This window comes from Salarias fasciatus, chromosome 12, assembly GCF_902148845.1.
Source record: "Salarias fasciatus chromosome 12, fSalaFa1.1, whole genome shotgun sequence".
Taxonomy (NCBI): Eukaryota; Metazoa; Chordata; class Actinopteri; order Blenniiformes; family Blenniidae; genus Salarias; species Salarias fasciatus.
Window position 1 is genome coordinate 30,803,052 of NC_043756.1, and position 139,239 is coordinate 30,942,290.

The window sequence follows — 139,239 nt, forward strand, 5'->3', positions numbered from 1 at the left end:
CTCTGGATCAGGGATTAGTGAACCTGTTGGTTCAGCCAGCGGCTGGTCGCTGTGACGGCAGCTCAGCTGTTCTTCACCTCATTTTGGTCAACTGAGAGAAAAGACACCGAACCAGAGACACCCAGGAGGCTCCGAGCCCCTCTGGAGACGCTGGACACCTGCAGGACCTCGCCGCTCCACCTGCATCCACTCCGTCAGCGCCACCTACCGCCTCCTGGATAAGTAGTCGTTTTGCACACAGCTCTCAGACTACCTGAATGGACTGTTTGAGGGAAGTTTTAGTTTCTTGTCTTCATGCTGAACTAAACAGGCCTGGAACAAACAAAAGTTAGGAAATTCATTGTTTACTGTAACACAGCCTGTGTGTTTGTGTCTTACTATTTACTGAGTGTTTCTCAAAGTGAAGGTTTGCATGAACAGTGATCAACAGTAACTGATAAATGTTTCCCCTGGAGTTCTGGTTTGTTGGTTTGAACAGACATTCAGTACATCTGAGTTCCTTAAAAACTGGTAGACGGGCGACACGTCCATCCCTCCACCTATCATCCATCCATCCATTCCTCCCTGCATCGGGCTGCAGTCCTGGTCGGACGCAGCTCAGTGTGAAGGATCACTGGACAGGCGGTCCATCAGAGGACAGCCCCTCACTATCTTGCACCACCTCTGCACCACTGTGCCGTCCCGTCCTGAAAATCCCACATATCAGCATAAACCCACAGGAAGTAGCGTGTTGAACTGACAGACTGCAGTGTCCGGAGTAACGGCACAGAAAGCCAGATTCAGTCTACCTAATGCCTCGTTCTCATTAGATGCATGAAGTAAAGCGGCGAGGCGGCCTGGCTGCGCCCTGCACGGCCCTGCACGGCTCCGCCGGGTCGCTGCTGCAGGTTATGAGGAACAAAACCCAGCAGGATTCATGGAATGTGCTCCAGACTGCAGAAACACAGTGACTGATGGGTCCGGATCGCAGAACAAACAGCAGACCCCCTCTAAAGGAGATTTCAGCTGCTTATTTTGCTGCACAAAGCAGTTATTCATGCTGGGCGGGGGAGGGGTGGGGGGAGGGGGGGGTTGATATTGTGAACGCTGTCTTTAAACGGGCTTGTTGGGAATAAAGTCCAGAAGGACGCCCAGACTGGATGGCCCGGCGGCCCGGCTCAGTCCTGCTGTAGGACTTCCTGCATGCAGAGCAGGGTGTGCTTTGACCTCCTCCGTACAGGAACCGCAGGAGACTCCCGGCTTTCAGCAGCTTCTGCTCACTTCTTGTGGTTTTTTTCAATTTTTCCCATTTAGGATTTTTTCCCTTTTTTTTTCCTAGAAACATTTTTTTAATCCAAGACATTTAGCAAAAATGACCAAAACAAAACTAAAACAAGAGAGGAGACGATAAAATCATCCGATCCTTGGATGAAACTTGTCCAGTTCAGACCGGCCTCTGGACTAGAATGAGAGTGATGCCTATTCTGAGACGATCTGCAAACCGACTTCCAGTATTTTCTCTGAACACAGCAGACAAAGCCAAAAGCCACAAGTGACTGAACTCCAACTCTACAGGTCTCTGGAAGGACCCGGCTGGTCTCAGAGGTCTCTGGAAGCCCCTCTCTGGTCTTGAGGGTCTCAGGAAGACTCTCTCTGGTCCTGGGGGTCTCTGGAATTCTCTCTTTTATCTCCGTCTCGGTTTCATGATCCGGTTTCACACCAGACGGTTTTCAGCTGATGGAGTCACCCACGGAAATCCAGAACGAGGACTTGACCGCCACACGCCGGCCCCCCCCTCCAGGGACAGGGGGTCCCCTGATGCCGTGGATCAGCGGGTCGTTAACCTCCGTCCAGACGGAGGCCCCGGTCTGCATCCCAGAGCTCCGGAGAGGCCGGTGTCGGCTTTCAGCCTCATAAACCCAAACTGCGCTAATTCGAAGTGCTGTGTGCGCCGGGGGGCCTCCGCTATTATTTTAAAGCGGGAGATGAAAAAAATGTGTGAAGGACCCCCCCCCACCTCCGCCCGGCTGCGTGTCGAATGCACCGGCTGACCTCCGTCACCCCACAGATGAAGACGGCGGATTTCTTACAGGCTGTTCCAGATCACAGCTCATTTGTTCAGTTCAAACAAAAGCTGTAGCTCCGCCCACAAACGCCCTCCTCTTCACACAAAAACTACTTCCTGGTTTTGAAACGTCCTTGTGTGTTCAGCATGTTGTGATCGGATGGAGCTCAAAAATGAGAAACCGTGGAGTTGGACGTTCCGCTGGAGAACAACATCAAAGGAATCTCACAAAAAACACAAATGTATGTGAAACTGACGCTTTCATTCAAGACGGTAAACCTGAACACGGCGAAAGAAAAGATACAGTGAGAGAAGATCTGCCAAAACTCTCAAGATGTAGGAATCAGAAAAGGTTCTGAATACATCCAGCCATCATCCATCCAGCTATCCAACCATGCAATCATCCAGCCATCATTCATCCATCATCCAACAATCCAACCATCCATCCAATCATAAATACATCCAGCCGTCCATCCATCTATCCAACCAGCTGTACAACGTAAAACCATCAATTCGTCCATCAATCCAACTATCCATTCGTTCAACCAACCAACCAACCAACCAACCAACCATCCATCCATTCATCCATCTGTCCAACCAACCATCCATCCTTCTATCCATGTATCCAACCATCCAATCATCCATGCATCCATCATCCATCCATCCACCCATGCATCCACCTGTCGTCACTGGTCAATAAATGGACCAATGCAGAGAGACACAGACGTTCTCACACTCTGGAGAACAGTCAAACTGGGGTGTTCTTGCAGTGAGGCGACAGTACTGACCACTACACCACCATGTCCAGAGAGAACCCCTGGAACTCATCTGAATCTGCCGAGCGGTGTCCCAACACGAGCGAGTCCGAGGAAACGTTCTACGTTCCAGATCAATCCGTCTCTGATGGTTTTATTTAACAAATCACGTACAGAATCTTTAATTCTCTGCTGGTTTAGAAGCCTCAGAGTCAGGTCAACGCCTGTGCTGAACAGGGTGGTGGGGCTGTAGGAGTTCAGCAGAGCACACTGACAGACCTCTGCTGGCGCACATGAAAGAGGCCGCCGCCGTCCGTCCTGACAGCTCCCATCCCCGACACGCCCACTCCACATTTCTGCCCTCTGGCCTTCAGCTCAGACTTCCTCAGACGAAGGGCAACAGGTACAAGCACTCCCTGGTCCCTGAAGCCATTTCCCTTCTGAATTGAACCGAACTCCAGCTGTGGCGAAGCTTCTAATGTGCACTGACGGCACTTTAATAGTCCGGATTTTACTGGAGCTGGCATATTTTACTTTATTTTATCATTCCGTGAGCCACTAACAATGAAGATGTTTCCACACACTCCACTGCTACGGGGCTGTTCATGAGCTTCAGAGCTCCTCCACGGGATTCTGTCTCCGTTGGACAAGAAACAAGTTGCTTCTCAGCTCATATGTCCAACGATGAGAAGAAGCTTCAGTCTGCACAGGAGTGTCGGTCTTCTGCATGAGTCTTAAACATTTCCTGTAAATGCAGAGAACCGACCGCTCGGCGCCGCTCGTCCGGCTCGTTCTGCTGAGAACGCAGAAAGTCTGGGACGATCCGGAGGATTCCTCCAGGCGGGCGGATGTTTGTGACGGAGCCGGCGGAGGAGATCCGCTACAAGTACGAACACATCAGCTTCAGCTTCGGCGAAGACGGCGGAGCCGGCGGTGACACCGCGGAGCTGACTACGGTATTCAGACAACAAGTCTGAGCACGGAGCGCCTGGAGAGTCTGAGGGCTAAATACACAACACCAACACACCAATACAACACCAGCACAACACCAGCACAACACCAGCACACAACACCAATACATCAACACAACACCAACACAACAACAGCATAACACCAACACCAGCACAACACCAATACACCAACGCAACACCAATACACCAATACATCCCTAACACAACACCAACGCAACACCAATACACCAACACAACACCAACACAACAATAGCATAACACCAACACCAGCACAACACCAATACATCAACACAACACCAACACAACACCAGCATAACACCAATACACCAACGCAACACCAATACACCAATACATCCCTAACACAACACCAACGCAACACCAATACACCAACACAACACCAACACAACACCAGCATAACACCAACACCAGCACAACACCAATACACCAACGCAACACCAATACACCAATACATCCCTAACACCAATACATCAAAAAACACCAACAAACACCAACAAAACACAACCACAACACCAATACACCAACACAACACCAACACAACAACAGCATAACACCAACACCAGCACAACACCAATACACCAACGCAACACCAATACACCAATACATCCCTAACACAACACCAACGCAACACCAATACACCAACACAACACCAACACAACACCAATACAACTTCAATACAACAACACATCCCTAACACAACACCAATAAATCAAAAAACACCAACAAACACCAACAAAACACAACCACAACACCAATACACCAACACAACACCAATACAGCACCAATACACCAAAACTGCCCCCCACAACACGAATACACCAACACTAATACACTAACACAACGCAACTACTGCCCCCCACAACACCTACACCACCAGAACACCACCGCTGCTGCCCCACTCCCCACAACACCACCACAAAATCTACAACACCATTACTCCGCCCTGCACCACCACCACTGTCCGGTCAGTCAGAAACATCTGACATTAAAGCTTTAGGATCATTAAAACCAAGACCTGAAACCAAACCGTCCAAAGACGAGTTGCTGGCTGGCTGGGGTGACGTCTCGTCCCCCACTGCCCTACAGGGGCTGAGGCGGTGTAGCTGAGGGGTGGAGGGACACACATTCAGGTGTTTTTAGTTTTCTTTTTCAGTAGGAAACAGTGTTGACGGAGAAGAGAAGCTGATGGTTCTGTTGACTGTATTAAATATGCTGCAATTATTCTGAAGGGACTTAGAGCAGCAGCATGATTAGCAGCATCATGTTTACTGTGGATTTCTGTAACCACCTGTTGCCGCATAACGATCTGTTGTCAGTTCTCTGTGGGTAAAAGGTAGTTTTGCACCTGTGAGGAAAAGTGAAGCTTCATCCAGTGAAGGCTGAAGCAGATGTCTGAACGTCCTGGAAGAGAAACCGCTCTCTGAATCTGATAGCAGCAAATCCGGCCGATAGGAAGCCATGAAGCGAGTGTTTACATGACCAGGCAGATTTGAAGGGTGTACTCTTATTGGAAAAAACCCGGGACAAAGGATTGCTTACAATCAGAGCGGATTTAAAGTGTCTGATAAGGGTGGGGTGGAGGTGGGTGGGGGTGGGGGTGGGGGGGGTGGCAACGGCTTCCATCAACAAATACCTCATTATCCTCCGTCTTACCGTCCTGATCCGCTTTATCGGAGGAAAATCAGAAACAGCCGGCGGAGGAAGGTGATACGAACCATCCGCTTCCATCTCTTATCTGTCAGCGCTCAGTCTTCCTGTAACAGTTACAGATCATCTGCGAGTGTGTGTGTGTGTGTGTGTGTGAGAGCGTTCTGCTGAGAGGTTGAACCCGGAGCCTCCGGCGGAGCCGCGGGGCCTTCTGGAGAGCGTTCTCCTGGAGCGCTGCGCTCCGGCTGAGGTTCCTCTGTAATTAGGCGCTGCTGCACAGCCGGGATGACGCGGCCGGCGCTTCGCTCGTGTGCCGACCTGTCAGCGCTTCCAATGAGCTGCTCGTCGTTGTTTTTAAGCTTGCGTTCAAAAGATGGCGCCCGTAATAAAGTGTTGGTCTGGGCCGTGAAGAAAACCACCAGGTCGCCTCCCTGCATCCATCGCTATGGACTTCACATTTCTTTATGTGTGTGTGTGTGTGTGTGTGTGTGTGTGTGTGTGTGTGTGTGCGAGCTCGGATGGTTCTGACCAGCTCTGACTCTCATTTTCCAGTGATGTTGGTCGATCTGCTCGAGCCTCACTCTTTACACGCTTCGCCACAACAAAGAGCCGCCAGGCCGACCGGGAACCCGACACCGCCGCCGCCGCCACGGCGTCAGAAGTGAGTCTGAGCGCAGCTGTCTTTCATAAAGCCGCGCTCTGAGCGCTCCTCGTAAATCTCTGGTGCGAGGACGGCGTGTAAGGCCAGTAAAAGTGCCGGGAAATTGAAACATGGCTGTGAGCCTGACACTCGAGCCGCCGCGGTCCAGCGCACAGCCGCCCCGTGCGCTGGAATAAACCTCCACGCTCTCTGGCTCGCCGCTTCGGACGCCAGATGGAGGAGTGATTGTCCCGTCGCCCTCGCTGTCGGTTCCCACCTGCGCTCTCATTAGCCGCTCGCTCTCAATGGCCGCCATTGTTTTAGCGCTCGTGAGCTCTTCTGCTCCGGCGAACCCGTTAGCGGGACCCCGTCCTTCAGCCCATGGTCCGTCCGCGGGTCTCTGGGACGATCCGGGACGGGGCTTCGGGTACCGGAACCGTCCCGACCGCTTCCGGGTCCAAGAACCCTCAGGTCAGGGACCAGAGAGCAGCTCTTCCCGCCAATCACACTTCCCATCACCGAATCGATGGTCACGTGACGAGAGGGCGGCGAGCCGGGATCCTCCTCACCTTCCAAACCTCACACCAACACAGAAACCATGTGGCGCTTCGCCTCGAGCAGCTGCGACCCAGATCTGCAGGACGCACCGCCGCTCTCACCGGCCTCAGCCAATCACAGCGCGGGAAGACATCAACACAGTAAACACTCAGCCTTTATCGACGAAAACAGCCAAACACACACGGAGAGAAACACACACACACACACACACACACACACACACACACACACACACACACACACACACACACACACACACAGCCTGTCCAGGCCTGTGCGATCGTTCACTCTCCTGTCAACAACAGTCGGACCGCTGGATGGAGAGCAGATTAGACTTTCCAGTGAAACGACCTGCAGACAAAACAACGCCGTCCCCACAGGCTCAGGTCCGATAAGAATCTGCAGGACGAGACGCGTCCTCAGTGACTCCAGACTGCAGAGACGGGACAGCGTCTCACTCCTCCGTCCTCAGTGACTCCAGACTGCAGAGACGGGACAGCGTCTCACTCCTCCGTCCTCAGTGACTCCAGACTGCAGAGACGGGACAGCGTCTCACTCCTCCGTCCTCAGTGACTCCAGACTGCAGAGACGGGACAGCGTCTCACTCCTTCGTCCCGACTCCTGCCTCAGCTGGAACAGAGACCCACTGGAATATCTGATTATTATTATTATTATCTGATCAAACGGTGAATTCTCCTCCCACACAGTTTCCCATCTCTAAATTGGACAGTTGCAAGTTCAATTCCCTGAACCTCAGACTGCGTCCCAGTGGACGGAGTGAGCGCCTTGCCTGGCAGCGACCTCGATTGGCCAGGAGAATGTGATGAACAGCGCAAAGCTGCTCGGGCGGAGGGAAAACCCAGAATATGTAAAATCCATTCATAGTGTTGCTACAACAGTGATGCTCATCCCACACATTTAATTTAATGAATTTAGAAAGGAATAGAGCTCTCCTTTGATACTGGATTTATTGACCGATTGCCATCAATCCATCTATCCATCCATCCATGCATCCATCCCATCCTGCTGTAATGAGTCGGAGAGGACAGCTACACCCTGAACAGGCCACCAGTTGTATCGTTATGACAAAGAATCAAAAACCCAGAAATCATGGCAGTTTTGCTTTCACCCTGCATGTGGACCAGTTTCAGTACCGGAGCCGGAGCAGGGCCCTGGTTCTGCTGGTCTTCTGTCGGCAGCTCGTGTGAGCAGAGCGGAGCTGCAGGAGTTCCTCAGAGGAATGTTGCTTCCTTCGTCTCTCGTGCGGAACTAAAGCTGCGCCGCCGTCTCCTTCTGTCACGTTCCAGTTGTTTGTTGTGGATGCGGAGCGCGGTTTATGGCCGCAGCTGTTCTAGAACCGCCGAGAGCAACAAGCTGCGCTCACAAGGCTTTCAAGACTTTTACATCTTATTGTCAGGAACTTGGGATGAAACTGTAAAACGCTCTTTTGCTGTTCCAGCATCCGGCATGCCGCCAGTGGGAATCGAACATCAGCACGAAGCTCTGCGTTCAGTTTCAATCAGCGTTCGCCGCAGCCTCTTTGGAATCATTTTGTTGGTAGACTGTAAAGATTAGAAGAGAACCTCATAAAAACGCAACAGCTTGGTGTCGTTGTTGGTTCTGGATTTCATCTGTGAGACCGATGGCGTGTCCTCGGCAGGAACCTTGGATCTGTGGGAAGACGTTCGTGTATGGACCAGTGACTGCAATCTGAAATCAAAGAACCTGTGGAACCCGAACCGGAGCACCAGGCACCTCAGCAGAGGAGAACCCGGAAGTGGTCCGGGTTGAGGACGGGTCTTTGGGTTCTACCCACAACTTTAGTCAGTGGAAACGCACGAAAACCCGACCCGGACCGAGAAGGACCGGCAAAACAGGCGCTGTGGAAACGAGGCTCTAGAGGACCCGTCCTGGTGAGACCACTTGGAGGACCCACGCCCGATAGGGGTCCCCTAAAAGCTGACCAGGACCCGGACCCGGACCCAGTCCAGGACCAGGTCTTCATCTGGCCCTTCACAGCAGCCTGTCACACATCGTCTTCATCTCCATCTAAGCCTGAACGAGGCCTTTCATTTCAAAGACCCTGCTGGATACAGGCGCAGGGAGAACATGAAAACTACAGTGTGTGTGCGTGTGCGCGTATGTGTGTGTGCGTGCGCGTGCGTTTGTGTAAATGAATAGGACAAACTGCATCAGACAATATTCATCTCTGCAAAGTTACACTGGAAAACTGTCCTGAAGTGTATTCTAGACTCTGTCCTACATGATGTCCACTCTGTCCCGGACCCCGTCCTGCAGCCTGTCCTGCAGCCTGTCCTGTCCCCCGTCCCGGACCGCGTCCCGGACCCCGTCCCGGATGGACTCACCGTGGCCGGCCTGGACCAGCCGCTCTGGACCGGGAGACTGAGCGCAGTTTGGAGACTTTGGAGCGTAAAGACGCAGCAGAGCAGAGAAGAAGTCCGCATGCTGTCAGTCCGGGTGCCGGTGCCGGTGCGGGTCCAGGTCCGGATGCGGGTCCAGGTCCGGGTCCGGGTCCAGGTGCAGCAGCAGCAGCAGCAGCAGCAGAGTCACTGCTTCTCCTTAAATCCTCTGATTCTTTGTTCCGCTGCTTCTTTCTGCTCAAACTGTTTTACAGCCGCGGGCTGATAATACCAGCCGGCCCATGTGACTCTTAACCCCTTCAGCCCCGGCCCGGTACACTCGCACGCACCCGCACGCACCCGCACGCGCAGCCCGGCCCGGCCCGGCCCTGCCCGGTCCGCAGCAGGGGCGGAACAGCAGGGGGCCGCGGGGGGGCCGCCGACCTCCACCTTGGTTTAGTGAATTCTTGTCATAAGAGAGAGCTGACACACACACACACACACACACGCACACACACACACACCTGCAGCCTGATCGTCTCCACAAGCCCCCGAACACCATCACAACACCGAAATGACAAGAAAAGATGTTTTTATATGTTGTAGAGCAGGTTAATTTGATTCCCTGTCTGTTGAAGTGTCCTTGAGCAAGACACTGAACCCCAAACTGCTCCCGGCGCCTCGCGATGTGTGAACGTGACGGACAGCGTCTGAAGAGCGCCGCCGGGAGACGAAGCGTCTCGTCTCAGAATCACAGTAAAACCCGGCTCAGTGTCTCTGAATCCATCTGGATTCGCACCGACAACCACTTTGCTGCGTTCAGGAGGAATTATGAGATGAAGAGCGGCCGTGATCCCCTCCTGAGCCTGTGTTCATGGACGCTAGCCGCTTCGTTTGTTGTGCTCGTGATTTTCTGGCTGAGGCGAGAAGCAGCGGCGCTCAGGCGGTAAACCGTCCCTCGTTTGTGGACGTCTCGCCGGCACCGGGACTTTCTCCAGGTTCTGCAGGATGAAAGCCACGAGCGAGTCTCCCAAAGCCTCAGATCCTTTCCCAGCCTCCCTCATAAGCTGCTGGAGTACTCCTTTAATCACCGCCGCTAGCGGCGGCGAGGCGTTCGGCGGTACTTTCATGTTTGGCGAGCGTCGGGTCTGAAGGAGGAGAGGGAAAGTCACACCTCTGATTCCTGCACCGCAGACTGAGATTAATGGGACGGCCTGCAGATGTGAGGCCGGCTATTCACAGCAAACGCCACAAAACGCCGTCGAAAACACTTCAAACGCCACAAAACGGCGTCGGACGCCACGTTCCGGAGGAAGCACACCTCGGTGGGGTTTGGTTTTCGGGTTTTTCTGGATCTCTGGCTGAAGACGAGGATCTTCCTCACGCTACTTTACTCCGTCACACTCTGGAGTCTCAGGATCGATGCCGTCCTGCGACTGAAGACGATCGAGTCGTTTCAACGAGTCGCTCTGAAAAGACGAACCGTTCTCCGCTGAGCTGCGTTTCATTTTCATTCCCCGCGTCTGATCTGATGTTTTGGTTTGGCTTTAGTTTGATTCGCCGCTTTGATCCTCCCTGTTGTTACACTCAATTACACACACACACACACACACACACACACACACACACACACACACACGTGTTTGGTCCACATATTATTGTGATCTCTGACCTTCAGCTGACCTTTGACCTGGATCTCCAGCCTGATTCTCTCATTGTCTCTCAGATGATGTCTCTCATTCTACTGAATGTGTAGTGAAGATGGATCTGCACTGAGATGATTCCAGACCTCCACCCCTCCTCCACCCCTCCCTCCACCCCTCCTCCACCCCTCCCTCCACCCCTCCCTCCACCCCTCCTCTACCCAGCCCTCCACCCCTCCTCCACCCATTCCTCCACCCCTCCCTCCACCCCTCCCTCCACCCCTCCTCTACCCAGCCCTCCACCCCTCCCTCCACCCCTCCCTCCACCCCTCCTCCACCCCTCCGTCTTTTGTCCCGGTGAAATCAGGAAATCTTCCTCCTGATCAGCTGTTGTGCTTCTCAAAGCGGCGTCTGACGAGCGGCTCCGTTATCGTGATGGAGCGCCGCGCTCTCCGTCACGAAGAAATGCCAGAACAGAAAGGAGGCCATGAAAGGACGCTCCGCTGGCGGCGGCGGCTCGCCGTGCGTCCATCTCCCTCCATCCACCACCTGCCGCTCGCCGATACCATCTGCAGCTGTTCCAAAACAAGCCTCCTGCTGCCGCTGGAGCTCGGCTCGGTGTGTGAACGGCACCGGAGCGGCGTTAAAACGTCGTGACGGCGGCGGCAGAGAGGGGGCGCGGCGGTCCGTCTGGTGTTTCCTGAAGACTCCGACCTGGCTTCCCTCTCTGTCCAGCCGGGGATTCAGGGTGGTCTGGAGGTTAAATAAATTGTCTGGTCATTTAAAGAAAAGGTCAGGAGTTCGATCCCGGACGCTGGCGACGCGTCCATCAAGCACCACATGTTCCTGAGCCCAACACTGAGGCATTGTGGGCCGGCTGGGAGCAAACCCCACTTCCAGACGGAACAGTGGTTTTGTTTTGACGGCAAGACGCTGCTGTGGAGCTGAGAGGCGACGCCAGAGCCTCCGTTACCAGACTGAGCCACAAGACCCACCTGAGCCCCGCTTCTCTCTGTCCCCCGCCCCCCGTCCTCCGTCCCCCGTCCCCCATCCCCCGTCCTCCTGTCAGTCTAGTCTTCACGGAGGACTGATCAGTCCTGCCTGTCTGGAGTCGCCACTGAGGATCAGAGTAAATCTGATTTTCAGGAGGTCCCACACGGCTGGCCCACTTCTCAAAACACGGCCCACATGTGTGGATTTAATGTGAAGCAGACCGCATGAGCACTGGGCCTGGAGGGGGTCGCCCCCCCGCTCTGCCCCTGTGCCGTGACCCCGGCCGCCCCGCAGCCCGACTCGCCACGGCAGAGCCGACGGGTCGGAGGCGGAGAATTCCTCCTCCTGCCGGCTTCTTCTGTTTCCTGCAGAGCTGCTCAAGATGCTCAGATGTTTATTAAACAGCCGTTAAACGCCGACTGTGCTGCGTCTTCCTGTAACTGGAGGAAACCAGGAAAGCAACGAAGCAACCAATCAAACAGCTAAACCCTTTCTCTCCACGCCATCCTCCCGTCTCCTGAGTGATGGAGGAAACTACGTTTTCATGATATCTGTCTGTTTTGCTTTCTCTGCAGCTGCATATACATGGACAGGAAAGAAATGAGTTTCTGAAGCTTCCTTCCTGTTTTGCTTATTGCTCATTTTTGGTTGATTTATTCCTAGTGGATGACTATTTCTGTGTGATTCTATTTTCCATTTGTTGTATTTTTATGTTGGTTTGCTATATATTGCCCATTCAGGATATTTTCTAATAAACATTTCATGTTTCAGGTTATGTTGTTTTGTTTATTGTCCATTCAAGATGCATCAATCTCTATACTCATCTTCAGTGGTCTGTTGAGCTAGATATGATACATTCTGTTTAAATCTGGTCTCATTTCCTTCCTGATGATACTCTTTTTATTTTTTCATTCAATTTTTGTGTGCTCTATATTGTCTTTATCCTCTTTTTTAAATCATTGCTGTGGATTTAATGTGAAAAACGTGCAGTGACTCTGGACCAGAAGCAGCTGTTGAAGAGTTTGTCCACAAGAGGGAGCTGTGGAGACGTGATCAGATCCAGGTCAGTGAAACGTGAAGCCTGGGACTCTGTCGTTTCTAAATGCTTAATATGATCTTTCTGATGACTTGAAAGGATGAATGTTCTCTGTTTTCCTGCCATTGTTAGTTTTCTTGAGCAGAGCTGGTTCTTGAGTCGAACGCTGACCTTCAGGTGCTTCATGAAGCTTTTTAGTCTCTCAGCAGGAAAACAGTTCAACGCATTGCTGCAGTTTTCCTTCATGTCGTCGATCTCTTCACAGCTCGTAAATGTTTTCGTCGGACCTTTGATTGCTTGAAAACCACTTTTCCCACAGATTGCTTCAATTTCAGAGATATTTTTAGGATTCGTGTCCAACTTCAGACAGATGCTCCCGTCTGGTGAGGAGCCCAATGGTTTCAGTTCCTCTGCTCTAAACCTCATTTGAGGTGTTCAGGTTCAAAACCATCAGGAAATGAAACATTGTCAAATGAATAAACTGCTTCAAATCCTCCATCCCCAGTCTGCACAGCTCCATCCATCCATCCATCCATCCATCTCCACCTGAACAGGTGAGCATCCATCAATGGAAACACAGAGAGATCAGGTACTTAAGTTGTCAGTACTTGTGAGACCAAGTACTGATCCAGTTCAAAGTACGCGAGTGTGTACTTGTGGACTCTGAGGCTGCAGACTCAGGTGAAGCAGCGTATCCTAGCGACCGTCTGGTAAACGTTCAAAAGATGCTGTGAAAACAGTCATTTTAAAGATGAAAAAACACAAAGCAGGAGGTGGGAAAGCGATGGCGGGCCGCGGCGTTTCAGGAGCAGACGACGCCTCGCTGAGTCTGATCCGGATCAGGCTCCTGGAGGACCAGCTGAGAAGGTGAGCCTGAACTCCGCCCGTCTGAATCCTCCAGCTTTCCACCAACCGACCGTTCATACGGCCTGTGTCATGCTGGGTCCTTATTTGTCCCTTATTGTACAACAATTTCCTGGGTGGAAGTAACTAATTTCAAGTACACACGTTAAAATAATCAAGAAGGTGTTTTTGGCTACTTATACTTAATGAACATTTTTGTTATCCTAGTGTGTAATTTTACACCATGAATACTGTTAGCTTAGCTACCACCTCAGCCCACTGTTAGCTTAGCTTCAGTCAGCTGTTAGCTTAGTATCATCTCAGTCCACTGTTAGCTTAGCTGTCAGCTTAGCTTCAGTCAGCTGTTAGCTTAACTTAGCTGTCAGCTTAGCTTCAGTCAGCTGTTAGTGTAATACAACATTTTGATTTCCGGGTGGATCACCTAAATAATTGGTGGGTCTGTTTGTCAATCATTCTGACGAGCTGCTTTCGTAAGGCGGTTCTCCGTGCTTGCGCCCAATCAGCTTCTCCCTTTTGCGCATGCGCATTCAGAGTGTTTATGTAGCCGGTGAGCTTCTGAGCTCGTACTTACTACTTAACCTGAAGGGGCAGCATTGCGCTAAATCAGCGTACAGCCTGCCGGAAATCATTAGAAGAAGAAGAAGAAGAGCTCGTGCTTACCGATGGCGAGTCTGACATAATGAAACTGTAGCTGTTTCGGAAAAAAAAGCTTTATTTATGAGCGAGGCGGATCGCAGAAACTGTATAGAGCCGTGCACGCCGGAGAAGAGGAGATCGCGCTCGTACACTTCCGCGTTTTCTGGGAGAAGCAGGAGAGCCGGGCGGATGGTCTGGCGCATGCGCGTTGTTCAAAAAGTGAGTAACAGACGTGGGGCTTCGTCTTTTCGAGAAAATGTTGTATTATACCTTTAACTTAGCTGTTAGCTTAGCTTCAGTCCGCTGTTAGCTTAGCTGTTAGCTATAACTAGCAAAAGAACCTCAGCAGACCAGAGAAGCGCGGTTGTCAAGCCTCTGCAGATCGAAAAGACGAGCAGCCATGATCAACGTGGCATCGCAGCATGCTAGTTTAGCCGCTACCAAAACAACTTGCGGTTGCCCCAGACAAGTAGAGTGGCTATCGGTGGCAGAGTTAGCGCCATCTATAGGTCTGGCATGTGAACTACACTGTGTTCAACCTGCGACTCTGGAGCCACATGAGGCTCACCAACATTATTTGAGAGTTTTTTTTTTTTTTAATAACTTCATCCTTTCTGTGGTTATATTAGTCTTAATATTTCATTTTTTATCCCATCTTATTTGATATTCAACTTTCTTTCTATTTACTCCATTTGGATCGTTGTGGAGGAGGGGTATTAATTTGCCTCTAGGATTAATAAAGCATTTCTATTCTAAATGTCGAACCTGTCTGAAAAATGCTGAAAAAGAAGGATAAAACTTCGAAAAGGAACAAAACCAGCTAGAAATAAATTGAAATGTTGATTAGGGAACAAATCAAAGTTACTTCTACGTTAATGAGACAGTATCAAATCAGATTTAAGACTTCATTTCCAACAAAAAAAAAGCAGCTGAAAAAGAAACACTGAAACCCCATTCAACATCTGCTCATGCTAAACGTGCTGTGGCCTCCAGGGGGCGCCATAAAATTAGGAAAAATAAGTTCACTGCCATTATAGTTATATTAAGTAATTATTAAGTTTTAAAATGGGAGCACTGGCATTGACTCAAATGTAAAGCGATGCCTTGCATGTCTCTTTTTATCTTATTTTAAGGAATTACTTAGTAAGATGAGGCAGTTTTAGGCTGTGATGAACATCACATCGCTGGTTTCCTTCCACTCCGCAGCAGGGAGTGTAAATGTGAGGAGCTGGAGGACCGGAGCCAGAAGCTCTGTTCTGAGACCAGAGCGCTGGACCGGGCCACCAGAGACGGCATCAAGGCCCTGGAAAGCCGCTTGGCTGAGGAGGAGAAGGAGGAGGCTGAGCTGGTTGAGGAGCTGCAGGATGAGCGGCGCTCCGCCCGCCAGACGCGGGAGGAGCGGGAGCAGCAGGAGCTGCAGGAGCTGACCTACAGGCGGGCTGCAGAGCAGGCCAGGCGAGGTGGGTCACTGTGATGTGCTGCTGGGCTGATCTGGGTTCAGTTCCACACTCTGCTGTAGAGTTTGTGTGATGCAGATGATCGTCTATTATATGGTTCAAACCTTCCTTATAGAAGCATCTTCTCCTCTGCAGAGGTGGAGCAGCAGCAGCAGGTGGAGGCGGAGCTGAGGATTCTGAAGGACCTGGAGGAGCGGCTGGCCAATCAGGACGCAGCACACCAAGCTGCCAGGCTCAGCCTGAAGGTGGAGATGGAATCGAAGCTCGAGAGGTAGAGTGTGACAGCAGGACCCAGAACTCCACCCAGACGCCTCCACGTCCTCACAGACCCTCCGCCCAGCTCCAGCAGCTCGACGCTCCACACCGAGCTCTGATCAGCACAGGCTGGAGAGCCGAGGGCCACGCCCAGCCACGGCTTATACTGCAACATCCATCCACCCATCCACCCATCCATCCAGCCATCCATCCATCCATCCATCCATTCTCTCATCCACCCATCCATCCATCCTCTCATCCATCCACCCATCCATCCAGCCATCCATCATTCCACCCACCCATCCATCCATCCATCCATCCGTCCATCCATCCTCTCATTAATCCATCCATCCATCCTCTCATCCATCCATCCATCCATCCTCTCATCCATCCATCATCCATCCATCCATCCTCTCATCCATTCATCCATCCATCCATCCATCCATCCATCCATCCATCCTCTCATCCATCCATCCATCCATCCTCTCATCCATCCATCCATCCATCCTCTCATCCATCCATCATCCATCCATCCATCCTCTCATCCATCCATCCATCCATCCTCTCATCCATCCATCATCCATCCATCCATCCTCTCATCCATCCATCATCCATCCATCCATCCATTCATCCATCCATCCTCTCATCCATCCATCCATCCATCCTCTCATCCATCCATCCATCCATCCATCCTCTCATCCATCCATCTTCCCATCCATCCATCCAGTCATCCATCCAGCCATCCATCCATCATTCCACCCACCCATCCATCCATCCATCCATCCATCCATCCATCCTCTCATCCATCCATCCATCCATCCATCCTCTCATCCATCCATCATCCATCCATCCATCCTCTCATCCATCCATCCATCTTCCCATCCATCCATCCATCCAGCCATCCATCCAGCCATCCATCCATCATTCCACCCACCCATCCATCCATCCATCCATCCATCCATCCATCCATCCTCTCATCCATCCATCCATCCATCCTCTCATCCATCCATCATCCATCCATCCATCCTCTCATCCATCCATCATCCATCCATCCATCCATCCATCCATCCTCTCATCCATCCATCCATCCATCCATCCATCCTCTCATCCATCCATCCATCCATCCTCTCATCCATCCATCCATCTTCCCATCCATCCATCCATCCATCCATCCATCCATCCATTCTCTCATCCATCCATCCATCCATCCTCTCATCCATCCATCATCCATCCATCCATCCTCTCATCCATCCATCCATCCATCCATCCATCCATTCACCCATCCATCCACCCATCTATCCATCTATATTTTATGACTCATCATCCAGTTCTTGGTCTCGGTGAACTGATCTTATAAACTTCCACCTGAACAGGTAAACAGTCCCTCACAGGACACACACACACACACACACACACACACACACACACACACACTGTTTCTCTCTTGTATTTTCTTCCCCAGGACACAGGCGGAGCTGTCAGAGCTCCTGGAGGAGGAGCGGCGGGTGGAGGTGGAGGTGGAGCAGGCTGTGCAGCGCCTGCAGGCGGTTGAAGCAGAGCAGCAGGAGGAGCTGCAGGCTCTGCGGGTGGAGGTGTCAGAGAGTTCTCATCAGCTGATCGCGCTGCAGAGCGACATCGAGAAGCTCGCACTGGAGAGATGCAGCCGCCGCATGGCGAGGGAGCAGCAGGTCCAGCCGACTCCTCCGCCATGACGGCGCTCTGGCTCGGCTGCAGCACACCCGTTCACCTGTTCACCCGTTCACTCTCCTCCTCCTGCAGGAAGTGGAGCGGCTCACCGAGAAGTTCCAGGAGCTCCAGGCGGATTTCCAGGACTGCGGCGTCTCCCAGCAGAACGCGGAGGACAGGGCCACTGCTCTCAGGTCTCATCTCGCATTACCTCGTCCACATTCGCTGTTCCAGTTCGTCCAGCGACCAGATGCATTTCAAACCCCGGCCTTGTGAGCAGCGTGCTGACTCTGGTCTCCAGGCAGGACCTGGCCTCGGCCTCGGCCGCCAGCGATCAGACAGTGGAGGAGTTAGGTCCGAAGCGAGCCGAGCTGGAGAGGAGGAGGAGCAGGAGGAAACTGCTGGATTCTGCCATGCGGGACGCCGTGGTCATCCTCAGACACATCCTGACAGTAAGACGTCCCACAGAGTCCCTCCTCTGCACCGTCTGCTGACTTCCTGTCTCTGGGTCGGTGCAGCATTCACCCCGACTCTCTAGAGTTCTGGACTGACCTTGTGGTTTGTCCCCTGCTGTCCAGCTCCCGGCGGGGGACGAAACCCAGGAGAAGACTGAGAGGGTGCTGGACATTGTGGACAGCGTCGCCCACAGCCTACCCAGGCCTGCCGAGAAGACAGACCCCAGACGGCAAGGTCATCCCCTCCGTCTGAGACGGTAAGGACGGAGCTGTCTGGACAGAGTGAGGACGGCCTGCAGCAGAAGACCGAGACAGATCAGTGTGAAAAAGGGTTTAACTTTCTTAAAGACTACGATAGTGAGGCTGATACCTGCCAATAAATCACAGAAACTAAAGATGACACGAAGAACAGTAAAGGAGAGAGAATCATTCAGCTGCCTTCAAAACTTTCACCCAGAGATGTTTCCCACTTTAAAGATTCAATATAATGATTAGTTCCACATCAGTGCATTTTACCATTTTCCAACAGTCCAAAAGGTCCATAGTCCTGCAGCTCAATACGCCTACAGTCCTGCAGTCCTGCAGTGTTACAGTCCTACAGTCTTACAGTCTTACAGTCCTACAGTCTTATAGTCCTACAGTCTTACAGTCCTACAGTCTTACAGTCCTACAGTCTTACAGTCCTGCAGTCCTGCAGTCTGACAGTCTTATAGTCCCACAGTCTTACAGTCCTACAGTCCTACAGTCCTACAGTCTTACAGTCCTACAGTCCTACAGTCTTATAGTCCTACAGTCTTACAGTCCTACAGTCTTACAGTCCTACAGTCTTACAGTCCTACAGTCCTACAGTCCTACAGTCTTACAGTCCTACAGTCTTACAGTCCAACAGTCTTATAGTCCTACAGTCCTACAGTCCTACAGTCTTATAGTCCTACAGTCCCACAGTCCTACAGTCCTGCAGTCCTGCAGTCTTACAGTCCTACAGTCTTACAGTCCTACAGTCCTACAGTCCTACAGTCTTACAGTCCTACAGTCTTACAGTCCAACAGTCTTATAGTCCTACAGTCCTACAGTCCTACAGTCTTATAGTCCTACAGTCCCACAGTCCTACAGTCCTGCAGTCCTGCAGTCTTACAGTCCTGCAGTCCTGCAGTCTTACAGTCCTACAGTCCTGCAGTCTTACAGTCCTACAGTCCTACAGTCCTGCAGTCTTACAGTCTTACACTTCTACCCTCCTTCAGTTCTTCCTAACTGCAGTCCTACTCCTACAGTCTCATCTCTTCAGTGTTTTTCTGGAGCATTTACAGGTTTGATATCTTGTGGAAACACATCTGGACTGAAAGTTGAACATATTATCAGCTGATTGGTGACACTTTTCTCTCCGCTTGTTGTTTCTCAGGAGATTCAGACGGTAGGAGTTGAACCAGCGCTGCGAGTCCGTCTGAACACCGCCGGCTCCACGCAGTCCCGCCTCCCTGCCCAGTGTGTGACTCAGTCAAAACATCGCTGTAGAATTTATTAGCACTATTAGCATTATCGCTAATCCCTCAGCCATAAAGCCACGGACACACCCACACCGCCATCACAGCACCGCCAGCTCCACTGTGTCCATGTATGGTCACAGGCGGCAGAGCCGAGCCCAACCGCCAGCAGGTGAAAGGTGGCGTGAACCCTGACACACAAACACACACACACACACACACACACACACACACACACACACACCCACACACACACCCGTGTCGTGGAGTCGGCGGTGCTTCCTGGGCGTGCTCCTGCTGGTTTCTCTTCACGCTGAATAGCTGCTGCCTTTTGTCCGCCGTCCAGGTGAACAGGCGCCGTGGCGTTCGGTGTCAGTGTGTTAAAAAAATAAAAACTCTTTTATGTAAGGTCATTGGTTGAGCAGTTTAGTTCAACCCTCTCAGACCCCCTCAGACCCCCTCAGACCCCCTCAGACCGTCCACCAGAGTCCAGTTCTGTCTCATGGATCCAGGCTGTGGTTCTCGGTATGAAGCCAGATGTTTGTCCTGCTGGTTGTGTTGTTGTGTTTGTGTTACAGGTTTGTTTCCAGAGTACATTAAAAGTTCTTTTTCAAACTGTAGCTGAAGCTGGTTCCGTCTCCTCTTTGTCTTGTCCCTCTCGTCTTTGACTCGTCCGTCTGTCCTCTCTGACACACTGAGGCTTCATTGATTCGTCAGCTGTTGGATCAGATTCAGTCATGCTGAGCGATAACAGACTGCAGCTGGACTTTAGAATCATTTCACTCTTTTGTTTGCTTTAAATCTTGAAAATGTCTCTCTGGACGCGAAGACGAAACGACTCGGACCAAAAACAGTAAAACTGAAGTGAGTCTGATCAAACCTGCTGCAGGGTTTTAACAGAATCCGACGCAGTGACCAGAGTTAAGGCCGTTTCTCTATAGGGCCTTTCAAAGTGCTTCACAAATCAAAGAAACTGAAAATTACATTCAAGCCACAGAAATCAAACATGATAGGACAAAAACAAGGTGCATTAAAAAGACAAAAGGCAATTAAAACAGGAGAATTAATCGCTTTATTTTATTTAGAATTGGTTTTATTGCTGCAGCGTTCAGAGGCTGAGGAGGAATCAGGCCAGACTGCAGAGGATTATTCACTGTCTGCACAATATTCGGAGCATACAATGAAAACAAAACATTTACAGGAATGTTGTAGCATTTTCTGGCTTTTAACTGAAACAAACTAGAGGAATCCCAGTCCTCATCCTGCGGGACGGCCAGACAGCACAGGTGACAGCGTCATGCTTCCTGAAGCCGAGCCCAGTGCTGTTTGTCTCATTCTGAAGAATAAAAGGCTGCAGAGTCATTGCATGACTGGCTGACCTCTGCCGCCGAACTGCTCCTCAGTGAGGAGGCGGGGCTCGGCTCGGCCGGCCCTATAAGAGGAGCAGCCGGCGTCCAGAGCCACGCAGCCTGAAACAGAACACACACACACTCTCTCACACACTGCCTGGAACACCATCAGCCTGAAACATGGAGCTGTACCTGGACCTGCTCTCCCAGCCCTGCCGCTCGGTCTACATGTTCGCCAAACTGCTGAAAATCCCCTTTGACTACAAAAAAGTGGATCTGGCTGCAGGTACACACACACACACGGACACACACACACTGAACACAGTTGATGATTTCCAAACTTGTTTATTATGTAAGAGGAGGAGGAGGAGGGTCTCCCCAGGGACCGAGGAGCAGACCGGACTGCTGGAACTCCATATTTCAGTGTGTTGATAATAAGATGCACAGCTGATCAGATTTCAGCCTCTGCACACGTTAAATCCCTCCTGATCATCCAGACAGACCGGCACAGAGACAGGAAGTCACCTTTGTGCACTTTGAAGTCATGTGATTGCTTCTTTTGTCCCTGGAGCTCGTGGTTCTGTCAGAACAGCAGGGAGGAGCTGCTCCCTGCAGGAGAGAACCGGCATGGTTCCTCCAGTCTGCAGCCCGGCCTGGACTGCCAGGCCTGGACCGCCAGGCCTCCGCCAGGCCTCCGCCAGGCCTCCGCCAGGCCTCCGCCAGGCCTCCGCCAGGCCTCCGCCAGGCCTCCGCCAGGCCTCCTGCAGGCCGTTTACTGCACCTGGCTGTGGTTCATCCTGGAGCAGAGTCCGAGGCCATCAGTCAGAGCATGAATGGACTCCTGATGAGTCAGCGCATTCAGAAAGGTGTGTGTGTGTGTGTGTGTGTGTGTCACAGGTCAGCAGTACGGCGAGGAGTTCGGGAAAATCAGCATGGTTCGCAGAGTTCCTGTCCTGAAGGAAGGAACCTTCGTCCTGACCGAGAGGTAACCGCAGGTCTTCCTGCAGCACTGCGCCAACTTTATCAACCTTTCCTGTTTGATTCTTTCTATTTTTGAAGCTGTGTGATAATCTGCACCTGTCCAGGTTTTCAAACCTGCAGGATTCAGTGCTGTTGGTGTTTCCGCCGGGTTCCTGTCTGACCGTCTGTCTGTGTGCAGCACCGCCATCCTGCAGTACCTGGCACAGAAGCACAAGGGCGCCGACCACTGGTACCCGGCGGACCTGCAGCGGCGGGCCCGGGTCCAGGAGTACCTGGCCTGGCAGCACACCGGCATGCGGGCGCACGGCTCCAAGGTCTTCATCCTGAGGGTGTGTGTTTCCCTAGCGCCGGTCTAACACCTGAAGGCGTGGCGAAGCCGTGAGTCCTGACCGCTGTGGGGGTGGTTTGTCCCGCAGTGCCTGTACCCCCTGGTCCTGGGCTCCGAGGCGCCCCAGCAGAAGATGGACGACGCCGTGGCGGAGCTGAAGCAGTCCCTGGACCTGCTGGAGAACTTCTTCCTCCAGAACAGACCCTTCATCGCCGGGGACAAGATCTCCGTGGCCGACCTGGTGGCCATCGTGGAGATCATGCAGGTAGGCCGCCCGTCCTGCTCAGAGAGTGTGTGTGTGTGTGTGTGTGTGTGTGTGTGTGTGTGTGTGCGCGCAAGGTCAGCTGCTCGGCTTTGTTCGCCGACAGGAATCCTTCCTCCTCTCGAAGCTCAGAGATCCGACGACTGACACAGATCAGGTGTCAGCATCTGGTTTCAGCCCTCATCTCTCACCTTGTCGTACTGGATTACACTGGTAATCTGAGCTGTGTGTGTGTGTGTCGTCGGTAGTGTTGCTTTGAACAGACTGCAGCTTTCCCGTCAACTGCTTTAACCTCCTCCTGTGCTTTCTGAGTGTTTCTTGAACAGAAGGTCATTCCTATTTGTGTCCCTGGAGGTCTGAACCCTTCAGGAGGAACCGCTTTATCAGAGGATCCTTCATTCACAAAGCAGAGTGTCTCTCTGCACACTGCGCCAGTTTACTGCAGACTGAGGAACCCAGATCACGGTTAATGAGTCAATCTGTCAGACTTCAATCATGTTTAGCATGTAGCATCACTAGCATGTGAGCCTGAGACTCTTTAGCATGTAGCATAGATCCTCCCGGATGGTTCTCACTCTGGTGTTCTTCCGACCGTCTTCTTCCTGCTCTTCATATTCTGCAGTCCGTCTCACTGTATTTACTCTTAATGTCAGAGAAACGGTAAAACAGACTTTGCTGACGTTCTCTCGTGTTCCAGCTCAGTGACTTGCTGAGTTGTATCGGTTATTCCGACATTCATGTGGTTAAAGAGACAATCGGCTCTTGTCTGAAGCCGTCCTGTGTGGATCAGGGTCATGTGGGAGCAGAGGAGGAGGACAGTCCTGTTCAGACATCCGTTAACCGAATCATTTCCAGAATGTTTAAAGTACGACTCTGAATCAGCTGATCTGGCTCAGGATGAAGGTCATGTGTGGAATAACCCCCCTCCCTGCCCCCTCCAGCCCGTCGGAAGCGGCTTCGACGTGTTCGCCGACCGTCCCAAGCTGACCGCCTGGCGGGACGCCGTGAAGAAGGAGGTCGGGGACAAGCTGTTCGACGAGGCCCACGAGGGAATCATGAACGCCAAGGAGGCCGTGAAGAGGGTGGACAAGGCCCGCCTGGAGCAGATGAAGCCTTACTTCCTGAAGATGTGAACCTGAACGCAGACCATGAACTGCTCCATTTCCATCTCCGCCATCATAAATGCTCTGTAGATTCAATATGTGAAGAAATAAAACATTGTTCGCCTCATTCCGAATGTTCTGGTCATCTGTTTCAACCTCATTCGTCCCAGCAGCTCCACACAGAAGGTCCTCACAAGATGAGAAAGATAACTGACGCCAGATAAACTGTGAAAGTCAATGATGACAATGAAGTAAAATGTCTTTACAGATAAAGATCACAAAAGCAAATAAAGTCAGTAAAAATACAAGTATAACCGTGAAGATAAACGGCAAACAAAACACAATGAGAGGAATAAAACTCAAGCAGCAACAGTTGAACCAAAGATCTGAGTGGAAAAGTCTGAATCTGCCTCTTCAGGCTCTGGAAGAGTGAAGCCAGGAGAAGTTCTGATTGGTCAGACCTGAGCGCTTGAGGCTGAAGCAGGTTTTTAATAACATGAGGTGTGACCAGCATGGGCCTTAAACTTTACCACTTTCACCCGGAGGAAGCAGCTTTATTGTCTCCATGAATTATTTTATAGGTGCTGTGATCTGCAGCTTTTATCACTTAGGTTTTATTACTTTTAATCGTGCTTTTATCTTGAAGTGGTGACTTTTATTGTTGTATTTCCTATCGGGCCATCAACTACCTGCACCTGCGGGAGATTAACCAATCCGCAAGCAGGGAGGCGGAGCTACAAGGAGGGCAGGCAGCAGTCCTGGTCCCATGAGGTGGAGGGGGTCCCATCTCTGATTGTAACAAGGTGCTCACCACCAGATTTGTTTTCAGAATTCACATTTAAAACACCAAAAGAGCAGAATAACCCTGGGCGAAGCAGAACGTCACAGCCATGTGGTGTCCCTCAGGGCTCGGTGCTGGGCCCACCCTCTTCTCCATCTGCCGGCTCCCCCGGGGTAACATCATTGGCAGACGTGGGATGTGAGTGAACACCTGGAGGAGGTGGAGGAGGTGGTTTTGGGTGTGAAGGTGTGTTTACTGGTCATTTTAATGTATGGTAGATATGTTTATGATTTTTCTGAGTAATCTAAGAGGGTTATGTAACTGCTGACTTTCCCCAGGGAGAACAGTAACCAATGAGAGCTCCTGAAACAATAAACCATTCCAACAGAAAGCAGCAGAACGCAGCAGCAAACAGCTGCCTGCTGTTGTGACTGTTCCAGGAAAACTCTGTTCCAGAGAGAAAGAATGAAAGCAGCTCTGAGGCTGCGATGTGTCGGTTCCACGCCCTGCTTTACAGCCACTGTGACGGCTGTGTTCTCTTCAGACTCATGTGAGAGTGGAGCAGAGGAGTGAAGCATTATGGGTGTCAGGCAGGGTTTCTGTTGTACATGAAGTGAGTTCAGGATGAGTCTGTTCAACAGTTTGGAACAATCTTCTAGCTGGTAGCTTGACTACAGAACCTTCCTGTAGCCATCTAGAAGCTTCTTGGACTCCCAGCTGGTAGTTTCTGCCACTCTTTCTTTGTAATTTGTTCAAGATCTTCAGGATTCACAGGACTTTTCTCCAATGACAGATTTCAGCTCATCACAGAGATCCTCAGCTAAAGTGAAGTAAGAAACGTTTGCTGTCCGTTTGACAGTAAAACGGTCCATCTTCTCCTTTTCATCCACTCCGGTCTTCGTTTGGATGTCTACTCTGGGTCTTTGTCTTGCTTTAGGACTCGTGATGTTCGGCTCAAATGAAGTTTTCTTTCACTGGGTCGGTCGGACATTTCGCTCTGAAATGTTCTGATAATGGTACCTCCACCATGCGGAACCCTGCAGTACTGGAGCCGGTCCTGCCATCTGTAAACAAGCTGTTGGTGAGCATTAAAGCTCTGTTCCATCAGTCCTCGGAACACTTTCCAGATGCTCTTTGACAAAGATCTGTTCTTACTATCTATATCTTTTCCTGAACAATAACGTCCATCCTTAGCCGCTTCAGCTATCAAAGTTAGATATGTGTTGAAAGTACAAGCCTAGACTGTACAGACACAGTGGCTTTCTCTACTGATGAATTTATTGAATCCATCTTGTCACAGATACATAAATCACACCGTGAAAACTATAAAAAACAAAAAGACATCAATTAGCTTCGAGAAAATGAAGACAATTGGCAAAATAAATCTATTACAAAATAAACTGAAAACATACCTCGTTGGCTGAGTACTGAAAGAGGAAATAACCTGGGTTCTTCTTTCTCTTAGTATTTCTTAAACCTTCTTAAACTTTCAGTTCTTTCTCTTAACTTTTCTCATGCTTCTTTTCTCTCTCTCTAAGATGCTTCTTCTAGTGCAATAAAACTCTTATCAAGCATACAAAGGCTTACTCTAGCACCACAGCGCCCCTTATTGGCACAAAACCGCAATGACATCAAAATACAAAGAAAAATACAGAGAAATTATAAAGTAGCAGTTACATAGACTCTAGAGGTGTTTTTTCCTCCTTCAAGGACTCCTGTTGTCAGTCTTGTTCCTCCCACCATGCCCAGGGACGTTCTATCCTATGGTCCTACATTAATCCTGCTTGGAGAAAATTTCATTGGTTCATTCTTGTCATCTGTGCACGGACAAATGATCACAGGTGAGTCCGAGTGTGTTCCCATGCTGCTTTACACCAAAGGGAGAGTATCAGTGGCACAGCAAGCTTCAGGTTTTTATATTTTCTTAACATTGTCTCTCCATTTAAATTTGTTCTTTTGTATCACAAACAGGGTCAAAAAGGAAAAAAATTAAATTGATCTATTTTTTTAGGGGACATTCCACAATCTGCACTTAAACTTCATGGGCGCCAGTGATGGTGAAGGTCAGTGGGGATCAGTCCTTCTGGAGTCTGGGGAGTTCATTGTGCAGCAGTGTGGCGCCCCCCAGAGGTGAAGTGCAGCACGGCTCCTTGTTTTTCCCTGGAGTTAGTTTAGTTTGTTTCTGCTCAGGGAGCAGCTGGAGGACTGAAGGGACTGGGCTGGAGAAAACAGGAAGTGAGTCAGAGAGACTCCGCTCACCCGGAGGAGGGCAAGAAGCCTTTATTGTTTCAAACTGGGACGTTTTAGTCTGATAAATTAGGATTTGGGGTTTTTACTGTTAGTTTTTTGTGAGCTTGCAGAGACGTGACAGAGCAGCTGGAGGCGTCTTTGCTGGATCTGCCTCGCTGTTCGACAGCAGGAAGCTCCAGCGCCGTGGTGAGCTGAAGAGGTCACATGACGGTCCCATCGCCTCTCCGTGGTCCTCACCACCTGCTGCAGGTCCCTCCTCACACCTGGCCACAGGGCCATGAGAGGTCCACCACCTGCTTTGACCTTCTGAGGGTGTATAAAGTCTCTGGTGGGCTTCTGGACTGGGTCAGTTCCCCCCCCGCCCCGGATGACGGTGTGCACCTGACGCTCCGTCCTGGTTTGTTTTGGCCCGCAGACAGCCTGGAAGCTCCAGGTGTTGCCCAGCTTCACACGGAGGTGCAACTTTCCGCACGGCCTCGACACAGGAACAGGAAGTATGTCGGAAACCCGCCGAGTTGGAGTGACCCCCCCCCTCCCCCCGGTTAGCCTCTGGTGCTGCAGACGGCCGGGAGGGGGGACAGAGGTGAGGAATGTCGTGGCGCAGCGTGATGTTTGTGCTGCAGAGCCGGCCGGAGCGTTGTGTAAGACCACGAGCCGAGCAGCCGGCGACCTAACGAGGGACCGAGCGCCGCTCATTGACAACGACCACGGCAGACCACAAGATCAGGAAAACTCCAGCCTACTGCTGCCTGAGTAAGAAACCAAGGCCCCGTTTCCACGACAACGCTTCCAGTGGATACTCATCGTTTGTGCTTTTTTGTTTCAGCAAAGTTTTACATTTTCTAAAACTGCGTCCGCTCAGCCAAAACCCTGAAATCAATGCAGTTAGAACGCCAGACCCCCAGGTGGCGCTGGTGGTTGTTTTTGTATTGAAACCACACACACACTGTGAAACCTGAATCTCAGGTATTGGTCCAGAAGCTTCCAGGTGCTTTTGTTGACTGAAAAAGAGCTGCTGTCTCTTCCTGCTTCATGAGCTGTTAGCTTAGCATAGAGCAGAGGGTTTCTAATGGTCGCTGTTTCTTTGTTGGGGAAAGTTTTCCCACTGGAAGTACCTTTAGCGTTAGCTTATAGCCACAGCAGTTGTGATTAGCATTAGCCTACTTCAGTAGTGGCTCGCTGCTATTTCTCTTTATCTGACTGATCCAGATTATAGAGCATCTTCCTCCTCACTGACTAATGTAAGTACTGATTACTGAGATTACTTTTTGGGCCTTTTGAGTTTTTCTCAAAATACCAGACGCATCACAGCTTGATACATTTTTATTTAATGTATGAGACGAAAAAACGGAATGGATATCATGTAATTTATCTTAAATATGCGGCATCCTTTCATCCCTGGAACTCAAACACTGTATGTACACTGTATGAAAATAAAACACACTCACACACACTTTCAATAAACTCACACCCCGAAAAATGAGGTGATCCTCGGATTAAACACTCCACAGCTACCGGTGAAGTCTACAATATATATATGTGTGTGTGTGTACACACACTACACAAAGAAGCAAAATATTGAGCACAGTCTGTAAACTCTCTGGAAAGTTTCTCCTTCCTAAACACACACATAAACACACACACACACACACACACACACACACACACACAGCTTCTGGGAAGTGGACAACCGCCTCTCTGTGTGACGTTAGAAATAAATAAGAGGGAGTGTGAGCTGCAGCTCTGTGCGAGAGCAGCAACACACCTCCAGTGTGGGCAGACTGACATCATGGCGGCCGGGAAGCTTAAAGTGCAAGCGAGCGAGTAGATTCCCCGCCCGGCGGACAGACGGGGGCGGCAGCGGGGCCGAGGGGGGCGGAGCCTCAGTCGCCGAAGTTGTGGACGTCGTTGTGCAGGTCGACGACGGGGCTGAAGGCGCCGGCGTCCAGGCGGCAGCGCCGGCCGCAGCTGCACCGCTGCACCCACATCACGCTGTAGAAGGTGTCTCCGTCCGGGCAGTGGAAGCGCAGGCGCACGGTGCGGGACAGCGATGGCGTGCAGCAGCGGCCGTCCGAGCAGCTGCCGCAGGAGCGGGGCCGATACCGCGGCGCCGTGGAGCACGAGCCGAACGTGATGCTGACGGGCTCCAGGGGCCGGACGGTCCGCTGACACTTCTTCCCCTGTCACAAGACACCAGCAAGAGATGAAGTATAGCCGGGATGTCAGAGGAGGAGGTGCTCTACTGGAAGCAGAGCAGTGACCCCGTGTGTCTGGCTGGTGTTCGGTACCTTGGCGGCCGGCGCCGGCGGCACCGGCAGCGGCTCGCAGGGCCGGACCTCACACAGCCGGGTCTCCCGGACCAGCCGGCAGTCCGGGTTGTCGCTGCTCACCCCGGGTGGAGAGGCCCATCCCGCAGGTGGTGGAGCAGAGGGTCCACTCGGACGTCTGCGGGAAGCAGCGGGGCTCCAGGAAGGCCTGGGACGCCGGGAAGGACGCCGTCTCTGAGACACAGACACAACCCGTCCGGCTCAGCCTGTTTCCACGACAACTGAACACCAAGTCCTCGCTCCAGTCTCATTGAAACCGGACTCGGTGGTGCTCACCTCTGAACGCGCCCCCCCCGGGGGCGTCGGGGTGGGCGGGGCGGGGGTCGGACCTGCAGCAGGGCGTCGATGTGGTTGGGGTGGGCGTGTCCGCCCGGCGCGGAGGCGGGCGGCTCGGGCGGCTCCTCGCCGATGCGGTTGTCGCCGTCGTCGTCGTCGTCTTCGTCGCACAGCCACTCCTGGCAGCAGCCCCCCCGGGGCCGTGCCAGCCGGGGCCGGGGGCAGCGCCGCGGGGGCAGGGGCAGCCGCGGGGGGCAGAGGGGCATGCAGCCCACCACGCCGTTCATGCAGGTACACTGGTGCTGGCAGACGGGCTGGAAGTCCTCGCCGTGCTGGTACACGCGGCCGTTGAAGGCGCAGGGCAGACCGTGGGCCTCGGCTGGGGGGGGAGAGGGGACAGGCGGAACAGGGGTCAGAGCAGGGGGGGGGGTGGGGGGGCATGGACAAAGTCTGAGAGGTCAGCAGGTCAAACTCAGCTGGTCTGCATCTGTACAGTCCAGCTGAACCAAAACAAGGCCCCGCCCCCTTCTCCGCCATCAACCAATCAGGAAGCTCTACTGCTGTTTACCTGACGAATCATTTACTCGACCTTTTTAAGTGACAACGCATCGGTTTTGTGCTTTTGTTTCAGGAAGGTTTTGTATTTTCACAGAAACGGTGGTGCAGTTAGTCTGCCAGGCCACTAGCTGGTGCTGTGGGTTGTGTTTGTAGTGAAGCCACACACTCACACACACTGCAGATAACATGATGGAAGGTTTATAAAACTTCCTCCTGGAGGCCACTTTCAAAAAGCTGTGTTGTCAGTGGCGCCGTTGCCATGTGAACAGGCACCCGAAACGCCGCAAATGTTTTGCATTGTCGGCTGAGGCGGCTCCAGCCAGGTAGCGTTAGCTAGTTTTAGCCCAGATGTAGCATACTGTCGCTAGTTAAAAGAGCCTAAAGAAGCTGTAAGTTCCTGAGCGGACGATCCTTCTAGGACAGCATGTCCTGCTGGAATCAGCTGGAATCTGCAGGTTTGATCAGGTTTGATCCACTTGCTCGAGGAACAGAGGGACGTCAGACTCCTCAGTGTCTCCTCCATCCCCCGTCTTCTGTCCCACCCAGAAAACCATCTGCTCCGTCAGGTTTAGAGAGAAGAACTAGAACCTGCTAACTGCAGGACGGATCCCCGGGCTGGATTCAGGCCGGGGGTCTGCTAGCTGTGAGGCAGGAGTACTAACCACTACACCACCGTCAAGAGGTCCATTGTGCATGTGGGTTGCACACTCACGTCCTGTTTACGAGACAGCCGCGCTGGGAGTCACTGAAAACGCAACTTTTTTAAACGCTCTGACTCTGTCTTCCTGTAAAGGAAGACGAAGGAGACTTTCTGCTTTCTGTCCTCTGACGTCCAGACTACGGGTGTCCAGAGGACACAGGTCTTCTGCACACGCTCAGTAGAGTCACAGTAAGAACAGTGATTTTCTCCGGAGTGTTGTGACTCCCGGTCCAGATTCTCCTGGTCCTGGTTCCAGTTCAGATCCTCCTGGTTCTGGTCCTGGTCCTGCTATTGGTCCTGGTCCTGGTTCCATTCTAGATCCTCCTGGACTTGGTAGTTTTACAGCTGACAGTCACCATAACAATAATCTAACATGGTGTTCTGTCCATATGAATGTCTATGTTCTCTGTTGGTAATGTTCAGAGTTTATTGTTCTCTGCAGTGTGTGTGTGTGTGTGTGTGTGTGTGTGTGTGTGTGGTTTCACTCCAGTAACACACAGCAGTGTTATCTCGTGGCCCAACAGGCTACCTTCTTCTATTTCAGTGTTTCTGTCGTTGCCGTGGAAACAGACACCGTTTTCAGATTGTTTCCATGTAAGCGCAAAATGCGTCTGAAACGAAAACGTCAAAACGATGGATTTTCATGGACAGCATGAGCGATGTCCGCGGTTGAGTGATGAACGTAGGATGGACTGAATTGTGTTTTTCCTAAATATCAAGAGAACGATGGTCGGTTCCACTGCAGCGGCTCGATCAGACGTTAGAACCACGGCGCTCATTGGCTCAGCTGCTCCAAGCCGCTACATGCCACATGCTACATGCCTCATGCCTCATGCTACATGCTACATGCTACATGCCTCATGCTACATGCCACATGCCACATGCTACATGCCTCATGCTACATGCCACATGCTACATGCCACATGCCACATGCCACATGTTACATGCCTCATGCCACATGCCACATGCTACATGCCTCATGCTACATGCCACATGCTACATGCCTCATGCTACATGCTACATGCTACATGCTACATGCTACATGCCACATGCTACATGCTACATGCCTCATGCTACATGCCACATGCTACATGCTACATGCTACATGCCACATGCTACATGCTACATGCTACATGCCACATGCTACATGCCAAAGCGCGCCAGGGCGCACACACCAGCGAGGCTGCATGTGTAAAGTGTGACTGAGCTGTTCTCCGTTCAGTATTGGACCTCAGGCCGGTCTCCATGGGGGGAGGTTCCCCCCCAGTCTTGGTAACCATGGTTAAAGGTGTGTGCTCCGTAAAGCTCTGATTCTTCGGTTTTATCACTAAATACTCCCAGAATCCCTGCCAGATCCTCCCGTATTGAAGGGATCCAGACACCCTGACTCCAGGTGACGAGCTGCGACCACAGAGCCGCCGTTATGTAACTCTTTCCACTCGCCTCCCTCGAGGCGCATCACCTCAGTGCGGAAGAGGCCGGCGGACCTTTAACGCCGGCCAGTTTTCTTTCCGTCTGGGGAGTTCGGAGCCCCCAGAGTCGAGCGTGACAGAGTGAAAGGCGACCCGGAGACAGGAGAGGAGTGCAGCCAGAGAGCTGCCAGCAATGAGAGAAACCACCAGAACGATGCTTCAGGCACAGAACCGGAGCTTTTGAAGCAGGTGTTCCAGATCTGAAAGGTGAAAGGTCATGACCCGTGGCCCTCACCTCTGCACAGCCCCCGGTGGGGGTCTCCCCCGGCCCCCAGGTGGCAGCGCAGCCCCTTGATGTGGTCGCAGGGCCGCGTGGCGCCGCAGTCCTGGTTGAACTGGCCGGCGCAGACCTTGCAGCAGCCGCAGTGGTCGCTCACCCAGCTGACGCCTGGCAGGCAGAGCGGGGGCGTCGGGGGGCAGGAGCACTCGGCCGGACACTCGGCCTCCACCTGGAGTGGGGGGAGGGTGGGGGGTCACACCATCAGGATGGTCAGAACCCTGAGAATCCACCCAGCTGTCAAACACAGACTCACCATGGCCTCGACGCCGCCCAGCACCATCAGGGTGGAGACGACCTGCAGCAGACCGCCCGGGTTTAACATCCTCCCCCCAGCAGGTCGGCAGAAAGCCCCCGAACCAGCGAGGAAATCCCAGAAAGAGCAAGACGAGTCCTGCCGCTCAGATCCAGGCTGGTGGAGAATCCTCAGAGGAGTCGGAGCTCAGAGACGCTCGGCTGTGAACTCAGCTCCACTTTCACCACAGCTCCCCTGAAGCCTCACTTATAGACACACAGACCCCCGCCCCCGGAGGAGGGGAAAGAGGAGGGGGGGCGGCACAAGGTGAAGGAGGAGGAGGAGGAGCAGGAGGAGGAGGAGGAGGGGCGGGTGAAGCACCGACTGAGACTCTGACTCAGAGTCAAGGTGTCAAAAGGAATCTGAGTAAATCACTGCTGGGATGTTTTCTGAGATTACATAATGGAGGAAGATGCTCTATGCTGAACCCTCCAGAGCCGCCGGAGCGCCGCCTGGAGCGCCGCCGGAGCGCCGCCGGAGCGCCGCCGGAGCGGCTCGCCTCGCCGTGACTCTCTCCGGCCGCCGCTCCGGGACGGCGTCTTCGGCCGGGCGAGTTGGAAAACCTGAGCAGGGAATCCCGCTGCGTCCTGCCAGGGAGTGTATCCGAGAGAAAACCCCTGCGAGCCCCCCCCCCCCCGCTGCAGGACATCCTGCGTTCCACCCCTCCCCCGCCGCCGCCGCCGCCACTGCCAGGTTCCAGGAAAACAGGCCTGTCCTCGGGTTCTCAGGGTCGGCTGGAAAAACTCCACATTCCCATTGTCTGACAGCAGGAAGGTCCTCGCACTCAGCGCTGGCTCTCGCCGCCGGGGAACACGGGAAACGTCGTTTGGCACGTCGGCTCAGGAAGTGGAAGGTCTTTAAAAACACCGAGCGCCGACGCGGTGCAGCGGCGGGCGCAGCATCTCCACCGAGGTTCTGCTGGCCAGTCAGATCACCGACGCTCGTTTCAGCTCAGAGTCGAACCGCGCTGTCCTGTGAAGTCCGTCTGGCGGCGAGGAGCCGAGGACCACTTCCTGAATCAACCGATGAAACCTCACCTCTGCTGTTCATCCCACAAATGCACTGATGAGTGAAACTGGCTGCCTGCCAGGGAGGCAGCGGCCGGTCCTGCCAGAACCTGGTCTGGTCTCATTAAAGTCTGAAAACCCTTTAATGTGGGGCTGAGGCCTCGCCACACACACACACACACACACACACACACACACACACACACACACACACACACACACACACACACACACACATACACACACACACACACACATACACACACACACACACACACACACACACACACACACACACACACGCACACGGGGCCGGGCGTGTTGTTGTGAGTCAAGCCGCGGCCTTCGGGCTCAGAGCCGAACCGTTTCCTCAGAGCAGGTGTCCCGACTCCGAAACCACACGGCTTACACAAGCTGCCACCCAGACCCCCGTCAAACCGCCGGGGTGAGGTGGAGGGGGGGTGGAGGAGGGGTGGAGGGGGGGTGGAGGGCGGGTGGAGGGGGGGGGTGGAGGTGAGAGCACCTTGTTGGGCAGTGGGGGGGGGGGGGGGGCAGTCTGGATTCTTGGCATTCCTGCCCCACAAAGGCAGGATGTGTGCACCGGCCACGCTGCCTCGGACACTGATGGAGGAGCGGACGGAGGGGGGGGCGGAGGGGTTGGGGGCGGGGGGGGGGGTTTCGGGGGGGGTTGGCACCCCTCCCAACTCGGCCGCTGGCCAGCCATTGTTTGTCAGCCGGGGAAACATTTCCAAAACACACGGAGGTCAGGAGTCGTGGGGGATTTATCACCTGTTTGTTTTCTCAGCTCCAAATCTGAGAGCGACCGCTGGACCAAAGACCCGTCCTCTAGACCCCGTCCTCTAGACCCCGTCCTCTAGACCCTGTCCTCTAGACCCCATACCCTAGACCCCGTCCTCTAGACCCCATCCTCTAGACCCGTCCTCTAGACCCCATCCTCTAGACCCCATCCTCTAGACCCTGTCCGCCAGACCCCCTCCTCTAGACCCCATCCTCTAGACCCTGTCCTCTAGACCCCATCCTCTAGACCCGTCCTCTAGACCCCGTCCTCTAGACCCTGTCCCCTAGACCCCGTCCTCTAGACCCGTCCTCTAGACCCCATCCTCTAGACCCCGTCCTCTAGACCCCATCCTCTAGACCCCGTCCTCTAGACCCCGTCCTCTAGACCCCATCCTCTAGACCCCGTCCTCTAGACCCCATCCTCTAGACCCTGTCCGCCAGACCCCCTCCTCTAGACCCCGTCCTCTAGACCCCGTCCTCTAGACCCCATCCTCTAGACCCCATCCTCTAGACCCTGTCCTCTCGACCCCATCCTCTAGACCCTGTCCGCCAGACCCCCTCCTCTAGACCCCGTCCTCTAGACCCCATCCTCTAGACCCCGTCCTCTAGACCCCATCCTCTAGACCCCATCCTCTAGACCCCGTCCTCTAGACCCCATCCTCTAGACCCCGTCCTCTAGACCCCATCCTCTAGACCCTGTCCTCTCGACCCCATCCTCTAGACCCTGTCCACCAGACCCCCTCCTCTAGACCCCGTCTTCTAGACCCCATCCTCTAGACCCTGTCCTCTAGACCCCATCCTCTAGACCCCATCCTCTAGACCCTGTCCTCTAGACCCCCTCCTCTAGACCCTGTCCTCCGGACCCTCTCATCCCCCTCTCATATAAAGGGTTCAGACCGGGCTCCAGTCTGGATGGACGGACGGACGGAGGAGGGTCGCACTGCAGCGGGGACAAACAGGACGTCACGCCTCAGTGTCAACACACACACAGGCGAGGAGACACAACAGGAACCCAGAGCGCACGCTCGGCACGCTCTGGACTTCACACGGTTTGTGTTGGACTGCAGGATCAGGACGCAGGACCAGGACGGAGCGGGTCCACCTCAGGGCCAGGGCTGCTGTTCCCTTCGCACCGTCTGCCAGGCGTCCGCCTCACACACCTTCTGCTTCCTGATTCCAGTCCTTCTCAGACCGTCTCAGGTGAAAACGGAACGGCAGGAACGGGCCGGCCAGCTGGTGGCGCTGCTGGGTGGAGTTCAGACTCCGTTTACACCACAAGGGTTTCAGGTGAAGACATGAACCTTGGTTTTGGGTCCGTTTAAACCACAACCATGTTTAGAGTCTCTGAAAACACAAATTTTTGAAAACACTCCGATTCTGTCTCCATGGAAATGAGGAAAATGATACAACTGGTCCTGGTTCTGGTCCAGATTCTCCTGGTCCTGATCCCAGTCCAGATTCTCCTGGTCCTGGTCCTGGTCCTGGTTCCGGTCCAGATTCTCCTGGTCCTGGTAGTTTTACAGTGGTCAGTCCTCAGAGTAACAGTCCCTCTCGGTGGTCTGTCCACATGACTGTCTGAGTTCTTGTGTGCGTCTTCACTGCAAAAACAAACCACAGCGCCAACTAGTAGAGCAACAAGAAACGGCGGTTCTCAGTGTTTCTGCTGTTTTCGTGTAAACAGACGCCGTTTTCAGATCCGGCTGCGTGATGCATTTCCACCAGAAGCTGGGCTCGAGTGTGTTCTGCAAACCCAGGTGAGTGTGTGTGATCAGCTGTGTGTGTGTGTGTGTGTGTGTGTGTGTGTGTGTGTGTGTGTGTGTGTGTGTGTGTGTGTGTGTGTGCGTGCGGCAGTGACGCTGCCTTTGCGTCTGCACTGCATTCCTCATGCTGGTGTCCTCAGAAAGCCCCCCCCCCCCCCCCCCCCCCCCCCCCCCCCCCCCGGGAGCAGATTGTGAGCCGAGGGGTTTTTTTTTGTCAAACTTCTTTATTCACACAAATTTTCATGACACTTGCAAATTTTCTTTTTTTTCTGCCTTTATTTTGCTCTGTTCTTTCTATTTGTTGATATTCCAACTAGACACAACACACATCGACACACATCACACACACTCTCATATGTCACTCACCCTCTCACTGTCTGTCTTAACTGTCTTTTTAAATTATATCTAACATATCTGTTTTATACTGTACATGTGTGTCTGTCTGCCTTAACTATTTATTTAACTTATATCTGTTTTATACTGTACATGTGTGTCTGTCTGCCTTAACTATTTATTTAACTTACATGTGTGTCTGTCTGCCTTAACTATTTATTTAACTTATATCTGTTTTATACTGTACATGTGTGTCTGTCTGCCTTAACTATTTATTTAACTTATATCTGTTTTTACTATAGTATACATATCTGTCCGTCTTAAATGTTTATCTTATTATCGTATATCGTATTATCTCTTTGTATCTGCTAATGTATATCTGTATATCTGCTATTTATTTCATTATATCTGTCTTAGATCTATATGTAAGTTATATTTAATTTATATCTGTTTGTATCTGTTACTTACCTGTCTTTAATTTGTATTTAGATTATATTTAATTAGATTTAATGTTTAGTTGTGTCGTCAGTTTTTATCTGTTATTTAATTATACCTATCCTAATTTTACATACAAATTATATTTAACTTTTCTTTGTATGGTTGGGCTTTGTATGGTTGGGCTTTGTAAACCCTGCAGTTTCCCCATGAGGGGAAACTGCAGGGTTACAGCATGTGGGACAAATAAAGGACTTTCAGTTCAGTTCAATTCTGAGTGATTGCCTCCAATCAAATCTGCATATGTTGCTTTTTTTACAATAAAGGTTCTTAAACAAAACTAATCCTCACTCAGGGAGCCATGGTGAGTGACGTGGGGTGAACCCGACCCGGACCCTGACCTTCTAACCCTGACCCCGGAAGACCCCTGCTCTGAACCTAAAACCTGAATCTAAACCTGCTCTACACGGTTCCTGAACCAACAGACTTCCTCATCTAACTATTTCCTGCATTTCATTACTTTTGCTTTCTATCATTACTGCGAATCCAGCCACCGCAGCGTTCATAAATCTCTTCAACTAAGCGCTTCGCTCTGTCTCCAGACGCTTCAGTCTCTTCATCTAACGGCTTCGCTCTGTCTCCAGACGCTTCAGTCTCTTCATCTAACGGCTTCGCTCTGTCTCCAGACGCTTCAGTCTCTTCATCTAACGGCTTCGCTCTGTCTCCAGACGCTTCAGTCTCTTCATCTAACGGCTTCGCTCTGTCTCCAGACGGTTCAGTCTCTTTATCTAACGGCTTCGCTCTGTCTCCAGACGCTTCAGTCTCTTCATCTAACGGCTTCGCTCTGTCTCCAGACGCTTCAGTCTCTTCATCTAACGGCTTCGCTCTGTCTCCAGACGGTTCAGCCACATAAGGGTTCACCCCGAACGCTTCCATGAACGCAAAACCCGCAAAAAAAGTAGTGGCAGAGAAACACAAACCCAGCGCCACCGGCACGCCGACACAACACTCTCTATCGAAAAACATGGCTGCTCGGAAGGAAAACGACTCAAACAATATCAAACTCAGGCTCTGTGTGGTGCTGACCCCGGCCTGCCCGGGCCTCTGTCCACAGGGGCTTTCATCTCTGCTCAGTGGCTGATGATGTCACCACAGGAAGGTTGCCTAGCAACAGCTGCGCCAACAATGCTGATTGGCTGTGTTGCTTCTGACCGCCTCTCCCAGGGTTTTTTTTTATTATTATAATTAAAAGAAATAACAAAAACAAACTCTGGAGGACGCCGTCGCTCAAACAATCAAGAAAACAGCACAAGCAGAGGATGAGAATCACAAAGGGGGCGGGGCTAACAGTCAGACATGGCGCAAGCAGATCGACAAGCTGATCGTCGTCATGAAAACAGCCGGAGGGTTTCCCCTGTTTCCTGTTGCTGCGTTCATGAGCAGCGTTGCGTTTCCCCCCGTTTCCACGGCGACGGGGCATTTTCTAAAAGTTCCACCTCGGGAGAGCTGCTTTCAGAAAGTCTTGGTTTCCTGGCTGACATTGAGCAGAACGCGGGTCACGAGGGTCACACGGTGAACCGGTCACAGCGTTGAAGCCGGCGGTCGGTCCAAAAATGGCAGCGCCCGGGCGGTGGGCGGAGTCATGCTCCACAGCCTGAAGAAGAACATGAAGATGCAGGACGAGCTGGAGGAGGTTAGAGGGGGTTCTGGAGAGGAACTGGGCCGCCGCCCCCCCCAGCCGGGCCGCCACCCCCCCCGGCCGGGCCAGGGCTGCTGCAGCTGCATATTTAGCAGGCAGGGTAAACAAACTGGGTTTCAAAGGGACTTTAGTGTGGCGGCGGGCGCACAGAGAGCGTGCTGTGAGCGGGCGGGGGGGGGCGGCGGCGGCGGAGGGGGGGCGGCGGCGCCACACAGCGCTGCCTGTGATTCCGAGGGAAAATGTTATCGCAGCGAGGCCGTAAACAGAACGCGGGAACCGGGACGCCGACACACAAAGCGCCCTGTGCCCCCTGTGCCCCCGGCCTCCCGGAAAACCCGCCTCATGGAAACGAACGGCGGCTCGCCGGGTATTGTACGGCCGAGGCGGCGGCGGCGGCGCTCAGAGGACGGCTTGTCCGGCGCTTCGCTAGCACGCCGTGACAAACGGCCAGTGTGACCGGCGGCTAAAATTAGGGCGGAGTGTTTGCCTGGCCTGAGGTCACGCTCTCAAAGGCCTCTTTCAGAAGCTTTTTTTGGGAGGTTGAGAAACTTTTTGGACGGACGACAAGCTTTAAAGGCGCTTTTTGAAACCTGGATCTCTGAAGCGCCGGAACGCCGCGGAAACACATCTGAAGACGAGTTTCCACTCCTCCAGTCGGCCTGTCGTCAGGAAGCGTCTGGTTACGGCGAGCGTTCCACGCTAAGCTAATGGTCGCGCCGGCTGCTGCCGACTTCCTGAAGTTTCAGGCGTCGTTTCGGCGCAGCGTCGTGAAAACGAGTCGCCGCGTTTTGATCTCAGAGAAGTTTCACACGGCAACCTTCTGAAAACGATGCCCGTTTCCACGACAACGGCACCGAGCGCTTTCAAAAAGTTCCGCCTCGGGATACAATTCCAAAAAGTCACATCTCCTGCGCTGCTGTCATGTCGAAGGATCCGTGAGGCTTCAGCGAATCACAGGAGCAGAATGAACTCCGGCTCTGAATACACACACACACACACACACACACACACACACACACACACACACACACACACACAAATCTACAGCACAACTCTCCGTGAAGACTCTACCATCGGACCAGTGGGGCTCAAGCTGTGGTGTAGGGTCCCACCAGGGGGCGCCCGAGGTCTGTGATAGAAACAGGAGCGTTTTTCCCAGAAGAAGGTTTTTATTTTACAGTAATTATGGGACAGACATCCTGAAAAATGCAATTCTATGGGTGATGAGTTGAAATCCAGATTCTAGAGCATCTTCCTCCTCTGACATCCTGAATTATCACATGTTCTTTTGTTTTTTGTTTTTTTATCTTGGTTGTCACTCACATTTTGATTTTATTATATTTGGAGTCTCGTTTTCCATGTGTTGCCCATTTATTAATTAATGAGAATTTTTCTGTTGTTTTTGGATTGAAAGTTTAAGCCAAGGTGATAAAAACTGGAGAAGTAGATACATAATGCACCTAACATTTCTCAAATAAATGAATTTTGTGAAACCCATGTCACGTTTTTCATCCCAGTCATGTATAATTTCTAACATTCACTCACAAAAAAAATCTATTTTCAGGCTGTATTTTTATGTATTTCATTCTAATTTGGAAATTTAAAGATTATCTGAAGTAAAAACTGCCAATAACTGCCATTAAGTATTATTTTTTACCTTTACCTGCATCTTACTCTGGGAAACTTGGTGTCTTTTGCCCTCTGCTGGTCACTGATAGACACTACATCACTACTATAATTTTACTTGTGGAGCCCGTTTGGTGAAACTAGGACTGCATTTCACAGTTCCTCCACTGGGTGGCAGCAGTGTGGCGAAGCTACAGCTGTTGAACAATTTTTCAAGACAGCCCAGCGAAGAAGAATCCAAACCGGAAGTCCGGATGAGCGACAGCGGGTTGTTTTGGTTGTGGAGCTGTTCGATTTAAACCTTTTCAACCAGTCAGGCGTACAGAAAACCTCAAAATGGGGAAGCGACAACATCAAAAAGACAAAATGTAAGAATAAAAGTTCTCAGCACCTCCGAGAAATGTTATTCCAGTTGTTAGTTTATCCATGTTAGCTTAAGAAGCTAACACGCTTAGCCTCGCTTCAAGCGATATTTTTTGGAATATATTTGTTTTTTCCAAAACATACAGCTTTTTATCTTCGTCACCTGTATTTATTTCACCTTCCAGGTACATCACATGTACAGAGTACACAAACTTCTACGGAGGGAAGCGGGCAGGTGAGTAAACTTTAATCTCTGTCGTGTGTCCAAAATGTTCAATAAAATAAGACAGGATGGAAATCAAACAAGAGAATATATCTGAGTCTTACCAGCAACTAATATAAGCACAGAAAGGATGAAATAATCTGAAAACAGTAAACACTATTAATATGGAGGGATTCTAGAGTCTGGTGGTCCCCAGAAGGAGGCTCTGCTGAGACTCTGGAGCTCTTTGCTGGTGTTCATTGGTCCTGCTGCGAGCTTTCGAAACAGGCACGTGAGAGTCCAGTTCTCTCACCAGGAGTTGTATTGATTTCCAATAAAAGACCATATTATGTGACTGTATGTTGAGCCTGTTGGCGTCAACCACAGTCAGCCTGATATCCCAGCATGCAACAGCACAGAGGATGGAGCTCTCAGACCGAGAGAAGACCTTGAGCAGAGGCTGCGGTTCTTCTCGTAGAGGCTTAGTTCTTATCCCCGTCCAGTTTGTTGTCAGTGGGCACTCCCACATATTTGTTCGTCCTCCATAATGTTGTCCACAATCTTTCCAGTATACCATGTTTTTCCCCCTCTCTCCGCTTCTCCTGCAGAAATCCCTCAGGGAAACTTCAGACGGCTTCCTTTCGACCACTGCAGGTGAGTGTCCCCCGGTCAGCGGCAGTGGAAAGCTGAGTCTTGAATCCAGACGGTCGCGCTTCATTTGTCTTTTTGCTCTGGAAGCTTGTCTCTCCAGCCGTTTGAGTATCCGGTGTGCACGGAGGAGGGCGTCGTCTTCGACCTGCTGTGAGTCTGCCGGCCGGGTTTATCAATCATAAAACACGCCTGGCGGTGAGGATCGGTCGACGGGCTTCCTGGCTTCACCGTGCCGGTCACTGAACTTGGAGTGAATCAACACTTTGATTTCATGCAGATCTTCAAAGACAGTTTTGTCTAGAGCCATTCATTTGACTTTTTAACCCTGAAGAGAAAAGATTTAACATGTTTTTACTACATTATCACACAGCATGCAGCTCAGTTTGAGCCTGAGCAGCAGATCCAACTCATACTGACCCGTAAATCCCAAATGATCTGACAGATTTCATGCAAACCAGTTAAATTACATTAAAAAAAGTCACTTTTTGACAGATCTGTTCTAAATGGGGACTTTTCTGAAGCAGGAATGTTGAGGTTTGTCTTCGTCCGCCTGTTTCAGGAGCATCGTCCCGTGGATTAAGAAGTACGGCACCAATCCAGCCACCGGAGAGGTGAGGCGCTGAAGGTTCAACATGGCGGAGCGTTTCCTCCAGAGCACGGCGTCGATGCAAGTTCTGGACTCCAGACTCATGTTTTCTCTTCTCTCTCAGAAACTGGAAGCAAAGTCTCTCATCAAGCTCAACTTTTCCAAGAACAACGACGGTAAGCGTGTTGGAGGGCTGGAGGCGGCGACTCAAGGGCCAGAAACGTCTCACTTTTAGACGAGTCGATGTCCTCCTTCCTCCCAGGGAAGTACCACTGCCCGGTCATGTTCAACGTCTTCACCAACAACTCCCACATCGTGGCCAACAGGGTGACCGGAAACGTCTTTTCCTTCGAGGTGGGTGGAGCCTCGCCGCCGGCGCCGCCAGACGCCTCCTCTGACCCCCTCCGTCTTCCTCTCAGGCGGTGGAGCAGCTCAACATCAAGACCAAGAGCTTCAAGGACCTGCTGACCGACGAGCCGTTCGCCAGGAAGGACATCATCACGCTGCAGGCGAGTCGCCGCCGCCGGAGCCGTCTGTCTGGAAAACCTCTCCGCTGACGTTCACCCAGAAACACACACACACGTACTGCTACTGCGACTTTATAACCTTTTCTGCTACTTTATTGATACTTTGTAACATTTTTGTTACTTTATTGATACTTTTTTGACTTTTTCTGGAACTCTATTAATAATTTTGAACCTTTTCTGCCACTTTTGAGCTACATTATTTACACTTTTTTTACTTTTTTTATATTTACTGGTATTATTCCACATGCATTACCCCCCCAAATGCACTCACGCACACACATGCACACACACACACACACACACACACTGACGGTGGACTTTTGTAGCAGTAGTATGGAGGGGATCCTACACGGCAGCGAGCAGCAGACACAAAATTCCACCTGAAACGTTCTCGTTTGTTGGAAGTGGTCTTGAACCCAGGCGTTGACGCTTTTCTCGTTTGTCTTCACAGGATCCCACAAACCTGGATAAATTCAACGTTTCCGACTTTTTCCACGTCAAGAACAACATGAAGTGTCTGGATCCAGGTAAACGCCGCCCGACTCGTCGCCTCTCAGCCCGGGTTCCCGGCGGTTCATGGAGACGTGAGCGTGTTCCTGTCCCTTTCCCCCGGATGCGGATCAGACGAGGAGAAGGCCAAGCAGGACCCGGCCTACCACCTGAAGACCACCAACCTGGAGACCCGGGAGACCCTGGCCGAGCTCTACAAGGACTACAAGGGAGACCAGCTGCTGGCGTCCACCATGAAGGAGCCCGAGGCCAAGAAGACGGACAAGCTCAACGCCGTGAGTCTGCCGAGGGTGTTCAACCTGCGGCTCTGGGGCCACATGTGGCCCTTCAGTCCCTTTGTAGCGGCTCCATGGAGCCTTCACAGCATGAAACATGTTACAGACAACAATACATTCAAAACGGATTCAAAAAAACGTACAAATAAAATTTCGAAAAATAGCTGAAACCACAAGAAATGCGGAAAAAAATAGAATGCCTTAAAAACTGTGAAATGTCTAGAACTTATTGAAAAAATAACAAATATTGTTGGAAATAAGCACGGAAAACTGCTGAAATGGAGGTAAAATGGTTTAAACAGCTCAAATTTAAAAATTGTCAGCTAAAAAATGCTTGAAAATACGAGCAAAACTGTTAAAAACAAGTGCAAAAATAGGTTAAATGAAAATGTTCACTATTCTGAACCTGAACTTCCGAAATGCATCAAAACTATGTGAAGCTTCCTGAGCTGCTCTTGCCTCTTTTTAAAGGTTAAATGTTCTTTATGGATCCAGCACAGCAAACGGCTCATCTGGCCATGAAGGTTGCAGAACCCTGATCTGGACTGAACCCGACAGACGCTCTGACCCTTGACCCCGCCTGGACAGGGTTCGGCTCTCCCGCCTGAGTTCAGCTCCTTCCTGTCGCAGCAGAGGAATCATTCGTTTCACTGTCAACCGAGATCAGAGTGATTTAAAAGTTCAGAAAGAATCGGAACACAAGTGGAGCCCTGACGATGCTCAGCACAAGGTGCTCGTAATTTGACACCAGCCTCATCGTAAACCTGAAGTAGGCGTGAGTTTAAAACAAGTCAAAGTGTCTCTTCAGTGACAGATCTTAGAATTCATCTGAGTTGTCTTTACTTTAGTGTCTTAGTGTCGTTTTGAGGGGGTGTAGGATCCACTTCCTCCACTAGAGGGAGCCAAACATTGAGAAAAGCCTTAGTGCTGCTGCAGCAGGACGGAACAAAGGAGGCTTCAGCCGAGAGGCTGATCCTCGTTCTGCTTCTTCAACAGAGGAATTTCGGTAAATATGAAAAGTCAAATAAAAGAAACTCCAGACGGTGGAAGAGAGTCTCCGTCTGAAGCGTCTCTCAGGTGTCCTCGTCTCTCCGTCCCTCTGCAGCAGCCCGGTGGCTGTCTTCCTGTGGTTACCTGCTGTAACCTCGCTTCCACCGCCGAAGTTTAACTGTCTGCAAACAAACAGGAGAAAGAGAGAGAGAGCGAGCAGCCGAGACGGCGTCCTGGAGCGACCCCGGAGCCGCAGTCTGGCTGAGGCGCTCGCCGCCGGGATGTAGGTCAGGTGGAGCTTCATCCTGGGCGAGAAGTGGAGCAGAAGAATGCTGAAGCTCCTGGAGTCCCGGTTCCTCCTCTGATCCACGTCCCAGCAAGGCCCCGTCCAAAACGTTCCGTGAAAGATTCGGAACGATCCCCTTAAACATGAAAACGGAGCGTCTCCCCTCAGTAACCATCAGTCCCAGCCTCGGCTCACTGACCAGCTCTCCTCAGCTGATGGTTTCCTCACAGTTCTCATCAGCGTTCAGCTCTGACTGCGCTCCTGAAGTCTGAGCTCCAGGTTCAGTGGCCTGAAGCCCATCGGCAGTGGAGACCCGTTCTCTGGAGGGACCAGTCTCTGTCACACACACACACACACACACACACACACACACACACACACACACACACACACACAGTGTGTTTAATGTGCTTGACCGGACTAATCAGAGACTCTCTCTCTCTGCAGGCTCACTACTCCACAGGACGAGTCTCCGCCTCCTTCACATCCACCGCCATGACTCCTGCGACCACACACGAGGCCGGCAAGTCACACACACACACACACACACACACACACACACACACACACACACACACACACACACACACACACCTTCATGCCTTACCCGGCTGTCACATTGACATATTTTACTAATTTCCTGCAGATTGTAGCTGCTAATTACATCACATTAAGCTACGCTCACTTTAATCTCATTTTTCTGCCCAAACTGTTCAAGTTTTTGGAAGCAGAGACTTAAACCTGACTCCTGACTGTGTGTAAAACACTTTGTGGTGCGGCTCGTTGCGCTCGTTGCGGCTCGCTGCAGCTCGTTGCAGCCCGGTGCAGCTCGCTGCAGCTCGTTGCAGCCCGGTGCAGCTTGTTGCAGCTCATTGCTGCCCCCTGCAGCCCCCTGCAGCTCGTTGCAGCTCGTTGCAGCTCGTTGCTGCCCCCTGCAGCTCGTTGCAGCTCGTTGCAGCTCGTTGCTGCCCCCTGCAGCTCGTTGCTGCCCCCTGCAGCTCGTTGCAGCTCGTTGCAGCTCGTTGCTGCCCCCTGCAGCCCCCTGCAGCTCGTTGCAGCTCGTTGCTGCCCCCTGCTGCCCCCTGCAGCCCCCTGCAGCTCGTTGCAGCTCGTTGCAGCTCGTTGCAGCTCGTTGCTGCCCCCTGCAGCCCCCTGCAGCCCCCTGCAGCTCGTTGCAGCTCGTTGCAGCTCGTTGCAGCTCGTTGCTGCCCCCTGCGGCCCGGTGCAGCAGGAGCTGCTCATCCAGCCGGGTCTGCTCGGTCCTGTCAGCCTCTGATCTGCTGCAGGGGAGAGTCGAGACTTGCTGTTATGCAGCTGAGAGCAGGAGGTGGCGCTCACAGCGGGTGGAGGATGTTGCAGCGGGTGGATGATGCATCCAGTTGAGGTTCCTTCGTGAAGGCTTCATCCTATATGAGTGTTCTGCTTTAGATTTCATTAGAACATGGAGAGTGAGGGTTTTTCTAGTCGTTAATGTTTGTTCTACTGCTGCCTTTAAAACTGAAGATTGGGGAAAAAAATAATGTCACGGACATGAAACTAAAAACATTAAGTTCTTTTTTTTCCACTTCCTGCAACAACACACTCAAACCTGCTCAGACTGTCGTATCAGCAGCTGTAACCGCAGACGGTGTGTTTCCTGTTCCAGACGCCATCTCCGACGACGCCGTGCGCTACCAGTACGTGAAGAAGAAAGGCTACGTGCGCCTGCACACCAACAAGGGAGACCTCAACATCGAGCTGCACTGTGACAAGGTGACCACACACACACACACACACACACACACACACACACACACACACACACACACACGATGATTCAGAGCATTTCGGTTTCCGGTCTTCTGTGGTTTGATCAGGATTTGCTTGACGTGTAATTGGACGGTTGTGAATCACTGCAGAGCTCAGTCTGTTCTCGGTTCTGAGCCATTTCCTCGTGGTTTCCCGTCCTCTCAGCGAGCGTTTTGCTGCCTTTTCTGTCTCACTTTGCACCATCTTGTGGTAGGAAACGGTACTGCAGGGCTAGTCACTCAGACTGCTTTGATCATATCGACGCTCCCTGCTGTTTCCTTCCAGATTCTTGTTGTTTTTTAATGTGTTTTAACGGCTCTGTGGTTAAAAAGCGTATGTTAAATTGTGTGTAGAGCGTATTATTGTTGTAGGAACAACAGGAGAAGGTTCTGACGTCGGGGGCTTGACTCGGCGTCTCTCCCTCCTGCTGTGGAGGTGAAGTTCCAGTGTCTGATCCACGCCGCTGTTCGCCCCTGTAGACGTGCGCTCGCTCTCTGCCACGGCGTTGAGGTCAGGCGGGGGGCTTCTGGGACCCGGCGTGAACTCGGCCGGCTCATTTCTGCCCCGGTAACCCGGCGCCGGGCCATGCCGGCTTCCCATTGGCTCGCCAGCCGTCAAATCAGAATAATGACGGTCGGGAAAGTCGCTGCGGCGAGACAAGCTGCCCTGTGTGGCCCACATCTTCCTCCCCCTCCTCTTCCTCCCCCTCCCCCTCTTCCTCCTCCCCCTCCTTCCTCCCCCTCCTCCTCCCACTCTTCCTCCTCCTCCTCCTCCTCCTCCCCCTCCTCCTCCTCCCCCCGCTGCAGCAGCTCCTGCTGTTTGTGAATTACCGTGCGCCGCCTCGCTGTCACATCCGCTCAGCGCCCTGGAAGTCGCCGCCCGGCGTCGAGGCGTCCCCCGCGGCCCGTGACGATGACGGATGACGCAGCCCGTCACGTGTGTGTTGGAGGAGCGAGGCCTCCCATCCCCCGACCGGCTCGCCGCTGCGTCTGGAGCTGTTTATCGGCGTAAACGCAGAGTTTTCAATCAGTTCATCTCTGAGTTTAACCTTGAAAAACACGAACATCATTCAGACCGTCTGAACGAATCCCATCCCCCCATGGTGCAGAGGCAAACCCTACATCAGTGGCTGATTCTGCACTTTGTTTGGTGAGGCACCCCTAAAGTAATTAATAATATAATAAGTAATAAGTAATAATAAGTAATAAGCCAGCAATCATGTTTTTATGTATGACATAACAAATGGTCCTCCATAGTTCCAGATGATCCACATTTCACTTGAAATGCAGTGGCACCAGTGCCATGGTTTGCAAAGGTGTACAAATGATTGAACCACAACGACAATGTTGCGTACGAAACAGTACTTCATGACATACATAGTCCTCCATAGTCCCAACTACTCCCGGACAGTCACCTGAAATGCGCTGTAGCTTGAACGGTAAAAAAGTGTAATTCTCACTAATTATTGGACCAGAAACACTGCCTCAGCAAGATCCAACAACAAAGAACAGTGAAAGTAAGCTCCACATCATAGGGAGCAGAGTGGTCCTCCATAGTCCACTCCACTGCACTTTTCACTTGTTACACTTACAAAAAAATGGTGATATTTTGCAAATCCTTTGGTCAGAAGTGCTGCTGTGAGCAGGTGATGGAATAAAGGGGAGTGAAAGGTAACGCAACAGAACATCATAACACACCGAGTGATCCTCCATTGTCACAAATTATCCTGCTTTTTAAATTTTTTTATTACAGTAAAATGTAGCTGCACCCCTGCAATAGTTTGCAAGAGTGCACAAATGCATGAACCTCAAAGACTTTGTCACTAACAAAACAGTACTTGGTGCCACTGGCAGGGGTCCCCCATAGTTCTAAACAGTTCAGTTCCAGATCATCCATGCTGTTTGATATCAGGTGATCTGAAAAACAGTGTCGTTTTCTGTGTAATTTACAGCAGCTGGTATTAAAGTGCAGCAGTCAGGATCTCGATACTGATGGGAAATGGATTCCCAGAGTGACGGCTCAGTCTTTCAACAACTGGCTCAGTCTCTCTGCTCTGCGGTGTTTTCCCTCCGGCTGAACGTGGAAGAAGAACTCCTCTGTAAAGGCGTGAGCTGAGAGGTGTTCTCTGGTTTTTCCGTCTGCGCCTGTTTCTGAACCGCGTCACGTTTTGAACGTTCTCGGGCGTCGCGATCAGAACGAGACGCGCAGAAGGCTCGCCGGCCGAGAAGCAAACGAGGCCCGGCGGCGGCAGATAGAGATCTGTGACGGGAGCGGCGGCGGATGATAACAACCAGCAGCTCAGAGACACACTGGAAGCTTTGTGTCTTTTCTCTCCGTGTGCGTTTTGGTCACGGTCGTCCTCGTGATCTCAGACCGCTGCTTAATGCAGCGGCTCAGACCCGTCCTCACAACAAAGACCATGTTTTCACGTCCGTCTGGCTTTTTACTTTGTGCAGAATTTGAGAAACAGAAGTCATCATCCCAGAAAAACAGCGATACCCGGTGGAGCAGGACGTTGAAATAAAACCAATCGAGCCAGGAATGTTTATGAGAGTGCGAGTGCGGGAATGTGAGCGGCTTCATTTAAAGGCCTGAAGAGGCCGCCGGTGCAGAGCAACGTGGGATTTCTCTGGCTGGCCTCTTCGTGTCGGAGTCATTTTATCGTCTCATATATTTTAGGTATAAAAAAAAAAAAACATTTGAAATTTTATTTACAAAAACTCCGCAAAGTGAAACTTTTGAACTTAGCATAGCGGACTCTTTAACGCCACCTAATGGTTGGCTGATTTCCACACCCACAGAGAACCGTATCCATGGAAACGCAGTGAAACAGGGTGGAGTAGGTTAGGTTTGGCCACATTAAGTTGAGGTTTTCTTTTTACATTTTGATGCTTCCAAAGACTCAAATCTTTTTTTATTTCTTATTTTTTATTTCTACAAGTATGAAAGCTGCTCTCCTGGTGTTCTTATGTTCCTGTCGTTGTGAATTGTCCTTGAATCTTCTTTGTGGTTGTGTTTTTTGTCCCTCAGGTTCCTAAAGCTGGAGAGAACTTCATCCGCCTGTGTAAGAAAGGCTACTACGACGGGACCATCTTCCACCGGTCCATCCGGAACTTCATGGTAGGAGCGTTTCTCAGACCCTGTTTATCCAAAACGGCAGAAGCGGTGAAAGCTTCGGGCTTGTTGATCATCTTCGGCTGATGCCGACGTTTTGAATTCGTCTAGAAATGAACCGTTCGAGCCGGGTTCTTTTAACGAGCGCTCTGCTGTGCCTCGCCGGGTGGAACGCAGTGCTGCTGCTGCTCTTGAACTGGGGTCTGTGCCGGTTTTACTGGCTCCACCAGATTTGGAAAAAGCGCTCCAGAAGGTTTCCAGGCTGCCGACTTGGAGGGAGAGTCTCGTCCGTTGCTGCGTTTGATTTAGCTTTTATAGTTCTAGGAGTCGCCATCGCCCCGCTGTGGAATTTATTTGGTTTTATCTGTGATAGACTCTTTATTTCTCCTCCTTCATTGTGAAAGAAAAGCCTGTTTGGGCTCCAGGGCCTGCTTCTGCTTCAGGAGGGGTCGGCTGATGAATGGCTGCAGGGTTTTATGTTGAACTTGTGACTGGATTCCGTTAAACGAACCCGCCGGGTTGTGATGGGGGTGTCTGCTGGACTCACACACTTCAGAGGCTGATGAACGACACGACCTCCAGCCGAGGCTTCTTAACGGAGACCGGGGCTTCCAGATGACGGGACTCCCCTGAGGATTTAAAGCTGCCGCTCCCGTCAGTTGAAGTGGCTCTAATGGACGCTGCTCTCCGGAGCCTTCCGTGGATTGTTTATCACTAATTGCGCCTTTCGGCTGATCCTCCGACGGCCCGAGCGGTCCGGCAGTCCGGGAGGAGCGACGCTTTTTAAAGTGCCCCCTGCTGTGAAAGGGTTCGGAGGGAACCCTCTCACAGCAGGGGGCACTTTAAAACCCCGAACCGGGCTGTTTGCCCCAGCCGCTGGAAATGCAGCTTTATGGAAAAACATGCAGAATTAAACATACAGACTTTTGGACATTTTGCACCAGAAGGTTCCATTAAAACTGACTTCATGTTAAAATTAGTCGTTTTCTGCCGTTTGATTTTTTTTTGTGAGATTCCAGACATTTTCCTCACAGACGCTCTGCTCCACGGCAGAGAAAAGTTCAGATTTAAAGGTTATTCGGTACTTTTGTCACCAGTCCAGCTCAGTCCAGATGAAATAAAACCATTTCCGTGTTTTTATTCTCACTTTGTCCCTCCTGTGGTCTTCCCCGCTCACCTCTGCTGTGTTCTGGTCTGCAGATCCAGGGAGGAGACCCCACCGGCACAGGCACAGGTGAGACCGGCGCCGCATTACGTAACGCCGCCGCTCAATTATTAATAGCTCCTTTTCGGAAGCTTTCTGCGTAAATACGGCCCGCGACTCGAGAGTGCTGCTAAATATACCGCCAGGACACGTGGGAGCCGGCGCTGTGGAACAAAGAGACACGGGGACGATGTGGGGACGGGTGGACGCAGGGTGGGGGGGGGGGGCAGTCATCCAAGCTGCGGTGTCATTTTCCTGTTTTTAGAAAGCAGCTAATAGACGGTTACACCACATACAGTCAACTTCCTGCTGCTGCTGCCGGTTCAGGTTCTGGTTCTGGTTCTGGTTCAGGTTCTGGTTCTGGTTCTGGTTCAGGTTCAGGTTCTGGTTCAGGTTCTGGTTCAGGTTCTGGTTCAGGTTCTGGTTCTGGTTGAGGTTCTTTTGAAATGTGCATTGATTAGAGAAAGTCCGCCTCTGGCAGCATCAGTCCGTCTGCCTGTCAGCGCCTTCCTGACAGCCGCGGCTCACACCTTTATTTTCAGATCATTATTTTACGCTCACGCTCCCACGGGCCACGTCAATTAACACCACGGGCCAGATTTGGCCCGCGGGCCTGGAGTTTGACACACATGTGAGTAAATGCTGGGTTGATTTGTCTTTCCTGCTTCCTCACTGAGCTGAAATGTCAGCCGCTTGATAAATTATGCAGAAATGTCACTGGGGGGAGTTTATGGGCCGAACCCGGTGATTGGCGGCGCCGGAGACGCTCGTGCGCGGCCTCGTGCGCGCGGGGCGGCCGGGCCCACCCCGGGGCGGCGGATCCTCTCCCCCGCGGCGTGTTTCCCTCCACGCTCGCCACCATGAGCCTTAATGATGGAGCGCAGTCGGAGTAATGATCCGCAGCTGAGGGCTCGCCGCACGGCGCCCTGCTCAAGGGCACACGGCGCCGCCGCCTCCGTGAAACCCGCTGCGGCCTGTCAGGGCGGAGGTCGGCGCCGCTTCAGATAACTGGCTCTGACACCGGCAGCTGCCCAGACCAGAGGGGACGTTAAGAGGGACGCACTGATCAGGCCTCACTGGAACACATGATGAGCCGATACTCAGTACCGATACTCAGTACCGATACTCAGTACCGATACTCAGTACCCATACTCAGTACCGATACTCAGTACTGATACTCAGTACCGATACTCAGTACCGATACCGCTGCTTAGCATGTAACATCACTGGTGTGTGAGCCTGAGGCTCTTTAGCATGTAGCTTGTAGCGCGTCAGGTAGCAGTTAATCTACTGATCCACATGTTTGTAACGTCTGTGCTGATGAAGCCCTGGAGTTGAACCGACCATCTTTCTCCTCCTGACATTTCAAAGGAACATCTCCCCCCCCCCCCCATCTTGACAAAACCTCAACCACCAAATATCTCCCAGCATGCTAACAGAGTTATCCTGGAAACACCATCTGTGTGTGTCTGTGTGTCTGTGTGTGTCTGTGTGTCTGTGTGTCTGTGTGTGTGTGTGTGTGTGTGTGTGTGTGTGTGTGTCTGTGTGTGTCTGTGTGTGTCTGTGTGTCTGTGTGTCTGTGTGTGTGTGTGTGTGTGTGTGTCTGTGTGTGTCTTTGTGTGTCTGTGTGTGTCTGTGTGTCTGTGTGTGTGTGTGTGTGTGTGTGTGTGTGTGTGTGTGTGTGTGTGTGTGTGTGTGTGTGTGTGTCTCTCCCCAGGAGGAGAATCCTTCTGGGGGAAGCCCTTCAAGGACGAGTTCCGGCCCAACCTGTCCCACGCCGGCCGGGGCGTCCTCAGCATGGCCAACTCGGGTCCAAACACCAACAAGTCTCAGTTGTAAGACCTGCTGTGTCTCAGTCCTCCTGTCCTCCTGTCCTCCTGTCCAGAGGCCGATCAGCTGATCTGTCCTCCGTCTCGTCTCTTCTTTCAGCTTCATCACGTTCCGCTCCTGCACCTACCTGGACAGGAAGCACACGGTGTTCGGCAGGTCAGCCTCGCTCCTCTCTTGTCCACGGTTCCTCCAGGTGTCTGCTGTCCGCTGTCCGTCCCGCCGGTCCACCGCAACGCCGCGTTGCTCTAAAGAAACGTTCGGGAACCTTTAAATGAGTTTCAGCCCGACGGTCTGATGAGAAACCAGGAGGGAACATTAAAATAACTCGTGGTCCCTCGTAGCTAGCCGCTAGCCGGCTAAAGGGGCGGGACTTCCACTTTCAGTCTGGACCAATCAGACGAGCCTCTCTGGTCAGGCTGGGTTTCCGGGGACGGCGCCTTCGGCTTTTGAGCGTCACTGAACATTATTCCAGGTTTTGTGATTTCTGTAGTGAGTAAACGACCTCCAGTGACTTCCTGTCTCCTCCTGCAGGGTGGTGGGAGGGTTCGAGGCTCTCACAGCCATGGAGAACGTGGAGAGCGACCCCAAAACGGACAAACCCAAGGTGAGGGGCGGTCTGTGCTGCAGGACAGACCTGGCTCTTCTTCTGTGGTGTGCAGAGCGCTCATCCCTGTCTGTCTCGCAGGCGGAAATCAAGCTCATCAGCACGTCGGTGTTCGTGGACCCGTACGAGGAGGCCGACGCCCAGGTGGGACGTCCCCCCGTCCCCTCAGGGCGGAGGGTTCAGAGACCCGGCCACCTCTGACCCGGTGACCTCTGACCCGCCGGTCCCGGTTTTCTCTCCGTCAGATCGCCGCGGAGCGAGAGAAGGAGGCGCAGAAGCAGGAGGAGGAGAAGCAGCAGGCCAGCCGGGTCCTGAAGAGAGCCGAGGAGGAGCAGCCCCGAGCCTTCAGAGCAGGGGTCGGCAAATACATCAACCCCGCCACAGCGTGAGCACACACACACACACACACACACACAGTCGGTCTGAGTTCACAGCACAGGTTGGATTCCTTCGTGCCTTCCAGGAAGCGGCCGGCGGCTGAAGACGACGGCGGGCCGTCCACCAGCGGGGCGGCGCTGAAGAAGGCCAAAGGGCGAAGTGGCTTTGGAGACTTCAGCTCCTGGTAGCCGCCGCTGAGCGCCGCCGCCGCCACCGCCGCCGCCGCCGGAGTCTGAGCGCCGCTGGGATTCAGCTCTGAGGTTTCTGTCACGTCTCGTCAGTCACAGCATCCCGTCACCCTCCAGGTTGACTCTGCCTGTTTTTAGATTTCATGTTTCTTTGAAAGTCTTTTTTTTTTTGAAAACGTCGTTGGCATAAACTTATTTTTTTGTTCTACTTCTGAGTCCCTGTCTGTCATTTTTCACTTCCAGTGAAAGCTCAGAACTTAGTTTGCATCGTGGGAGTTTATCACCAACTTTCTGGAAACACTGGGCTCCGTCTCCATGGAAACGGGTCAAAACGAGACCTTCTGGAAAGACTCGTTCTTCTCCAGCAGCACCAGTTAGCATCCTGTTTGGTGACAGATTGAAGCTGAGAAACTCAGCGGGTCGGGTTGAGGTTCTGGTAGGGACTGGGATCGGGGTAGGGCTTCTAGTTGAGGTTCTGGTTGGGGTTGTGGTCCAGCCTGGTCATTCAGCCCCCCTGGCTGCACTTCTTGTCCCTGAGTGGACCCAGTCCGGACCGTCCTCAGTCTCACTCCTGGATGAGGACCTCAGGGTGTCGGACTTACTGCTGACGGGATCCTGCTTGTCACGCATGCCGGCTGTTCCCGGCTGTTCTCAGCAGACCCTGACCCTTCAGACACTCCGTCTCCGACTCGATGAATAATTGAGGCCTGCTGCTTCTGCCGGAGCCCGGGGAGCGAGGAGCGGCCGGTAACGTTAGACGTTCGGCGTGCGGAAGGGGACCGTTTGAGGGAACATGGCGTCTTCCTGGAACTGCAGCGAAGGTGTCGGAGGTGACGAGGAAATGAACGCCAGGCGATCTGTGATCCTGAGCGCCGCCTTCCTGCTGCGAGGGCGAAGGGTTCAGCGGCTGTCTGACCATGAAACATTGATGATGAGACGTCAGCGCCGAGCGCTGCAGACCTCGGGGCTTCGTTTCCAGCATGGAGGCAGTTCAGTGAACCTCCACGCCGTTTATGACGTTCTGCTTAAAGGTTCAGGGACCGTCTCAACAGAGAGGCTCCAGAACCCCTTTTAAGAAGAAAACCTAACATTTAAGAACTGATGGTCAAGAGAGATGCTCGCTCTTGCTCTCGCTCTCTCTCTCTCTCTCTCTCTCTCACCTCGTCTGTGTTTTAGCTGTGTCCTTGTTTACCTCCTCCTCCTCCTGTTGTTGACTTCATCACTCCGCGACACCACATGTCAAGTGAAAAAAACACCGTTTTTAAGAAGTTTCTCTTTTATACGACACGTTTGATGCCGATTGAGTAATGGAACACACACGAGAAAAAACTAACAATTGAAGAGTGAGGCCTGCGTTGTCCTGTCATCGTCTGCAGGGTGTTGTCCCGTTGTTGTCGCCTGCACAGTGTTGTCTCATTGTTGTTGTCTACAGGCTGTTGTCCCGTTGTTGTCGTCTACAGGGTGTTGTCCTGTTGTTTGCAGTGTTCTGCCCCCTTGTTGTCGTCTGCAGGGTGTTGTCCTGTTGTCGCCTGCACAGTGTTGTCTCATTGTTGTTGTCTACAGGCTGTTGTCCCGTTGTTGTCGTCTACAGGGTGTTGTCCTGTTGTTTACAGTGTTCTGCCCCGTTGTTGTCGTCTGCAGGGTGTTGTCCTGTTGTCGCCTGCACAGTGTTGTCTCATTGTTGTTGTCTACAGGCTGTTGTCCCGTTGTTGTCGTCTACAGGGTGTTGTCCTGTTGTTTGCAGTGTTCTGCCCCGTTGTTGTCGTCTACAGGGTGTTGTCCCGTTGTTGTCATCTGCAGAGTGTTGTCCCGTTGTTGTCGTCTGCGGTGTGCTGTCCCGTTGTTGTCTGCAGGGTATTGTCCCATTGTTGTCATCTACAGGGTGTTCTGTTGTTGTCTGCAGTGTGCTGTCCCGTTGTTGTCGTCGACGGGGTGTTGTTCTGTTGTCATCTGCAGGAAGTCGTTCTTCATGTCCATCTTCCGTCCGTCTGCGTCAGCAGAAGCTCAGACGTCTCTGATCTGCATCTCTCCTCTGGGCTCCATGACATCACTCCTCTGCGCTCCGATTGGCCGCCGGCCCGTCAGTCGCAGGCGGCGGGTAGGAGGCGGGGCATGCGGTGCTGTCGCTATGGTGACAGTGGATGCTGAGCACAGCCAGGACTTTGTGTAGGCCGAGTCTGAATGAGATGACATCACCTCTTCCTCCTCTTCCTCCGCCTGTTCGCTCAACTCCACCAGCACACCGGGGCGAGAAAACACATGTCTCCGTGGACACACACACACACACACAGTCTCTGAGGAGACCATTCACAGTGTTTACCTGAAGAAGAAACAGGCTGATTAAAATACAGAGATAGGTTCTGTTTCAGTCCAAACATCAAGAATCATTGAATACACACAAACTGCATTAACCCCCCCCCCCCCCCCACACACACACACACACACACAAACACACACACACACACACACACTGAAAAAAACAACCATTTTAAGAGATTTGATTGGGAATGACATTCATTTTTTCAATAAAATATTTTTGCACTGAAAAAAAATCTCAGTTTTATGAATGCAACAAATTTAGTTGATTAACAGATATTTATATGAATTAATTTTTCATTGTTAAAAATTCAATTAAACTTCAAATGTATCAAACCAAGTCAATCACAAAACGTTGTTTTTCACTTGTTTGAAAAAAATATTAACAATTGGAAATGAGTCCTCAGGTGTTTTGGACTCCGGATGTCTTCGTCTGGGAGTGACTCACCGCTGTGCGCCCCCCCCCCCCCCCCCCCCCCCCCCTCATGACATCAGACAGCTGGAAATAACTGCAGCGTTACAGCCGGGACTCATGGGAGCCGCCGGGCCGCCGCTCCTCACTGTGGAGAGGAGCGCGGCAGTGGAATGCCATGCGGGGGGGCAGCAGGTCGCTAAGATCGAATCCCGCTCAGCAGGCAGGCTCCTCCTCCACCGCCTCTCCTCAGGAAGCACAGCTCACCTGATTCATCCATCAATACTTCAATCAGTCCTTCAGAAGTTTGATTTAGATTTTATTAGTTTTCAATTTGGATTTTCAATCAGTTACCTGTCGACGATATCATCCATCCACCTATTATCCATCTGTCCATCCATCCATCCATCCATCCCTCATCCATCCATCCACCCAGACTTCATCCATCCATCCATCCATCCCTCATCCATCCATCCACCCAGACTTCATCCATCCATCCATCATCCCTCATCCATCCATCCATCAATCCTCCATACATCCACCCACCCACCTATCATCCATGTATCCTCATCCATCCATCCATCCATCATCCATCATACTTCATGCATCTATCCACTCAGCCTTCATCCATCCATCCATCTGTCCATCCAGCCTTCATAAATCCATCCATCCATCCATCATCCATCAATCCTTCATCCATCTTTGGTCCATCCATCCAACCCTCTTCCAGTCATCCTTCCATCTATCATCCCTCAGTCCTTCATCCAGCCATCCATTATCCATCTGTTCTTACATCCATCCTGCATTTATCTGTCCACCCAGCCTTCACCCATCCATCCAGCTATCATCCATCCATCCATCAGTCCATCTATCAATGTATCCTTCCATCCTTCATCCATCCGTCCGTTCATCCATCTGCATCCCGCTCCATCCTGCGGTGTTCTCGCGTGGAGAACAGCTGTAGTTTCCTGACCAGCAGCAGCATTTCCACCATCAACAAGGAGACGGAACTCGAGTGTTTCTCCAGAGTTTCATTTTCTCCCGTTCAAATGGCAACGGAGCTCGAGCATTGTCAAAAAGTTCCACCGTGAGAGCCGTTTCCAAAAAGTTGTGTTTTTAGTGGTTCTGAGCGCCATCGTCACGGTAACAGTTTTTTGAACGGGCCCTTCGCTGCCTCTGCAGGGCTGTAGCCTCATTCTGTGGCTCCACAGTGGCCTCTAGTGGCCACATGTGGTATGGATCAGTACATGCTGATTGACAGGAGCAGACGTAAAACGAAAACTAAAGGTGACCTATCATCTGGATGATTCTGTAGATGGAACGCAGACTGAATCCAGGTAGAACCCAGACAGAATCCAGACAGCTTCCCCAAAACTCAACTCATCAAGTTAAAGTAATTTTTGTCTGAATTCTGTCTGGTTCTGTCTGGATTCTTCCTGGATTTAGTCTGGTTTCTGCCTGGATCTTGGTGCAGATGTGAGAAACAGGCCACGCTCCTCTCAGAGGAAGCTTTTATGCACCTTGTGCTACTTTCAGTTTATACATATTTCAGATGAACAGACCTCAGCGTTAGTCTGGGCTAACCTGTCCTTAGTGGGCTGGAGGCCGGTCTGGGGGGTCGGGGTGGTCCGGGGTGGGTGGTCTGGCTGGGTGTCACTGATGGCCGCTGATCGACAGGAAGTAGCGGTGTCGGCTGTTGATGTCGGCGCCTGTTATTCTCACGCTGGCGGCCTTCGTGTCTCCTGACCTACTTCTCTGACGCCTTTCCACAGGAGGGTTCCTGAGTGGTGGTGGTGGTGGTGGTGGGGGGGGGGCTTGGCAGCGGCTCGGGCCTCCGGTGTTTCAGTGACCGTCTCGTCTGTTTTCCTTTTGTTCACACTCCGTCAGCTCAGACAGGGTCGGAGTGTGAGACAAGACGAGATAAACACTCAGTGTTTGGGTGAAGAGCCGGTGAGAAGTAAACTGAGAAACCCAGGACCCCCCCAACACACACACACACACACACACACACACTTTACTATTTCTGTGTTTTGGGGGCGACGCTGCCTCATTAAAGCTGGGATGGATATCAGGTGTCAGCAGCATGTTTCACCCAGAGGGGTAGAACAGAGCTGCACTCACCTTTAATTTAAACCTTGAAGTGTTTTGTTGTGTTGAGGAGCACACTCGATAAATAATGTCAGCATTTTCACAAAAACCAAACATTTACAACAAAATGGACTAAAACCCCAACATGAAGCCCGTTTTCATCAAACCTGCTGCAGTATCCAGTGAAATGTCCTGGAACCTGCAGCTGTTGCATTGTGGGTGTTTTAAGATTCCTTGAGGCTAATGCTAGTTAGCTAGCTTTCATCAGTGTTGAGTCGAAACTGTGAAGAAATTTATTTAAAAAGTGTTTCTGTTGAACTTTTTATCATTTGGTGTTTTGGCTTTTTTTTTTTTTAATTAAAATCTTGTGCCCAGAAATCATATTGATCTCTACAGTATGTGTGACGTTCAGGGGCCGTCTGCAAAATGCAAGATGGCTGCAGCAGGAAAGACAGAGACCACAAAAATACCTGATACTGTCACTGAAATTCACCGGTGATCAGATTTAAAAAAAAAAAAAAAAGATTTTCCACAGTTTGACTGGATTTTGAGTAATGAAAGTCAACAACGTCTCAGTCCAGTTATCTATCTACAACAGCCGGTACTGACATAAAAAAACCCCTCATAATTTGTATTATTAATAATGTTCAATACTGTTGCAGCAGGTTGTAGCCCAGTGGGCATCTGATGTCAATCCAACATCAGTGTGACGTCTGTCAAATAATGATTTTATAAATGTTATTTTGGTATTATTTCAACATCAAGCTTCAAATTTCAGCCACATGTTGATATTTATCGAGCTGTTCTTGTAGCGCTGAGTCACTGTTGAATCAACGTCGGGTATCAGTGTTGAATAACGGTTGATTTTTGTTTTGATTTTGCAAAGCTGATCACTGTTGAAATCACATCATTTCAACGTCATGTTTTCAACCATGATTCAGTGGTTTCTCTTCAGCTGGCATATTTTTAAAAGTCATGATTGTAGAAATACTGATGGTTAGATATACATCTAAAAAATGTGGTGTGTCCAGTCCTGGATGCAGTGGTCCCCTGTGGGTGTCTCTACCAGCAGTCACTGGACGACACGTGACCTTCGCTAAGGTCACGGTCCAGCAGGAGTCCCAGAAGATTCACTTCCACTAATGTGTCCGTCTGTGGCTGGAGGAGGAAGAACCTGAGAGACCTGGAGTCTCTGCAGGTCTCCTGATGTGACCGCTCAGCCTTGCTCTCCCACTCCGTCACAGGTAAAGTTCATTCTTCCTGCCGGCCTGCAATATTTATCAAGGAGTTCAGGCAGTGTGGGAAACTGTCAGAGTTCATTTCGTCAGCGCCTGTCCACCGCACGGCGTCCGTCCACCGCCCTTCCCGCTCCTCGGACTCTGCGTTGGAGACGGTTTTTAAAGATTTTCAATAAAACCGGACTGAGGGAAGCAGAGTTCATCTCTCAACCCTCAAGGATTAATGAAGTATTTCTCTTCTCTTCACTTTTATTTTTTTAACGTGATGCTTCAGCCTCCAGTTTCATTACAAACACAACCCGTTTACGTGGGACTTTTTACTCCCTTATAAATCTGAATAAAGCCAAATTCTGCCCTAAAACGACCAAGTAAACCATGTAAAAACCTGAAAACTTTATTCAGAATTAAGCTTAAATCCAGACGGACCGGCGTGTTTATTCTCCTCTAAAAGCGGAATTATATGCTAATTAGGCGCGACTTCATTCTGCTCGTTTTGCGCATGCTCCGTCGTGATGACGCAATATTCCAAGATGGCGGCCCGCGTCCGCGTTTCGACTCGAGACGGTTTATTTACGGCAGTTTTAGAAGAATTTGATGCAGTGAAACGAGCGGATCGACGCCCGCTTAACAACGTGGACATTTTCAAAGCTGCAGCGTCAAATGTAATCGAGAAAGAAAGATGAGAAAAATGCTGTTTACTTCCGGGAGACGTCACCACGTCATGGCCGTCCCGTCCAATCAGGACGTGTCACAGACCCCGGCGTGAGAGAGGATTTAATCCTTCATTTTTCCAATGTAAACACCAAGACCAGGAATATAATCCTTCATTCAGAATAAACCAATTCGATTAAAAACACCCTTTAACCAACTCAGAGGCTCAACTAATTCCTAGAAACTACTTCCTGGTCAGAATTAAGACGGAACTGAAATGTTACTGCAGAAATCAAGCTGATAAAAAATACATAAATAAAAAACAAGTGACGTTTTCAGACGATCCACAATTTAATGCCATTGAAAATTTATTGTGATATCTGATAGTTTACATTAGAGTGAAAACAGATGTGTGACTGAATGGCTTTACTAAGACAGAATGCAAAGCAACATAGTCAAATAAAAAGCAGATTTCTCTTTAAAATTTAGGAAAAAAATAAAATAAAACAGGCACAACATAGAGCCATTATAAATACAACATGCTTTTGACCTTGAATTGTCGTTTAACAGTCCTAAGAAAAGAACTTGTACAGTCTTTTCCGGTGTTGGCAGCCGGCCGTTCGCTTGTCCACGGAAACGGAGCTCAAAAAGTAGGAAGCCAGTGTCACAGAAAACAGAAGAGCCAGAGAACGTAAACAGTTTTCAGCAGCAGATATCTACATTTTTAATGTTTCACTCTTCATCCGGGCTGCGAGTTCGGAGAATCGGAACATTCTACAGAGAGACCCGGCCGGTCGCAGCAGACCGGAGGTCTCGCTCTGGTTTTGGTATCGCGGTTAAAATCCTCGGACGGGGAGTCGTTGGCCGTTCCACGCATCTTCCGTGCCTCCCGCCACGCCACAGAACCGCGTCTCCTTTGGTACAGACTGGCGGTGACACTGGCCGCTGCTTTTTGTCGGTACGGCTCTGACTGCCTGAAGGGCGGCGGCGGCGGCGCCGTGTTGGAGGTCCTTTAAAGGAACTTCACAGCGTTTCCGCGAGAACGGCTAACACTGTTCTAGAACGCGAAAGTCAGTTTGCACCCGGCCTGATGTGGAGGTGCACCGATGCATGCTGGGTAGTCTGGGTAGTCACCTGGGGCCAGGTGAACCAGTGTAAGGCCGGACTGTGAGTGAAACCGTAAAAAAAGAAGGTTTTAACAGGAAGTGAGCGGCCGGTTGCGCCGCAGCGTTTGGACCGCCGTGGGAACGCCGCACGCCGCTGCCGCACGCCGGAGGGCCAATGGACTGAAACCCAACAGAAACGATACAATCAGATATTCACAGCCGGCGCGGACAGCAGAGGGAAGGACCTCCAATACGACTCGGCGCCGAGCACTACGCCGCCTGGAGTGTGGTGGAGGAGGTGGAGGATTCTCTCCCTGTGACATGGAGGGAGATTCCAGCTCCGCAGGGCCTCGATCGGGCGTCAACCCACGAGCTAACAGACAGAACGAGGGTCACTGCCAGACAACCGGGTCCAGATCCGGGTCTGGACCCCAGTCCGGACCTCAGACCACCGGGAAAACAAACAGCTGTGAACGGAGGAAAAACTAAAGAAGAGGGGAAAAGAAAAGTCCAGACAAAGAAAGTAAACATTCGCTTCAGTGTGCAGGGACACACACGCACACACACACGCACACAGCCAGAGGTACGGTGAACAAAAGTGCATCGAGTTGGGGAAGTAAAAGAACTAACCCAGTAGAAATACGTATAAAACCTTAAATATGTGGCTGTATGTACAAGACGTGGAGCGGCCCAGACGCCTGGTCCACGTCTCCCAGGAGGGAAGGTCGTGTGATCTGACTGACCTTGCCGGCAAAGTAATCAATCACTGCTGATTTTTAAATCTCTACTCCCCCCCCCCCCCCCCCCCCCCCCCCCCCCCCCTTCCCCACCTGCTGCCATGTTTTAATCCCCCCGATCAAAACTCCAACAGGCGTCCTGGATTATCGTCAATAAACCCGATCTGTCTCTGCTCCGGTCGTTACATAGAAAATATACCCAGTCTCTGTTTTCCCCGAAGTAAACTGACCAAACAACAAGGAATGAGAAGAAATAAAAAAAAAACACCACGGGGGGAGAACGTTGGTGGGGGAGCGGGGAAGACACGTCGGTTCACATGGAGAGTTATGCACTGCACAACCAAGGGGGGGTGTTTGAAGAGGCGCAAGATTCAGACGGCTTAGAGGCAAATCGAGAGAGAGAGAGAGAGTGAGAGAGAGAGACTTAAAGTGCAAGAGACCTTGGAGGGCAGGAAGAAGTTCGACGGCAGCAGCAGAGTCTGAGGATTATTTTATTCTCTCCAGAAACCAAACGAGCGAAACTGAACCTTTCCACGGCAGAAACTCTGAAAGTGGTGCAGTTTCCCCGTCGGGCCACTAGAGGGACTGTGGACTGCATTTGCCAACAGATGTCGCCGTGGAAACGAAAAACCCTAAGTTGTATCCGTCGTTGCGTCTCGATTGGTTCTCAGATCGATCGGCGTTTTTCTGAGCTGTGAGAGAAAACAGCAGCTGGAGTCGCGACAAACAAACCGTTACCGTGTGACCGGAACCGGATTGGAGCCATCACATCCTCCTCTGGTCCAGGTTCAAATAAGACCAGGAGGAGTGGAACGAAGTCCCAGAGAAGTTTTGAAAAACGACGCGACGGTCCGAGAGAAGCTCTGAAGACCGACAGAAGCCGAGCGACTGGTTTTTGCCTCTAAACCGAAGTGAACTGAAGGCCTCCGCAAAGTGCAAACCAAGAAGCGTCGTTCAAGTATGCCACACACACACACACACACACACAGACACGCGTGCGTGCACACACACACAATGTATATATACACAAATTAATATGCATATATACACATATGCATGGCAGCAAATATATATATATATATATATAAATATATATCTAGAAACCATGTTCCAATATCTACGTACTACGAACATTCTCATAGTATTTCTGGATACGTTCTCATACGGTGTGTTTTCATATATGGGTAATGAAGTGTGTGTGGACGGGGCAGCGGTTCCCCGTCGTTCTCCAAAGTATTTCAGTTCATCTTTAAACCTCCAGGATGGAACCAGCCATATGTACTCTCTATATAAACCCATTAGGGTCGCAGTAACACTGGGTGCTGCTCTTCTGATTGGGCGGTGAAAAGTACCAACGGGGGAGGGGGGATCAATAATCCACAAAAAAATAATAATAATAATAATAAAAGGTCAAAACAGAGGAAAATATCAGGTATCAGATATAAAAACCGCAGTCCTGCCATCCGGTTCATCCATACTTCAAAACAAAACAACAGAAGCAAGATGCTGCTACATATTTGGAACTAAAGTCCCTCCCCCTTGACCCTTGACCCTCCCCCCTCCCTGATTGCTCATTTGGAAATTAGCAAAGAAAAGCATGCTCAGCTACAGGCGTGGAAACAACGAGCCACAGTAAAACAAACAAACCAGTAAACAAAAGATCTGACAGGGAATAAAATGCTAACCAGTAACATCCGTCTGTCATCAAACCCAAACCGCCGGGTCGTCCTCGCTGTCCCACGACCGGAGTCTCTCTCCTCATGGTCGTCACGGTAACGCCACAATCACTTGGAAGCGTGGTGCGGTGGGGCGGGTGGGGGTGGGGGTCAAACTTAAACAATCTTCAGAGTAACGGCGCCGTCCTCCCGGCGGAGGGCGGGAGGGGGCGGAGGCTGGTGGAGGTAAGGTGAGGTGGGGGGGTGGTGATGGTACGTCCGGGGGGAGGGCGATGGTTGTCGCTCCACGCAGTCCGACAGAGAGCATTCCGAGGTCAGAGGTCAGGAGGGGGCGGGGCGTCACTCCCAGCCGTTGTCCTTGATCATGTGAGCCAGCTCGATGATGAACTTCCCCTCCTTGTACTTCTGACTGCTCTCGAACGCGTGTTCCTGCAACAGGGCGAGATGGCGACAGCACCGCGGGTCAAGGTTCTGAAAATCGAGGAGTTTCAGTCAACCAACCAACCAATCAACCAACCAACACCTCAACCATCCAACCAACCAACCAACAAATCACTCAACCAACCATTCAACAAAGCAACCAACCAACCAACCAACCGATGAACGAACCAACCATCCAACCAATCAACAACTCAACCAATCAACAAACCAACCAACAACTCAACCACCCAACCAACCAACCAACCAACAACTCACTCAACCAACCAACAACTCAACCACCCAACCAACAAATCACTCAACCAACCATTCAACAAAGCAAGCAAGCAACCAACCAACCGATGAACAAACCAACCAACCAACCAACAACTCACTCAACCAATCAACAAACCAACCAATCAACAAACCAACCAACCAACCAACCAACCAATCAACAAACCAACCAACCAACCAATCTCTCAACCAACCATTCAACAAAGCAACCAACCAACCAACCAACCAACCGATGAACAAACCAACCAACCAACCAACCAACCAACCAATCTCTCAACCAAGCAATGAACAAAGCAATCAACCAACCAATCAACAAAGCAACCAACCAATCGATCACTCAACCAACCAACCACTCAACTAACGAACAAACCAATCAACCAACCACCCTACCAACCAACCAACCAACCAACAAATCAACCAACCAACGATCCAACCAAACAATCACTCAACCAACCAATCAATAAATCATCCAACCACCACTCAATCAACTAACCAACCAACCAACCCAAAAAAAATCAACCAACCAACCAATCACTCAACCAACCAATCAACAAATCATCCAATCAACAAACCAACCAATCAATCAATCACTCAACCAACCAACCAACCGATGAACAAACCAATCAACCAACCAACTAACCACTCAACTAACGAACAAACCAACCAACCATCCAACCAACCAACCGACCGACCAAAAAATCAACCGACCATTCAACAAACCAACCAACCAACCAACCATTCATCCAACCAAACAATCACTCAACTAACCAACCAACCAACCGATGAACAAACCAATCAACCAACTAATCAACCAACCAACTAACCACTCAACCAATCACTCAATCAACCAGCCAACCAATCAACAAACCAATCTACAAACAAACCAAACAACCAACCAACCGACCAATCAAATAGTTAATGAAACAAATCCAGGGACCTTCTGAAGCCTCGATCACAAAATGTCTCAAGTGAAATCGCAGCTTTTTGACGTTTCACATTTTGAAAACATCTGTTTCCATGACAACAACAGAGTCTGTATAGACAATCAGCGGGACTGTAGCCTCTTAGAGGTGTGGATCTGGGTCTACAGCCAAATTCTAGTCCCTGTAGTCATCCTGCAGGTTGCAATGGCAACCAGAAGGAACCAGAGGTTGGACCGGGACCAGGAGACTGTGGACCAGGACCAGGAGAATATAAACCGGGATCAGGAGACTGGGGTCATGACCCCGTGGAGGGAAACCTATTGATGAGCAGAAGAAGCTGGTCGTCTCTGAACACTGTTGTCATGGAAACACTCCAAAACACTGCGAAGGTTCTGCGTTTTAATTTGAAATTGCTGCTCTTAGTGAGACATCCTGTGTTCTCCTGCACCATGAGAACCCTCGAGAGAACATGCAGAGGTGTGGAACCCTCAGTGGGGCCCCACGAGGCTTCAGGACCAGGACCAGGATCAGGATCAGAAGAAAGACCAGGAGGAGGGACTCACATATTTCCAGCCCAGGGTGGTTTTACAGTTTTCACAGTAGATATCAGCCACAGCATGTAAACCTGTGAGGAGAACCCGCTCCTCCGCTGGCCCGCAGCCTACATTCACCCTAGAACCCAGAGACAGAGAGAGAACAGGGGTCAAAGGTCGGTCAGCAGCAGGTCCACCAGAGAGGACGGCGGTTTGGACAGTCTTTACTATCACAGTGCTAAAGAACAGTGAATAAGTCCTGGTATCGGGACTGGGTGTCAGTGGGGAGCTAAGGGTCAGAGGTCAGAGGTGAGGCAGTCCACCAGACTGGATCCTGAAGGGACTGAAGGTGCAGCAGGTGGATACTTACACTGAGTTAAACAGGTAGGCTCGTCCCTGACTGCCTTGAAACGACTGAAACGACAGAGAGAGAGAGAGAGAGAAACGGCGTTACTCGGCGTGTTGCTCACTGGAGGAATGTCGGCGGTGGCGGCGGAAGCCCTCAGGCGCGAACTGCTTCGTAGACGGGTTCTTCCACCTGGTCGAGGTTCCCACGGGCCAGTCTGGCTGCAGGCGACTCAAATGAGGCTCGGCGTGTGACGAGTGTTTCAACGCAACACGGACGACCGGGAGGAAGCTCCGATACCGATGCTAGTACCAGTCCGATACCGATGATGGTACCGGTCCGATACCGATGCTGGTACCGGTCCGATACCGATGCTGGTACCGGTCCGATACCGATGCTGGTACCGGTCCGATACCGATGCTGGTACCGGTCCGATACCGATGATGGTACCGGTCCGATACCGATGCTGGTACCGGTCCGATACCGAACAACAAGAGCTGCGGGAGAAGATCTGACACTGGCACCAGCAACAAATTCACAAACTTTAAGAGGAAAGCCAGCCGAACCGGAGGCGTCCGAGCAGCCGAATGCAGTGGGTTGGTGATTCAGAACGTCCTTGACCCCTGACCCCGACCCAAATGAACACAAGCTGGAAGCATGTTAACTTGTTTCCAGGGGCCCCGGAGCCACGAGGCGTTTGCTTCTGGACTAATAATCGCATCTTTGAGGCAGAACAAACACGACGCACAGAGTCGGCGTTAAGACCTGGAGAACCAGGAGTCGGGGAACGTTCTCACGTGAATCGTGAAAATCCAAACGCCGCTCCAGGAAGAGGAGCAGACTGAAGGTCCAGGTGAACCACAGGGAACATTTACAGGACATGTCCAGAACTCTGCTAATGTGAGAAAATTAGCAGAAATAACGAGTCCAGCTAAGAGTAGCTAATTTAGCAAAAAGCTAACGGCTAGGCGCAATGCTACCGCTAGCTAACAGACAACTGCTAAAAAAACAGAACAGCGACGGTTCCGTCTGTTCTCCAGAGCCTGTTCTACAGATCCGATGACAGGTTAAAAATAAGCACATCTGGGAGGGATTTGTTTTTGGTTTTCTTTCTGAAGGCAGACGGCAGCTTAACGGCGCTCCAGCCCCAAACAATCCTATTAGAGGGCGGCTCGCCGGGATCCCGCCGGGACAGAGCGCCGGCGTCAGACGGCGGCCTGGAGCAGCTTCTCTGAGCCCGTCCCCCTTCTTTTAGACCAGCGACCGGAGAGCCGACCGGAGAGCCGACCGGAGAGCGACCTCCTCAAGCCACGGCAAAAAAACCCAGCTTGTTCCCAAGAAAAGAATTCTACAAAACGAAATGTCCTAATCTCTTGAGACTGGAGGACGGAGGATCACCAAATCACCGGATCACACTGAGAAATCCTGACAACAGCTGCAGTAAAAACCATCACCAAATGTAACCTTCCTGTTCGTGCTGCATTCAATGTCCTCGTCCAAAGCAGACAGCCCAGGACAGTGAGGGCCGAGTGAAACAGCACTGTTACTGCAAAATTTTTCTTACTTTGACGTTGGAAGAACGGGCGCCGGAGGACCGGGCGCCGGAGGACCGCGGCGCTGGGGAAACAGCCCTCCAGTTTCAGCCAATCAGAGAAGCAGGACTGAAGTGGCGTCTGTCGGTGGCCAGAAGTGGAAAGCGCGGTCGATCCATCAGAGTTTCTGTCAGGCGGATGTTGGGCGGAGGCCAAGATGCCCTCCAGAACCACCTTCACTCTCCGCTCGGATTCCCAGGACCACGCTGGCGTTTGCGCTCTGATTGTCCTCGTTGTCGTCTGATCGGGACATGATCGCCGCCGGGAATGGGAGCGACGCGCTGCGGCTAGCGCACGGCTAGCCCGCTGTGCGGCTAGCGCCTCACTGAGCTAACTGCACGGTTTTCAGCTTTTCTGCCGTTTTCCGGAACAAAACCGATCTGTTTTCTTTCGAAACAGAACTTTGATCTGATGAAGTTAAAATCCAAGTGAGATTTTAAGAATGTTTAATTATCCAGTGAAAAATGTGAACCACAGAACGGCGAGATCGTCTGATTCCAGGAGTATTGATGAATTTTATGGCTATTTTGACGAACGATTGATTAATTTTGTACTTTGTTAAAAACATGCAGATGTGAGCTCCAGCTGGTTCTGATGCTTCAATGTGAAGCCGTCAGGATGGAGGTGGAGGAGGTGTGGCTGGGCCTCCTCTCTCTCCGCCCGCTCCGTCTGCACCTCGGCTCGCCGGCTGGCGTGAACCAGAGGAGGGGAAACGGTCTTTCTCTCTGCTCCGGAGAGTTCCAGCAGGGCCTCCGCCCTCCTCCGCCCGCCTCCACCCAGGCTGAGCAGAGCACCGGGGAACCTGGAGGAGGTGGAGTTCCGGCGCTGCCGTCAGGATGGAGGTCACACAGCGCCTGGCAGCGCCAGGCGGAAAACACCCGGCGGTGGCGACGGCGTCTTCTCCCGAGAGACATAATCAGCTTAGAGGGTTTGATGCCCGGGACGCTGCCTCGTCCGACCAAACACACACACACACGATGTGTTGTACGTACACACACACACACACGCACACACGCCAGCCAGGTGTGGCGGAGCGCCCACTTTGTTATTAGACAGTCAGAACCCCGCCTGTACGTATCGGCGTGGCGGCGGCGGCGTCCCGGACGTCCGGACCTCGTTGGGAGTGTGAACCGTGTCACCGGAAGTCGGGTGTCGGGGACAGGCCTCCCAGGGAAATCCAATCAGCGTCAAAGGGGATTGGTTCCACTAACCAGGTCAGCGGTCAACCGTCGCTTTGGCCCAGTGAACCAGGCGCCGCCGCCGCCGCCACCACCTGTCAGCGTGACGCCGTTCAGAGACTCGGTGGAACCGCAGTGTGAAGAAAAGTGAGAAACAGGAAGTAAAACATGGCAGCTGCTGTTATGAAGCACAAACTGAACAAAGGCCTCCGTTTCCTGACAAGCAGCCGCCGCTCGCCAACAGCGCCACGCCGTTTCACAGCCTCCAGCTCTCCGACGCCGCACGGTTCCCAGAATTCTCACTTCTAAGAAACTCATAAAACACACACGAACACAACAATCTTTACGATTTCCAGCCAGAGACGCAGAGAATCGTCTCCCTCGGGAGGAAACGGCTGAACTGAAAAACATCGAGCGGACCTTCAGACGTTCTGCCTCCGCCGTCTGGATTCCCAACACCTGAGAAGAACCTGGAACCCAGGGACGCTCCGACACCGGTACTGATACCGGTACCGATATCAGTCTGATACTGCATGGAACAACCCTTCAAGCTCCCCTGGTAGAACCTCACATCCTCGCCCAAAACTGGGGACCTCGGCCAACCAGCAGCAGGAAGTCATCACACATCCACAATCCAGAATGAAATAATCTCCTTCGTGTTTACATGACCATGATTTTGAGTTAAGGTTTCCATGGAAAACCGGTTTATTCGTCTTTATCCGATTCCTCTTAAGGTCTGCAGGTTGTCAAGGGTTCTGATAGGACAGCAGGAGGAAGTGACATCATTACATCTACCAGAAGTGAACAAACTCCACTTCCTGTTTCTCTTCTTTCTTGGTTAGCTTTGACGCTACGGCTTCAAAAAGGTCGGTCAGTCTGCGTTTAAATCCATTTCTTCTCAGGCTGAATTAAATGAACCGTCTCCGTTTGAGTCGGACACTTGCGCCGGGCGGCCATCTTGGATTTCGTGCTGTATCTGAGGCTGAAACAGGGGCGATGCTGAGTCAATAACATCACAGCTCCACCTTTCTACATGATGAAATCCAGTTTCCCTGCTGCCTGCTTCAGGTGAAGCTGACTTCTGATGGACTGACTGATCAACAACGAACAGCAACAGCCACAACAACAGCAATAAAACACCAATGAGACACAACATTACACAAGCGAAAGAGCACTGTTATCAGAAAAAGGCAACTGCAAAGACATTAAATGATCGACTGAGGCTCTGTTCGCATGACAAAGTTTTGAAAACGATGTCCGTTTCCATGGAAACACGGAGGAGGGAGGCGGCACCTTGGAGATGAGCTCGTCGTGGTTGGCCAGGTGCGCCCGGCAGTGGATGCAGCTGTAGGTGCGGTGGCAGGACGGCAGGTAGGCCTGGAAGGTCTTGGACTTGGTCATCTTCACCATGTCCGTGGGGGGCGGCTCCTCGCTGCTGTCAGGGCTGGCGCCGGACGAGTTGCAGCTCTGCTGGACTTGCTGACAGAAGAAACACTGGAAGATGCAGGCAAAAGCCGTCGTTGTTGTGGAGTGGGTGTGTGGCAGGCTCCACACAGACGCCACGGGAGAAAATCAGACCTGGGGGGCAGAGAGGCGGGGTCAGAACCACGTCGCACCGGCACCGTCATTTTAAGAGAACAACTCGCGGCTGAAAGCTTTACCTCGTTTCTGACCATTCCTACAGAATTACAGTCATTTACAGCTTTAAAAATAAACTTATTTAATAGAAACACGCCGGTAGAGCTTCAGCGAACAAGAACCAACCGACCGCTGACGATACCGAGGGCCAATACCGGTTCTTATTAAGAACCATAACGCCTGATTCATTCTGCACCCATAAATACCATCATCATGTTTAGCATGTAGCATCGCTGGTGTGTGAGCCCTAAGACTCTTTAGCATGTAGCATGTAGCATCACAGGTGTGTGAGCCTGAGACTCTTTCCAAAAGTATTTTTATTGGGGTTTTTCACAAAATGCATTGGTTTTATACAGCGCTTTATTGGACACTCAAAGACGCTTTACATTGCATTATTCATTCTCTCCATACTGGGTGGTGGTAAGCTCCTGCTGTAGCCACAGCTGCCCTGGGGCAGACTGACGGAGGGGAGGCTGCCAGTCTGCGCCATCGGCCCCTCCCACCACCAACCATTCACTCTCACAACTTTCATACTTAGGCAGGGTGGGTGAAGTGTCTTGCCCAGGGAAACGACGACAGTTTACGCCTGCGGGAGCGGGGATCGAACTGCCAACCTTGCGGTTATGAGACGACCCGCTCTACCAACTGAGCTACTGTCACCCCAAAATAATAGAAGTAATTTCCAAAAAAAGGTTATAAATTTAACTTTTTTTTCCAAAAAGAAATAAATATATATATATATATATATATATATATGTGTGTGTGTGTATATGTGTATATATATATTAAATATACATATACATACACACATACATAAATACAATAAAACCGAAAAATAAATAAATAAAATGAGCCTGATACTCTTTAGCATGTAGCGTCTCTTGCCCTGGTTCTCATGTTGGGGCTAAACAAAGCGATGTGATGGTTTGATCCTAGAACCTGAACATTTCCCTGATGCTGCTGCTTTTCTTTTTCTTCCAAACAACAGAGAAAAACACAGTTCAGCGACCGTTAGCATAAACGACCTGTATCCTGAAACTAGCCCGGCGCCATTTACTCCTGCAGTTCAGCTTCTCGCCAGCAGAGGGCAGAGTTCTCCTGACATTTAAAACCCTGATTTATAAAAGATTTCCTGGAAAAGCGAAGCCAAATTCTGAATGTTTGAAAACAGCGAAGCGCTGCAGGACTCATCCAAACTTAAAATAAAGTATTAACATTGCAGGAAGCGTCTATTTCAGGACAAACTTCAAGAAAAACTTCTTTAGAAGCATGAAAACTGAAGAGTGTTTTCATGAAGCTCATCGTCTCACTGTGGACAAAAGGTAGAAACAGGAAACAAAGAGGAGGAGCGAGCGGCTCCAGAAGCTTCCCGCCGCCGCCGCCAGACGGGAAAACAAAGGAGCTTCCGCAACGCAACAGGAAGGAGCTGTGACGTGCACACACATGCACGCACACACACACACACACACACACACACACACACACACACACACACACACACACACACACACTGTATAATCTGCACAGGTGCCTCACTCATAATCCCTCCATGAAAAGGAGCAAATCCCCTTTCTGAATTAGCCCAGTTTAACCCTGGTGGCACGTGCACAAGGGAAAGGTAAACACACACACACACACACACACACACACACACACACACACACACACACACACACACACACACACACACACACACACACACACAGCATTATGTGTATCCTTGGAGAGGAAGAACCGACTCATCAACAGTCTGACGTCCAACTTTTATCCATTAAACCCAAATACGAAGGAATAAACAACGTCTGCTGTTTGTTCCTGAACACACACACACACACACACACACACACACACACACACACACACACACACACACACACACACACACACACACACACACACACACACACACACACACACACACACACACACACACACACACACACACACACACCGTCGCTTTGAATAAGACCAATCTGCTTTGTTTCCTTCTAATAATCTCCTCTAACCTCTCTGCGTGGGGCTGAATCGCTCCTGCTGCTACTTTATAATTATTATTCCTCCTATTTTCTTCTGACTCGTGAAAAAGAAGCACTTTTCTGTTTCAAAACACTCGAAACTAACTTGGCGTCCGTTTCTCAGCTGTTGCTCCAGGAGGAAAAACACTCTGTCCTCATTTTTTAACCCAGTGCTCCAGTAAAAACCCTCCATCGAGGGACTGCCTGGAGTTCGGACCCTGGAGGAGGACTTCCCCTCGTTACAGATCAGGTTTAAGCTCGGAGGCAGGTTGAGGGTTCGAGTCTCTGCAGCAGCAGCAGGTAAACAGCTGATGGAAACAAAGAGCAGGAAGAGAGCGTCCACACAAAGAGCGGCGCTCGGTTCCCAACTTCATCTAACATCACGATCCAGACGTTTCCCCTTCAGGCCCGGCCCGGCCCGGCCCGGCCCGGTTCGGCTCGGATCGGGTTTGTTCTCTTCTATCTTTTCCCCTGAGCGCCGCAGGTCGGAGCCGCTCCTGAACTCACCGCCTGGAGGAGACGCGCAGCTCGGAGCTGCTGCTGCTTCTCTTCTTGTTTCTTCTTCTCTTCTTCTTCTTCTTGTTGTCGTCTCCTCTCTCGCGCGCAGCTCTCTGGAGTCGGACTACAGACTGTCGTCGTGTCCATGGGAGACGCTCACCGTCGGCTCCTCCGGCTGCTGGCGACCCTCATTTTTCCCCTCGCTCGGGCTTTTGTTGTGCCTTTTGTGTGCGTGACGGACTGGCCTGCTTACTTTAGGTGCGGAGACGTCACCACGTGGGAGGGCGCGCGGGCCGTGACGGACAGCCCGGCCGGCCAATCAGAGGCCGCGGTGCCTTCAGGCTCCCGTGGGAAAAATGAAAACTTTACTAAAAACACATTTAATATAAGGTTTTTTTTAAATGTAGCTTTAGTCTTTAAAATTAACATGAATCTAATTCTACTGATCATTTTGAGGGCAATAAAAGCTTCATCCTCACTAGCAGAGAGACAACTGATGAATCAGAATGATGGTTTCTTTTATCGTTGCACCGAAACGATACCAATATCAGGTATCAGGCCCGATGCTTCACAGAGTAGTGACACTCCTGAAAGATCCCCAAAAAAACCCGGCAAGTTTTACAAGACACCATAACTCCAAGGAAGGCTACAGGCTACATGCTAACAAGTTTCAGGGCTCATACTCCAGTGACGCTACATGCTAAAGAGTTTCAGGGCTCACACTCCAGCGGTGCTACACATGATAAAAGTCTGACTGATACACTCGTTAACAGCTCGTTCCTCGGTTTACAGCCTACTGGACACACTGCGCTGTGTTTACTGTAGACTGAGGAGGGTGGAGGTCACGTGGCATCGATACAGACTGTGGACGTGGTCCATGATATCACACAGTTGTGTTGTATCACATGCATAATGATGACTTGTATATAGAACTGGTATTGGTACCTGCATAAAAAAATTGGTACCTGGGGAGAAAAAATAAATTGGATTTTGAATCATGAATAATTCTCCCAGTTTCTTTAGAAGTGAATCGTGTCTTTTTTCACACTAGGTTGTTCTTCCCTCTTTCTTTCATTGTGGATACTCCTCCATATCTCTATCTGACCCAACTCTCCACAGCTTCTTCCTCTGCTGCACACATTTCCCTTTAAAGTGAGTTCTTACATTGTAAAGGTTTCAGTAAAAGTTTTAATTAAAGCCTATTGAGTGAAAAAGTGCTGCATCGAACGCACCACTCGGTCCGAAACCTGAACCGGGATCAAACACAGACTCAAACATCGGAGCCGAGAGAACAAAGGAGCCAAAAACAGCCTTATTGCTTCCTGCGCATATTTCCCAGGCGACCTGAACGCCTCACAGACGGGAGGCGGGAGCGCGCAGATACCCGGATGTGTAAATAAATACAAGATGAGAATATGAATCTCGCTGCTGTGAGAAAAAACAAGGCAAACACGCGCTTTCTGGTGTGACCACCACCTCTGAAGGTCCGGGACACGCGGGGAGCCGCTCCGCTTCACGCGTTCATCTGGAGTTTGAACCGCAGCGTGCACCTTTGTGCGTGTCACGGATGAATCGCTGCCGTCCCTAAATGTTGAATTATCATGAAGCCTAAAGGTCAACTTAAAGTCATCATCAGTCATGAAAACGACAAGTCCGCGAGGACGAGCTGCGCCTCCGCGCGAAACAAACCGAGTCTGACGCAAAAAATACATTAATTAATTAAATAAAAAGACTTGCGCATTTTTTTTCCAAATGAAAACAAACAAAATATGAAGGGTGCGCGCACACGCACGCACACATCAGCTGCTGCAGCTGTTTTGTGGATGAACGCTGCATCACGCACTCCTGCAATGACGACTGCGCGCGTGCGCGTGCGTGTTTACATTAATGAGGAGATGTGGTACCTACCCCAAACCCCGAGGCGCGCCGCTGCCCTCGTCTTACCCTTGCTGTCCTGACGTCGAGCACGCGCCTGGTGCACGCGGCCACGGTGATTCATGGACTCCGCAGCTCGCTCGGTTCCACGGGGGACGGAAAGAGGCGCGACACTCCCGCGGCGTTACGCACCGACATGCAAACAACCGCAGCTTCCTCCATCCCAGGCTGCACGCACGCACACACACACGCGCCAGCGAGCGCGCGCCTCCGCGTTATGAAATCCGTGCGCCCTCCGTGTTTTTGTCGCCCGTTCACGTGGCATCACAAGCCACCCCCACCAGCGCCGTCCACCCCCGAACTGACCGGGATCCGTGCGCGCGCGGGGGACACGCGCGCTTTGGGTCGCTCTAGTCACGGGAACCGCGTGCACGAGACGGTCCCTCATCAGCACCAACAGTAAAAGCCAAAACAAGAGCAGCTGGAATCTGATTGGCTTTTGCGCAGTTCGGGCTTGTTGTTGTTGTTGTTGTTGTTGTTGTTGTTGTTGTTGTTGTTGTTGTTGTTTTTGTTGTTGTTGTTGTGATGATTGTGCAGATGTTGCAATGTTTTGACGCACGCTCGCGCTCACGCGTAATCCCGTCATGAATAGAGATATAAATAGAAACCACAAATCCTTTGGTGCAGCGTGAAGCAAACAGCAGGCTGCAAAAGACGGGCATGGAATACAACCTGCAGACTGCGCGCGCGCACGCACGCACGTCCTCCAGCAGGTCACGCTCTGCTCTCACCCAGAGATGCAGGCCTGCAGGAGAGTCTGCAGGAATCTGCCGGAGAGTCTGCAGACTGTCACCTGCAGTGTGTGTGTGTGTGTGTGTGTGTGTGTGTGTGTGTGTGTGTGTGTGTGTGTGTGTGGGGCGAGGCCTCAGCCCCAACACCACACACACACACAAAGCTTGAGGTGCAGAAAGAGTCCTGTTTTCTATCGTTCACACTGGGGTGGCGCCTTCAGGTGATCCGTCCCACAGACCTGAAAACCTGCAGCGGTTCATTCATGTCCGCTAAAAGGTTTGAAATCATCCAAGAGAAACACTCCTCCCTTTAGACAAGCAACTACCTCACACACTTGTTGTGAATTTTCGGGTGACTGGACTGTTTTCATGCCTCGGGTTGATTCTAATGGAATATTTTCTCCTGAAATCCGTCAACATGATGGAAATCACCACCGAAACGTTTCTAAACTGAATCAACATGCAATTAAAAAAACATCTATTTATAGAAAACAGTGGGGTCATATTTAGCAGTAAAGCAGTAAAAATATGATTTTTAAAAACATGGTAAAGTTTCTTTCAAGTGAATGAAAATGAAGAACTTCACATTTCTCCAGGAAGACGCTTCAGTTGATCTAAACTTCTTTAAAGTATGACTTATCAGGATTTGTTGGGGGGAATGGAGACAGTCAAGCAGCTTGAGGATTTTAGGTCCTGAAAACATTGATTATCTTTCAATCTGAAACTTCCAAACAGGCTGCCACGTGGAGCTTTTGTCAATGCTTTGAAATCACATCGAAGTTAACTCTGTTTAATCCGACGCTGTTGGCAAGTCCGTGAACGCAGCAGCAGCCTAGCTACACGGCCTGTTCTACAAATAGCGTCCAATCAGCGAGCGGACGGATCCCTTCTGACCAATCAGAGGCGCGGGTGGGCGGGGACACGCGGGGACAGCCAATCAACTGGACGTCAATCTGTTGACAGTGAGGCCGCGTGGCCGACGGCTTGTTTTGCCTGTGCGCGCCCCCGACGCAGCGCGGATAGCCGCATGCGCGCATGCGCGGCCGCAGTGCGAGCACGTGCTCATGCAGATCAGGTAAACAAACGGTGAAGAATGACTGAAGCTGCTCATCACTGTGCTTTGATCCCATCTTACCCTTCAAAATAAAAGTATTGGTCTGAATACAGGTTTATCTCGTTTAGTTTTTCAGTTTTGATCTATAATATTTTTTTTTTTCCTGAGAAACACTAGAAATAACTGGTTTCTGCAGGAGCCTGGGGGGGCAGGCCTCAGCGGTTTCCAGCTTCTCGTTCTGATCCCGGTTCAGCTCTACAGCAGCTCGAGGAGGACATCTAGTGGTCAGTACCGGGAATGGCAGTCACGTCCCGCTGGACTCCACTTGGTGACGTCACCCGTTTGCTTCAATTATCAGAAATTGAAGCGTCTGGAGGCGGCCATGATGGAGTTTTGGCGCCAGAAATGAAAAGAGGACAGCTCATCCATCAACAACTAATTAAAACTAGAAAAAAATTTGCAGTTCCTGAAGAAACTGCAAGTGTGAATGCTGAGCTGAAAATGTTAAACTGTAATGCAGAAAAACTGAATAAGAAAAGGTGAAAAACCCTGAAATAAAGTTGAAAAAGGTTGAAAAAGTTTGAAAACACGGCAAAAAGTTGAAAAGGTTCAAAACACTGCAAAAAGTTGAAAAGGGTTGAAAAAAGTTGGAAAAGGTCGAAAAAGTTTGAAAACACTGTAGAAAGTTGAAAAAGTTTGAAAAAGGTTGAAAAAATTGCAAAAAGTTGAAAAAGGTTAAAAAAAAGTTGAAAAGGTTGAAAAAGTTTGAAAACACTGCAAAAAGTTGAAAAAGGTTGAAAAAGGTTCAAAAAAGTTGAAAAAGTTTGAAAAAAGTTGAAAAGGGTTGAAAACACTGCAAAAAGTTGAAAAAGGTTGAAAAAGGTTGAAAACACTGCAAAAAGTTGAAAAGAGTTGAAAAAAGTTGAAAAAGGTTGAAAACACTGCAAAAAGTTGAAAAAGTTTGAAAAAGGTTAAAAACACTGCAAAAAGTTGATAAAGGTTAAAAAAAAGTTGAAAAGGTTGAAAAAGTTTGAAAACACTGCAAAAAGTTGAAAAGGGTTGAAAAAAGTTGAAAAAGGTTGAAAACACTGCAAAAAGTTGAAAAAGTTTGAAAAAGGTTGAAAACAATGTAAAAAGTTGAAAAAGTTTGATAAAGGTTAAAAACACTGCAAAAACTTAAAAAAGGTGATAGAGGTAGAAGGAGCAGTAGAGTCAGTGTCACAGTAACAGAGGATCAATAGAGCTCCAGTCTTAATGGAAACATCCAGACTAATCAAGCAGCAGTCAGCACAACAGGTGTGTCTGTTGCAATGGAGACCAGCTGCACAGCAGCCATGACAGTGAATCAGCACTTTTTAATGGAGTGCGCATGGTTGAAGAAATGGCATTTCTCGGGGACCAAAAGACGAAATTGAAAAAGATTTTCACACAGTCAGATTCAGAAGCCTTTCATGAATGTAATGGTGCAGGAATCATGTTTGTAGGATCTTCCATTCAGCCACGGCGATTGTGCGAACACGAGTGAAGTTTTGGATTCAGGCGTCTCGAAAATGCATTGGAGCGGATGGGAGAAAATTCTGCACTCTCCTCAAACAAATGCCTCTGGAGAGAGAACCGTTTGAGATAGAGACAAAGTGACTCAATTGTACGGGTCACAAGAAAAATTCCTACGTTTTGAGGGGTTATTGTGCAGATTGATCCAGAAATGTGGCCATACGGACGAGAAAAGAATTTTTTTTTGGGTTAAAATTCAGAGCCTCCCGCACTCTAAATTCCTTTCTCCCACTCTAGCTTTTCCAATACACACCCATTGTAAACTCCAAAAACGGCTGAAATTCTCTCCGTACTTGAAGGCTCACAGCTGAAATTTGGTGAGATATCGTGCAATGACATTACATACCTGAATAGAGGACAAAAATGCCTACGTTTTAAAAGTTAAATGACTTTTCTATGTGAAAGTATGACAAAGTTTTAAGGGTTCAAAGTTGAAGGAGTTGAAAGGTCAGTTGAAGGGGTTTTCCATCCACTTCAATGTTAAAAATAATTTTAAAAAGTTGAAATATTTCAAAAAGTTTAAAAAAGTTTAAAAAGTTTAAAAAGGTTTAAGAAAGGGTTTAAAAAGTTGAATAGTTTAAAAGTTGAATGGTTAAAATCGGTTAAGATTTGAAGGAGTTAAAGGGTTTCAAAGTTTGAAATTTTCTCCATCCGTTAACATGGGGCAAAAAGTTGCACAAAAGTTGAAATATTTTAAAAAGTTTAAAAGGTTTTAAAAACCTAGAACATAGCACCGCTGTCCTTAAAAAGCTGAACATTTTGATACTTGAATGGTTCAAATCGGACAAAAACTGTAAGAGGAGTTAAGGGTCAAAAAACTGCGGAAGAAGTCAGAAGAATAACTAGAAAAAATTTGCAGTTCCTGAAGAAACTGCAAGTGTGAATGCTGAGCTGAAAATGTTAAACTGTAATGCAGAAAAACTGAATAAGAAAAGGTGAAAACCCCTGAAATAAAGTTGAAAAAGGTTGAAAAAGTTTGAAAACACGGCAAAAAGTTGAAAAAGATTGAAAACACTGCAAAAAGTTGAAAAATGTTGAAAAAGGTTGAAAACACTGCAAAAAGTTGAAAAAGTTTAAAAAAGGTTGAAAACACTGCAACAAAACTTGAAAATGTTGAAAAAGGTTGAAAACACTTCAAAAAGTTGAAAAAGGTTGAAAAATGTTGAAAACACTGCAAAAAGTTGAAAAGGGTTGAAAAAAGTTGAAAAAGGTTGAAAAATGTTGAAAAAGGTTGAAAGCACTGCAAAAAGGTGAAAAAAGTTGAATGAGGTTGAAAAATGTTGAAAACACTGAAAAAAGTTGAAAAAGGTTAAAAAAGTTGAAAAGGTTGAAAAACTTTGAAAACACGGCAAAAAGTCGAAAAAGGTTGAAAAAGGTTGAAAAACACCGCAAAAAGTTGAAAACTGTTGAAAACACTGCAAAAAGTTGAAAAAGTTTAAAAAAAGTTGAAAAAGTTTGAAAAAGTTTGAAAACACTGCAAAAAGTTGAAAAAATGTTTGAAACACCGCAAAAAAAAACTTGAAAATGTTGAAAAAGGTTGAATGAGGTTGAAAAATGTTGAAAACACTGCAAAAAGTTGAAAAAGTTTTAAAAAAGTTGAAAAGATTGAAAAGTTTGAAAACACTGCAAAAACTTAAAACAGTTGACAGAGGTAGAAGGAGCAGTGGAGTCAGTGTCAGAGTAACAGAGGATCAACAGAGCTCCAGTCTTAATGGAAAAATCCAGACTCATCAAGCAGCAGTCAGCACAACAGGTGTGTCTGTTGCTATGGAGACCAGCTGCACAGCAGCCATGACAGTGAATCAGCACTTTTTAATGGAGTGGGCATGGTTGAAGAAATGGCATTTCTCGGGGGCCGAGATGTGCAATTGAAAAAGATTTTCACACAGTCAGATTCAGAAGCCTTTCATGAATTTAATGGTGCAGGAATCATGTCTGTAGGATCATCCATTCAGCCACGGCGATGGTGCGAACACGAGTGAAGTTTTGGATTCGGGCGTCTCCAAAATGCATTGGAGCGGATGGGAGAAAATTTTGCACTCTCCTCAAACAAATGCCTCTGGAGAGAGAACCGTTTATGATAGAGACAAAATGATTCAATTGTACGGGTCACAAGAAAAATTCCTACGTTTTGAGGGGTTATTGTGCAGATTGAGCCAGAAATGTGGCCGTACGGACGAGAAAAGAATTTTTTTTTTGGTTAAAATTCAGAGCCTTCCGCACTCTAACTGCCACTCTCCCACTCGAGCTTTTCCAATACACACCCATTATAAACTCCAAAAATGGCTGAAATTCTCTCCATACTTGAAGGCTCAAAGTTTAAATTTGGTAAAAGATCTTGAACTGATACAACATACCTGAATAGAGGACAAAAATGCCTACGTTTTAAAAGTTGAATGACTTGTCTACGTGAAAGTATGACAAAGTTAAAATGGTTGAAAGTTGAAGGAGTTGTAGGGTCAGTTGAAGGGTTTTCCCATCCACTTCAATGTTAAAAATAATTTTAAAAAGTTGAAATATTTCAAAAAGTTTATAAAATTTGAAAAAGTTTAAAAAGGTTGAAGAAAGGGTTTAAAAAGTTGAATAGTTTAAAAGTTGAATGGTTAAAATCGGTTAAGATTTGAAGAAGTTATAAGGTTCCAAAGTTTGAAAAAAATCTCCATCCATTAACATGGGGCAAAAAGTTGCACAAAAGTTGAAATATTTCAAAAAGTTGAAGAGATATTAAAAAGCTAGAACATAGCACCCATGTCCTTAAAAAGCTGCACAAAATGGTATTTGAACGGTTCAAATCGGACAAAATTTGTAGGAGGAGAAGCGTGCCAAAAAACAGCGGAAGAAGTCAGAGGAGGAATTTAATCGTGTGAATGCCTTCAGCATTCACACAACTAGAAAAAATTTGCAGTTCCTGAAGAAACTGCAAGTGTGAATGCTGAGCTGAAAATGTTAAACTGTAATGCAGAAAAACTGAATAAGAAAAGGTGAAAAACCCTGAAATAAAGTCGAAAAAGGTTGAAAAAGGTTGAAAAACACTGCAAAAAGTTGAAAAATGTTGAAAAAGGTTAAAAAAACTGCAAAAGAGTTGAAAAGGGTTGAAAAAAGTTGAAAAAGGTTGAAAAAGTTTGAAAACACTACAAAAAGTTGAAAAAGTTTGAAAAAGGTTGAAAACACTGCAAAAAGTTGAAAAGGGTTGAAAAAAGTTGAAAAAGGTTGAAAAACACTGGAAAAAGTTGAAAAAGGTTGAAAACACTGCAAAAAGTTGAAAAGGGTTGAAAAAAGTTGAAAAAGGTTGAAAACACTGCAAAAAGTTGAAAAAGGTTGAAAAAAACTGGAAAAAGTTGAAAAATGTCGAAAAAGGTTCAAAACACTGCAAAAAAGTTGAAAAGGGTTGAAAAAAGTTGAAAATGTTTGAAAACACTACAAAAAGTTGAAAAAGTTTGAAAAAGGTTGAAAACATTGCAAAAAGTTGAAAAGGGTTGAAAAAAGTTGAAAAATGTTGAAAAATTTTGAAAAAGGTTGAAAACACTGCAAAAAGTTAAAAAATGTTGAAAAAGGTTGAAAACACTGCAAAAAGTTGAAAAAGGTTGAATGAGGTTGAAAAAGTTTGAAAACACTGCAAAAAGTTGAAAGGGTTGAAAAACGTTGAAAAAGTTTGAAAACACTGCAAAAAGTAGAAAAAGGTTAAAAAAAAAAGTTGAAAAGGTTGAAAAAGTTGAAAAAGGTTGAAAACACTGCAAAAAGTTGAAAAGGGTTGAAAAAAGTTGAAAAAGGTTGAAAACACTGCAAAAAGTTGAAAAAGTTTGAAAAAGGTTGAAAACACTGCAAAAAGTTGAAAAGGGTTAAAAAGGTTGAAAACACTGCAAAAACTTAAAACAGTTGATAGAGGTAGAAGGAGCAGTGGAGTCAGTGTCAGAGTAACAGAGGGTCAATAGAGCTCCAGTCTTAATGGAAAAATCCAGACTAATCAAGCAGCAGCAGCACAACAGGTGTGTCTGTTGCAATGGAGACCAGCTGCACAGCAGCCATGACAGTGAATCAGCACTTTTTAATGGAGTGCGCATGGTTGAAGAAATGGCATTTCTCGGGGACCGAGATGTGAAATTGAAAAAGATTTTCACACAGTCAGATTCAGAAGCCTTTCATGAATTTAATGGTGCAGGAATCATGTCTGTAGGATCATCCATTCAGCCATACCAATTGTGCGAACACGAGTGAAGTTTTGGATTCAGGCGTCTCGAAAATGCATTGGAGCGGATGGGAGAAAATTCTGCACTCTCCTCAAACAAATGCCTCTGGAGAGAGAACCGTTTGAGATAGAGACAAAGTGACTCAATTGTACGGGTCACAAGAGAAATTCCTACGTTTAGAGGGGTTATTGTGCAGATTGAGCCAAAAATGTGGCCGTACGGACGAGAAAATAATTTTTTTTTTGGTTAAAATTCAGAGCCTCCCGCACTCTAAATTTGATTCTCCCACTCTAGCTTTTCCAATACACACCCATTATAAACTTCAGAAGCGGCTAAAATTCCCTCCATACTTGAAGCCTCACAGTTTAAATTTGGTAAAAGATCTTGAGATGATACTACATACCTGAACTAGAGGACAAAAATGCCTACGTTTTAAAAGTAAAATGACTTGTCTATGTGAAAGTATGACAAAGTAGTAAGGGTTCAAAGTTGAAGGAGTTGAAAGGTCAGTTGAAGGGTTTTCCCATCCACTTCAATGTTAAAAATAATTTTAAAAAGTTGAAATATTTCAAAAAGTTGAACAAAGTTGAAAAACTTGAAAAAGGTTGAAGAAAGGGTTGAAAAAGTTGAATATTTTAAAAGTTGAATGGTTAAAATCGGTTAAGATTTGAAGAAGTTATAAAGTTCCAAAGTTTGAAAAAATCTCCATCCGTTAACATGGGGCAAAAAGTTGCACAAAAGTTGAAATATTTCAAAAATTTTAAAAGATTTTACAAAGGTAGAACATAGCACCCAAGTCCTTAAAAAGCTGCACAATTTGATATCTGAATGGTTCAAATCGGACAAAATTTGGAGGAGTAGTTAAGCGTCAAAAAACGGCGGAAGAAGTCAGAAGAAGTTGGAAGAATTTTAACTAGAAAAAATTTGCAGTTCCTGAAGAAACTGCAAGTGTGAATGCTGAGCTGAAAATGTTAAACTGTAATGCAGAAAAACTGAATAAGAAAAGGTGAAAAAACCTGAAATAAAGTTGAAAAAGGTTGAAAAAATGTTAAAACATGGCAAAAAGTCAAAAATGGTTGAAAAAGGTTGAAAAAGTTTGAAAACACTGCAAAAAGCTGAAAAATGTTGAAAAAGTTTGAAAACACTGCAAAAAGATGAAAAAGTTTGAAAAAGGTTGAAAAAACTGCAAAAGTTGAAAAATGTTGAAAAATGTTGAAAACACTGCAAAAAGTTGAAAAGGGTTGAAAAAAAGGTGAAAAAGGTTGAAAAATTTTGAAAAAGGTTAAAAACTGCAAAAAAGTTGAAAAATGTTGAAAAAGGCTGAAAACACTGTAAAAAGTTGAAAAAGGTTGAATGAGGTTGAAAAATGTTGAAAACACTGCAAAAAGTTGAAAAAGGTTAAAAAAAAGTTGAAAAGGTTGAAAAAGTTTGAAAACACTGCGAAAAGTTGAAAAGCGTTGAAAAAAGTTGAAAAAGTTTGAAAAAGTTTGAAAACACTGCAAGAAGTTGAAAAGGATTGAAAAAGTTGAGAAAGGTTGAAAAATTTTGAAAAAGGTTGAAAGCGCTGCAAAAAGTTGAAAAATGTTGAATGAGGTTGAAAAAATTTGAAAACACTGCAAGAAGTTAAAGGTTAAAAAAAAGTTGAAAAGGTTGAAAAAGTTTGAAAACACTGCAAAAAGTTGAAAAGCGTTGAAAAAAGTTGAAAAAGTTTAAAAAAGGTTGAAAAAGTTTGAAAACACTGCAAAAAGTTGAAAAGGGTTGAAAAAAGTTAAAAAAGGTTGAAAACACTGCAAAAAGTTGAAAAATGTTGAAAAAAGTTGAAAAAGGTTAAAAACACTGCAAAAAGTTGAAAAGGGTTGAAAAAAGTTGAAAAGGTTAAAAACACTGCAAAAAATTTAAAAACGTTGAAATACCTTGAAGAAGCAGTGGAGTCAGTGTCAGAGTAACAGAGGATCAATAGAGCTCCAGTCTTAATGGAAAAATCCAGACTAATCAAGCAGCAGCAGCACAACAGGTGTGTCTGCTGCAATGGAGACCAGCTGCACAGCAGCCATGACAGTGAATCAGCACTTTTTAATGGAGTGCGCATGGTTGAAGAAATGGCATTTCTCGGGGACCGAAAGGAGAAATTGAAAAAGATTTTCACACAGTCAGATTCAGAAGCCTTTCATGAATTTAATGGTGCAGGAATCATGTCTGTAGGATCATCCATTCAGCCACGGCGATTGTGCGAACACGAGTGAAGTTTCGGATTCAGGCGTCTCCAAAATGCATTGGAGCGGATGGGAGAAAATTCTGCACTCTCCTCAAACAAATGCCTCTGGAGAGAGAACCGTTTGAGATAGAGACAAAGTGACTCAATTTTACGAGTCACAAGAAAAATTCCTACGTTTTAAGGGGTTATTGTGCAGATTGAGCCAGAAATGTGGCCGTAAGGACGAGGAAATAATTTTTTTTTGGTTAAAATTCAGAGCCTCCCCCACTCTAAATTCAAATCTCCCACTCTAGCTTCTCCAATACACACCCATTGTAAACTCCAAAAACGGCTGAAATTCTCTCTGTACTTTAAGGCCCACAGTTTGAATTTGGTAAAAGATCTTGAGATGATACTACATACCTGAATAAAGGACAAAAATGCCTACGTTTTAAAAGTAAAATGACTTGTCTACGTGAAAGTATGACAAAGTAGTAAGGGTTCAAAGTTGAAGGAGTTGAAAGGTCAGTTGAAGGGTTTTCCCATCCACTTCAATGTTAAAAATAATTTTAAAAAGTTGAAATATTTCAAAAAGTTTAAAAAAGTTTAAAAAGTTTAAAAAGGTTTAAGAAAGGGTTTAAAAAGTTGAATAGTTTAAAAGTTGAATGGTTAAAATCGGTTAAGATTTAAAGGAGTTAAAGAGTTATAAAGTTTGAAAATTTCTCCATCCGTTAACATGGGGCAAAAAGTTGCACAAAAGTTGAAATATTTTAAAAAGTTTAAAAGGTTTTAAAAAGCTAGAACATAGCAATAATGTCCTTAAAAAGCTGCACAATTTGATATATGAATGGTTCAAATCGGACAAAATTTGTAGAAGGAGTTAAGCGTCAAAAAACGGGGGAAGAAGTCAGAATAATAATAATATTAAAGAATTGGAATGTAAAGGTGTGAATGCCTTCAGCATTCACACAATAAAGATACGGAATGTAATAGTGTGAATGCCTTCAGCATTCACACAATAATAAAGAAACAGGAAAATAAAGGTGTGAATGCCTTCAGCATTCACACAACTAGTCGACACACGGTGGAAAATGGCCATCACAAGAGAACTTTGTCACCTGAGCGCCTCAAACACTGAACGGACGCCATCAAGCCTCGGATTCCAGCTTCTCCAAACACACCAAAAGACGCTGGCTTGATCTTAATTCACTAGAAGATGTTGAATTTTTTATGTAAAAAGAAAAAAAAAAATCAGGAGAAGAACTCGGAAGAAAGAATAACTGGGAGGAGAGAAGAAGAAGTGGGAGGAAGGAAGACGCCGCCACAGCTTCGTCTACAAGTTTATTTTTCTTGGCATTTACTTCAAGGTTACGGCCGATCAGCTCTAACAAGAGAAGGAAGAAACCGAGGTGAGAGGAGGAAGGAGGAAGAGGAGGAGGAAGGAGGAAGAGGAGGAAGAGGAAGAGGAGGAGGAAGGAGGAAGAGGAGGAAGAGGAAGAGGGTACATTCCGTCTGTTCACACAGTCTCGTTTCACTGAAGCTTGGTCTCCTGTTGGCAGGTTCTTCACCCGACGACACTCAGAGTCACTGAAACCTTCCTGAAAACACTCCGTTTCCATGGAAACCACACCTTTCCTGAAACTCTGGTCCTGCTGTCGTCCTGTTCCATTCAGTGTGTGTGTGTGTGTGTGTGTGTGTGTGTGTGTGTGTGCGCGTGTGTGTGTGTGTGTTCGCTGCATCCTTTTCAGTGTTCCTGCCGTCGCCGTGGAAACGTGAAGCCCTTCACCCGAAACGCTGCGGCGGGAACAGAACCTCGGGTCTCGGCTGCCCCGCTCCAGGAGCCCAACGGCACGGGGATTCAAACCGACGCCCGGAGAGCACAGCTACCTGAGTGACGCAGAGCGCCGTGTTGCATAAGGAACCCGGGAGCGCTTCTCTTCCTTGGCACTTTGTCAGTCGACAAACAAACACACAGAGGGCGGGGCCACGGGCCGGGGGGCGGGGCCACAGGCTGGAGGGCGGGGCCGGGGGCCGGGGGGCGGGGCCACAGGCCGGAGGGCGGGGCATCCTGGAGGAAGTGCAACAAGACCTGATTCTCTTTCTCTGGTTTATTCTGAAGAGGAAAAGAAAAGCTTGTTGTGTTGAGGAGCGACTGGAGTCTCTGGAAACAACCGACCGGAGGAAAAACAGTCTGATCAGACAGTCTGAGTGTTCTGGTGATGAGGAGGAGGAGGAGGAGGAGGAGTCACCGCAGGTCCATCACCGACACGGAGTCGTCTGTGATGGTCACGTGACCGGCGTGCTGCAACACACAGAGAACAGCGCTACAGCCGTCAAGAGGAACGCTGGAGGGAGATCAGAGCACAGAACGCAGAGAACACCGGGACAGAGCAGCATCACGTCATTCTGTAGCCACGCCCCTCAACACTCAGTAACCACGCCCCCCAGAGACGCTTCTCCAGCATAAAGAAGCAGACGGAGACACAGGCGGAGCTGCAGAGGAGCAGGACCGGACCTGGTATCGGTATCGGTATCGGTGCGTCCCTGGTTGTCAAACCGGGTTCTCAGGTGAACTCACTGTAAAAAGAGGCGGGTCTTTGCTGTGAGGATGGAAGCCTTTCTGTTTACAGGTGGAGATCTCCTCTGTTCCCCGGTCCGTCAGCCGGAAGTATCCGATCCTGAGGACGAGACAGCAGTCAGACACAGGGAGGGACGGAGGGACAGGGGGACGGACGGAGGGACAGAGGACGGGTGACTCACTCATTGAACTTGGGCGAGCAGACGATGGCGATGGCTTCGGGCAGCATGATCTGGTAGGAGCAGTGCGTGTGGAGATCCACGCTGGACAGGAAGGCCGTCTGGGTGGGGTGGGTCTGGAACACACACGGTACAGGACCGGGTCAGGAGGACCGGGTCAGGAGGACCGGGTCAGGAGGACCGGGTCAGGAGGACCCAGGGACCGGGCGTGGGACTCACGTGGATCCAGCCCAGCGTGATGAGGTCGTACTGGTCCTGGATGAGGAACAGTTCCTCCTCGTTCTCCGTGTCGCAGTAGTCCGGCCCGCCGCACTGCTTCGGAACGATGACGTGAGTCACGGTGAAGGCGTTCCTGGTCTGAGGAGAACACAGGAGAACGTTCCTTCAACATCGCAACGAGACACTCGGTTCTACAGAGACTCTCCTCTGAGTCTGGTTCTGCAGGTCTCAGCGGTTCCTGGTCATGAGGAACATGGCCTGAGCGGAGCTGGTTCTTCACTCTGGCGTCTCATCTGCCCCCAGCCCCGCAGCGTGTTGAGGAACCGGGCCTGGTTCTGCGGTTCGGGCCTGGTTCTGCGGTTCGGGCCTGGTTCTGCGGTTCGGGCCTGGTTCTGCGGTTCGGGCCTGGTTCTGCGGTTCCGGGGTCTTACCAGCTTGCCGCACAGGATGCCGCAGGTCTCCACGGCGCGGCTGGTGTTGGCCTCGGCCAGCCTCAGGAAGCTGCGGCACAGCTGCGCCGGCACGGCCAGCTGCCGCAGGGCGTCCACCATGGCGGCTGCGGAGACACAGGTTCCACGCTGGTCACCTTCTGAAGCAAGGCATTGTGCAGAAGTAGGTCAGAGGGGAGAGGAGGCGCTCGTGCTGGAGCGGCGCTAATCCGCCGGCGGCGGCGGGACGAAGCTTAACTCACCGTTGTTCCCGGGGCTGACCAGCGAGCCGGGCTTCAGCGAGCGGTCGAAGCTGGGCGGAGGGGGGCGGGCCGGGTCCCCCGGGCTCTGCGGCGTGCCGGGGGACGCCGGCGGCGGGCCCTGGATGCCCGGGATGAGGGGCGCGTCCGGGGCGGGGGCGGCAGGCGTGGCGAACTCCAGCAGCACCCGCTGGCGCTCCTTCTCCAGCTCTTGGCGCCGGATCATCTCCTCGAAGGCGCTGAACTGCTCCTGCTCGCGCTGCCGCCGCTGCAGCTCCGCCACGCGCTCCCGCTCGGCGTCCAGCGCCCGCTGCCGGGACTGCTCCCGGGCCAGCGCCTCGTCCTCCAGCTTCTGCAGGGCGGCGAGGGCGGAGAGGGCGGGGCGACGGCGTTAGGCGGGTGTTCAGGTAAAACACTGAAGTATGTGGTGAAGAAACGTTTAACGCTCCGGTCTCGCAGTACCGGCTCCCACCACAGGGTGGTGCAGTGAGTCGTTCTCACACATCAGACTAGAACAGGGGCTACAGATGAGGATTATTCAGAGAAAGCAGAAGAAGAGGCGGCGAGGCGCCGGCGTTACCTTCTTCACCAGGTACTGAGCGTGTTCCTGTTCAAACCGCTTCAGAAGGGCTTTCTTCAGGATCTCGGCTTGAGGGAACGCCACATCCTTCAGTTTCTGTGGGCGACCCGGAGGGAGAGAAAGGTCAGAGGTCAGAGTCTCTGACTGGCCCAATCTCTGAAGACGGAGGCGGGCGGAGCACCTTCAGTGTGTCCTTCTTCTCGGGGATATTCGCCGTCTTGTAATCCCGATGTTTGGGCAGTTTTTCTATGAAGAGCCTGAAAGAAACATCCGGTTCAGTGTTGATCAGCTGGACCGGGAGCCGTGGCGGCGTGCGGCGTGCGGCGGGCGGCAGGCGCTCACGTGATGTACTTGTTGTAGAGGACGAAGGCGTGCTCGATGTTGCCCTCCTCGGTGTAGACCAGCGCCATGCGGATCATCTCCATGCCGGAGCGGAAGTAGCGGCGCGGCGGCACGTCGTCGTTCACCTCCACCGAGCTGCCCTTCTTGGTCAGGGCGCGCACCCGCTCCTCCGGCGGCAGGCTGACGTCGGCGTGGTCCGCCATGGCGGCGGCGCGACCGGGCAGACCGGAGCAACGGGCTGCGGGTTCGACGCCCAGCGCTCTGGAATCCAACAGTCACAGTCCTGCACACACACACACACACACACACACTGTAAGCCTCCTCCTCGACGATCTACGGTACAAATCGCGCAGCGTGTGGATCGATGCTAGCTAACAAGGCGCTAACAAGCCCGTTGGAAGTGACGCTGCTGACGCATGCGGGTGACGTTGACGGATAATGCCGTCAGTAACACTCGTCACGTTGTGCCGGGGAGCGTTCAGGAGTTTGAGGACGGATTCTTTGTGGAGTATCGAACCCAATATCTGATACTGGCGCATCCCTTCTGTAGACCACAGAGGACTGAGACAACGAGACAACGAGACAACGGAGGACCTCAGGGGATTTCTGCTGACAGCTACAGTCGAGGCGTTTGCTCCCTCTCACCACTGGGGGCGTGCACGTGCACGTGCGCAGGTCAATCCTGCACGGCATATTCTGGAGTTATGTGAGCAATGTGGAGGCGCTGCCAGAGGAAAGCCAGCTTCTCAGAATTACACTTGGCCTCTGTGAAAACTGATGTGTGCTGAGAAAGAGAGAGAAGAAGCCAGCGTCTGAGGAGGCAGAGCAGCTCGATAACAAGGCCTCTTTCAGAGGAAATACGCTCTCATTGTTCTATTGACCCACAAAAATCTACCAACTCCGCTCAGAGCTGCCAGCCACGCTCAGCTGATGAACCGAGACGACCGACCAAACCCAAGACTGGACAGCGACCGGTCTGAAGCTTCAGGAGCATTTGCTTAAAGTTAATTTCAAAACTCGACTTATTCTGAAAGATCTTGACAAAATGTGGCGATGCAGACTAGTCCTTGAGGTCCTGAAGCTGTGGAGCTCACGGTGAATCCTAAGACTCCTTCATTAGCACCTTGACCCTACATCTGGATTCCTCTGAGTCATCAGTGAGGAGTCCACTCATTACTGGAGTACTGTGGCGTACGCTGTCCTATTGGCTTCTACCTGACAGCTCCTTCTTCCTGAGAAACAGTGTGTCAAAGAGCAGCAGCAGCTCAGAAGGCGTGGCGCTGATAAAAACAGACAGTGGCGGTGTGAGCACCTGGACGAGGAACTGACTCCGAGAGTCTTATCGCTAGTTTGACTTTAGTCCAACCAAAGAGAGAACTAATGTTTACGGTTGCTACTTAAAGAGAAATCACTGCTTAACAACTTCCTTAAAGTGATTATTAACGGTCTTCTGGAGAGATCCTTTAGTCACAGAACTGTTTTTTCCCAGATCAGGATCATGATCCATCCAGGATCATGAGGAACACGCCACAGTCACCTAGTTAGAGAAGAAACTTTATGTGGTGGAGAAAGTTAGAATCCTGGAAGGGTTACTGCTGAGTGATACCAGAAAGATTTGTAAGATCGTCAGCAGTGAAGTCAGTAACTAGTTTTATAGGTAGTTGTATTAATTCGTTACCCCGCAGGTAGAGTTGAACAACCACACCGCCTGTGAAAACAGAGAAAACAGGAGTGAGCGCTGAACCGGACGCCGGGCCTTCACCCCTCTGTACTACCAAGATTACTTCATTACTCCACCACACCTGTCAAACACTCCCCTTTCCGTACAGGTGAGTCCCCTCACGCGCACGCAGCGCGCACACGTCCATACATTTCAAAGAGCCGACGTCTCTGTTGACGTTAGCCGCCGCGCTAACTTTAGCTAACAGCCATTTGGGCGCGCAGCGACCCGAGCAGACCCCTCCGGGCGGCTCTCTGGCCGCCGCACTCACCCGAAAGAGCCGTACCGGCGACGCTCCGGGGCCGCTACATCCAGCCGGGGGGGAAAACGCGCCCAGAATGACAAAATAAGCCCCAGGAGAGGACCGCTTCACTGAGATGCTGCTGCGACTGAACACTTCCGCAATCGACGTCCTCTCATTGCGTCATCACGCATGCGCGGCGGCGTCCGGGGCGTCGTCACTCGCGCATGCGCAGCGACCCTCATCCTGGAGCTGGTTTTACTACGTTGAGTTTTTCATTTATTATAATTTATTTATTAAGAATTTCTTTATGAAGAAGCTAAATTATTTATTTGTAGTTCATAAAATAGCAACACAGAGTTTTCCGGTATTATATTCAAGGCGGAGTTCAAAAACATTGTCTTGAAAGTTTTTGCTATACTACATGGTAATATATTTTTCTGTGTATGTTCTCATATATTTATGTATTAACTGAAGCAGGGAACAGAAAATTGGAACAAAAAACCAAAAAACAGGTATTGTCATGTTTGTTTAACCCTGAATGAATGATTGTTCTCTGAGCCTCCTTTTTGTTGTTTTGCAAAGCTTTTAATATATCTGTTTTATTTTTCTTCATTTTTACAACACATTTCTGTCTACTTGTCATGAAGCAGATTCTAGTTTCAGCTAATTATTTTAGCCTCTTCTGTTTGTTTACAGCAGATTTTTGTCTCTTGATTCCTGATTTGACCACATTCGCACCACTCCTTTGTCACTGAAATATTTTTCCAGCGGATTTTAATATCAATTGACATTATTTTAACTCACATTTTATGCTTCTTGCAGGAGTTTAAATTGATTCTTGTCTTTGATTTGCCTTTTTTTTTTTTTGGGGGGGGGGGGGGGGCTTTTCCATTTTTTGGCTGATTTTAACGATCTATTGATTAAACTGTGTACAGAGTGGAACCCTTAGAGGCACAGAGATTCATAGATTGCATCGTTCCTTTCATTAATATAAATCAACATGCAATGGACGCTAAACCTGGGACAATACGTGTACTTATGAAGGATTCATTGTTTGCACAACAACCTGCAGATGGCAGCAGTCAGCTGACGCTTCTGTAATCAATCAATGCTTACATGATTGATCAGTGCTGGCGTGATTATGTAAAATATGACGCTCTAAAGTTGAAATATTTTAATCATTTCTCGACATAAGACCTGGAACATGAACATGAACACAGTATAAAAACAGGACTTTTCTCCAGACAGATCAGATCAGGTATGGAAAATGATCAGCAGCATTGATCCTGCACAACACATCCAGACCTGAACACTGAGGGTGACCTCTGACCTACCTGCTGCATAGTCACTCAGTTTGGATCATTTCCAAGATGTTGCGCAAACAGGAAATACACTGAGGTTATTGATCATCGACCAGCAGGGGGCGCCGTTCAGCTGGTGACTGTGAAAACAGGCGTCTCTTCCAGCCTTTCCTTGAGGGACCAGTTTTATTTATTTACATTTTCAGCATTTTCAGCCTCCTCCGCCACACATGGAGCCTCTCGGTGCCCCATTTCCTTATTTAGAGCTTTTTCTTAATTCAGCTCGGCTCAAAGTGGATTCGCTGATATTGATTACTGGTCAGAAATCTGACAAAAATGTCTTAAAATGTGAGGAAACTCAGGAAAATGAGCATAATCTGAAGAAGAGAGAACATCAGGGGACTATGGATCAGCTCAAACCGATTCAGAGCTTTGAAAATAATCATTAAAAAAAATCATTAGGAATATTTATCTTCCATTCAGGCCTCTTTGTAGCTGCTCCATTTTGAACAAAATAATCCAAATTTTTGATAACATGTGAAAAAAAAAGGTCACAGAGTGCCTCAAACTTCACGCTGTTAGCCATCACCTGCAAGAATCAATTAATAATTCAACATATTATTTTACAGCCAATCAATTAGCTCTTTACACTCAACTAGCAGCCCAAATGTTGCTCATTTTTCACTTTTTTTGGATCATTCCTTTCTCTTATATCTGTTCAAAAATCTTTTTTGAATTGATTTCATGAAAATGTTAAAAATGTTTAAAGAGCATCATAAATAGTTGCGTTTGGGAAAAAAAGAGTCAGACATGAATCAACACAGAAAACACAAATTTAAGAACATAAACTCTTTCAGGACGGGATCTTTACAGAGGAGTCATTCACGCCTTCCTTCCTGCACTCGGTGAAGCGCCGTTTACACCACAACGTTTTCCAGCGCAGAAACTTCCGTAGCCTTCGGGGCCACCGTTTCCATGGCAACGGTGTCCGGAGCCACCGGAGAACAGGAAGGCGGCGGTTCTGCAGGCGCTCGGCGGGCGGAGGCGCGAACTCGACAGAGGAACCGGACGCAGAGAGACGAGCCGTTTCCAGCGGTACCGTATCGGCTGGAGGCCGACTGCAGAGCGGGAGCCCCCTCCCTTAAATACGGAACAAAAAAAACACAGAAGCGGGGAAGCGGCGGAGGGTCCCAGGGTCCATTCAGTTCAGGGTCTCTACAGGGCCAGGCCCAGGACCAGTCCCAGGACCACCACGAAGGCGACCACTCCGGCCACGATCAGGATGATCTTCATCTTCTTGTTCTCCCACATCTTCTTCTCCTTCACCTTCTGGGCCTTCTTCTCAAACACTTTACCCTGCGGAGGAAAAACAAACCAGATGAAAGCATGTCGCCCCGGTCAGGAGCCGCAGAGCGTCAGCGTCTCCGTCTCCGTCCGAGTCATCCCGTTCCCGGCAGAGAACCAGAAATCAGCGTCACGCGTTTCCACCGTTTCCTCCGGACAGCCGTTTAGTCACCGACGCCGGATCGGCGCGACTCTACTGGCTCGGGTTTATTCACTCACACTGGACGGTCAGTCATCCAGGAAAACCAGCGCTAGCAGCTCAGGACGGGCCCAAAGGTCAAAAGTCAACGATGTCCTGAATGAAACGGAGACGTTTATCTGAACACTATGAATTCCTGCAGGCGAGGAAACAGGAAGTCCTGAGCTGGAACTCGGCCTCAGCTCGAACAACAGCTGCTTTCACCGCAGCCCCGTAACTGTAATCTGTTACAGTACATTAAAAACATGTAATCTGGTTCCAGGTATATCTGATAAAATCACGGATTGCTGAGCGGGATTACTTTTGACAATCAGACGGAATAAACCAGAGTTCGAGCAGACATACGGGCCGTATACAGACACTGTGACACTTAACGCACAAACCGGACACCACACGGACCTGCGAACAGCAGACACTGTGGACATAGAGGACAGACCGCATACAGCCTCCCGCTCTGCTGTTATATGAATGAAACAAGCGGCGTTACCGTGGACATCGGGGGACTCATCATCACACCCGCAGACACATCTACAGGAAGAAACACACCTGAACTCACAGTGACGCTAAAGGCTATTAGCCTGCTAGCCTGTCAGGAACCTGCTAGCCTGCCTCACCAGGCTGAACTCAGAAGAATACCACCTCCAGCCTGGACGATTTACTGCAGACTGAACGTTTCCTTCCGTCACTGAGGAATGAATGACCTCTGACCTCTGGAAGAACCCTGCTCCTCCCTGCAGCAGTACAGACACACAGGCTGAGGACAGAACCCTGCCGGTCCGGCTCCTGGTGCTGCTGCTGGACTAGATCTACCAGAGGACCACAGTCTGGACTGATGGAGCTGATCCCAAGTCAGATCCTCAGCAGGTCAGAGGTTAAAGGTCATGTTGTTGGGATTAGCAGAGTTCAGAACACTCCGAGTGTTATGTGTTTGCTGTGTAGAGTCGTCAATACGCCGTGAGGACGACACACTGTTTGTCTGTCTTTATTCTTCTGCCCGCTGGACTGCGACCCCGCTGCCTGAGGCGGGGCGCGGGCGCTGGACTGCGACCCCGCTGCCGGAGGCGGGGCGCGGGCGCTGGACTGCGACCCCGCTGCCGGAGGCGGGGCGCTGGACTGCGACCCCGCTGCCGGAGGCGGGGCGCTGGACTGCGACCCCGCTGCCGGAGGCGGGGCGCTGGACTGCGACCCCGCTGCCGGAGGCGGGGCGCGGGCGCTGGACTGCGACCCCGCTGCCGGAGGCGGGGCGCTGGACTGCGACCCCGCAGCCGGAGGCGGGGCGCGGGCGCTGGACTGCGACCCCACTGCCGGAGGCGGGGCGCTGGACTGCGACCCCGCAGCCGGAGGCGGGGCGCTGGACTGCAACCCCGCAGCCGGAGGCGGGGCGCGGGCGCTGGACTGCGACCCCGCAGCCGTCCGCTGGACCGGAGGGTTCAGGCCGCCTGGGCTCGGCGCGTCATGGCCGCCGGACGGGGCGACGTGGGAACGGCGCGACCCCCGGACGGACGGCGGCCCCGGGGCAGGCCGCCGTGCCAGGGGGACCAGCTCGCCGCACTCATCTTGGAAAACAATAGGAAATGCCTTTCTAAACATAGCGCCATAAAGCAGCGGCAGGAAGTAAATTGTACATTTGTTTTCCTGTCCAGCTCCGCCTCCGCCTTATTTATAGAGCTCAATATGACGTTTCCGCCCTGGAGACCAGGTCTGAGTGCCGGGTTTTCCACCGCACTCATCCCTTCACAAACAGCTGGGCGGCGGCGGCGGCGGCTCCTCACCTGCTTCAGCAGCTCCTCCGCCCGGTCGTCCAGGTCGCTCAGCTTGCCGGCCCGCTCGTCGGCCTTGTTCATGTTGTCCAGCATGATGACCTTGACCTCCTCCACCTCCTCCTGGGTGCGCTGCAGGCGGCTCCGCCCCCCGTCGTCCTGTCCAATCAACACACGCCGTCAGCTGAGGCCTCAGAGCGTCTGTCGCTTCAACAGACTGCGGGACGGGAAGCTCCTCGTGTTTTGGGGACAAACAGAGGAGCCAGGTCCCACGGCCGGTCATGAAGGTCACCCAAAGGTCAAAGGTCACGAGGCTGAAGCGGCTCACGCTGAGCTTCAGGACAGAGAGAACGTTCTGCTGCTCTGCTCTCCCAGCAAACCGGATCCCGAGGAGCCGAATCAGAGAAGAGACGAAGTTTAAGAAGATCAACAGTGACGCTCCACAGCGAAGCGCTGCACCGCCGCTGCACCGCCGCTGCACCGCCACTGTAACACTGCTGCACCGCCGCTGCACCGCCGCTGCACCGCCACCGCACCATCAAGAGGCCTGCAGGACTGCGAGCTGTGCTGAGATTACCCATGATGCCGCTGACACTGGAAGGGGTCCAGACTGAAGCCTGGAGTCCCTGAAGGGGGACGGTCGGACTCAACTTCATCTCCTCCGCACACAGCAGCGAGACAGTGAGGCTGGTGTCTAATTACCACTGCTCGCTGTCTCATGACGGTGTGACTTTAGAGGCGTACTGGAGGATTGTTCCTTCTGGGCCTTTCCAGATCGATCATCTCTCCTACCGGCTCCTCGCCACGTCAACCAGCCTGGTGACGGCGGCAAAGAACGTAAATCTGGCTAGCTCAGCAGGCTAGCTCACCTGGCTAGCTCAGCGGGCTAGCTCACCTGGCTAGCTCAGCGGGCTGCTCCTGCATGACGGTGTTAAATCAGCTCTTTCAAACGTGCATCGTGCAGATTTCACGGCGGACTTCGAACGCCTTGGCCTTCCTGCTGTAAGCGACGTGCACGCACAGGTAAACCAAATGAGCTCGTGCACACTCGCTCTCCACGTTTTCTCTGGCCTCTGCCAGGGGAAGCTGTGAGGAACAGACTTCATCTGATGAGGCTCGTTTGAAATGAAAAGCAGCATAAAAAGCAAGACTTCTTGTTTCGTTTTTTAACTAAAAACGGAAATGAGACTGATGCGAACGCAGCTGCGGCGCCACTGCGGGTCACATTCTGTTTTCACACGAAAAATCGAAAGGTCAGACAGAGCCCAGACTCGTGGCTCTGCCGTCTCCCGTCCTCCTGTCTGGTCTGCGGTTCGATTTCACACCGCAGAGTGAAGCAGGTGAAGCAGGTGAAGCGAGCAGAACAGGAAGTTTCACCACAGACTCATCTGCATCCTGACAGCTGCTGCACATCTGGAGGAAACCCAGGAAACCACAGCCTGACAGCGAGCCGTTTCTCTGCTAGGGAACTGCACTGCACAGGTAGAACATGCAAACTCCACACAGAAAAGCCTGGCTAAATATTAAACTTTGTAATCTTTGTAATTGTTCATATCAAATGTTTGTTCGATATTCGGATGAAGTCGTTAACTACATTATTTCAAATTACTTTGCAATTGTTTCCTTAAAATCTGTATTAAATATTTGGCCAATTAAATCAGTTAATTCAATAAATAAATATCAAATAATGAATAAAAATTTAAAAACTGGTAACTTTGTAATGGTTCATTTCAAATGTTTAAATAATGTGGATAAACAAATGAATAAACAAGCCAGAGCTTGTGACAGGCATTGAACCAGCAACCTTCCAGCTGACAGATGACTGATGCAGGTCACTGCACCACAGCCCCGCCCCCTCCAGGCCCCGCCCCCTCCAGGCCCTGAGGCCAGTGCTACCAGACTCTGGGCAGCGCCGGGCGGCATGTGAACAATAGAGAGAGTCTGAGGCTGCAGGAAGCGCTGCCCACGGCGGCCCCCTCCTCACTTCCTTCCTCATCCCCCCTCCCCGCATTAACATACCTGGAGGGGGAAGCCACGCCCACTTCAAGCCCCAGCATGTCTGTGCCCCAGCGTTACCACCTGAAGTAACACCAGCTGATATTTGGATTTGTGACAGAGAAGATCAACATCTCTGCCTCGGATTCAGCTCGTTTCAGGATCGCTGAACCAATCAGAGGAGCCGGACAGCAGATCCATCACACTGATTGTGTTTGCTCACTATCAAACAAACTGATTCACTCTTAGTCTTGTTCTTCTGCCAGATTTTCAGTGTTTTCACTATTTTTGTTGCTTTATTGAAGCTTTTCCACTTTTACTAGTACTTTGCTACTTTTTTTTACTATTTCTGGTACTTTACTGATACTATTTTACATTTAGTGATACTTTTTCACTGTTTCTGATACTTTACCAATACTTTTTAACTTTTACTCCTACTTTATTGATACTTTATTTCTAAAGTGACTTAATTGATCGTAACTTGGTTTATTGAACCGTGGGTTAAATAAACAAACCAGACATTCTGAACTCTGAACAGTGATATGCTATGTGGGTAAATGCATAAACTTTTATGTTTTAAAAATTCAATTCGCCCAAAGTAAACCTAAAAGGAAGGAAAGATTATCGAGGAAGATCAACTTAATTTTCCCATTGCAGATATTAAAAAAAACTCTTGTTAAATACCCAAAAAATATGCTTACATGATGAAAACGTCGGATAAAATAGACAATATTTCATGTTTATTCCCTATAGCTTACAGCTGCCTGAAGCCAGACTTGTTCATCTTATCTCAGACGGAAACGCAGCTGTCTGCCGCTGTGGAGGCCTGATGATAAAAACGTGTTTTATTCTATTCTTAGAATAAACCGTCTGCGCAGATTGGGACGCGGCCGCCGTGCTGCGTTCAGGGACTTTGCCCTCGAGTCCCAGAAGTTCACGGGAAACTCAGAAATCCGTGTTTTGGGTTTTTTTTTTCCCCGAGTGAGGCGTTTTCCCGGCGGGGGTGTGAGCGACGGCGGCCCGGGGTGAACTTACCATGTCTGTTCGGTGAGTTCGAGTCCGAGAGTCACAGGATCCTCCAGAGACGCATTTAAAGGTCGACTCGGCTCAACGCTGCAAAACAGGAAGCGCAGCGCACCGGTCCCGCAACCTAACCTCGCTTCAGGCGTGACCGGCTGCGCGCGGCTCTCCTCCTTCCTCCTGTCGTTCGTTCTCCTCACTTTCACTTCGGCTGCAGCGGCCGCGCTCTCCGCACCGGTGCTCTGTGAGGCGTTCAAACTTTACTATTGCGCAATTGTCGAGGGCTCCGCCCCCACGCACAGGCCCCGCCCCCTGCCGGGTGAATTCCGGATTTCCCGGTGGTTCGGCAGCTGGTGGTGTTATCACTCAGTGACATGCGGCAGAACAGACATCTGCAGGAACAGACATGAACTCAGACCAGTTAAAGAAAACAGAAGCGACTCGCTGATCAAACAAGAGTCGCTCTTATTGAGCCTGGGTCACATATTTGACAAACTGGTGTTGGTGTCAGAAACTGTATAAACATGGAAATAAAGGCAGAACATAGAACAGTGTAATAAAGCGATCGTTAAGCAGGGCTTCATGTAATAGAAAACATAACGGAACATAACGGAACACAGCACAGATGGTTTTTATACGACACACAACACACAGTAACGTTCTAACTTCACACAAAAATAACAGCATGACAATAACATGTCAGTCATTTTATAGCAGGATAATAACATCATGGGGAACCCTTGAATAGAACAAGATGGTCTCTAATATACTGGCATAAAACAGCAAACAAAACAGCACAAGTACCAATTTAACATAACACACCATACTATAACAAAACAGTTAAATATACTGCACCATAACATGACATGAAATAACTAACACAACATGACAAAACTACATATAAAAAAACAAACACACAAGACAGAATGATCCATAACACATCAGAGTTTGCCAGAACATGAGTACAGAGGAGAATCATGAAACATGACAGCATTACATTAAATTAAACTAACAACACAATGCAATACACAACAACACAACAAAATACAACAAAGAACAGTATTAAAAGTATACTACGGCATAGCATAGCACAACATAGCATAGCATAGCATAGCATAGCATAGCATAGAATAGCATAGCATAGCATAGCACAGTGTATAACAGTGGAGTCTACAGCAGTGTACTGTAATGCCGTGCGGTACAGTCGTCCTGCCTGTTTGAAGGCTGTTGTCTGACAGTCCGGCCGATAAATCCATCAACTCTGGACGTACAGAACATGAACCCAGTGAAAAGAAGCTGATAAGTGAGAACTTTATCAACTCTCCAGACAGACCTGCCTCACAGCGAGTGAAGACCGTGGTCTTTTCATAAATTCATCTGTTTCTGGTCTTTTATTGTGTTTCTATTGTGGATTCCAGTGAAAAGAAGGTGATGAAAGACAGCAGCTTGATCTGCCGGGCCTGAGGCTCATGACACGGCCGTGTGTTTGATGGACTCGTGTGTGTGTGTGTGTGTGTGTGTGTGTGTGTGTGTGTGTTCAGGGTGTTTCCTTGTCGGGGCTGACTGGAAACCCGCCGCCCTCAGAAACACGCTCTGCTCATGAAAGCTTGTCTCCGGGACTCTGAGGGACGTTCTGACGTCCTGCTCTGGAATGTCAACGCAGGCCGGAGACACCGGAGGACAGTCAGAGCGAGACGGACAATCAGGGACTGTTCCTGAAGCACGAGTCACTGCTCGTAGCAACATTCGAGGTTCTGTTTACAGGACGACACTTCAATCTTCCTGTTGTTTTCATGTGAACGGAAGACAGAAAGTTCTCACTGGAAAAACGGTCGTCATAAAGTCAGTATTCGATGTTTCTACGTTCTGTCAGGTTCTCTCTGGTTCTGAACGCCGTGAGGACGCTGCTACAGGTTGAACTCAAAGAAGGGAAAAAGGACGACAGCAGAAAAAGGAAGCTGGTTCTTATTTCCTCCAGAAACATCAAAACGATGGAATCAGAACAGGTGCAGAACGTCCCGTCTGCAGGGTTTCTGCCTGAAACGCTGTGTTCTTCTCTCAGTTTGATGTTTTTATGTAACTTTATGTTTCTCTATATGAAGCACTTTTAATCTGCTTTAGCATCTTTAGCACATAGCATATTTAGCATGTAGTATGTAGCATTTTCAGCATGTAGCACATAGCACGTAGCATCTTTAGCATATAGCATCTTTAGCATGTAGTATGTAGCACGCAGCATATTTGGCATGTAGTATGTAACATTTTCAGCATGTAGCACATAGCATGTAGCATCTTTAGCATATAGTATGTAGGATTTTTAGCATGTAGCAGGTGGCACAGTTTGGAGTTTAAGCTGAGCGATATTTCGCTCTGTGCAGCATCAGAGCCGATATCGGCGTCTGTATCGGTTCGTCCCGTCCTGCTGGTCCTGGTCAGAGGACTGAAGGAGGACTCGGGACTCAGCCCAGGGTCCGATCGGGACCACTGATCTCTGCCGAGCTGACCTGGCAGGACGGTTTGGTTCTGGCTCCGGTCGGATCTGACCGGTCTCGGAGGAAACGGGAAGCCAGGCGGCTTCTTCTGGGAAACGCTGCACAAAGCGGACATTGAGCGAGCCGAGCGCCGTCCCGCCCCGTCACGTGACCGGCGGTCTGAACCCAGCCCGGTTCCCGTCAGCCACAGGCGGCCTTTGTGCCTCTGAGGGACTGGAGGCCGTTGTTCCTCCTGAAAAGCGTGTCAGCTGGTTAATCCTCCGGCGGTCAGCAGCGGCTGACTATGATGAGGCAGAAGAAGAAACGGGCCGTTCTGCCGTCGTTTGTCTTTCGGAACGGCGATCCGTGTGACGGCCCAGAATTCACTCTGCCTCAGAGCCTCAGCAGCTGCAGATGGTTTGAAGCACCGTCCTCCACTCCTCCTCCAAATTAAAAATTCACTCAACGATACGCCCAAAACATGTTCCAGCCAATCACCTGAAGGATCGGAGGCCTGGAACGAGACGCCGGTTCCACCTGGATCTGCAGAACCGAAATCTCACCCACGACTCCACCTCTCCTCAGGATTAGGATGTTTTGGCATCAGATCAGTGACTCGCTGCTCAGTTTCCACAACAGAGGGACGCAACCTGGAGTCAAACACAGCTTTTAAAAAGCTAATTTTCCCATGAGTCACGCTGTCTTCAGGAATCCAGACTCCAGGGGTCTGTTCCTGGACTCCTTCCCGGTCCGGGTCCATGTCAAGAGGCAGGCGGCGAGGTCAAGAGGTCAAGGGGCGTGTTGTGAAAAGCTGCAGAGTAAATCAGGAAGCAGCAGTCTGGGGGTCGGTCGGGTGGTTATCGGGGGTCCAGGAGAAGATAATGTGTAATAATCATAACTTCATTTGATACCAGGGGTGTCAAACATGAGGCCCGTGGGCCAAAACCGGCCAGTAGGAGACTCCAATCTGGCCAAACCACCATGTGAAAGAAAAAAAAAAAACATTAAACACTGACAGCCAAGCTGGGATATCACTGACGCTAACATGAGAGCTAGCTAACTAGCATGAGCCTCAAGCTGTGGAAAAACACCCAGAATGCAACAGTTCCGACTCGTTTCGTCTGCAGCACACCGAAAAACTTTCAAGTTCAAAATGAAGGATTAAAAAAAGACGGCTCAAGTTAAATAGATCAGACTGGATTTTTTTTTAGGAAACACTTGATTTTTTTTTTTTTTTACACTAAAACGAGAGAAAATTCGGATAAGTGTGTTTTAGAAAGAACACGTCGATTAACGCCAACTCAACTTTTATTGTCTTTTCACAACAAATACAAACAAACAGGAGCGCCGCCGTCTGGAACAGGAGCTCAGAACCACAAACACAAGAACTTATTCCATCGAGTATTTACAGTGCATCAGGGTCAAAAGGTCAACCGTAAAGCAGGGGGGAGGGGGAGGGGGCGGAGTCTACGGCGAGTCGTCACAGACCAACCGGACGACCACTTTGTCCTCCAGAGCGCCGTTCTCCCGGTAAACGTACATGGGAGCGTCGCAGCTGTCCTCGGCAGGCTCCGCCCCCCCATCTGGCCCCTCCCCCTCCCCCTCCACCTCGCCGAAGAGGTCGTGGTACGACGCCACGCAGGGGTCGTGGTCCTGCAGCGCCGCCGGGTATCTGCTGGAGCGCCGCTCGATGCGTACCGAGCGCCGGACCGGCGTGAAGAAGCGAACCTCCTGACCTTTGACCCTGACGGCCTCTCGGCTCTGGCTGGGCGGGCCGCTGCAGGCGAGAGGACGAACACGAAAAAAACAAACCAGGAGTTTAGAAAAGCGCGAACGACAGGAAAGCAGCGTAAACCTGAAGCTGTTCTTATGGGGAAACGCAGACGCGAGGCGTCTCCCACGTACCCCGGCGTGGCCGTGATCTTGTACTTGATGACCGCCGAGTCTCCGTTCTGGCCACAGATGAGGGCCCGGGTCGGTCTGGGGGTCACGGCGGAGTCGGGTCCGGCCTCCGGACCGAGTTCTCCGGCGCTCTGCTCCTCCTCCTCCTCAGGAGCTGCTGGAAGAACCGAGAACAGAAGAGCGAGGATGAGGAGGATGAAGAGCGAGGATGAAGAGTGAGGATGAGGAGCGAGGATGAAGAGTGAGGATGAGGAGGATGAAGAGCGAGGATGAAGAGTGAGGATGAGGAGCGAGGATGAAGAGCGAGGATGAGGAGGATGAAGAGCGAGGATGAGGAGGATGAAGAGCGAGGATGAGGAGGATGAAGAGGAGGATGAAGCACGATGAAGAGCGAGGATGAGGAGGATGAAGAGCGAGGATGAGGAGGTGATATGTTGAACGGGTTCAGAGCTCTGAGGTCTGCTGCCCTCTGCTGGATCAGGGGGAGCACAGCGGGGAACTCGGGGGGGAAAACTAACTACTTCCTGTCACTCTGTTTCCCAGAACACCAGTTCAAAACTGAGAAATCTCCGTTACCATGGAAACCAGCTCCAGCCGACTCCACAATCATCCAGATATACGTGATCGATCACCAGCATCCCCCAGTCCTGGCATGTCCCACTCCACAGTCCTGAAGCCCCCCCACCAGACACCACGAGGGACAAAGGTCCCACGCCGTCTCCGAGTCCACAGAACACACCAGGACTGGTCGGGCGAACTCCCATGAGCCCTCAGACACCCTATGGAGGGTCTGGAGCTGGTCCCGGGTTTCAGAACCAGTCAACGAGGAGGCGGAGCCGTCCAGCACCTACCGTGGATTTCTTTCTTCCTCTTCAGGATCTCAAACACGACGGCTCGAAGCTCGTCCAACGGCTGCGGTCAGAAGACAGAAAGAGACAATCAGCAGCTGGACAGAACCCGGAGACCCTGTCTCCCCCTCAAGAGCCAATCAGAAGCCTGGAAATGTTTTGAAACGGAAGCGTCTGTCCACGTCCACTCGCTGCTGCAGACGGCAACAACGCATCTGCCGGTTCCAACGGCGGCAGCCTCCACTGCCAGGGGGCGGGGCCACGCGGTCCTGAGGGGACGGCGCCGTTACCTCCATGACGACCCGGACGGCGTCTTTGAAGACGGGCAGGACGTCCAGGTCTCCGTCCCGCTCCATCAGCCGGACGCGGCAGATCCAGTACTTGGTGAACTTCTGGGACACGGGCGGCAGGCGAGACAGGACGCTGCTCACCCGGTCCGGAGGACAACCCTGAGGGGGACGAGCACGGGTCAGGGTCAGGGTCCTGACGGGTCAGGGTCCGGGTCAGGGTCAGGGTCCTGACGGGTCAGGGTCCGGGTCAGGGTCAGGGTCAGGGTCCTCACGGGTCAGGGTCCAGGTCAGGGTCTACACAGGCTCCTCCTCACCTCCTCCAGCAGCGTGATGCAGTCGGCCAGGGACTGGTCCACGGCGCAGATCAGGGACTGGGCCTCGTCCTCCTCCTTCATGGACTTCCAGAAGGGGGTCTGGGACACCGAGGTGGTCCTCCGGGCCACCGAGGACGGCGCCGGCATGGAGGGACGCTTGTAGGAAATCCCTTTAGCCTGCCGCCATTCCTGCAGCTTCCTCCTGCGGAGCCGGGCCACAGCGGTCGGGACGGACCGAGCTTCAAACTACAGGCCTGTACTGTCACTTTACAGACCGAAGACCCCCGCTGGGCCCGGGACGGACCCTGGACCCGCACTAAGCCCCTCCTACTCACAGTCTCTGCTGCTGGGCGGCGGTCGGCCTCCTCCTGTCGGTGTGGGCGGCGGTCTTGGCGGTGAGTTCGGGGGTCCTGGTGTTTGCGGTGCGGCCCGTGAGGCTGATGGTTCTGGCCGGCTGAGGGGCGGTCTGTGACCCCGGTGGAGGTCCTGCTGGGATCTGGGCCGCTCGGTTCTGCTGCCTGCCGTCGGTTCCTCTGCTGGTTTGGAGTTTCCCGGCGGTGGCGGCGGCCCGGACTGTCGGCCTGCTGGGTGTCTGCGAGGCAGCTGCCCCCCCTTCGGCTGGAGAGCCTGGCTTCGTGGAGCCGCCTGCAGGCGCGGGTTCGAATCCCGGCCGCCGCCGATTCTTGCTGGTGGGCTCAGGGTGTGGTCTGCAGAGAGGCCAGCGGGCTCCGCCCTCAGCCGGGCGGGACACAAGCCCGGGTCCGGGGCGTCTGGGCGCCGCCTTCCCGGCTGGAATGGAGCTGGCGGCGGCCGTGGGTGCCCCGCCTGGCGCCGCGGGTCTCGGCCGGGGAACCGCTGGAGTGAGCCCGGTCCTGGTTTTGGTCAAAGGCCCGAGGCTGATCCTGCTGCTGGCCGCCGCCGCCGCCGGACACGAAGAGGCAGCTTTAGAGCTGAAGCTCAGCTTGCTCTTGGGTTTCACTGAAGGACGAGGCGCGTTGGGAGGAGCTCTGACGGAAGGCTGGACCCTCAGCTGCTTTTCGACGCCGGCGGCTGGACGTGGACCGGGTCTGGAGGACAAGATAGCGGCGGGTCTGGAGGAGGCGGAAACAGTCACTCTGGAGGATGCAGTGGTGGCGACTGGTCTGGCGGACACGGCGGCGGCGGGTCTGGAGGACGCGGCAGCGGGTCTGGAGGACGCGGCAGCGGCGGGTCTGGAGGACGCGGCAGCGGCGGGTCTGGAGGACGCGGCAGCGGCGGGTCTGGAGGACGCGGCAGCGGGTCTGGAGGACACGGCGGGTCTGGTGGACACGGTGACTCTGGAAGATGCGGTGGTGGCGGCGGGTCTGGAGGACGCGGCGGCGGCGGGTCTGGAGGACGCGGCGGCGGGTCTGGCGAGTTCAGGGTTCCGGTTGCGTCTGGGCGGAGCCGGGGCGCTGGCTGAAACTGGAAGGTTGGTTTTCTTGTGAGAAACTCCGGCGCCGCCGCTGATCGTCACTCTGTTGGAGACGCTCAACACCTTCCAGGCAGGGTCTGGTCTGGACCCTGCGCTGCTGACCCCCCTCTGTCCGACCCCCTTCTGTCCGACCCCGCCCTGCCTGACCCCCCTCTGTGGGGCTTCATTCTCTTTTGCGTTGACAACCTAGGAAGCAAAAAAACAGAAGCAGCTCAGTGGAATCAGCAGGACCAGGGTCTCGCCCCTGATATTGCAGGAACTTTCAAAGGTTCCGTCAGAACTCCTCCAGTCTGGACGGTCAGCCTCAGCGCTGTGGCGCCACCCAGTGAATCCTTTAGGAAAGGCTTCAGGAGGACGGGCGCCTCACAGCTGCTGGTTTGTTACAGAGGAAGACCTCACTGAGCTCATTCAGAGACCTGGATCACGTTCTGGACCCAGAACAGAGAAACCAGGACTTTAAAAGGAGAGTTAGGAACAGATTGTAATGAGATGACTCCACAGCATGGTCGTACCGTCCCTGTTCGGTAAACACTCCGCCTACCTGAGGCGCTGGAGCGGCGGGCCGCGTCCTCGGCTGGTTCTCTCGGAGGTACGGCCTGGAGGGGGGGTTAAACCGGCCGTGTCAGACTTCAGCATGTGGTCAAATGCGTCCAGACTGAGGGACGTGGCGTCTCCTACCTGGGGTTCGGCGCTTTGAGCCTCCCTTTGGCGGCCAGGTACTCCAGCAGCTTCAGCTTCCGCTGCTCTGCGGCCAGAAGACAGAGACCAGCCGATCAATTCAAACCACACGCACGCACACACACACACGCACGCGTCCAGACCAGCGGTGTTCAACCTGTGGCTCTTCAGTCCCTCTGCAGCTGCTCCATGAAGCCTTCATCACATGATACGAGAATTAACTTATTTTTAAATTATTTATGATTTGTTACTCTCGGTTCAAAAGGGATTCAAAAATGGTTCAAGAAAAATTGTGAAAATAGCAAAAACCACAAGAAATGGATAAAAAAATGATAGAACAGCTGTAAAAACCTGAAATGGCTCCAATTTATAATGTAAGAAAATGAAATATGGCAGAAAAAAGCAAAGAAAACTGTTTAAAAAGAGGAAAAACGGACAAAAAAATTCAAAACTGTGATCAAGAAAGAGCCTGAAAAGAAAAAAACTGTTAGAATCAGGAACAAAACAGGTTCAGTGTAATAAAATGTTCTCTATTCGGAACTGCAGTTAAAGCTTCATAAATGCATTATTAGATCTAGTTTCTGTTTGAAGCTTCCTGAGCAGCTTTCACCTCGTTTTAAAGGTTAAATGTTCTTTATGGCTCCAGAACAGCTGCACTTGGCTGAAAGTCACTGAAACGGTTCTTTTTTTCAGAAAGGCTGCAGAACCCTGGCCAACACAGGAACAGCAGGTAGAACTGAACATCGTAACATCTCTTCGACGGTGAACTCATGTCCCTTCAGCTGGAGACGTAATGAAGAGGAAGTGAGCTCTTTCTGCAAACGGGAAAATTCGGGCCTCACGTTCCGGTTTTTAAACGTGTGACTGCATTTCCTCTCCCATATTGCAAAATACTGAACTTCCTGATTTTCCGTGTAAATTCCAGCATTTTCAGCTTTAGAAAATCATGTAAAACCTTCAAAAAGTACTGACTTCTCTTTGGCCCAGAGGAAAACGCAGGAGGCTGAGGTGACGACTGATATAATGTCTTTTCACTGGAGCAGCTCTCTAAAGATCGATGAGGCTTCGAGGCGGGATAGAAGCACATCGAACAGAGCCGGGTGATGAAAACATCATCGGTTATTTATAGCATCGGAGAAAAAAACACTACAGAAGATAAAAAAAGGGAACAAACCAATCCGTCCTCATATTACAAGTTCATGACAGTTACTTTGAAAGGACAGAATCTGTTCACGACATCCCTCTGAAATGACATTTGGGTAACACTTTACTTGAATCATCACATTATAAATTGTTATAAACACTCATACATGATCAAAATGCTTTACAACCCACTATACAGCATAGGGTCAGGGTTAGGTCCTGGCATTGTGATGTATGAGTGTTTATAACTACAGCAACACGTGTTATAATGGCATTATAATGCTTTATAAATGTACTTATCATGTGTTATACCGGGTGCTTCAAGTAAAGTGTTACCAAACATTTGTCTCTACTGTTGGTGGATCAACTCAAACTGTTTCAGGTCAACAGAGAAACATGCAGGATTCAGCTCTGTGAAACTCCTGTGTATATTTCTTGCTGTATTTATTACAGTTTTCTATTATATTGTACATATGTGTCTGTCTGAAATTTATATTTAATTCATATTTAATATCTGTTATTATTACATTGTATATGTTTGTCTTAAATGTATACTTAAATCTATATTTAATTTATATCTGTTAGTGTATATCTGGTATTAATTTAATTATATGTCTTAGATTTGTATTTAAAGATTTAATAATGTCTGTTAGATTATAGCCTATCTGTTACTAAATTATATAATTATATTTAGGGGGCGACAGTAGCTCAGTTGGTAGAGCGGGTCGTCTTATAACCGGAAGGTTGGCGGTTCGATCCAGCAGGTGTAAAACTCTCGTGTCCTTGGGCAAAACACTTCACCCACCTTGCCTAGTATGAAAGTTGTGAGAGTGAATGGTTGGTGGTGGTCGGAGGGGCCGATGGTGCAGATTGGCAGCCTCGCTTCCGTCATTCTGCCCCAGGGCAGCTGTGGCTACAGCAGCAGCTTACCACCACCCAGTATGGTGTGAAGGGTTAATGTGATATTGCAGTGTGACGTGCTTTGGGCTCTGTCATGCAGGGTAAAAAGCGCTATACAAGTGTAGTCCATTTACCATATTTATTTATATTATATATGTTTTTTATATTATATTTATGTATTTTTCTCGGTATGGCTTTGTACATTTTCACATTTCTGTTCTATTTATATTTCTTTTCTCTGTGCTGCTGGAACTCTGCAGTTTCCCCTGTGGGACAAATAAAGGACTTTAATTCAATTTAATTCAATTCAATCAAACACTGATCAGTTCCAACTGGATCTTTTATTTTTTCGGAATAAAACGGAGGCGGTGAAACACGGGCTGAGTGGCTGTTCTTCCTACAGACTCAGGTTATATAGAAACACACTGACATGGGGCAGGAAGGCGTGAGACACACACACACACACACACACACACACACACAGTCTTGTATTTCTATCCTTGTGGGGACCGTCCATTGACTCCCATTCATGTCTAGCCCCTAACCCTGACCCTTACCCTAACCCTAACCCACACCACAACAAAGCCTAACCCTAAAGAAATGTTTTTGCACTTTTACTTTTTTCAGTAACAACAACATGGTCAAGAAAACACTGTTTCTCCTACTTAGGACCGGAAAAAGGTCCCCACAAGGCACGTCGTTCCACGTTTTGCTGTCCTTGTGGGGACATTTGGCCCCGACAAGGATAGAAATACAAGAGAACACACACACACACACACACACACACACACACACACACACACACACACACACACACACACACACACACACACACACACACACACACACACACCGCACATAGACTTGCGTTACATTTACAGATTTACAGCCCACAGAGCACAGATTTATCAACACATATGAAGCTAACTTCAGCTAACTAGCATTAGCACGCTAAACGGAGCGATTCGCGGGGCTGAGCGGGACAGGGACCGGTCGCTCACCCTTCCTGGAGAGCGCTGCCGGCGCCTCTTCCTCTCCCATCGCGGCTTCCTCTCGATTCGGCGCCGTTAACGGATTAAAGTCTCCAGTTTGAGGCAGAAAGTGTCCGTTAAACCGACTCCATGACGACCTGCCCCCCGGTAAACAGGCTTCGAAATTGCCGCGAGTGCACGCCCCCTCTCCTCTGATTGGCCCGTTTCAAATTTAGAAAAAAAATCCCTCTGATTGGCCAAAGAGCCGCGCAGATCTGAGCGCTGATTGGAGGAGAGTGTTGAGCGTGAAACAACAATTAACAACAACAATTAACAACAACAACAATAATAACAATAATAATGTTGGGGACGCACTGATGGACAGACCCAGCTAAGGCATGACCCGGAGTCATGTTGTCTGCGAATACTGTCCCCCGTCATGAAGGAGACATGACCCCCGCTGTGGTGGAGACGCAGCAGACTTTGAAGCTCTCTAGAACAAAGAGAGAAACTTCTTCCTCTCAGCAGGAGGCCACAGCCATCTTGTTCCCCAGAACCTGAGATGGCTGCCCATGTCCTCCACCATGTGCTCAGAACAAAGAAACCCTCATGTAATGGCCGCTTATCTGTCCTCACAGAACAAAGAAGCCAGATAAGGGTGCAATACCACTGCCAACCTCACGAGGGCGCTCGGGAGGCTCCTCCCCAGAGCAGAGGAGGGAGGACTCAGATCGCCTTCTGATTGGCTGAGCGACCGCCACTCAAAAGTGGAGATCCCGCCCTCCATCTTCAGAGTTCTAAAAGAATTTTATCCAGGAAGGACGCACAGCCGTCTCTCCAACGGATTATACCCGGTACCGAACGGACCCGCTGGCCGGGACTTTTGGGACCAGTTTCTCTTCACCGGTGAAGCCCCTTTTCCCAGCGGAGCAGAACGGCAGGGACTCCCCCGGAGCAGACCGAAGACACCAGCTGGACCACGGCTCAGAGCTCCTCCGTTCTCCTCCCCCTGCAGCCGACCAAAACCCAACTGAGGACCCGGACAGAGGAACCGGGACCTCTTCCTCCACGTGGATCTCTCCAAGAGCCTGAGGTTCTGTTGGACGCAACAGAACCGGATCGGGATCAGAGCGACGGCTTTGATCTCCCCACCGAACACCTCATCAGCCACAGGACCCACAGCGGCGGAGAGCCGCTCGTTAAAGCCCCACCACACAAGGTTTGAGACCTGGGCAGGCTTTAGGCAGCTTAGATAGTGGTGATGATTCAATGCTTGTGTGTTTTTATTGTGAACCAGGACTGAAGCCGTTCATGATATATGCATTGTTGTTTCCTTTGTTTCCTTTCTTCATCTTGCTCCGTCTCTCTCTCTCTCCTCGTGCGCCCCCGTGCGCACGTTCACGAGCACGCGCTTCCTCCCCACAACCCGCAAGATGCCGGCTAGCCCTGCATCTGTGCGTGTGAGGTAGGAAGACAGGCTCATCTTCCTCCGCCTTTCCTCTTTACTAACCCGAGAGTAGGGAATTGAACAGCGCGGTAGACCTCGAGTCGAGAGCACGCACGCGCGCCGCTCGCCCGCTCGCTCGCTCTCTGTCTCACTCTCTCACTCCGCCCCTCCCCGCTACCCCTCACGTGGTAGCCGGACAGGGACCGTCGCTCCGCTCTCACTCAGTTCGCGGAGCCCAGACCCGGGACCCAGAGAGACTCCCCCGCTCTCTCATCCTCTCTCCCTCTCTCTCTCATCTACGCAAGCGTGGATCGCGGGGTCCACAGATGCGCTGCCCGTCGGGCGTTCCCTCATTCTCTCTCTCTCTCTCTCTCTACCGCGCATGCGGACACCCATGTGCTGACTCCTCAGCGATCCACACACTCACGAACACCCGAGCGTGACCCGAGTCACGCCTACTTCGTGAGTGACTCAGGATCGACTCCTGTCGCTTAGGGTGGCCCTCTGCCACACACACACACCCACGCTCACGCCCACAATCACACACACCTCCTCTTCCTCCAGGAAGAAGGACCACACAGCCGACCCCATCGGGCCACGCTCCGAACGGGTTAACGCCCCTTCCTGTGCGTCTCCAGACGCTCACTCACACACCACACACACACACACACACACACACATACACACACACCCACAGGACTTGCAAGTTTGAATGTTTTGTTTTGTTGATCATGTGTTAATTAGTAATAGACATTGTTAATAAACGCTCATTAACTGAACGATTCATGCTTCTTGTTTTGGTGGTCTTGTGACAAATGCCCATGGTTGGACAGTCTATGCTCGACCTCACACCTTCTCTGATAATTTAACGGTTGTTTATCCAAAGATTAACATCCAGCTTAAATTATCTTCCCATCTTTGAGACTGAAAATTGGTAATGAATGTTCCTCTGACGAGGTGGTGCCCCGGAATTATCAATTAAATAACCCACAGGTTTATTTAATGCATAATTCACAACTTCTGTAATTTGCCCATTTCCAGTAATTGGTAATTTGTGGCATTATTGATTAATTAATAACACCTTGTTAATCAATAAGTTAATGGTTCAATCACTCTGTGGTCTACTCCATTCCCAAATAACTGATTATTTAGCATTATTAATGAATAAATAACCATTTATTCTGATTAATAACAATTGATGTTGGGTTAAATTACTTGGTGCTTCACTTTAAACAGTTTATTACGCCGTAATTGATTGTTATTGGTGATCCACTGTTAATGACCTGCAATTATTAATTGGTAAATCAAAATTTACCCAAATTAATAAGTAACTAAATTCCTTAAAGTAATCAATTACTCTCAGTAATCAATACTTTAGTAATTTATTCCCAATTACCAATCGTAAACCCCAACATATTGGTGCGGCCCGTGTGAGGCTGTTTTAAACCAGACTTTGTCACAAAACTCCAAAACCTGAATTGTTCCTTTGTTGTTTTTCGTTGCTGTTAACTTTATTCTGGCAGAATTTGGTTTTTCAGAGAACGTGTTACAACATTGCCGAACAAAGTCAGTTGTGGTTGTGAAGTGGTATAGAGAGTGGTTTTTCTAGTTAAATGTGCATCACATGCATTTTTAACTCTTCTTGGAAAGCAACCGTCAAGTTATTGCTCACCAGGTTTTGTTAGACTCGTCTTACTAACCTGATTAGGCTGCAGTAGAGCAATTAACATAACCTCATAGGTTTGTAAGTCACAGGTACGGCTCACCTGTGCACCCTAACACGTGTTCACAAGCAAGCTCATCTGATATTGAGTGTAAGCCTCTATTATCATGGATAATCAGAGCATTCAGACATCAGGAGCAGCAGAGGCGCTGCGGACGCCTCCAGAGCCAGCCCTGCATGGCACAGCAGCGGCGGTGCTCTCATGCCTCTCCGTGCCAGAGAGAAGACACTTCAATGACTTCAGCATTGAAGAGTGTGACGCAGAGATCCGGAGACTGGCTGACAAGCTCACCCAGCCGGACGGCACCCAGCCGAGCGTCATTACAAGCACTTTAAACGAACTTACGCTACTCTGCCAGCGTAAAGCCGAGCTCCAAGCTCAGAAAGCCGAAGTGCATCTTCGTCAGCTGCAACGTCAAAACGATCAGCTGACCTGTGACGCCACGGACCCACAGGACCTGGCCCGGCCGGGCCAGAACCACCTTGTGGAGCTCCCAGAGTCACACATCACTCCTCCACCACCAGAGGAGAAATATACCGCAGGTTTTTCAGAAACACCATCAGAGGCCAGCGACCTCCACTCCGCTGACAGGACCGGGAACCCGGTCCAGCCACAGCTCAGCGCTCCTCGGGAGGGAGGAGCAGACCTGCGATGTGATCTTCAACCTGTCCAGTCAGATGGACAGCCCGACCCCAACCAGGGTCATCTTGAAGCAACCCGATCAGGGAGGCTCGACGTCGTCTGCCAGCCGAGTGTCATAGCATGGATGCAGACCGCATATTACCATGAGGTAAGTGATTCTGCTCCACATCACCATCATGCTTCCTCCCCTGCTTCTTACGCTGAGGTCTCTCAGCTTCCACCTCCAGCCGGTCCCCTTCCATCTGGGTCCCGCCGCTTCGGCGTGCACCTTGGCATTCCCGCCACTCCTTCACTGCAGGCCCCCCACGGTGCCAGCAGCTTCGGACCCCCGGCTACTGTGGAGTCCATCCACCCCAGTAGCCTCCACTTCCACCGGCCTAGAGACCCTCGGTTGTATCCGCACCGAGATCGGTCAGAGTTAGACCCAGCAGACTCTGACAGCTTCAACTCTCTCAGGGGGCGTGGTCCGAGCACCCGCCAGTCAGGATCCCTGGTGAGAGACATTGAACGCCTCGACCCCCGCAGCTCAGAGGTTAGTATAGAGGACTACCTCTGAGAGGTCGAGCGGTTCCTCCTGGACTCTCCCTCCCCTTCCACTCATGAAAAGCTGAAGCTTTTCTGGAAGAAAAAGTCCAGAAGCATCCATGTGTGCATGGAATCACTTCCACCCTCCATCAGAGACCGACACCCTGACCTCCATCAGGTGCTCAGTGAAGTGTACCATGACCCCGCCTCCGCGATACTTGGTCACCGCGTGATCTCTCATGAAAAGTCTGAACCTCCAGGGGAGGATTACAGACGCCTGAGAGATAGCCGCACAGAACCAGAGCTGGAGGATGATCATGCACCCTGGTCCATGTTTGTTAATAACCCACACGGCCGTGTGAGGTTCAATGTCGCTCTGTTTTCCAGGACCGCCGGACACACCATGACAGAACTCCGCAGACGTGCGCAGTTGGTGTGGGAGCAGCGTCAACGCCATACCGGCACAAAGCCTGTAGGTGGCGCCAGAGTCCATGGAATCCAGGCGACAGGCGGCACAAACCAGCGATCTGAAGGTCATGAGTTCCCTCCCCCTAAAGCGGTTGGCATAGGGGGGTCTAATACACACCCACTGCCTCGACATCAGGGTGAACAACCAGGTCACATGGGTGTGAAACCGGGTCCGCAGAACCCTCAACACAAAAGGGGGTCAGACCCGAGCCACACATGGAGAGGTGAGTCTGTAAAGAACCAAGGGCTCCCCCTAGGGGACGACCCGAGAACAGAGCTGCAGCAGTGGATGAAAAACTGCAGTCAGACAGCTATACAGGGCCTGGACCTGACCTCCCCGAGGGGGGTGCAGGACCACCAGCTCCTCCTCGCCTGACTAGGCCGAGACTCCCTCCCCGCCGCTCACAGGGCTCCCCCTGTGGGTTGGGGAAGGGAGTTCGGTAAGTCAAAGAGGGGGGCCGAGACCACCGATCTCCAGCCCTCAGACTTACCGTTCCTGACTTTCCTGAGCCGTTTTGAGCGCAGAGATCATCTCAAGCGCACTTACACCACCGCAGTGGTAGAGGTGTGTGTCATCATTCTTGCCCTGCTTCATTCTGGGTCTGAAACAACTTTCATGTGTTCAGTGACTTTTGCAGTGGTCTGGAGAACCCTGCTCTCTCTTGGTCAACCATCTCATGCGGCAGCCTGCAGTGTTAGCATCACCAGCTACACTCAGGATTCTTCACCCACAACACCATCGGTCTGGGTGAACATCATTTTCCAAGAAACATCATTGGTGCATCCCACCGACGTCACCACGCTGAACACAGAACCACGAGTCATCGGCCACGACCTCCTCGACCGACCAGCGCCGCTTATCGATCACCATCTTGGGCACCCGCGAGCCCAAAGCAGCGATCCGACTCCATCTGGTCCAGAAATGTACCAGGCCGCTTCCAACAGCAGAGTCGCTGTCACCGAGTCCCGAGGTCCGGCACCGATGCTCATGCCGCTCCCAGAATCCAGCTTGCAGACACCGCTGACTACACCTCCTTTCGGTCACCAGCAACCACATGCTGAGATCCAAAACCGCTTTCAGGATCACCCGTCTCTCTTATGCTCACTAAATTGTGTGAGCTCTCCTTTGTACAGCCTCCACATCATGGGAGGAGTACATTTAAGTGGAACCTCGGTTCCCGAGACACTCTTGGTCCTCCGGTCCAAGAAATCCGCCATCGACGTGGACCTGCTGAAACTCTCGTGCCCGCACGATGCACCTCCCAAGCAGGTGCAACCCAATCAGCACCGACTCTCAGCAGGCTCCACCCAGACCTCCATTAAGGCCATCGGCGTATGCGTTCTGTCCGTGCGCGCCGGACAGAAAGAAGCCATGCACTGTATGAGCATAAATTATGGTCTATGTCCCCCTGGTCTCACCAGGGTGGACCTCCTTCTCAGGCTTGGGACCCAACTGCATGCTGTGAACCAAGATCTGTGGTCGCCACCGAGCACTGACCCGCAGCCGCTGACGGCGGAGCCAGAAGAGCTGGCATCTGGCCAAACCAGCCCGCAGGCGCGTCATGTGGCCCGCGACACAGAAGTCACAGCCCCGGCACGACCAGCAGGGGTCCCCATTCACCTGACACTCCTTCAGGGGCAGAAAACGGCTGACACACAGGCCCTTTTCCAACCGCTGCCCCGCTCTCGTCACCTTCATCTAACGATCTGTGGCACACCCCTTCTTGAGCTGAACGGTCGTTCAGCCTACCTGCTAGTCCAGAATCCAACAGGGGTTGTGATTCTGGTGGCTGCACAGCAACCACCGAGGGTGCCAACCAACAGTTCGTTCCACCATTTTGAGCCAATGGTCCCAGCCATCGGTGACCAACCCCCGTCCTTAAACAGGGACGGCATGCTCAGTGACGCTTCTTTCCCCGTACCGACCAGGATGATCACAATTAGCCGCCATAACGCCGTCGAGCAGGAGGCAGTTTGTGATGCAACCCCAGGTACGACAGGTGACACAAGTACACCCGGTGAACCGGTTGAGCATGTGCTCGGAAAGCCTTGCTCCGGTTCCCAGCCAGCGATCAAGCGACAGCATGCAGAAGCGGATGTTCTCGCAGCTCGGAACTGGAGAAACGCGCTCAGAGGTGTTTTCCGCGATCTCCAAGCGACCCTCGCCCGGGACTCGCATAACGGTGGGGTCACTGACCTCCTCCCGGTGCCTGTTCCCACTGACCCTGGTCCGCCACCGTCCTTTGCACGGCAGTGCAGAGTTCGGTCGGCTGCCTACGAGTCAGTGCAGAGGATCCTTGACCGATCGCCGGAGGAGAACCTCAACCAAGAGTGCAGCTCAACCCACAATTCACCAATCTGGCCAGCGTTAAAACCCAAGGGTAAATGGCGGCCCACCATGGCGGTGGACCCCGCTGACCAGTACAGACTCGGCTTTTCCTTCGGCAACCTCCAGCACGCCTGGAACCGGTGCCCATTCGGCTACTTGAACCCACCATCGAAGTTCACTATCTTTCCCCATAAAGCCATGAGCGACGCTGCCGTCGGCAGCAGCCTCATCTCTGTGGGTGACTTCCTCATGAGGAGCTACTCCTCTGAGGACCATTCAGCCGAAACCGAACGCGTCTTGAGCCAGCTCCTGACTCACTTTTCGAACAGCCGTATTGCCTCAGGAATGACGGCACTTAAAGGCTATGACACCGAGGTCGAGTACGCTCAGAACCAGAAAGTGGCCGCAGGCCAAAGCCTGGTTGAGCGTCAGCATTGTGACTGTACAGAACAGTCTAACATCAAACCTCTCCTTGTCACGACTCAGACCCTCTCTTCCACTCATCATCACCATGATGAGGACGTCTGTCAGGGTCTTCCCCGAGTCTATGTCCACGGCTGCTCATTCCACCATGACAGCCAGCTTAGGGCCGGTGTGGGTATTGTTTGGATCGGTCAAAACGGTGACCTGCCAAGTCATTTCCAGCTGAGCCCTAAGACCAATCAGTACGCTGAAATGCCAGCGGTGCTCACAGCACTGCAGCAGGCAGCAAAACTGTCCATCACACAACTGGTGCTTTGTTCCACCCTGAACTATGCCCGCCATAGTTCCACCTCGCACCTCCCCACCGGGACGGCGAACGGCATGAGAAATGCCTGGAACAAAGACGTCAAACAGTCAAAACTGTTTTCAACATGCAACCAGCTTGTGACCGACGAAGGAATGGTAGTGGACCCTGAGAGGGTCAAAGGTCATTCCCATGTCACAGGTCCGGACAAAGCTGGAGATGATGAGGCAGAACACCTAGCCAAGCTGGGAGTAAAACAGGGAACACGCTGGGAATTCCAGCATGAGTGGCTCCCTGCTCTGCAGTCGTGTGTGGTCCACGCCGCCACCCGCCGTCAGGCCAGGGAGACACGAGGGGGCGCCAACGCGCAGACCCTCCACCTGGGACGGAACCCGGGTGACGACGACCTGATCACGACGCAGGAGCGGGACCCTGTGCTCGAACTCCTCCGACGGCGTCTGGAGGACACATCTACGGATGGAGTCCCACACGTCCCGCCGGACGGGCCAAGTCAACTACAGACCTTCACCCGTGATCTTTCACACCTGACACGGGAGGGGGGCCTGCTAGTTCACACCAACGGCCAGGGACCCGCCCAGCGGGCGGTCCCACCCGACCACCGAGGAGCCCTGTTAGCTCATGCGCACAGCTCCCCAGTGGGCGGCCGCCACGGCTCCTGCACAACCCTCCAAACTCCCCAGCAGGTGGCATACTGGCCCACAATGGCCCACAACATCGAGCTTTACGCCCAAAGCCGCCTCATCCGATGTCAATTTCAACCCTCGCGACCACTGAACCGAGCTCCACTCCTGAGGAGGGGGGTTATCTTCCGGTGGTCTCATCCGCAAGTTGACTGGATCGGGCCCGGCCCCAGATCCTCCAGAGGTAAAAACTACCTCCTCACCGTCACTTGCTCCTCCACCAAGCTGGTTGAAGGCCTTCTAGCGCCCAGTGACGAAACCATCACAACCGCGGCCCTGTTCCTGAACCACCGGTTCAGATGCCGGGGCCTCCCTCCGTCGGTGAACCCAGACAGAGGCACACATTCCGCGTCACAGGTTATGACACCCCGATACGACATCTGGGGGGTGGAAGTAAGCTTCCACCTGTCATACCACACTCAGTCATCTCGTCAGGTTGAAAGAACCAACCCAACCATTACCAGCAGACCCAGAGAGCATGCTGGTAGAAGTGGTAAAGACCAGGACGTGAAACTCCCCCTGGTGTTGATGACCAACCGGTCTACACCGCACCACTCCACCGGAGTCACTCCCCTCGAACTGATGACTGACACAGAAATGACATCTCCCTTGCACATCCTGCACCACCCTGAAGGTGTCAGTGTGGCCACCGCCCACATTGCACATCAAAACGCGGCCAACCTGCGTAAACACACCCGAACCACCTTCTCAGGGGCCCAAGGAGACTTGGAGGCCAGCGTTCCAGGGGCGAAGGCTGACTTGGATCGCACGGCACCCCGCAGAGAGCACCAGGTGGCCGGCCAAGTGTTTCACGTCAGACAGGCCCAGCCAGCAGGAACCTCCAAAACGTTCCTCCCCGGGTGGTCAGGACCATTTGAGACCGTGGGGAAACTGTCGCCAGCGGCTGACCGGATCAGAATCCTGAAGCCCAGACAGCCCCAGGATACAAATGGGTCCACACAAACCAGATCAAACTCTTCAAACCATTCACTCCTTGGGTACCGGAGGTCAACTCCCCGCCTGGCGAGGGGGGAGGACCTCTAACCCGGGTAGAGTAATGAGGTCACTAGTAGGGTCCAGTAGACTGCCATGTTCGACTAACATCATGCATGCACGAGTCCTGCCCACGTCATCCACCTGACCTAGTGACTAATGATGAGGTTCGAGTAACCATTCAGGGTCCATAGTCGCTGTAAACTTACACTTTGCTTTAATAACACCTTGCATGCCTGAAAGACTGTGAAGTACCGTTAAGAACAACCTGCGTGAGTAGTCAGAAATCAGAAGCTTCCCCCGTTAGCAGCCTCAGGATAGGTGAAACACCACCGTACTTAGCATACTAACCCCGGGTGAGCAGATTTCCAGAACTAACACCGCCACAGTTATACAACGTTCACAGGTGCCTCTGACAGAGTCTCGGCAGTGCTATCCCGTTCTCTGTTAGCCAACAGAGCCAAGAGTTGGGTTTTACACAAAACCGAATTAGCATAAAGCAGAAAGTGTAATGTCTAAGTCCGTACTGAATGTTGGGTTTGGGAGGGTGACACACGCAGACACTTCCAAACACACCACCAACATTCACTCACCATCACGGCCGTGGTTCCCGCACCACGTATACCATCCAAATTTACAGACCAGACTGTAGCCCTGATTCTGATACCACCGTGCGTCGTAAGGCAATGCGCATACCACCCGAGGGTTATTCCTACTCCCCACGGGGGGGCGGAAATAACCTACTAACCTTGGTCTAACAACCAGCTTCCTTTCTGCTCTTTTCTTTGCTCTACACCTTCACTCTTCCATTTTGAACATGTGATCCAACTGTCTGAAATGAAGCGAGTATGTGTATGTAGCCAGTTAGAACAAGAACTGAGAGCCCTGCCCAGGTTCCCCTCTGCCTTACCGCCCAGGTGCTCACCTCTCAACCTTGAACTGTTTGAACTCTGGACTGTTTATGGACATTATGCTTCACAGGATCCGTGGATTATTCGTCCCGTACGTTGCTCCAAAGACTGTGAACTGAATCCCACTCTTCGGACCAAAGGGGGGATGTTGGGGACGCACTGATGGACAGACCCAGCTAAGGCATGACCCGGAGTCATGTTGTCTGCGAATACTGTCCCCCGTCATGAAGGAGACATGACCCCCGCTGTGGTGGAGACGCAGCAGACTTTGAAGCTCTCTAGAACAAAGAGAGAAACTTCTTCCTCTCAGCAGGAGGCCACAGCCATCTTGTTCCCCAGAACCTGAGATGGCTGCCCATGTCCTCCACCATGTGCTCAGAACAAAGAAACCCTCATGTAATGGCCGCTTATCTGTCCTCACAGAACAAAGAAGCCAGATAAGGGTGCAATACCACTGCCAACCTCACGAGGGCGCTCGGGAGGCTCCTCCCCAGAGCAGAGGAGGGAGGACTCAGATCGCCTTCTGATTGGCTGAGCGACCGCCACTCAAAAGTGGAGATCCCGCCCTCCATCTTCAGAGTTCTAAAAGAATTTTATCCAGGAAGGACGCACAGCCGTCTCTCCAACGGATTATACCCGGTACCGAACGGACCCGCTGGCCGGGACTTTTGGGACCAGTTTCTCTTCACCGGTGAAGCCCCTTTTCCCAGCGGAGCAGAACGGCAGGGACTCCCCCGGAGCAGACCGAAGACACCAGCTGGACCACGGCTCAGAGCTCCTCCGTTCTCCTCCCCCTGCAGCCGACCAAAACCCAACTGAGGACCCGGACAGAGGAACCGGGACCTCTTCCTCCACGTGGATCTCTCCAAGAGCCTGAGGTTCTGTTGGACGCAACAGAACCGGATCGGGATCAGAGCGACGGCTTTGATCTCCCCACCGAACACCTCATCAGCCACAGGACCCACAGCGGCGGAGAGCCGCTCGTTAAAGCCCCACCACACAAGGTTTGAGACCTGGGCAGGCTTTAGGCAGCTTAGATAGTGGTGATGATTCAATGCTTGTGTGTTTTTATTGTGAACCAGGACTGAAGCCGTTCATGATATATGCATTGTTGTTTCCTTTGTTTCCTTTCTTCATCTTGCTCCGTCTCTCTCTCTCTCCTCGTGCGCCCCCGTGCGCACGTTCACGAGCACGCGCTTCCTCCCCACAACCCGCAAGATGCCGGCTAGCCCTGCATCTGTGCGTGTGAGGTAGGAAGACAGGCTCATCTTCCTCCGCCCTTTCCTCTTTACTAACCCGAGAGTAGGGAATTGAACAGCGCGGTAGACCTCGAGTCGAGAGCACGCACGCGCGCCGCTCGCCCGCTCGCTCGCTCTCTGTCTCACTCTCTCACTCCGCCCCTCCCCGCTACCCCTCACGTGGTAGCCGGACAGGGACCGTCGCTCCGCTCTCACTCAGTTCGCGGAGCCCAGACCCGGGACCCAGAGAGACTCCCCCGCTCTCTCATCCTCTCTCCCTCTCTCTCTCATCTACGCAAGCGTGGATCGCGGGGTCCACAGATGCGCTGCCCGTCGGGCGTTCCCTCATTCTCTCTCTCTCTCTCTCTCTACCGCGCATGCGGACACCCATGTGCTGACTCCTCAGCGATCCACACACTCACGAACACCCGAGCGTGACCCGAGTCACGCCTACTTCGTGAGTGACTCAGGATCGACTCCTGTCGCTTAGGGTGGCCCTCTGCCACACACACACACCCACGCTCACGCCCACAATCACACACACCTCCTCTTCCTCCAGGAAGAAGGACCACACAGCCGACCCCATCGGGCCACGCTCCGAACGGGTTAACGCCCCTTCCTGTGCGTCTCCAGACGCTCACTCACACACACACACACACACACACACACACACATACACACACACCCACAGGACTTGCAAGTTTGAATGTTTTGTTTTGTTGATCATGTGTTAATTAGTAATAGACATTGTTAATAAACGCTCATTAACTGAACGATTCATGCTTCTTGTTTTGGTGGTCTTGTGACAAATGCCCATGGTTGGACAGTCTATGCTCGACCTCACACCTTCTCTGATAATTTAACGGTTGTTTATCCAAAGATTAACATCCAGCTTAAATTATCTTCCCATCTTTGAGACTGAAAATTGGTAATGAATGTTCCTCTGACGAGGTGGTGCCCCGGAATTATCAATTAAATAACCCACAGGTTTATTTAATGCATAATTCACAACTTCTGTAATTTGCCCATTTCCAGTAATTGGTAATTTGTGGCATTATTGATTAATTAATAACACCTTGTTAATCAATAAGTTAATGGTTCAATCACTCTGTGGTCTACTCCATTCCCAAATAACTGATTATTTAGCATTATTAATGAATAAATAACCATTTATTCTGATTAATAACAATTGATGTTGGGTTAAATTACTTGGTGCTTCACTTTAAACAGTTTATTACGCCGTAATTGATTGTTATTGGTGATCCACTGTTAATGACCTGCAATTATTAATTGGTAAATCAAAATTTACCCAAATTAATAAGTAACTAAATTCCTTAAAGTAATCAATTACTCTCAGTAATCAATACTTTAGTAATTTATTCCCAATTACCAATCGTAAACCCCAACAATAATAATAATAATAATAATAATAATAAATATTAAAATATTATTGTTATTATTATTTATATTTTTTGTATTAATACAGTTTGTTATATTTTTCAATTGCATTACCAGTGTGTGAGTGTGTCTGTATATGTGTGTTGTTTTTTCTTTTTCCTTTTCTCTTCTGCTTAATGCCGCATGTTTACCCAGCTCTGAATTATTGACTGTAAAACCATGGAGATGGGTCTTGTTTTGTTTTGTGGGCGGAGCTTCTCTCTTAATACCATCAACTGTTTGGCCGACAATACCAAACATTGTTTGAAATTTCGGGAGACTGAATCACAGTCGCTCTTTTAGCAGCAGGACAGGTTTAGTCATCGATACCAAGTCAGAGAGCTTGGCTGCGACTTTCAACCGCAACCATGAGGCTGGGCGGGTCGTTCCACTTCACATGTGAGCAGGTACCAGGAGCTTGACCAGTCCATAAACTGCAGGAGGGGGTCAGGGGTCAGAGGTCAGGGGTCAGGCTCAGACGGTGGAGCTCGTGACGGTCAGATATGTTCTGTGTATATTGTTGAAGTGGGTCTGCTGGATTGTGAGAACTGTAAGAATGAAAGATCAGAAATCAAACTGGAAGCCAGGAAGCTGACAAACCGTCGCTCGCCATTCCTTTTTGTGCGGCGAACAGTTTCAGCTGAGGGCGTTTTCTGTTCCGCCCGTTCAAGTCTGCGTTGAATCTATTCAACATTCCTGAACATTCCTCACTGCATCTCGGCACTGCAGTTCTTCTGGGTCCAACAGCAGAATGTAACCGTGAGAAGCAGGAAACACTCATTTCTCCAGCTGGTCTTTAAAGGGAAATGAAAACCGAGATGTGAAATAGTTCTGAGGTTTTATTTAGAAAGTCCAATATAATCATGAAGCGTCTGAACCGTCAGCAAATGAACAAACAGGATGAGCTGAGGAATAAATACATAAATACGCAGACGGCGACCCCGGCGACCCCGTCAGGAGCGGAGGCGTCACATGATGAAGGTGAGCTCGCAGTCGGAGCCCTCCTGGCTCAGGAGCAGCGGCCGGTTGTCCTGCGGCGCCGTGCTGATGTACCAGCCGGGGAAGCGGGCCGACGCCAGCGTGCTGAGGTTCACGCCGCTGTCCCGCCGGTAGAACAGGAAGCGCAGCTGCTCGCTCTCGGCCCCGATCCTCTGCAGGCTGGCTTTGTCCTTCACCACCTGAGGACAGACGGGTTCCAGGTCAGAAGATACGTCCCTGAAATATATTCACGATATGACAGTGAAACAGAAAGTCAGAGCTGCTGAACCCAGCAGAGCAGAAAGGGAGCAGCTAATCCTCAATACCGTGATTTCCTCCATTCACCCCGATCTGATTCATTCCGCTGCATCTCCGTCACTCCTGCAATAATTCCAAAGTTTTCATTCATCTCCATTAGTAACTCGTGCCTTCAGAGCGACAGAGGTTCAATGAAACTTTTCCTAATCAAAGCTAAACATGTTTTCATTGCGGTCTAAACTGTCCAATCTGGGGACAAAAGGAATAATTTGAGATACTTGGTGATTTTTAAAAGTAGCTTGTTTTTGTCACAGACTGTAACTTATTTCTTCTGCTCCGCTCTGGAGTCTAAAGTATAACACACACATTAATAAGCTGAATTATTGTCAAATGCGGGAGGTAAATTCTAAGAACATTATATTAAACTATGTTTCCCTCTTCTGTACTGGAACATTTTAATTTTTTGACAGTCCTCGTAAACACATGGACGTAAACACAGGAATGAAGGGAAATGCTCAGAGTCACGTCGGACAATGCCACAATGCCACAGTGAGGAGCCGATCCTCTGATGGAGAACCTTCTAGTGTGTGATGAAGCTCCAGAGTGACTCCACACTCTAGACCAGGGGGGTTCAACCTGCGGCTCTGGAGCCACATGTGGCTCTTTAGTCCCTCTGCAGCGGCTCCTCGGAGCTTTCACAATATGAAAGGTGAATGACTATTAAACTTATTTTTATTATAGCTACACACCACAGTACTGTTCACAATGATTCATCACTCTCTGTTCAAAAGGGATTCAAATAAAGGTTCAAGTAAAATTGGGAAAAATAGCTAAAACCATAAGAAATGGGGAAAAAAGTGATATAAGACCTTAAAAAGTGCGAAATGTCTGGAATTCTAAAGTAATACAACATAAATATGATTAGAACAAAGCACGGAAAACTGTTTAAAAGGAGGTAAAATGGTTAAAACTGCGAAAATCTCTAAATTGTCAACAAAAAATCCTTGAAAACAGGATCAAATCTGTTAAAACCAGGTAGAAAAATAGGTTAAATTTAACAAAATGTTCACTACTCTGAGTCCTAACTTCATAAATGCATCAGAACTATAACTGAAGCTTCCTGAGCTGCATTCGCCTCTTTTTAAAGGTTTAATGTTCTTTAAGGCTCCAGAACAGCTGGACCTGGTGGAAAGTCACTGAAATGACTATTTTGGTCACAAAAGTTGCAGAACCCTGATCTAGAAGATCAGGAGAGGAAGATCTGGTGCGATCGCCTGTCTTCCAGTGTGTCTCTGAATCGGGGGGATTAAAACAGTCTGGCAGAGTGGCGGCGGCGGCGGCCTTACCTCCAGGTGCAGGGCGGGCTCCTCACCGTCTTTGTGGCACGACAGGTAGAGGTTGGTGTCCTTGATGCAGAGAGCCACTGGCCTGGCCTCGGCGCCGGCCACAGGCCGCACGTAGGTGGACATGTTGAGGTGGACTGAGGAGACAGCGGGGCTCAGGTCAGAGGTCAGAGGTCACGTGACAGGAGGCCGTGCGGTGGGGTGGGCGCTCACCTCTGCGGCTGGAGCTGCCTCCCTGCAGCAGCATGGCGTGCAGCTCCATGCTGCTCTGGACCAGAACCAGGCTCCTCTTCTGGCCGTCGGTCAGGCTGCAGTGGAGCCGCCCTGTCCTGCTGAAGTGCGGCGGCGGAGCCGAGCTCCTCTCGAATACCTCCTGCTCTGGACGGGGAGAGAGAGGCACAGCGTGGCGTCACTGCCGTCTCCTCCGGGTCGGCCGCTCCTCCCGGGGGCTTACCTTCCACCAGGCTCTCCAGCATGATGCTGAGCAGGTGCTCGTCTCTGAAGCCGGTGCTCAGGACCGACTCCGGCCCGTGGCCCTTCAGCCTCTGCATGGCGATGACCAGGTTGGCCACGCACTTCATTGTGAGGGGATGATGGGAAACCTCCAAGTCCAGGCCCTCGGGCATCTTCAGGCTCCACAAGTCCATCTGGGCGTCCATCTTTTACTGAGTGGAGGGAAATCTGCAAGAAGGCTGAAGCAGCTGAAGAAGCTGAAGCAGCTGAAGCTCAGGTAGCAGCTGCCGGTCTGGGCTGGCCCGCTTCATGCAGCCTATAGCTGTACTCCAGTGGTCGAGGTGCCGCCAGCGTCACACACAGGAGGTGGGGCTGTGGTCAACTTTATGAGAAAAGAGCTAATTTCCAGGTGTCACAACTCGAATGTGGCTGAAGCTGCACGTCTGCAGCTCAGTGAGTTTTCTCACTTCCTCAGCTGCAGTAAGAACGGGGATGAATGGAATGTCCAACTTTAAACCTGTAAACGCTGCTGATGGAGTGTGAGCAGCCAAAGTTCAGCTGAGAGTCATGCTGAGGAAACAGTCTCATCTGGTGACGTTCCACAGCAGAACAAACAGCCTCTGTTTCATCTGCAACACACCAAATACAACAAAGTCATCTGAAGGAACTTTATACAGGAAAACTCAATAAATTCTACCGGAGCGAGTAGAAACCTGCAGAACCAGACTCAGAGGAGACTTTCTGCAGAACCAGACTCCTTATTTGTCTGTTTGGGTCGTACAGGTCAGTAGGTCATATTTTCTTTTTATTTGAAAAATCAAACCGTCACATCTGTCATTGATGATCTTATTAACAACACTGATAAATTATCAAATCAATCGAGTCATCAGTTTCTGATTTCTCCTGTCTTTTCATAATTGAATGTAAATCAAATAAACACAGTGAAAAAACACAGTTCTGATCCCTCACAGATCTGCTCAGCGTGAGTTTCGGTATCCTTTGTGGTTTTTCTCATGAAAGTTTCGAGTTTCTTGTGTGTTCACACAGAAGGAAAAAAAACTGTGTTAATTTCACATTAATGCAGTTCTGTGTTTTCTTCCCTCCTCTTCAGCATCACCTTTTCTAGAACATTCGCCTGTCAGAGTATGAATCCATCCCATAAAAGGTGAAATTTATTGAATATATTTTTCATAACTGTGGAGCTGTCACTGTTCCAGCAACCTTCCATGGCTACTTCCTGTTTGTATTTTGAGTTTTCAGAGTTTTAGACTGTTGTTTACATTTTCCTGAGTGAGGAAAACATATACCTGTTACTATTGATACAAGAAATGTTTGTGTTTTGTATCAACTCAAATGTGGCTTGGTTTAATTTGTTCTGGCAAGTTCTGTGACTGTTGTGCTAACTGTTAGCATGTCAATGAATTTTTCCATAGAAGTTAGCATCAAGCTAACAGGACTTTTTTTCTCATGATGTCTGTTATTTACTGTGTTTTAAGGTGTCATGTCCACCAAAAAGCATAATTCAGCCTTTATATGATCAATCTGCTGCCAGTCAGGAGACAGCTCAGACACTCCACAAGGTAAAAATCAAATCATTTTCAAAAACTATTCTCAGATCAATAAGGTGGAATTGGGTCATTTCCCTGCATGGCGGTCGTTCTACTTTCAACCGTTTCCTCCTGATAGTTTTCTTACTATTGATACGCTCACAGATTTGTTCTCAATAAGTTCTAATAACCTGGTAATCCCAGAACACACAGCACCAAGCATCAACCCGACTCTGAGCAGAGAGGCTTTTCTTTTTTTGGAACTTAATTTTTATTTAGTTTTAACATTGCAAATTATCTTCCAGGGAATTCTTCAGTGTTACATATGGATACATAAAAATAATTAAACAAGCACATACATTCACATACATTCAATTCTGAAATAACAGGGCATTTATAGGACTCCATCTCTTAATAAACAGGTCTCCTTGTATTCTCAATGAAAAAATAATTTCCTCCATCCTATAGATTTCTTTAACTTTGTCAAGCCACATGGAATAGGTGGGTGGGTCCACTTTTAACCACATAGTGGTGATGCACTTCAAAGCAGCAGTCAGTAGTATTCGTAGAAGACATTTCCTACTGTTCCCATTAAAGTAATTTGGCATTACCCCCAGGATTGTGAGACGAGGGTCCTTGGTGAATGTCCGTTCAAAAACCATGCCGATGGTGGTAAAAATATCATCCCAAAACAATTTTAGATTTGGACATGTCCAGAATATGTGGGCGAGTGCCTTTTTCAGTACCACAACTTCACCAGCAGGTGTCAGGATTTCCTAAATTATATTTGGCAGTAATTTCAGGGGTCTTGACGAATCTACTGATAATTTTCCATTTGTACTCTCTCCACAAACTTGAACTAGTCACCAAATGTGCCTCTGAACAAATTTGTCCCCACATTTCATCTAGTATATTAGTGTGAGTTTCATCCTCCCACCTGTTGTAGTATTTGAATTGAAACTTAATAACAATTTATAGAAATGACTGATTGCTTTAGGAAGTCTAAATCCTTTTTGAATTTTAATCAATAGCTCCTCAAAGGATGAGGGTTTCAAAACCTTTCCCCAATCTTTATGCTTAGTTAAAAAGCTCTAATTGAAGATACCTGAAAAAAATCAGAGGTGGGAAGACGAAACTCCTCTCTAAGTTGCTCAAAGGATTTCAACATACCCTTTTCAATCATTCATTCATTCATTCATTTTCTGCCGCTGGTCCCTTTCGGGGTCGCGGGTGGCTGGAGCCGATCCCACCTGCTATGGGCGAAGGCGGGGGTATGCCCTGGACAGGTCGCCAGTCTGTCGCAGGGCTGACTCAGATGGATGAAATATTTGATAAAGTGGAGATTTCCTTAGGTATACCAGAAATATGCTTTATCTTACGCCAGATCTGAAGTGTTGTCCTAGTCCATTCACCCATTACATCTTTAAGGGGGATATCAGAAAAAGACAAAGCCGCCAACGTCTCACCACAAAGACTTTTTTCAATGTTGAGCCATTGTGTATTAGACTGGTCCTTCATCCATACAACCACAGGGCTCAATGGAGCTGCCCAGTGTTTTTGGCATCTTCAATGTGTTGAATTTAATTCTCGCTCGCTTCCCTTGCCAAATAAAATTTGAGAAAAGCTTATCTAATTCTGCAAATGTAGAATTGGGTATATTAACTGGCAACATCTGAAAAATATATGAGAGCCGTGGCAAAACATTCATGCGCAAATTCTCAATGCGACCCAGAATGGCCAGAGGCGGGACTGTCTATTGTTGGAGGTCTGTTTTGATTTTCTCTATGATAGCCTTATAATTTGCATTGTACAGATCATCAAGAGATGGACGAATTTGAATACCAAGATATTTTTTGCCATCCTTTGGCCACTTAAATCCGCTGCTGTCTTTTACAATTTGAGATACATTGCCCGATATATTCATGGCTAATGTTTTGTCCATGTTGACTTTATATCCTGAAAGATATCCATAATTACTGATTAGCTGCTTCAGACAGGGAATTGTTACTGGGTCAGATAAGTACAGTAGTACATCATCTGCATATACAGACAATTTATGTTGTTCACCATTTACTACCACTCCCTTTATATCACGATTGTCTCTAATTAAAGCTCGGGTCGACGATCTTGGAAAACTAGCATGTAGCACGAATGTAGCATCTCCCAAGGCTCCGCCCAGCTCCCACCCCATTGGAGGAGCTCCCGTTGGCAGCGAACGCACTGGACGCGGAAGCGCCGTGCGGGAGCGCCACTCGCATGGAGTTTGTGATCGCCTCCAATGTTATTAACCTTTCTGACTGCCCGTACACAACGCGCATGGGAGCGCAGCGCGCCCGCTTTGTCCGCTTTGTTCTATTTTTCACGCCAGCCGCGAGCGCCGAGAGCGCCTTGGCAACGCGCATGCGCACTGAACCAGGGCCAGTGCACGATGTACGCGCAGGGGGCTGGTAGAACGGCGAAGGGATTTGATTGGTTCCTGAAGAGCGGTCCGCGCCTTACGATTGGTCGGAGTTTTTACTGTCCTTTGGCCGCTACAGTTGTCAGATTTTTTCCGCACTTTTTTCCGTCCACATAATGTATTGACTTCTCCCAGTGGGCAAGGAGCATTTCACTCAGTATGACAAAAAGTGCTTTTGGACAACATCGTCTACCCTAACTTTAACTGTGCCAAAGGCTCCAAGCTAATATTGAACAAGAGAGGAGACAGAGAACATCCTTGTCTACACCCTCTTTCCAGAGAAAATCTCACTGACATTGTGCCGTTGACCTTTACCGAAGCGAGGGGGTTTAAAATTTGTACCCATTTTATGAAGTTTGGACCAAAGTGGAATCTTTCTAAAATATGATGTAAATATTGCCAGGATACTCTGTTGAATGCCTTTTGGGCATCAAGAGACAAAATCATAACTTCTTCTTGAATGTCTTTTGAAAATGACATTATATTTAACAATCTGCGAACATTGTCTACATAATGCCTCCCTGTCATAAACCCGGTCTGATCAGGGCTTATTATTTCTGTGACAGCTTTACTGAATTGTTGTGAGTATGCGCAAGTCTGTATTGAGTAATGATACTGGTCTATATGATTGACAGTTTGTTGGGTCGTTGCCTTCTTTATGAATCACAACAATTGTCGCATCGTTCCAGGATGAAGCCGTTGTTCCAGACTATAATGCACAATGATACGCGTTTAGGAACAGGGGGGTAATTTTTTCTCTAAATTTTTTATAAAATTCATTGATGAAGCCACCTGGGCCAGGGCTCTTGTTACTTTTTAATTGAGAAATCACTTGCTGAATTTCTTCAATTTTAACTGCTTCATCTAGTTGTTTGGCCATAGGTTTTGAAAGGGCTGTCAGATTAATGTCTTCCAAAAATGTTACCAGTAAATTGGCTATATGCGCAGCTCCATTACTTCCTGAAGTTCAGACAGCACCTTTATTTCCTGTGTTTCATGATAGGATGAACTGATTAATCCAGGTGTGTCTGGCCATTTAATGAGGTCAGACACACCTGGATTAATCAGTTCATTCTATCATGAAACACAGGAAATAAAGGTGCTGTCTGAACTTCAGGAAGTAATGGACCTGTGCATATAGCCCATAGTCATCTTTTCACGTATCTGAATTTTCATACAGGGATTTATAAAAATTAGCAAACGCTTCCGCAATTTTATCTGATTTTGTTATTATTGTCTCTCCCACCTTTAGTTTTTGTACCATATTTGAGGATTGCTGTTTCTTTAGTCTCATTGCAAGCAATCTACTTGCCCTATTACCATTTTCGTAGTATTTTTGCTTAGTGAATTTTAAAGAACCCTCTATTTTTTCCATAATCAAACGATCAAGATCACTCCGAAGAAGTTTAAGCTCTCTTAGTAAATTGGTGGTTGGTGTTTTTTTGTGTTGTTGCTCCAAACATTTTATATTTTCCTGTAATTCGCGCTGTCTCGCCTCCTTTTTCTTTCGTTGGCGCTTGCATGTGATATGATGCGACCTCGAAGGTAAGCCTTAGTTAGCACAATCCCCATAAGATTAGAGACGATATTTCAGGAGTAGTATCCAGATCCAAATAGTTATCGAACTCAGTATTTATAAACTCTAAAAAATTCCCTGTCATTTAGAAGTGAGGCATTTAATCTCCAATGTTTTTATCTTTGTGTTTGACCCAAATCCCATGTCAGTGCTACTGGAGCATGGTCAGGTAAAGTTATTGGTAAGATTTTAATATCTTCTATTCGGTGTTCCTCAGCTTTTGGAGTAAAGAAAATATCTATTCTGGAATAGGAAGAGTCCCTGTGTGAGTAAAAAGTGAAGTCTCTTTTCGTAGGAAATCTGCTTCTCCAGATGTCCACTAACTCTAGTTCTTTTATAATATACTTAAGAACCCTGTTCATTTGAGATAATGGAGTTTTAGACTTAGGCTGCTTATCCAGGTGAGTGGACATCACAGAACTAAAGTCGCCTCCAAGTAAAAGGACCTGGCCTGCAGGGATCTGTACAAAGGCTCTGAGTCCAGGCCAACTTGATTCTGTGAGGCTTCACAACTCTGTCACGCCCCCTAGTGGGCAAATGAGTGACAATCAGTTCAACCTTTTGAAATCCGTTGTTTAATCTGTCATTATGGGTGTTTGGTGTGGAGTCTGAATCGCAGGCCCACCACCCTCAGACCAGCACTTCTCTTCATCCACACGTCGTTACGGTTTCCTGCCTCCAGCGTGCAGCGGCGTGGAACCCTCGTTCACGCTGTGGCGTGGCGGATGAGGCCCTCGCTGGTAGACGGGGAAGCCCCATCAATATGATCAGTTTTCACTTCCTGCAGTGGAGTTCCGCTCTGGATTTCCTCTCTACTTTTAAGGAACTTCCAATTTCTGCTGCTTTTCTGATCATTTTTAACTGTTATTGTGACTTTGATGTTTTCTAATGATTTCTGCTCTTTTGTTGATACTTTGAAATATTTTTGTTCACAGTTTGATGTGTGGATCTTAACAGAGCAGGTCGGACACCAAGTCATGAGTCGACAGGATTTATTTCACCTTTGCTGTGCATCAAACAAGTCCGTTAAATAGAAATGAAGAGTATAACGCTCCATAAATACATATTTACATAAATAAAAATGAACAACCGCAAGTATTACTCTGCACAATAAATACACCGGTCTGTGATGAGACGGCCCTGAGGGTTGACACTGTCAATACAGGAAGGTTCACTCTGTACTTGGTACATACAGTTAAAGGAGACTCTGTCTGTTCTGGAGATGTGGAGACGTGGAGCGAGGCGGATCCTCAGCTCTCCTGCTGGATGATGAAGGTGCGCTCGTAGTCGGATTCCTCCTGGCTCATGCGCACCGGCTGGTCGTCCTGCGGCGCCGTGCTGATGTACCAGCCGGGGAAGCGGGCCGACGCCAGCGTGCTGAGGTTCACGCCGCTCTCCTCCTTGTGGAAGATGAAGCGCAGCTGGTCGCTCTCGGCCCCGATCCTCTGCAGGCTAGCTTTGTCCTCCACCTCCTGAGGACAGACGGGGTCCAGGTCAGAGGGAGTGGGGGGGTGGGGGGTGGGGGTGGGGGTGGGGGGAGCGTCGAGGCGGCGCTGGCGCCGGCGCCATGCGGTGGCGGCCTTACCTCCAGGTGCAGGGCGGGCTTCTCGCCGTCTTTGTGGCACGACAGGTAGAGGTTGGTGTCCTTGATGCAGAGAGCCACCGGCTTGCCCTTGGTGCTGACCACAGGCCGCACGTAGGTGGACATGTTTAGTTGGACTGAGGAGACAGCGGGGCTCAGGTCAGAGGTCAGAGATCAGAGGTCACGTGACAGGAGGCCGTGCGGTGGGGTGGGCGCTCACCTCTGCGGCTGGAGCTGCCTCCCTGCAGCAGCATGGCGTGCAGCTCCATGCTGCTCTGGACCAGAACCAGGCTCCTCTTCTGGCCGTCGGTCAGGCTGCAGTGGATCTGCCCCGTCCTGCTGAAGTGCGCTGGCGGAGCCGAGCTCCTCTCGAATATCTCCTGCTCTGGACGGGGAGAGAGAGGCACAGCGTGGCGTCACTGCCGTCTCCTCCGGGTCGGCCGCTCCTCCCGGGGGCTTACCTTCCACCAGGCTCTCCAGCATGATGCTGAGCAGGTGCTCGTCTCGGAAGTCGGTGCTCAGGACCGACTCCGGCCCGTGGCCCTTCAGCCTCTGCATGGCGATGACCAGACTGGCCACGTGCTTCATTGTGAGGGGATGATGGGAAACCTCCAAGTCCAGGCCCTCGGGCATCTTCGGGCCCCACAAGTCCATCTGGGCGTCCATCTTTTACTGAGTGGAGGGAAATCTGCAAGAAGACAGAACGTCAGAAAATCACTGGAAGTGAGCAGCTCTTCAGGAAGGACACTTGAGCGCCTTGTGTCCCCCGGAGACGTCTGTCCTGTCGGGCAGACCTGACTTCAGTTTGGATGTGAACTGATCTGACTGTCGGTGGATCGTCCCTTCTGTCTGGCTCCAGTGCTGAGCTGCAGCTGTGTGATGGAGAGGCGAGTTTACCTGCTGGAGGCTGGATCTGGATCTGGATCTGGATCTGGATGAGCGGGTTCAGGGATCAGGTAGCAGCTGCTGTCTGCCTGCCTGAACCCGCCGCCGCCTCTTTATACTGCAGTGCTGGAGGCTCCGCCTGCGTCACACAGGAAGTGGGACTCTCCTGCTCTGCGCTGATGAAATCCCGGACTTGCACACCGGCGCGGCCACATTGTGGTAATAACAGTGTTGCACTGCTGAGGAATGTGAAATCAGATTTGGCACAAGCTTTACACACCGAACCGCTTTGGGTTTTTTCAGCCTGAGATAAATCACTTTCTCAAAGACTGTATGAATGTCCAGGTTGTACATGCTACAGTGAGGACAAAATAAAGACTTCAATATCAGAAATTTGTTTTCACTCTTTGAATAACAACAATTAAACATCATTAGATACAATGCAGCACAGTAACACACAATCAGAAGGTTCATTTGTGATATAATACAATAAGATACAATCTAACACGGTACATTCTGATAAATGGTACATTTGTAGTCGGTAACTGATGTTGTACAACGCAATATGATATTCCAGACACATTACAACTCTAATAATACAACACTAAACCACACAATTGAATAGGATGAAAACTGACTGAACATAAAGTAGAAAATTCGGGATAGTAGCAGTAATAGTTAAAAAATCATCCATAGAGTTGCAAAAATATTTAATATATCAATAATTCAATTCAATTCAATCCAGCCTTATTTATGAAGTGCCAATTACAACATGGTTGTTTCTAGACACTTTGACAGAGAAACCCAACAGATGAGCAGCATAAGCGACTGTGGAAAGGAAAAACTCTCTTTTAACAGGAAGAAACATTTGCAGAATAAAGTAGCAGTAATAGTTAAAAAACATCAATAAAGTACCAACAAAAGTAAAAAAATATCCATAAAGTTCAAGTAAAAGTTAAAAAGTATTAATAAAGTACCGATAACAGTTAAAAAGTATCAATAAAGTACCGTTAAAATTGAAAAAGTATGAACAAAATACCAGTAAAAATTTAAAAGTGTCAATAAATCACCAGAACAAATTAAATTTGACACAATCTTATACAGTATGATCTGTCACAATTCAATACAATAAGGGTGATATGACAGTTTTGATATAACACAGTAGAATATGAATACAGTTTGAACAATAGTGTAAAACACAATGAATAACACTTGGTATCATGTCACATATGAACATCTGGATACTATGATATGAGGCAACACAACAATGTATGTTATGATGCAATATGATCAATATGAATAAGACAATATATTACTACTACCAGGGTGCAACTGGCCGTCACTTACAGTCAGCCAGGACTGGCTTTAGTGCACCATGAATACATGGTAATGATACGGTGGTGGTGATGTGATGGTAGTGATATGGTGGTAGTGATGTGATGGTAGTGATATGGTGGTAGTGATGTGATGGCAGTGGTATGGTGGTAGTGATGTGATGGTAGTGATGTGATGATAGTGATGTGATGGTAGTGATATGGTGGTAGTGATGTGATGGTAGAGATGTGATGGTAGTGATGTGATGGTAGTGGTATGGTGGTAGTGATGTGATGGTAGAGATGTGATGGTAGTGATGTGATGGTAGTGGTATGGTGGTAGTGATGTGATGGTAGTGATGTGATGATAGTGATGTGATGGTAGTGATATGGTGGTAGTGATGTGATGGTAGAGATGTGATGGTAGTGATGTGATGATAGTGATATGGTGGTAATGATGTGATGGTAGTGATATGGTGGTAATGATGTGATGGTAGTGATATGGTGGTAGTGATGTGATGATAGTGATGTGATGGTAGAGATGTGATGGTAGTGATGTGATGGTAGTGATATGGTGGTAGTGATGTGATGGTAGTGATATGGTGGTAGTGATGTGATGATAGTGATATGGTGGCAGTGATGTGATGGTAGTGATATGGTGGTAGTGATGTGATGATAGTGATGTGATGGTAGAGATGTGATGGTAGTGATGTGATGATAGTGATGTGATGGTAGAGATGTGATGGTAGAGATGTGATGGTAGTGATGTGATGATAGTGATATGGTGGTAGTGATGTGATGATAGTGATGTGATGGTAGAGATGTGATGGTAATGATGTGATGGTAGTGATATGGTGGTAATGATGTGATGGTAGTGATATGGTGGTAGTGATGTGATGGTAGAGATGTGATGGTAGTGATGTGATGGTAGAGATGTGATGGTAGTGATGTGATGGTAGAGATGTGATGGTAGTGATGTGATGATAGTGATATGGTGGTAGTGATGTGATGGTAGTGATATGGTGGTAGTGATGTGATGATAGTGATGTGATGGTAGAGATGTGATGGTAGTGATGTGATGATAGTGATATGGTGTTAATGATGTGATGGTAGTGATATCGTGGTAGTGATGTGATGGTAGTGATATGGTGGTAGTGATGTGATGGTAGTGGTAAAATGTAACTTTATTTCATACCACTAGATATGAATATATGATACCAAACAAAACCACTTGATAAATTTTGATCAGACACAATCCGACATGATCTGATCCCCGAACAATATGAGTGGTTGTGATTCCACCTGACATCATATGATCTGGAATGAATGAAAACGACCATGTGATCTGAAACCGGATAATGTGGTAATTATTAAAAGTTATAAGACGATTCCAGTGAACCAGATGGAACCCCCCCCCCCCCGCCGCCGCCGTGACTCAGACACCAGCAGCCTGCTGCAGGTGTCTGACTCACTACTGTTTTTACTGCATTTCCTCGTCTTGTTTTGACTTTGCTGCTTTATCTTTGATCTTATCAGAGTTTCTCTTGCTGGTGGTTCCCGGCATTGTGACGTCTCCCGCTGGCCCACGCTTCAATACTTCATTTACGTTGTGGTTACTGAACAAAAACGGCGGGGGCTGCGTTCAGGTACAAAAACAAAACATCTGGTTCCCAGACGAAGATGTGTGGGCAAGACAGTAAACGATGGATCCAATTCCACATTGGTTAAAAAAAAAAAAACCTGGTCCACTGACTCCACCTGTGCTCCATCAAGCACCCCCCCCCCCCCCCCCCCCCCCCCCCCCCCCCCAGGCTGGATTACTGCAGCTGCTATGAGGCGTGAATTAAATTAAATGTGAATGAAATGTAATTTTAATGTGAATAATATGTGATTTTATTATGATCTTATTGTGATTGTAATGTAAATTAAATGTGATATTTTTGTGGATGAAATGTGATTTTTATGTGAATTAAATGTGATTTTCTTGCGAATGAAACGTGATTTTGTTGTGAATTGAATGTGAATTGAATGTGAATGAAATGTGATTTTAATGTGAATGATCTGTGACTTTAATATGATTTTCTTATGAATGAAATGTGATTTTATTGTGATTTCACTGTGATTTAAGCTCTGAGCCCTGCTGTTAGCGGCACTGCCTCCCGGGGTTTCGGTGTTGCTACAGTCACACTCAGACTCTCGTCTCGTGCCAACAGGCGTTTCGAAACGACACCTTTGTGGACTTCAGGGTGCTAACGTGAGAACGGCCTGCTGGGAGACGAAGGTGTGATTGATGAGGGAGCGCCGTCAGACACCCGCTCGGTCTCTGGCCTCCGAGGGAAATCCGAGCTGATGAGGAACGGCGCAGAACCACGTCGCTCCACGCTGCCGCCGCCGCTTCGTGAAAAGTGTTGAAACTTAAACTGAGCGGTTTTACTGCTGCTTCTGTGAAAAACTCCAGATTTTCTGAACCGTTCAGTGAAAATCCTGTAAACAATACAAGAAGTCTGGAGGCGTGGGAGGAGCTGAAAGTCCACAACAATCCAGAAACAGGGTGTGACACACACACACACACACACACACACACACACACACACACACTCTTAAATCGGGTGAATCATCCGTCTTTAATGACTGCAGCTTCAGGAAGCGGCGGAACACTGATCCCCTCATGTCGACAGAACGTTCTCTCCTGTAGTTTTCCAGATTCCCAGAGTTTTGAATCACTTTCCGTAGATTCTTTGATCATACTGAAACAGATTTGTTCCCTTTTTCCTCATTGAGAACGTCACTGGAGAACACCGAGGTCTTCATACGTTCAGGAGGAACGGGACAAAAACAAGACTGTTTCCGTCTCACGAAGAGGACGAGGAGGAGGCTCTCGGTTCTCCCGGTTCCAGCCGTCTGAGCAGGTTCCACCGGCACTAAGCTCCACTTCCTCAAACCGGCCCGTCTCACCGTTACACACCGGCTGCATCACCGGGCGTGTCACTGCCCGGGGTCAGAGGTCACGGCAGGGAGCAGCATGTCACTGCCCGGGGTCAGAGGTCACGCCAGGGAGGGAAGAAAAGCACTAGCAGCCACTAACAAACAAACACACCACACACACACACACACACACACACACACACACACACACACACACACACACACACACACACACACACACACACACACACACACACACACACACACACACACACACACGTCAGAATCAACCACAAACTCTCAGATTGCATCATTTAACTTTTTCTCTGTGGAAGAAAACAGACTGGAAATGAAGAGACGAGTAGAATCAGCATTAAAGACACGAGGGACGCCTGGAAAACCACCGCATGGACTGAGGGACGCCTGGAAAACCACCGCATGGACTGAGGGACACCTGGAAAACCACCGCATGGACTGAGGGACACCTGGAAAACCACCGCATGGACTGAGGGATGCCTGGAAAACCACCGCATGGACTGAGGGACTCCTGGAAAACCACCGCATGGACTGAGGGACTCCTGGAAAACCACCGCATGGACTGAGGGACGCCTGGAAAACCACGGCATGGACTGAGGGACGCCTGGAAAACCACGGCATGGACTGAGGGACGCCTGGAAAACCACCGCATGGACTGAGGGACACCTGGAAAACCACC

General features: G+C 50.0%; 10 protein-coding genes and 1 pseudogene across 17 annotated transcripts in view; 2 read left to right on the forward strand and 9 right to left on the reverse strand.

The window, feature by feature from the left end:
• Positions 1-9,272, reverse strand: part of mmp11a (matrix metallopeptidase 11a) — a 15,853-nt gene extending 6,581 nt beyond the window's left edge. The window contains exon 1 of the mRNA XM_030103947.1: positions 9,000-9,272. Coding sequence (XP_029959807.1) covers positions 9,000-9,098 — 99 coding nt within the window. The 5' untranslated portion in view covers positions 9,099-9,272. The remainder of the gene's footprint in view (positions 1-8,999) is intronic.
• Positions 9,273-20,977: 11,705 nt separating this feature from the next.
• Positions 20,978-23,649, forward strand: gstt1a (glutathione S-transferase theta 1a). The gene is made up of 5 exons (XM_030104532.1): positions 20,978-21,134; positions 21,746-21,833; positions 22,008-22,158; positions 22,246-22,422; positions 23,361-23,649. Exons 1-5 carry the CDS (start codon positions 21,029-21,031, stop codon positions 23,550-23,552), a joined length of 714 nt encoding a protein of 237 aa, XP_029960392.1. The 5' UTR covers positions 20,978-21,028; the 3' UTR covers positions 23,553-23,649.
• Positions 23,650-27,860: 4,211 nt separating this feature from the next.
• On the reverse strand, positions 27,861-32,627 carry LOC115397966 (CCN family member 1-like; annotated as a pseudogene).
• Positions 27,861-75,347, reverse strand: ypel1 (yippee-like 1). Of its 4 annotated transcripts, none has more exons than XR_003932543.1 (7): positions 75,179-75,347; positions 70,413-70,697; positions 66,374-66,417; positions 66,034-66,142; positions 63,166-64,265; positions 45,071-45,100; positions 27,861-28,225 (listed from the first exon to the last, which is right to left on the reverse strand). XR_003932543.1 is itself a non-coding variant. In XM_030104533.1 (5 exons), the coding sequence occupies exons 2-5, from the start codon at positions 70,527-70,529 to the stop codon at positions 64,176-64,178; spliced, it is 360 nt and encodes a 119-aa protein (XP_029960393.1). In that variant the 5' UTR covers positions 70,530-70,697; positions 75,179-75,347; the 3' UTR covers positions 60,663-64,175. The 4 variants fall into 4 exon arrangements, 1 of the variants encoding a protein (XP_029960393.1); XR_003932545.1 differs by having other exon boundaries at positions 75,215-75,338; XR_003932544.1 differs by lacking the exon at positions 75,179-75,347 and adding an exon at positions 73,280-73,587.
• ppil2 (peptidylprolyl isomerase (cyclophilin)-like 2) lies at positions 40,347-53,820 on the forward strand. The gene is made up of 20 exons (XM_030104531.1): positions 40,347-40,484; positions 40,665-40,714; positions 41,290-41,335; positions 41,420-41,482; positions 41,892-41,943; positions 42,043-42,094; positions 42,181-42,272; positions 42,338-42,427; positions 42,897-42,972; positions 43,070-43,230; positions 44,954-45,029; positions 46,152-46,258; positions 49,325-49,414; positions 50,609-50,642; positions 52,330-52,447; positions 52,542-52,598; positions 52,974-53,046; positions 53,128-53,190; positions 53,292-53,431; positions 53,510-53,820. Exons 1-20 carry the CDS (start codon positions 40,453-40,455, stop codon positions 53,610-53,612), a joined length of 1,575 nt encoding a protein of 524 aa, XP_029960391.1. The 5' UTR covers positions 40,347-40,452; the 3' UTR covers positions 53,613-53,820.
• A 10,889-nt stretch (positions 75,348-86,236) lies between the features above and the next one.
• LOC115398425 (STAM-binding protein-like A) lies at positions 86,237-91,658 on the reverse strand. Of its 4 annotated transcripts, none has more exons than XM_030105173.1 (10): positions 91,503-91,658; positions 89,512-89,794; positions 89,351-89,426; positions 89,170-89,265; positions 88,593-88,941; positions 88,333-88,457; positions 87,902-88,039; positions 87,686-87,798; positions 87,504-87,603; positions 86,237-87,227 (listed from the first exon to the last, which is right to left on the reverse strand). In XM_030105173.1, the coding sequence occupies exons 2-10, from the start codon at positions 89,712-89,714 to the stop codon at positions 87,171-87,173; spliced, it is 1,257 nt and encodes a 418-aa protein (XP_029961033.1). In that variant the 5' UTR covers positions 89,715-89,794; positions 91,503-91,658; the 3' UTR covers positions 86,237-87,170. The 4 variants fall into 4 exon arrangements, with proteins under 4 accessions (XP_029961033.1, XP_029961030.1, XP_029961031.1 ...); XM_030105170.1 differs by having other exon boundaries at positions 88,333-88,490; XM_030105171.1 differs by having other exon boundaries at positions 88,333-88,490; positions 91,518-91,646.
• A 683-nt stretch (positions 91,659-92,341) lies between these two features.
• Positions 92,342-99,346, reverse strand: vamp5 (vesicle-associated membrane protein 5). The gene is made up of 3 exons (XM_030105175.1): positions 99,110-99,346; positions 96,092-96,238; positions 92,342-94,132 (listed from the first exon to the last, which is right to left on the reverse strand). The coding sequence occupies exons 1-3, from the start codon at positions 99,110-99,112 to the stop codon at positions 93,992-93,994; spliced, it is 291 nt and encodes a 96-aa protein (XP_029961035.1). The 5' UTR covers positions 99,113-99,346; the 3' UTR covers positions 92,342-93,991.
• Positions 94,139-96,078, reverse strand: LOC115398426 (basic salivary proline-rich protein 2-like). The gene has a single exon (XM_030105174.1). It carries the CDS (start codon positions 95,907-95,909, stop codon positions 95,223-95,225), a length of 687 nt encoding a protein of 228 aa, XP_029961034.1. The 5' UTR covers positions 95,910-96,078; the 3' UTR covers positions 94,139-95,222.
• A 3,516-nt stretch (positions 99,347-102,862) lies between the features above and the next one.
• ckap2l (cytoskeleton associated protein 2-like) lies at positions 102,863-110,236 on the reverse strand. Of its 2 annotated transcripts, none has more exons than XM_030105004.1 (9): positions 110,095-110,236; positions 107,051-107,117; positions 106,914-106,968; positions 105,255-106,558; positions 104,920-105,121; positions 104,606-104,764; positions 104,319-104,379; positions 103,471-103,621; positions 102,863-103,342 (listed from the first exon to the last, which is right to left on the reverse strand). In XM_030105004.1, the coding sequence occupies exons 1-9, from the start codon at positions 110,132-110,134 to the stop codon at positions 103,033-103,035; spliced, it is 2,349 nt and encodes a 782-aa protein (XP_029960864.1). In that variant the 5' UTR covers positions 110,135-110,236; the 3' UTR covers positions 102,863-103,032. The 2 variants fall into 2 exon arrangements, with proteins under 2 accessions (XP_029960864.1, XP_029960863.1); XM_030105003.1 differs by having other exon boundaries at positions 103,471-103,624.
• Positions 110,237-124,111: 13,875 nt separating this feature from the next.
• LOC115398201 (interleukin-1 beta-like) lies at positions 124,112-126,514 on the reverse strand. Its single transcript, XM_030104873.1, has 4 exons — positions 126,240-126,514; positions 125,999-126,163; positions 125,789-125,922; positions 124,112-124,384 (listed from the first exon to the last, which is right to left on the reverse strand). The coding sequence occupies exons 1-4, from the start codon at positions 126,442-126,444 to the stop codon at positions 124,175-124,177; spliced, it is 714 nt and encodes a 237-aa protein (XP_029960733.1). The 5' UTR covers positions 126,445-126,514; the 3' UTR covers positions 124,112-124,174.
• Positions 126,515-132,794: 6,280 nt separating this feature from the next.
• Positions 132,795-134,367, reverse strand: LOC115398200 (interleukin-1 beta-like). Its single transcript, XM_030104872.1, has 5 exons — positions 134,299-134,367; positions 133,863-134,089; positions 133,622-133,786; positions 133,405-133,538; positions 132,795-133,291 (listed from the first exon to the last, which is right to left on the reverse strand). Exons 2-5 carry the CDS (start codon positions 134,065-134,067, stop codon positions 133,070-133,072), a joined length of 726 nt encoding a protein of 241 aa, XP_029960732.1. The 5' UTR covers positions 134,068-134,089; positions 134,299-134,367; the 3' UTR covers positions 132,795-133,069.
• Between the last annotated feature and the right edge of the window lie 4,872 nt (positions 134,368-139,239).

What these genes read in the sequence shown, in the direction of transcription:
- gstt1a (XM_030104532.1), top strand. Translation starts at nt 21,029, where the DNA reads ATGGAGCTGTACCTGGACCTGCTCTCCCAGCCCTGCCGCTCGGTCTAC. An exon ending in CCAAGGTCTTCATCCTGAGG is followed by an intron (nt 22,159 to 22,245) that starts GTGTGTGTTTCC and finishes TTTGTCCCGCAG; the next exon opens with TGCCTGTACCCCCTGGTCCT. An exon ending in CCATCGTGGAGATCATGCAG is followed by an intron (nt 22,423 to 23,360) that starts GTAGGCCGCCCG and finishes TGCCCCCTCCAG; the next exon opens with CCCGTCGGAAGCGGCTTCGA.
- ppil2 (XM_030104531.1), top strand. Translation starts at nt 40,453, where the DNA reads ATGGGGAAGCGACAACATCAAAAAGACAAAAT. An exon ending in GAAACGTCTTTTCCTTCGAG is followed by an intron (nt 42,273 to 42,337) that starts GTGGGTGGAGCC and finishes TCTTCCTCTCAG; the next exon opens with GCGGTGGAGCAGCTCAACAT. An exon ending in TACATCAACCCCGCCACAGC is followed by an intron (nt 53,432 to 53,509) that starts GTGAGCACACAC and finishes CGTGCCTTCCAG; the next exon opens with GAAGCGGCCGGCGGCTGAAG.
- ypel1 (XM_030104533.1), bottom strand. Translation starts at nt 70,529, where the DNA reads ATGGTGAAGATGACCAAGTCCAAGACCTTCCAGGCCTACCTGCCGTCC. An exon ending in ACGACGAGCTCATCTCCAAG is followed by an intron (nt 66,418 to 70,412) that starts GTGCCGCCTCCC and finishes CTGTCGTTTCAG; the next exon opens with TCGTTTCAAGGCAGTCAGGG. An exon ending in CCACCCTGGGCTGGAAATAT is followed by an intron (nt 64,266 to 66,033) that starts GTGAGTCCCTCC and finishes GCCCTGTTGCAG; the next exon opens with GAACACGCGTTCGAGAGCAG.
- LOC115398425 (XM_030105170.1), bottom strand. Translation starts at nt 89,714, where the DNA reads ATGGCGGACCACGCCGACGTCAGCCTGCCGCCGGAGGAGCGGGTGCGC. An exon ending in AGAAGAAGGACACACTGAAG is followed by an intron (nt 89,266 to 89,350) that starts GTGCTCCGCCCG and finishes GGTCGCCCACAG; the next exon opens with AAACTGAAGGATGTGGCGTT. An exon ending in TGCTCGCCCAAGTTCAATGA is followed by an intron (nt 87,604 to 87,685) that starts GTGAGTCACCCG and finishes TCTCGTCCTCAG; the next exon opens with GATCGGATACTTCCGGCTGA.
- LOC115398426 (XM_030105174.1), bottom strand. Translation starts at nt 95,909, where the DNA reads ATGTTTAGAAAGGCATTTCCTATTGTTTTCCAAGATGAGTGCGGCGAG.
- vamp5 (XM_030105175.1), bottom strand. An exon ending in CGGAGGAGCTGCTGAAGCAG is followed by an intron (nt 94,133 to 96,091) that starts GTGAGGAGCCGC and finishes TTTCCTCCGCAG; the next exon opens with GGTAAAGTGTTTGAGAAGAA.
- ckap2l (XM_030105003.1), bottom strand. Translation starts at nt 110,134, where the DNA reads ATGGGAGAGGAAGAGGCGCCGGCAGCGCTCTCCAGGAAGG. An exon ending in GCATCACGCTGCTGGAGGAG is followed by an intron (nt 104,765 to 104,919) that starts GTGAGGAGGAGC and finishes CGTCCCCCTCAG; the next exon opens with GGTTGTCCTCCGGACCGGGT. An exon ending in AAGATCACGGCCACGCCGGG is followed by an intron (nt 103,343 to 103,470) that starts GTACGTGGGAGA and finishes TCTCGCCTGCAG; the next exon opens with CGGCCCGCCCAGCCAGAGCC.
- LOC115398201 (XM_030104873.1), bottom strand. Translation starts at nt 126,444, where the DNA reads ATGGACGCCCAGATGGACTTGTGGAGCCTGAAGATGCCCGAGGGCCTG. An exon ending in GCTGGAGAGCCTGGTGGAAG is followed by an intron (nt 126,164 to 126,239) that starts GTAAGCCCCCGG and finishes CTCCCCGTCCAG; the next exon opens with AGCAGGAGGTATTCGAGAGG. An exon ending in AGGCAGCTCCAGCCGCAGAG is followed by an intron (nt 125,923 to 125,998) that starts GTGAGCGCCCAC and finishes CTGTCTCCTCAG; the next exon opens with TCCACCTCAACATGTCCACC.
- LOC115398200 (XM_030104872.1), bottom strand. Translation starts at nt 134,067, where the DNA reads ATGGACGCCCAGATGGACTTGTGGGGCCCGAAGATGCCCGAGGGCCTG. An exon ending in GCTGGAGAGCCTGGTGGAAG is followed by an intron (nt 133,787 to 133,862) that starts GTAAGCCCCCGG and finishes CTCCCCGTCCAG; the next exon opens with AGCAGGAGATATTCGAGAGG. An exon ending in AGCCCGCCCTGCACCTGGAG is followed by an intron (nt 133,292 to 133,404) that starts GTAAGGCCGCCA and finishes GTCTGTCCTCAG; the next exon opens with GAGGTGGAGGACAAAGCTAG.